Raw genomic sequence first — 118,360 nt, 5'->3', positions numbered from 1 at the left:
GCGTACTTTCTAATAATAATAAATATTATTTATAATACTGTACTAATATACATTTTAATGAAATCTATTCTTCTTACCAAGGCTGCGTTTATTTAATCAAAAATATAGTAAATACAGTAAAACTGTAATATTGTAAATTATTATTAATTTAATACATTTATTATAGAAAATTCAGCTTTGCATCACAGGAATGATTTAATATATAAAAATAGAAACAGTAATTTTGAATTGTAATAATAGTTCAGAATAGTAATTTAAAAAGATTATTGGAGTACATTTTACAAGAAAATGCTATTTCAGACAAAATGGCACATTTCATTCAATGTGCTGCTAAAGTTAAAATAGTTTCTGCAGCATTTTTTTTCATTGAATGTTTCAAGGAACAAGGCTATTTTTCATAACATGTATAACTGCAATATTTGTTGCCTGAAACAATAATTCTGCCTTCATAATTTTTGTACTGTTTAATATGAAAAGCCTATGATAGGCAATTTAATAACAAATTCCATTGTAACTCTCCAAAAAGTGTGGCAACACCTCCGTTATTAGGACATGGTATCACAACTGTCAACATGTTTAATAACTGTGTAATAGTTCTAATATGTTTAACAGACTAAACAGAAATGACCAAACCTTGAGAAATATTCACAGAAGTAAGAAGTGAAAATTAGCTGTAACAATTCCTGATTACAATCACAGGAACTTGTCAAGCTTTCCCTGAACACTGCTCTGCATCGACTGGGAATAGGAGATTCTCAGAAACTACTAACAGTTAAGAAAGCAGATTTCATATTGGCTTATGACAGAATTGGATATCTGTTAACTTAGCTTTTACATCAGTCACTGATTTGATTTCACTGTCAGGAATATATATTGATTTCTTCCTCTGTTCAGCTCCTCTTTGACCTACAAATTGGAAGGGCGACTGCATATTGTGTGCACAAGTTACTTTGCAATCATTTATAATTCACTGTTTCAGATGCAGGAGAAAATCAAAGAAAATGTTTAAAAATAAATGTAACATGCATCAATCATGCAGACACTTCTCTAAGTATCCTTTTACAGTAAATTATAAGGTGACACACATATATATACGGTTTTAGTTATATGTGATGCCTTATATATATAAATTTATATATATATAGTGGGGTACTATGAATTAATTAGCAGCTGTTTACTGTAGCACTGTACACAATTTTTCAAGTACATCACATCCAAAATGGTATGTAGTAATTTTGCACAGTCGTTTTTGAAATCAGACTATCAGACCATATTCTGGGTAACACAAGCACTGGGTTTGCATGACAAAGTTCCTCTTTACTCAGATGTGCACAAACAGGAGAGGGACGCCAAATCAAACCACACCTTGTACACGGAAAAGAGGAGGAGAATTATAAGAGCCATCACAGTTAAAAACAGGACTGTTTGGTAAGAGTGTCCAGTGTGATTGAAATGAAAATGAGGTGCTGTGTTTTTCTCTTTCTGCTCCTGCAGGTTTTAGGAGGTTTAGGTGAGTGTGATCTTGATGTTGATTATTAGCACAGACTGTAAGACATAAGAAATACTTTGCTAACATAAATGTCAGTAGCCTTAACGTGTTGACATTTAATCTTAAAAGTCTTTTTTTTTTTTGTGGATATATTTGTAAATCATTAAATAAGTAACATGACCTCTGACATGCAACCATAGGCTTCCCTCTGTTTGAGCTCAGTTCAAAAGCAGATGATGCTCTGCAGATGGCGCTCACTCAGATTAATGCACGCATTGCCAGGAATCACCTCTACAGAGTGTCCAAGGCATCCGTAAAGAGGGTCAGTACACACTCTTACAACAACTTTTATTTCTGCATCTGACTAGCGAGGATCCAGTCATCAATGAAAGACCAGTAGACAAAGTATAACAAATGAATAGTTTAAAAAAGCAACAGCCAAATATTGACCGCTGGACATTTGCCTTTATTTACCTTAATTGTTCCTCTGGGAACGAACACATTTGATCTGCATCTGAGGTTTGGCATCAGGGAGACGGAGTGTCAGAAGAGCTCTGGGGTCGATCCTCAGGGCTGCATGTACCGCAAAGGTTTTTTTGCGGTAAGTTATCTCAAGGTATTCATATCATATATGTATGGACATGATCCGGGTTTGCTCATAGATCATAATAACTGTACCAGATTTGTGCACCATTGAATTAACACTTTTTCAATAGCTTAAGCTGAATTATGGAAGCAATGGATGCAATATGTGAATATTCACAGAAATTGTATAAAATACTGTGAGTGGTTTTAATTTTCAGTATAAATTACCCATAAAAATCAGTGAATAAACAACAGCTATAGATATTTATAATTTATATACTAATATTTTTATTTTATAGGCCTTGGTAAAAGACTGCATTTCCCAATTCAATATAATTTATATAATGTTTTACTTATTTTGGTCATGTAAATGCAGCCTTAAGCATGAAATACCTGTTTTCACTTTTTTTTAAATCATGAGGACTCACTTAAAAAAACTCTTCACACAGTTCTCCTAACACTAATAAAAAAATAATAATAATAATAATTGGAGTATGTTTACAAGATAAAACTATACTAGTCTTGCTACTGTAAATGTTCAAATTTAATCCTTGCTATTTAAAATTAATTGTAAAATTGACAAGCAATTTCTGAGTAAGAATGGTTTCTTCACCAATCTTCTTTTCAGTGGAACTTTCACCTTTGGCACAGCAGTTAATTTTGAATCGAAAAGCACTTAAACTTCCTAAATACATAATGTCTCTTCATACATCTCAAATCAAGTCATTCTTTACAACAATAGTAATATGACCCAACAAACATACTTTATCACTCATAAAACAATGACCTAAAAAACACTAACAACAGATAGTATTACACAATGTTTTCCTTTGTAAAATTTCTTTACAAAACAGCAAGTTTCCCCATTTTTATAGATGTAATGAAACTGAAAGACTAACACTTGTGTAGGTATTAGGTTTAGAACATATTTCAATACGGTATTACTGTAGAAATGCAGCAAATTGCTGTCTTAATCAGTTTATCCACAGAGACTATTGTGCTTACTGTGTGAAGAGATTTGAAAATTGATCCGAGTACTGAGAAATTGGGCCTAGCAACTGTTAAAAGCTAAACCGACCCCAAACATTTGAATGATAAACAAACAAACAAACAAGCAAGTGTTATGTGACTGCTGAATCTACTGCAATATGTGACCCTGGACCACAAAACCAGTGATATGGGTCAATTTTTCAAAATTGAGATTTATACATCATATGAAAGCTGAATAAATAAGCTTTCCATTGATGGATAGTTTGTTAGGATAGGACGATATTTGTTCAAGATAAAACTATTTGAAAATCTGGAATCTGAAGGTGCAAAAAATCTAGAGAAAATCACCTTTAAAGCTTTCCAAATGAAGTCATTAGCAATGCATAACACTTATCAAAAATTAAGTTTTGATACATTTATGGTAAGAAATTTACAAAATATCTTCATGGAGCATGATCTTTACCTAATATCCTAATAATTTTTGGCATAAATGAAAAAAAGATCATTTTGACCCATACAGTGTATTATTGGCTACTGCTACAAATATACCCCAGCGACTTGAGACTGGTTTAGTGGTCCAGGGTCAGATATTTTAAAATGAGTATATCTACAATCCTTTGTAGAAACTTGCATAATGGTTAGTAATAAGTAATATTGATTATTATTATTAAGAATATAACATTCTTTTTCATGAATGTTTTTTTGATTCTTTTCCATACCCTTGGGGTTTAGTTAGAGGCAGGGTGCTATGTCAGAGCCAGAGTGAGTGAGGACGGCACTCGTATCATCTCTCTCAGATGCACAAAGGCCGACAGCTCGAGCTCGAGCTCTGAGTCCAGTGAGGAGGTGAGTGTCAACATAAAGAAAAATGTATTTCACCAGGAACATACACACATTACCACGAGTAGATACGCACCAAAATGTAAGCGTCTAGTAAACAAGCAAGAAGGGCTAGAATGAAGTGCATGTTTGCATCAGTAAATAGAATTTCAATAAAAACTATTCATTGACTATTGTGTAGATGTAACTTATGTCAAGGATAGTTAAATATACGGAATAATAATGTTTACATGGTGTTTATGTAAAATTTTATTTTCATTTTAAGTAAATACATTTTAATTTAGAAATACATGACTAAACAATGAATTAATTGTTGATAACTTCTTTCCGCCAACAGGGTGGGTTAGGATTACACTACGATTTAAATCATTTTGGGACTCGAGGTAAATAAACTTGTCTTCTTTCACACTTGCATATTTGGCATATTAATATTGTGATCACAATGTTAATAATGCTTTTGACATATTTGTAGACCGCACACATTCAACTTCAGCACCAAGCATTATTATGGCTCCACCAATACGTACGGACCGTCATGACAACACTGAAACCAACCATGTTCGTGGAGACAATTTCGACAATCACCTGCCATATCACTGACCTGCTGGATGAAATCATATGAAGACTCTTCATACAAAAATTATGGTGCTACAAACAAAGCTAATAAAAAGACTACTGTACTAAGGGCCAATAAAGGCAGCCTCCACTGAAACATGAAACAAGATTATTCATTGTTTGAGATATGAATATGAATGCCTTCTGGCATTAACCTCCACAAGAAACCCAATAAAAACAGAAACATGGATGATATCAACATGTATAATTTCATTTAAAATTACACATTTTGCAGAGGGATATGCAGAGCATGATGTTCATTGACCTTTGATGGATCATGACCGGATACTTTAATAATTTAATATTAACTTCAGTTAGTCACTTCTCAACAACCTGAAAAGTTTCATGATATTGTAAATACATTCAATAAACAAATTCTTCAAATATTAAATGTGGACATGCGTTTATATGGATAATTGTTTGTACATATGCCAAGTGGCTCTTATAGGTGCTCACTGTAAGATTCTGAAGTTGCAAGTCATGTCTGAATGGAGAAAATAAGACAGAATCCTTCAACAAGTAAAACCTACAGGGAAACTGAACTTCCTAATGGCCTCTTTTTATAAGATGAGGATATTTTGATCAGTAATTTGATACGTAAGTTCTAGAATCTTAAGGCATGGCTGTATTCATGAGCCTATAATACAGGTTATAATACAGGATATAAGATAAATCTATGTGAATAATGATTGTGTCATTCAGTCACATGACTTAGAGTCCATCTCTTCAGCTTGAATGTTCACTAGAGGAAGTAAGGACCAACAAGGAACAGCAAGGCAATCATTTGTTTTACCTAGACAAAGCTGACAAATACTGCAGCAAATGAGAATATCTACAATTTAAACAGATCTAAAAAAAAAAAAAAAAGCACACATTCCACAGTCTCACAGAACTAGACATTGGGGCCACTCCCTGAACAATAAGTCCTTCATGTTACAGTTTTGACAAATACAACTAAAATGCACAAAGAGCAATAGTGATCAAGATCGATTCTAGATGCATCCACTGGATCTGCCACATAAATGGTCAAAGTTGTGCCAAACTAATATACCAGTCAAACACACCGTCTAATTCAACCTACCCATCTAAAACTCCCCAAACAACTACCATCCAACCATTTAAAAAACTTCAGTCTGAAATAAAATCTCTTACGATTATTAAATAATCGATATTATAAAAACAAAATAAAATCAAAATCCCACCCAACCCCAAAGTTCAAAATGTTTGTCTTCCCAAAAATCAATAAGATTAACAGTTTAATGTAGTTTTGTCTTCCATGCAGTACCAAGGTGTTGAAGTGGAATCACTCAGTTGTTTGGAACTGGAACTGATGCACTGTCACAAAGTCACAGTAAAGCTGAAACTTCTTGAGCGGTTTGTACAGAAAAAGCTGAGCATACCAACAAAATGATGGCTTCTATGAGAAAAACATTTAAATAGCAAGCAAGAGTGTCCAGGAAAAGTTGCAGTTTTCTCAGTTTGTGAGTTTGGTGCTGTGGTCCCGCTTGGGTGGGGCTGGAGGAGGCCCTCGCCGTAGCGTTGCATAGCCTGAGATATTCCCGGACATGAAGCCACTACCACTGTGTCTCTGTTCATCATTCAGAAGCTCAGGTGGAGGTGGTGGCAAAGCCATGTCATCCATTGTGGCCACAGGGTCCACTTTGTCTCCAGAGACTCGCGAGGACTTGCGTTTCAATGTCTTGTTAAGGTCCTCCATGAAGTTTGGCTGTGTGGTGCCTTTGGGAGAAGAAGGGGGAATAGGGCCCCCTTGTATGGAAGGTGGTGAGAGTGGCGGAGGCTCTCTAATAGTGTTGTTATAGCGAACTGACACTGGAGGTTGCGTCTTTTTCAGGGAACTCTTGCCCCAAGGAGGCTGGGGCTGAGGATTGACCACAGCCACTTTCGGAGACAAACCATTTGGATCACCTGGAAGGGGCGGTGGTGGAGGAAGGTCAGACTCCAGTGGGGGAGGAGGGAAGATGTCATTTTCTGGGGGTGGAGGGGATGGGAAGGCTGCAGTGGATTGGCGGTTTTGATTAAATTTGTTCTGCAAAGCCAAAGGAAGATTTGCCAGGTTTAGCTTTCCTGGTTTGGGGGGTGCCCGAGGACCCGTGGAAAGCTCTTTGGAGGGTGAGCTACTGGAGCTTGATTTCAATGATGAACTAGGGCTAAACTTGCTCACCAAGTTCATGTGGGACTCCTGGTACTCCACCGAGGCATTGTACTTCGCACTGGAGTTGCACTGAGTTGTCTGTGGAGGTTTCTTGACACCTGCAGATAAGCCAGAAGGGGTCTTCTTGATAGTGGAGCCTGACATTGGAGGAGGAGGAGGAGGAGGTGGTGGAGGAGGAGGAGGGGTCGGACCCAGAGGAGTTGGTGGTGGTGGTGGCGGCGGAGGTGTTGGTGAAGGAAAGGCAAGGGTACTCGCTGGAGGAGGTGGTGGAGGAGGAGGAGGGGTCGGACCCAGAGGAGGTGGTGGTGGTGGTGGCGGCGGAGGTGTTGGTGAAGGAAAGGCAAGGGTACTCGCTGGAGGAGGTGGTGGAAATTCAGGTGACCTCTGTTGCTGCTGGCCTTGACCTACAGGCTGCCATTTTGGTTTAGCCTTCACTGCAGGTAGGGACTGGGGAGCTTTGTGACTTTGAGACTCTGTTTGATTGGTCATTGCAGGAGACGCAACAGGAAACTGTCTAGCAAGCTGCTTAACCAGAGATGGCACTGATGAGGTTTGGTTGGAGACGGGTAGTGTCTTGGAGATGCTGTGCTGCTTGGGAAGTGTAGGTGGGGGTTGGTTCTTCAATGGTGCTGGTGGTGGTGGAGGAGGAGGAGGAGGAGGAGGTGGTGGTGGTGGTGCTGGAGCTTGAGGTGCCGGAGCTACTGGAGATACTGGCAGAATGCCATATGAAGGTTTTGGTGCTGTCTGGGGTGGAAATCCACCAGTGAAAGTTTTGGGCAAAACTGCAGGTTGAATTGGCAGCTGCATGGGGGCTGGTGGGGGTGGTGGAGGTGGTGGAGGATGTGGTGGTGGTGGATTTGGAGCTGTAGCAATATGCTGTTGGCGAGGGAGTGTAGGTGCTGATGGTGGGGGTGGGGTTGTTGGGGGTGTGGTGGTGTTGTGGATTTGATTGGCTGGGGGTATTATATCCTGGGGGACATTGGGAAATTTGTGGGCAAGGACCTTCTTGAGTCCATTGGTTATGAAAGGTGCCTGTACTGTCGAGGGTGGTGGAGGAGGGGAAAGGCCATTAACCTGAAGAGGGGGTGGAGGAGGTGGAAAAGGCTGCGACTGGATTGGTACTATGGGTGGAGGAGCTGGCAGGGGTTGTGACTGGATTGACACTATGGGTGGAGGAGGTGGTAAAGACTGTGACTGCACGGGCATTATTGGAGGAGGAGGAGGTGGTAAAGGCTGTGACTGCACCGGCATCTTGGGTGGAGGAGGTGGTAAAGGCTGTGACTGCATTGCCATTATGGGAGGAGGGGGTGGTAAAGGCTGTGACTGCACTGGCATTATGGGAGGTGGAGACGGTAGAGGCTGTGACTGCATGGACATTATGGGTGGAGGAGGTGGTAAAGGCTGTGACTGCATTGGCATTATGGGAGGAGGAGGTGGTAAAGGCTGTGACTGCATTGGCATTATGGGAGGTGGAGGCGATAGAGGCTGTGACTGCATGGGCATTATGGGAGGAGGTGGTGGAGGTGGAGGTGAGGGGGGAGCAGGAGGGGAGGACTGTAGAACTGTTGCTGGGGCTGGAGTACCAAGCTTCAGAACAGCCATGGCTGATCCAGGTGGAGGCATTGGGGCAGGAGGAGGTGGAGGAGGAGGGGGTGGGATGTTAGCCCCTGGTGGAATATTGTTCGATTGTGGTTTGGAGGCCAGTGGGACTGGTGGCACTTGCTGCTGGACTTGAGGTTGAGGCTTGTGGTGACTTGTGGCCTGAGATGCATTCTGCAGCCGAGTGATAGTGCTGTATTTGGCAAACATGGTAGGTGTGGCATGGTGGGGGATATTGGAAATAGGAGGAGGAGGAGGGGGTGGAGGAGGTGGTGGAGGAGGTGGCGGTGGTGGGGCTGGAGTTGCCTGGGGTGGTACTTGTGCCGGTGCCTGTATCGGTGTCTGTATTGGTGCCTGTGTCAGTGCCTGGGTGACACTTCCACGTGACTGTGGAATTGGATGTGGATGTGGCTGTGGCTGTGGCAGTGGGTAGGGATGCTGCTGTTGAGGCACATGATGAGAAGAATGGCTGCTATGACTTGAATGGGTAGAACGCATTGATTCTGGCCTTGCCTAAACAAATATAAAAAACAACAAATAAGAATGTAATTTCTTAATAAAATTTTCTTTAGGCCTTTAGTGTGCTTCATCTTAAGGCCATTTCACACTGAGTGATATGTGAAAAAGCGAGGCGAATCGGCAACGAACGCTTTCACGCTGAGCACGAAATGATTGGTCTTCTGCTAATTCATGCTAGGTGGCGCCGACCAGCAATGCATTTTTCCTCAGATAAGTATCTCATATATGGTCTGCTGCTCAATATACAGCATTAAATTAAGATAAAGTTTGGTTCTACACCAGAAACACAGACAATTTATAATGCTTATAAGAATACATCTTAAAATATAAATAGAGGTACAATTAGCATCAAGCTACATTTGAAAATGTATGTGATTATTTAAATTATTATTTAAAACCCACTTTAAACCATCACTGAATGCTTGTAATAACTTCCGATTGAGATCTAAAGTGTATTTTTATTCTATAATAGCCAGACATGCACTTTTTGTAATGTTTTGTAATGGACTGAACATGACACTTGCTTATCATATGTCATAAAGAAAATGTATTGTTATAAAAATATCATGAGCTGCATAAAACACATACAGAAAATATATTGTCATAATCTTATGTTTGCTTTCATATTTCATGTATAGAAAAATGTTTCTAATTTTTTTTTCATATATAATGGCAGGAGATATTATCCCATGATCTTGAGTGAACACGTTCTGACTCACAACACTCTTGCACGTGGAAGAAAACAGACAGTGCTCTTCAGATCACATTCAGTGAAGAATTAATAGAAATTATATTCTCTATAAAGAACATGTGAGAATATATCTGTTCTCAGAAACCAATGACAACAAGAACTCAACATCCTCTTCTCTCTCAGAATACATCTGGGTTTGTTTACATTGGTTTACGAAACAGCGAACATTCAAAACAAATTTTCGAGTTCAGTGTGAAAAGGCCTTTACTCTGTGGTGTTTTATCAAGTGCCCATATAAAGAGATATATCTTTCCAGAGCAAGAGGTTGGCTCACCTTTGTGCTCTCTTCTATTTGCGTCCCTCTCTTCCAGGCCTCAGAGAAGATTGAACTGACTACACTCTGGGAACGGGCATGGGAGGACGAAGTACCATCTGACATACCACTGTCTGCTTGGCTAGAGTGGTTTGACTGTGATTCTTTAAGCACAAACAAATAAGCACAAACATCAGCTAGCAACCCATACATATACAGTAACAAGTAACAAGGAAAATGCTCCATAACTACCAATGCCTAGGATATTTGAAGTGCTCAAGTTACTCACCAGGTATACTGACTGAGCTTGTTCCCGACCTGATGCTGGTACTGGAGAGAGAAGACCAGTCATAGGCAGCTTCTGTGCGCTTCATGGCTTCCTGGTAGTTGACATACAATTGCTTCCCATACTGTGCATTAAACACATTCAATAAGGAAGTGATATAAACCCAACATATGTAAATACAAGGTTGAAGATTAAGCAATTTCCAGCATGAGCTCTGGTTATAAATTCCTTTTTAAATACATTAGAGCATTTGTTATATATATTTTTTTATATAAGTTTTGAGGCCACGGGGTTCATTAATTGAACAGAAAACATGACAGACTATAAAGCTATGGGATTACCTTAGCAATACGAATGCCATTAACCCACTGGTGTAGAGTTCTGACATCATCACAGCACAGGTATTTGATATACTGTGACTTCTTCTGTATCTGAGGGTGCTGTGGGCACAATCAACAATATTACCAAGACACTTAAGACAACAATGGTTCAATAATTATTTTTTGGATTGCTAATGTTTAGTCAATGTGCATAATGCAAAGCCATCTGTTACACAATCACATGTGAGCTGTGCATTTAGTTAGCCACCTGTAACCCAACCTGTTTTTAAATTTAGCTTAAAAAAACTCACAGATGTAGCATATTTAGATTTGTACAAATTTACAGGAATCAATACATTTCCAATGATATCCAAGAAATTCAACATTTTAACAATTCATTTGATTTTATTCTTGGATGCTATAATGTGTAAAATGTCTGACTGGACAGATTCACTTCATTAGCTGCTGAGGTTCGCAAGATGTTGTTGATATACACTACTATTCAAATGAATGGGGTCTGTAAGAATTTTTAAAAAAGTTTTTGAAATAAGTCTCTTAAGTTCACCAAGGCTGCATGTAATTGATCAATAATACAGTAACAGTAATAATGTGAAATATTATTATAATTTAAAATAACTGTTTTGTATGTTATGTACCACAATCTGTTAAGCATATCTTACCAGGAAACATACACAAATTCACATCCTTCTCTTCACTCTCTGAGGCAGAAGTCTCCAAACTCATTTCTACTCATCCTACTACTTGTCCACTTGATCCTATTTAATCTCATCTCCTTCAAGCCATTTCTCCTGCAGTTGTACCTGCACTCACTCACATCATTAACACATCCCTTCACAATGGTGTTTTTCCCTCAGCATTTAGACAGGCTTGTATAACCCCACTACTTAAGAAACCCAACCCTTAACCCATCTCTTTTAAATAACTACTTTTCCCTTGTTCCTTTCTCTGCCTTTCTCACACAGAACAACCTCCTTGACAGCAACCAGTCTGGTTTCAGAAGTGGACATTCAACTGAGACTGCCTTGCTGTTAGTTGTTGATACACTAAGACTGGCAAGAGCGGATTCCAAATTTTCAATACTTATCTTACTGGATCTGTTTGCTGCTTTTGACATGGTTAACCACCAGATCCTCCTGCCAACCCTATTGGCAAAGGGCATCTCAGGAACCACACTCCAGTGGTTTGAGTCTTTCCTCTCAGATAGGTCCTTAAAGGTATCTTGGAGAGGTGAGATGTCCAAGTCGCAACATCTAACTACTGGGGTGCCTCAGGGCTCAATTCTTGGACCACTTCTCTTCACCGTCTATATAGCATCACCAGGTTCAGGTCATTCAGAAACATGGCTTTTCATATCACATGCTAATGACACTCAACTCTACATCTCATTTCATCCTGATGATCCAACGATAGCTACTCGCATCTCAGCTTGTCATCCAGCATCTTCTTGCTGGATGAAGGATCATCACCTTCAACTCAACCTTACCAAGACAGAACTGCTTGTGGTTCCATCAAACACATAATTTTATCATAATTTCACCATCCAGTTAGGCACATCAACCATATATCCTTCAAAAACAGCCAGAAACCTTTGAGTTATGATTGATGATCAGCTAACTTTCTTAGACCACATTGCTAAAACTACCCGGTCCTGCAGATTTGCTTTATTCAACATCAAGAAGATCAGGCCATTTCTTTTGGAAAATGCTTCACAACTCCTTGTTCAAGCTCTTGTTCTGTCCAGGCTGGACTATTGCAATGCTCTCTTGACCAGTTCCAGCCAGTTCTATCAAACATTTACAATTAATCCAGAACGCAGCAGCAAGATTATTTTTTAATAAGCCAAAAATAATGTAGGTCACACCTCTGCTTATCAATTTGCACTGGCTACCAATAACTGCTCGTATAAAATTTAAGGCATTAATGTTTGCCTACAAAACCACTTTTTTGTCCACTTGCTCTGCACCCCTTTACCTAAATTCATTACTTCAGACTTATGTGCTTTCTAGAAGCGTGCATTCTGCAAGTGAATGGCACTTTATTGTGCCATCCCAAAGAGGCACAAAATCACTTTCACAAACTTTTAAATTAAATGTTCCCTCCTGATGGAATGACCTGCTCAACTAAATCCGAGCAGCTGAGTCCTTAGCCATCTTCAAGAATAGGCTTAAAACACATCTCTTCCATCTTTATTTGACCCTCTAACTCTAGCAATCCATATTCTAATTCTATTTTTTTTTAAACTTGTCCCTTTTAGATTTGCACTCTATTCCTTTACTGCTTGTTTTCTAAAAAAAATAATCTTTTTGTATTCTATCCATTTGTTTTCTTTTTATTTATTATACAATTAACAAAAGCAAAAAAGGCCTCTAACACTAGCTTGCTCTATTCTTTTTCTATCCTATCTGTTTTCTTTTTATTTATTATATAATTTAAAAAACCTTGCTATGTGTACTGTGTTAAGCTAACTGACACTTGTTAAAGCACTTGCGTATAATTGATTGCTTCCATTGTCCTCATTTGTAAGTCGCTTTGGATAAAAGCGTCTGCTAAACGAATAAATCTAAATGTATGTGAATATATTTTAAAATGTAATTTATTCCTGTGAAGCAAAGCTGAATTTTTCAGATGCCATTACTCCAGTCTTCACATAAGAAACACTGGCTAAAGTACAAAAAGCCATAACATCACACACACCTTGAGGGCCAGGCAGTAGTCAGTGGGGGCCTTGTACTTGCTCCGGTAGTCCTGACCATAATAAACATTAACATGGTCCAACTGCAGGAAGCACACCAAATCCCTTGACGCCTACAGTGATCAAATTAAACATATTAATATTGTATTCCTACTTATTACTGTCTGTCAAATTTGGATAGTTTTTTCTTTATAGCTTACAGTGATTGAATTTGAGATGATAAAGGCAAACAAATTTGAAAAGTAATACTATTTACTCATGGTACCAAGCAGAAGCAAATACCCAGGATCAACCACAAGAGGACATCAGTGAGTCTGTGCAAAAGCATATTACAGACAGACAAGCCCATGTCCTTAAATCTCAGAGAATTTAATACTAACACGAAACAATTGTTCATATGTATGCTTGTGACTGTCTGGAATTTGCATAAGAACATGAATATAAGAAAATAAGGCATGGTGTTCTCTCTGGGAATTAAAGCCCCATGATTTATTGTAAGTGGATGACAAACAGCATATGGTTTGTGTAGAGTATCCTCAGTGAATCCATAAACAGGAAATTCCACTCGAGTTTATTAAGTTCTGTATCCATTTAATGGGAACAAAACACCAAATCACATGAGAAAACACAAATAAACAAACAATATCACTGACCTTGGCTTTGCCCTTCGGGACAAAATAGATGCCAGATGCCCTCAGCAGAAAGTAGCGCTTCTTCCAAGACTTTTTGCCATCCTCCTTCAACCACAACACTCCCTCAATTTCAGGAACAGATACCGAGCTTCCACAAAAACATTCTTCAAGACATACAGATACAAAATACATCATTATATGGTCAAGCATTCTGAAATTTTATCTTGACAGATACAGACAGCTGTAAACTGTCGGACATCACAATCAACACTTTAAAATTAATAGTGATGAAGGCTTTGGTCACATTAACTAATTGTGTGTATGTATTTGCAATTTGCATGTTAAACAAGGAAAGCAAAAAAAAAAAAAAAAAAAAAAAAAAAAAAAAAAAAAAACCTTCAGTTTATGCACACCAGGCAATAAGAGGTTAGGCTAGTTAATCTAGGCCTTTATAAAAGGTGTTTGAGGTTTTCTGAGTGGGATAGTTGGTTTAATATGATATCAATCTATAATTTGTAACATGTAATTCACCTCCAGCAATGCCTCCTTGTTTCTGTCTGCCATCTCAGAGGTCTCCTTCCTCCCAAGTAAATAGTTTTAAAAACATACACAACATGCAAGTGAATCAAGGTGACAACATAAACCATAAAAAGATCCATAGCTCATTACTATTACTTTAAACCTATATTTAGACCAGAGTGTGTACATATGCACTAGTGTTCAAAAGTTTAGGTTCAGTAAAATAAAATAAAAAATTAGGTTGCATTTATTTGATCAAATATACAGTAAAAACAGTAATTTTGTGAAATATTGCTGCAATACATTATTGAAAATGAAAAGCTGGATTTTCAGCAGCCACAACTTCAGCCTTCAGTGTCACATGATCCTTCAGAAATCATTCTAATATTCTGTTTTTCTGCTTAAGCAAATGTCTTCTTATTGAAATTAAAAACAGTTGTGATGCATATTTTTTGTGGAAAAAAAAAACATTTTATTTTTCAGGACTTTTTGAAGAATAGAAAGTTCAAAAGAACAACATTTGAAACAGATTTTATTGTTATATTTTTTTAAATTTATAGACGTCTTTACTGTCACTTTAGATCAAATTCTGTAACTTTTTGAAGCTTCCTGAATAAAAGTATTTATTTTTACAAAAAAAAAAAAAAAAACCTTCCTGATCCCAAACTTTTGAACAGTAGTGTACATTGGGGTTTAAAAAGTGTCAAAATGTTTTTAATTTGGCTACTTCTAATTAAGTAGTGACTTAATAATGTTTGCATCTATGATTGAAACAGATTTTGAATCGCTGTTTGATCAGATTATTTTTCTGTATATGTCATAAAAAAAAAAGAGCTTCACCTGTGGATTTTTGAAAAGTGCATACTTTTCAATCCGTTCAATGAACATGAGTTTGTTTTGACTGTCTCTGGTCCAGTTGAGCAAGTTCTCCACCAGGTTCTCATGGTCTTCAAAAATTCTCTCTGAGGAAAACAATTGAAAGAGTGAGCGAGAATGATAAGGTACAAAATCATAATCTTATGGTCCCTCAGGTTCACAAAGTATCTAAGTCTGTGCATGTGTCCTCACCCATCTGTAGCTCAGGGATGGTCTCAACCAGTGCCCAGTCCGGACTGTAACCACAGTGAGATTTATCCAGCAGACTGTCCAGCACCTGCCTGACCGTCTGCCTCTCATCCACCATCATGGTCTTTGAGCTCTCATCTGACATATGTACACGTATCACCAGCTGATGAAGAAGATTAATAGGAAAGGAAAATTTTGGTTCATTCCATTAATGACTGTTTAATAACGGTCCTTGAAATGGATAAACTGAATGGGATAGAGAAAGAAAAGTAGCTAACAAGTGGCCTGTAAACATGATAATTCCACCAATACTGTTTGAAAATCATCCCAGGATACATCTCATGATGGTTGCCAAAATACCCAGCGTTTATTCCCAAGCTATCGGTAATCTAACCAAAGGTTGGCTACTTTGAATAAACTACAACAATCCCGTGGCAGTAGACGCCAGGTTATGATTTATATAGTATGTTCTATCACTTTTTATCTAAATTACACTCTGTTCTATCTCTAAGAGGAGCCTTTAACATTAGCAAAGCAGCACAACAGTGAAGAGACTTTTTCAGTCTGTTCTTTCTGCCTAGGCATATGATAAATTGTACATTTCAAAGACTTTTGTGCACCCTTATACAGTCACCTTTATCTTTACTGTAACATTGCTAGAAAAATGGTTGTTTGCAATGAGAAACACAAGTCGTCAATATATTGACGCAAATGGGAATGTTATCATCATGAAATTACTTTGGAAATGAGTATGGACTGACGTTTTATGAATGGATGTCAAAGAGGAGAGTTCAGTACACTGAGTTTTGTGAGGAAACAGCTGATCAATTTATCAATTGCCTATGTGCTAATCTTCAACATGTTTACCATCAAACATCTACTTTGAAATGAGCTAAATTTGGAATTTTACAACAAAATGAATGTTGCTTTTTAAAGGGTTACTCCACCGCAAAATGAAAATTTTACCCCCAAAATTTTCACTTACCCCCATGTCGTTCCAAATCGTAAAAGCTTTGTTCGTCTTCGGAACACAATTTAAGATATTTTGGATGAAAATCGGGAGGCTTGAGACTGTCCCATAGACTGCCAAATAAATAACAGTGTCAAGGTCCAGGAAAGTATAAAAAGCATTGTCAGAATAATCCATCTGCCATCAGTGATTCAACCGTAACCTTATGAAGCAACAAGAATACTTTTTGTACACAAAGAAAACAAAAATAACAACTTAATTCAACAATTCCTCTCCTCTGTGTCTCTCCAAATCAGTGTAGCCCCATTTTGGCAATTCTGAGCAGTAGGCAGATGGCGTACGCTCTTTTGTGTCAGCCGCGCTGCGCCAATGCGCTGTTTGTTTTCAAACCAAAGCGTAAATACACGTAAAAAATGTATCCCTGTGACGTGGCTGACACAGAAGAGTGTAAGTCGCTTGCGTAGTAGTCAGATTTGTCTAAATGGCGCTACGCTGATTTGCAGAGACACGGAGGAGAGGAATTGTTGAATAAAGTCATTAGTCTTGTTTTCTTCGTGTTCTAAAAGTATTCTTGTCGCTTCATAATGTTACGGTTGAACCACTGATGGCAGATGGACTACTCTGACGATGCTTTTCATATACTTTCCTGGACCTTGACACTGTTATTTATTTGGCAGTCTATGGGACAGTCTCAAGCCTCCCTGTTTTCATCCAAAATATCTTAAATTGTGTTCCGAAGAACAACAAAGCTTTTACGGGTTTGGAACGACATGGGGGTAAAGCCTCTGTTATACTTTCATCGTCTGCGAGTCCGCTAGTGTCCGCTATGGTGTGTGTGATGTAAAAATCGTCATCAGAGAGTGTGCGCGGAGGCTCTGAATGGATGACCGCATGCCTCCCATTTTTTATGACCGCGTCCGGTCAGAAGGCTTCAAAAGCACAATTGCACATGTGCAGGCAGTGTGAAGAAGCCCATTGCTACTCGAACCTGTGCAATCCATCAATAAAAGAATATAAAGACAGCCATATGTGCAATAATTCTGGCCAATTGTTTGTTCACAGTTTGTTGCAGAGCGGACCATCAGCGTATGCTTTCGGAAGTATAAATGGAAGTCCGCATCCGCACTGCGTCCGGATTGCTCATGCGGAAAGTATAACACAGGCTTAAGTGAATAATGACAAAATTTTCATTTTGGGATGGAGTATCCCTTTAAGAGCAATCACTGAGAATTTTCTAATAAACGGTTTATGGCACTAATCTTTTATTTCTTCAGAATTGAGAGTAATATGCTGAAATCTAAGCAGTGACTCATAAAAACGTGTTTATTTCTTATATTTTTGTCATGGCTAATAGAACTTCTGGTAACACTTTAGTATAGGGACTATTAACGGCTTATTAGCATGCCTATTATTAACATATTGGCTGTTTATTAGTACTTATTAAGCACAAATTCTGCATGACCATATTCTACATCCCTAATACCTTACTATTAAAAAGCAGCAAATTAGGACTTTATTGAGGCAAAAGTCATAGTTAATGGTTTTTAAATAGAGAGAATTGGAACTTAAAATAAAGTGTGAATGAAGTTCTGGCCAGTAACTTAAAAAAATGGTAGCCAAATTGAGTGAGTGAAAAAGTTAATTTTCAACCCTGGATATAATGTAGTTCAGATTTGTTGTTTTTTGGTGACTACATAAGTCCCATAAAATGAAATCCATATTAACATCATGGTTTGCTTTGGTGCTGTCTTTTAATCAGTTCTGACAAATTTAAAAGTTTTAAATAGAATCAAATAAATGGATGTAACTAATTCAAGAAAAACATGGCATGCATCTAAAGCTTGTGCACTTGTTGGGATATTATATAGAAGGAAAACTAAATAATTAGTACAGTGTGTCACAAATATGTTGTTCAAATCAGAATGTTTGACTTTGCCCAAAGATTTATATTGACTGAATTGGAATATGATGGGAATCTTCAGAAATGAGGCTTTAATAAAGACTAATTGGGAACATGAATGACAGCTGGCTTTCATCCCTCTCTATTTCACACCCCTTTTTCTTTCTTCTTGAGAATGAGGAATGAAGAGAAGAGATAGACAAAGTGTTGCATAGGCATTGGGCACATAAACAGAAAGCCCTGCCAGAGGTCCTGAAAGCCATCAGAATATTGGGGAGCATGTGGCACTGTCCCAAGCCTGGCCTCAGCAGAAAACACGCTGCTAATTTATGCTCTCTTCCCTCTAACACATATGCTCCTACAAACATGCACTTTATGACATATCTGCCTGCCTCATTCTTTGACATCAGCACAAACAATCACATTGTGCGATAATATTTCAACTGAATGAAACAATTGAGTACAAATTCAGAAACGTAGCAAAACTGACACACTGATAATGCAGGAAAGGCTTATTTTGACAGAACAACCAGTCATTTCAAGCCAAATCACTACGACTTACGTTTTAACAAAACATAGTGTGACATACTATTTAAAACTTTGCTTCAGTCTGCAAAATCTTTTAACATTCACTAGGCTACTTTTTTTTCTCCACAAGGATACACACTCAGGGGTCCAAAGATCTGAGACCACTTGCAAAAAGTTTTTTTTTGACCTTTAATAGTTTTTTATTTTTAAACTTTTATTTTTTTAATTCTGAAATCTCTCATCATTTCCAGCTTTTAATTTTCAAAGGGGTCTCAGACTTTGGGTCCACTGTATATTAATAAATTCTTTTTTTTTTTTTATTATTATTATTTTTTAAAGTGCATTTGACGCAGTATCATTCCGTATCAGTCTCACTGCACCATTGCTGCTCAATGCTGTCAGTTTTCTCTAGACACACAATGAATGGAAACAGTCATCTGTCTCAGCTACAGAGGCCCAATCACTGTACTGTGTCTAATTCATTCACTTGGTATTAGTATGTGCCTGGTGGCATCTATTTTGACAGTGCTTTTCAGATGAATAGCGTAATAGTATAGATCGTCTCTCAAGAATTAATGCAAACCAAATTAAAAATTTTTAACAAATAATTTGAAGCAAAAGCCTCACCGACATTTTGTTTGTGCATCTTCCCTTCTAAGCAGACAGAGACTCAGACACATGAGTGACCTATTTTCTACTGTGCATTCATTCTGAATTCTGCATCGCTACTGACCCTTCAGATCAGAGATTCACAGGAGCTTTTACTCACCTTTTTAACCTGGGCTTCTTTAATTTTCTCTAGTGCCACACGGATTTTCTCAGCCTTCGCTTTGGCAGCCTGTTCCTCCTGTGAATGACACAATGACATGTTAACAAAGAAACACACTCACATAGTATTCCACCAACAGTCTGCTAGTGGTGTCATCCATTACTGAGGTACGAAATCAGACAGGTGGATTTCTGTTTTACACTTACCTGCCCTCTCCAACATGCAGTCATCACATCCATTCTGACCTTTTAAAGCAATCCCTAAACCCTTGCAAAGTCTGATCAACCAGCAACACAATAGGCAGTTACACGATCACTCCTGAACTATGGCTCATGTTAACGTTCCATGGAGAAATGGCTGTTCATTCATTCAATACAGATACATGGATTTGTACCAGCTCAATTGTTTCAGAAATCCATTAAATGAATGTTCTCATCACAAACGCCAGCTATGTCAAGGTACTTCCAGCTGAAGTTTCAGAGATGCTGCAGAAATGGCCTCCAATAAAAATCATTAAAATAATCCCAAAAAAAATTCGAAGCTCAATTTGAAGTCAAAATGTGCATTGGCCGTGACTCACAGATGAAAACGCTTCCCCTCAAGTATCTTTACACCCAGAGTACCTTACACACAACTCTACTCCTCAACATTGGAAGGGATTGAGACCTCCCCCTCTCTTCACTGTTTCTCTCCCTTTCTGTGAAACAGCTGCATGTCTCTGGTAGCGTGCCCAATCACAGGGTTTAATCCCCCTCACCAGCAGACCAAGCCGTCATCAGCTATAAAAGACCCTCTCGTACCTCTTCTCCAATCGGAAATTACATATACTTCTCAGCAGCCAATCAATGAGGTTTCGTTTCTTTGACCTTCTTTCCACTAGCCAATAAAGCTGAGGCCAAAAGTAGATGATATTGTTCTCTGATCTTTTTTCAGTGGTTGTGGGAAAACAGCTCCCTCTTTGGGGGTATTTATAGTTTTTCACATTAAAGAACCCCCCCACCAAGGTTTGTAAGGACAATGATTTTAAGTGACACTGCGTTAACCCCTTAAGTCATCTATTATTATATAATGGGATGGGTAGATTATTGGTAGATTAAGAAATACAAAGTCAGAGACAGGCAAATAAAGATCATAATATACAAAGAATATGCAATGAAAAGCATAGAATGAAGAGGAAGGAAGGAAAAAAGTGTGGTATGCGTGATATGAAAGGACAGTTTCTCTCTCGACTCACTATGGCAGATGCATATTTATGATGCAGAGAGAAAGAGAATGGGAGAGTTCTGCAAACAGCCGAGGCAGAGGCTTCGATAAAAAAGCATTAAATTCCCTTTGAAGTCTTTTTTCCTTTCTCTGGTTTTCCCTCGGTCTGTGTTTGAGCAGAGAGTCTGTGTCTCAGCAGTCTGCAGTGAGCCCATCTATACACTGTTTGAGAGGTCTGATGAAATCATGAGGAAATCAGAGTGGGATTTCAAGAATATCTCCGCCTCGGTTTGTGTAAATGCATAATGACTTTGTCTAATGTCAGGACAAATAAAGAAAACTAAGCTGACTCTGCTTTATTTAACAAAAAATGACAAATTCCTAAACAACTAAACATGGGATTGAAAATCAAATTTAAACACTAATAAAGAAAAATCTTTAGGATTCTGAAAAATTCAAACAAAGAAACACTAAGGCGTAAAATTGAGAAATATTAAAAAATCTGCGCTATTTCTAGGTCACTAGAAATTCTAGAAAAATTCTCAAATCATGTTGGAATATAGCATAGGACACAGTTTGCACAACCAGTTCAAGTGGATGCTCTCATTAAAGTGAAAGGGGATGCAGCAAAATATTGAAAACTATTGCTATTTCTGTAAAAACTTCACATACATGTACCATTTTTATTCAAAAGCTTACTATACTATAACAAGCAGAGATAATGTTGTAATGCAGCACAATGAACTTGAGAAAATAATAAACCGTATCAGTTTGGCCATAGCAGCTTCAAGGTTTAACAAAAGCACACACAACCTTGAAAAATCAAAGTGGCGTCAGATTTAGATGCTTATTATTTAACTCCACAAGACAAAGGCACACTTACCCACAAGGCCCTGCACCTGCAAAAAGCGCCTTTGCTGGTATGACAACATGGGAATTACAATCACATGCATAATAATAGCTGTTCTCAGGAATAAATTAAAATTAAAGCTTTAATTCAATATAGAGCCTTTTGTTTTAAGCTAATTCTTCTTTGTCTGTGAGAAAATTTTATGAGAAGGTTTTTTTTTTTGTTTTTTTTTACTATACAATATGGCAATCATATACAAAACTGTGTGGTTATCAACCTTTACCTAAAATATCTTCTTTGTGCTCTGCAGAAAAAAAGTCTTAAAAATTTGGAACAAAAAAGGTGAGTTATTAATAGAGTTTTTATATTTTTTATATTACCAAAGAGAGTCACTGGTGTTACTACGCTACTTTGTAAAACAAACACCACTTTCTCTCACACACACACACACACACACACACACACACACACACACACACACACACACAAAACATAATAGGTCAATTGGTTTCAGTTTTATATAGTTCTTACAATGAAATAGTCCTAAAATGAATTAAGTGATGAACAGCCATTTCTTCAGGGAACCAGAAATAACTTTGATAAGGCAGCTCACAAAACCCAGCACCTCTTAACAAACCTGTTTTATATACTCAAAATCACTGTTGTATTTAAGACCCGGAAGAGAAGGAAATCCTGAATAAAGTCGTCATTTTTGTTATTTTTGGACCAAAATGTATTTTCGATGCTTCAACAAATTCTAACGGACCCTCTGATGTCAAATGGACTATTTTGATGATGTTTTTATTACCTTTCTGGACGTGGACAGTATACCGTACATACATTCTCAATGGAGGGACAGAAAGCTCTCGGACTAAATCTGAAATATCTTAAACTGTGTTCTGAAGATGAACGGAGGTCTTACGGGTTTGGAACAGCATCAGGGTGAGTTATTAGTGACATAATTTTAATATTTGGGTGAACTAACCCTTAAAAAAAAAAAAAAAAAAAAAAATTATGTTCTTTACATTTGTAATGAAAAACACAAATTCCTAAACATACTAAGTCAATATACTACAGATAAAAAAACACCTGTTTAACCAAGAATGCTAACTGACCATTATGAACTGGAAAACCTGACTTTTTTGCCATGAAAAGCAAAACCTGACCTTTGATTTTTTTTTTTTTTACAAAAATTCCTGTAAATTAATAATAAAATAAAAGACAATACATAGCCCTTGCTTTCTCTTCAGAGAGAGAGGTACTGTAGGCTGAAAACGATTATAGACACATTAGGTTGGGATGATCTGATTTGATCTTTAAATAGCACGGCAAAACTGTGCACATGAAGATGAAGGCAAAGAGAAAATGGAGATATAGCACTTTAAAAATGTAAGAAGGCAGTGTGGGTGGAGCAAAGTGTCAAGTCTGACAAGAAGAATGAAGTTAAAAGGCTTTTTTTGCAGAGAACAAAAATAAACCAAAAACATGCAGAGAAAAGAAAAGAAGCAAGCGAAAGGAGGCATCACCTTGGTCAGCAGGTGAGAGGGTTTTCCTGCAATGTTTTTCAGAATCAGAGAGGTCTCCCTGTCCAGATACGAGTGCTTTAGGGTGCAGGGAAAAGACAAACAGAGATTAATCAGTGTAATGATTACAGTGATTCCAAAAACGATAGAAATACATACTTGATTGTGGTAAAGCATAGAAAGTGTGGAAGCATTGCCTGATTGTTCAAAATCAGAAAGAGGTGGCATTATGTGAATGGAAAACAAATATATAAAAGAAGAACTCTTTCGTATACAAAATACTGCGATCACAGATCTCTTTCTGAGAATAAATCTCTCCCAATATACAGTTTTCTATTATGAAACCTGGGATTATCACAGCTATAATATAAACCAGTATTTTGAGAATGAACATACTGTGTACACCTATCCCCTGTCACGCACAAACACACTTACAGTACTTTGATCCACCTCCCCCTCCTGTGAGGTGAAGTCAAGATGCCGTCTGGTAGCTTTACCATTGGCCCTTCGCAGTGAGACATGCTGGGAAAAGGGGTGGGGGAGGCAGTGACATCACATACAGAAAAGGTGCAAACAAACACATTAATCATGCAGCAGACAATGCAAAACAAGGCATGCACAAGCAAGGGTCAATATAGGCCACCACTCTTGTTAAATATGTTCTGGTTTAACAGAATCTAATTTCCTTCTAATCGACAGTATGCCACAGATACTATCGATTAGCACAGAAAATAATTTTGACTTGTCCCTCAGTTTACAGTATTAGAAGTACAATGGAAGTCTATGGGGCATGTTGCATTTGTCCAAAAGGTTCATCCGTAATTGAAAACATTATTTTCTCACCCTCATGTCTTTCTAAAACCATTGATTCATCTTCAAAACACAAGTGATATTATTAATATTCTCTAATCCTTTCGTTTCATCCACTGAAAGTCCATGCAACCAAAATTTAGAATCTTCAAAATATTTATCAGGTCTTCTGAAGAGCCACGATTGCTTTATATGATGAACAGATTTAATTTAGTCTTTAATTGACATATAAATATTGATCAGTGCACATACACAGAGCACATCAAACATGGTAAACAGAAGCTCAATCTTACTTGAACTTGAACAAAAGTCTTATGGGTTTGGAAGAACATGGGGGTGAGTAAATGATGATAGTTTTCATTTTTTTAATTTTTGGATGAACTATCCCTTTAAAGGGCTTGTACTAGCTGTACAGTTTTCAAAGTTTTAATTTTAATAGTGGGCTTATAGTTCTAAGTGGATGAACTTCTAGTTATGCATTAACAGTGTGGGTGTGAGTTTGCTTCATGTAAACAATCCTTTGCAGATAGTTACGTCACATCCCTTCTATGGTATCCTTGCACAAATAGTTACTGGCTTTATGTGAAGTTTGACTTTGCACAGGAAGTCTGTAAGCAATTTCATCATATTATTTGTGTCAAATGTGCATTCAAATGAAGATCTTTGGCTATATTTTAGAAACAGTCTGTATTTAACATTTACTCTTGCCTTGCCAGATAGAATTCCATTTTCAGATCTTTACTGTAAAAATGTTTTGTTTGTTTTTTACTAATTATTTTCAGATATTGTCAGTTTTACTTTTATTGAACATGACAAGGGTTTTCAAGCTTTACAGACCAATGGATCCATGCTCCAATATAAATAAAAAAAGTTTTAAAAAATACTTTCATTAAAACGTTATATAAATGTTTCAACAATCTCTATGTGTTTTATACTGTATATCGTCCCTGCAGTACCTTCATGGAGCCCCTGGGTCCACAGAGCAGTGGCTGAAAACCCTTGTTTCATATTCATATAGATGACATTATAGAAGCTATGTGATCTGTTGCTCCTATATAACTTTTTTTAGTGCAAGCATACAGTTACAAGATGTTACCAACCAACACACCATGCATTTAAATAAGTTAGAGTTGCATAGCCATATAGCAAAGCAGGTGTTACTGTCACAATGTACTGTTTACACTGACCACAGACAACACACTGTCTGTGTCTCTACATGTCACATAATAATGTCATGCAAGATTACGACAGCAAGATTTGTGCACACACTCTCCCCCTCACACATGAAATCCTATCTCGTTGTTCCGTCTGTGAAACAGAGCTAGTTTACATCTGAAACCACAGTATGTCTTTTTAGCTGAGAGAATTGCTCGGGTCTGTACATCCTGGTGTGGATGAGCAACACTGTGGTTAGAAGAGTGGAGTAGTAGCATTTCTGTTTTATTGCACTTATTGCACTTCTGTTTTATTGTCTTCACAGGTTCTGACAACAGTACTGAAGAACTATAAAAGCTGAGTGTGTGTGCTTGAAAGAAACTGGCTGTAAATAAGTGTTTGTGAGAAGAATGTGGGTAGCCAAGAGATGACTCAGCTTTAATGATTGAGCAATGCTGAATTCAGTGAAACCTCGATCATCACATTTCCCAAAACCACAATACAGACTTTGCCCTTAACAAAAGAACAAACAACTGCTCTGAATAGAATTGTGTTTGTGTCTGGGTCAGAGGGAATTCTGACTGTCCAAGTAAAGGGACCCTCTTTGTTCTAAATTGTTTAGGGAATAACAGGATCAACTTTTTAAATGTCAGTGACTCTTTTTTTTTGGTAGTTATTAGACTGACTGTAAGACAGCTATTCAAAATAGAATTATGACTAGACTAATTATGAAGTTACACAGATGGGAAAATAATTTTAAATTTAGAAACGTCTCCTTTTTAACACCCAAATATACACACAAACACCCATATCAAGTAACTCAGTTAAACATGATTAATTCAATTAAAGTCAACATGAAATCAAAAACTGACCCTACTTACTGCAAAGCTCTCTTCATGGACTTATTTTTTAAGGAGTCATCTGACATATTGGATATTACAAGGGAAAAAATATGTTTTTATATGCATATCTTTTAATAATAATAAGCAGTCAAGTTACTGGGGTTATTGGGGTGACCAGCACCAATTAAACCACTTTTTATTAGGAGTGTAATAGTACATACATTCCTACCGAACATTTTCAGCCTTTTGGTTCGGTACGGATGTGTAGCGAGCAAATATATCATTGTTTTAACCACGGCATGAGTGTAACTTCATTGGAAACTTTCAGTTTAGATTTAGAGTCCATTTTTTTCAATTTAAAGGGGTCATATGATGTTGCTAAAAAGAACATTATTTTGTGTATTTGGAGTTTATGTGGTTTAAGGTTCGAAAAACATTATTTTTCCACATACTATACATTATTGTTGCTCCTCTATGCCCCGCCTTTCTGAAACGTGTTGATTTTTTCACAAAGCTCATCGTTTATGATGTGATGCTGTGTGTCCCAAACCCATTACGAACGAGGCATTTGTTACATCCAGTGGTTACATAATTACTAAATATAATGACTTATACTGTCTTTTTATGCACTGCGTATCATGCTGCGTAAATATAAAACCATGTCTGCATTATTGTCTTTATTGTGATCGGAGAAACGACAAACAACAAGCGCTACTCTACACTGCTCAAAACTCTAAATTCTTTAAACATGAAAACATACTAACAGGCTGTGAGTCAGAATCGCCAGACTGTCCTTACAAAGTTGGAATTGCCCCACTACATAGAAACATGCACTGTATTGTAGGCTACTCCCAGGAAACAGTCCTCGTCCTCCATAAAATGCATTGCACACATCTGAAAATTTGGGTTGAACTGTTCCGGATTTGTAGTTGTGTCCTCTTTTGGAAGGCCAAACAAAGTAGTTTCGCTTTCTCAATGAAACATAAGTCTTTCTTTCTTTGTGTGAACATTTGGGCGTGTTATGCAAATCTTCCCACATTGTGACGTAGACATGTGGGAGCATATTAGAACAACCGTTTCAGGGGGTGTGGTTGACTCTTAACTTTTATAACTAATATCTCCTTGGATTTTAGACTTTAGTCTTTGCAACTTTACAGATCTTCTTTATGCACCAAGAGCTTGTAACACTCCAAAGAGAAAGGAAAAATTGGAATCGCATCATATGACCCCTTTAAACGATAAACAGCCATTTTGGTGCTCTTTGATGTGATCACTGTATAAACGCTTCAGTTTAAACGGCAGTGTGGAGCGCGAGTGAGCGTTATCATCCCTTTCTGTTTACTACTAGTTTTACTGTGAAATAAACATCTCATGAATCACGTTATCACATAATCAGTGTTTCAACCACAGAAAGATGTCAATAAAACAGCTTGTGAACAAAAGCATTTCATTTACCTCAGGCAAGTCATCACTGTCCACATCTCGTTCACTAGAGAAATTAAGTCTAGAGAAGAGTATTTTGCAAAGTATAAGAATATATATTAATTATAGATTACCTTAACTGTTAGTGATGTCTTAATTATTTAATGTATGTTTAAATAAATCTGTTTTGAAACAAGTTGACAGCTACTGTGTAAATACATATATTTCAACAACAAATAGAAAATTTATTTAGAAATTAATTTAAAAACTGCATTATGTGCAATTTATATGTTTGCATTCCATTTTTAAGTTGAGTTTTGACTATTATTTTTTTTTTTTACAAATAAATAGCAATTAAATTTAAATTTGTTGTTAATTGTAACCTTATAGTAATGTAAAAGGGCTCACTAGAGTTTAACGCATAAGCTGAGGTAGATTTTTAAATAAATAGCAATTAATTTTTTTTTTGTTTTTTTTATTTTTTTTAAGTTTTTTAAATTTGTTGAGTTTTGTTCTGTTTAATATTGTTTAATATATATAAAAAGCAATTTTATGTTTAGTTTTTTTCCTCCTGCTGTACTAAAAAGACCATACCGACCTGTGATGTCAAAACAGAGGTACATACCGAACCGTCAATATTTTTGTACCATTACATCCCTACTTTTTATAGAAAACGACAGAGTACAGTGTTCTCATGTAAGTGAACCCATTCAGATGACTTCAACAATATGAGTAAAATTAATTAGCAAGTACTGTATGCACCTTTAACAGATTTTTTTTTTTAAAGATTCAAAGACAATGTAAAAAGGGCTGTGAAAGACAATTCATGTTGACTTTATACAATACCCAGCTAAAGAAAGCTGGCCTGACTGAGACCATTATCCCTGTGCTGACTGACAATGCTTTTCTTTTGTGGATATTTCTTTAGTATTGTGCTTTAGATTTGAGCCCCTCACATCTGCTTTCAGTTTTCTCTCTGCTTTGTCTTACTCTGCTGAAAATTCTCTCAGAGGTTCTCACAGTGAAAAGAGAAGCATGGTCTCTTATGCCTTATGAACCTCTAGGCCAATATCAACCAGTCATGCCATGGTTTCCGTCCAGTTCTTCTTAAAGTCTGAAATCTAAGCGCCAGCTCTGAAATAATTCAAAAGGGAAAAACAGATTTAATATCAAGCTTGTGTGTGTGTTTGTGTTACCTCTGTGCTAGTCTGGCTTTGGGTCTGATTCTGTGACTGTGCCTCATTGTCCTGCCCTCGAATGTCCAGGGAATCCATGCTGGATGCCGAGGCAGAGTTGACGCTTGACCTGGAAGAATGACCGATGGAGCGCACTTCCTGGTCACTGACCGCCCCAACCGATCCTGTACGGCGATGATGTGCGTTAGAAGGCGGGTGAGAGAGAGTTGCAGATGAATATGAGGAGGAAGATGATGAGGAAGATTCAGAAGTCTGCTTCGCCGCCTCGTCCATGCTCAGGGATGCCTTTTCTAGCTGAGCAGTGATGTCATCCAGGGAGAAGTTGGAGGCCAGGGGCCGTGACTGACTGCTGCCACCGCGTACGGTGGAGGCCGGAGAAGCTCTGGTGCTGCTGCTGGTGCTTCCTCCGCTGCTGCCCCCTCCGGTGTGTTTGGTGCTGGCCGAGCGGCCTGTGAGTCTTTGTCTAGATTTGCCATCTGAGGGCTTGCTCATGGGTTTGCCGATAGTGCTGAGCTCTTGTTCTATTGAACACAGGTCGGCCATGAGGGCATCCAGGTCCACCGTCTCACCTTGGTTAATGGCTTCTACATAGAAAGAGGGCAGTTTGAATTCATTTAATTCAAGTATGCTACCGTTCAATAGTTTGTGTTAATCAACACTTTAATTCAGCAAAGATGCATTGAATTGATTCAAAGTGATTTTGAGTATTTGTTGTTAAAAAGATTTCAAATAAATGTGGTTCTTCTAAACTTTTTTTCCACTACAAGACTTATAATTAGGATGAATTCTGAAGGATCACATGACACTTTGCATAACAGGAATAACATAAATTTTAAAATTTGAATAATATTTCACATTATTACTGTTTGTATAGTGTTTTTGGTCAAATAAATTTGCCTTGGTGAGCAAAAGAGACTTCTTTCAAAAACATAAAAAGACCAGAAGCTTTCCAACTGCAGTGTTTGTGCATGCTAAACTATAATTACAAGCATTCTGCTCTTATGCTGGTGGTTTAATGATAATCCACGAAAACTGCAGTATGCCGCAACACCACCATATCAGATTCATGTGAAGGCGTTTTGAGTGGGATTGTGAGTGATAATGAATGCGGAGTAATCAGAGGTGGTGTGTGTCTGGGTGTACTCTAACCGTTGATGTTGTACATAGAGAAACGGTAGGAGAAATTGGCAAGGTTTGTTTCCTGTCTGAGAGGAGCTTTCTGCACTTTCTCAGGACGCCCATCATCCAAACTCTACATTACAGAAAGACAGGGGAAGGTGATCAGGTAAGACGAGACAGACATATCATAAACATTATCAATACAACAAAAAAAAAATGAAGTATCTAAATTAGGTCTGTCAATTAATTAAAAATAGTAATAGAATACTAAATTCTGCCCTAAAATGATTTTCATGTTATGCCCTCTAACTGATAAACAGCTCATATTAAAATGTTATACTATTTTGACTACATAAATTAAATAACACATTTAAAAATAATTATTGTGATTTTGAATGCTACAAGGGAATTTAGGCACATCACATTATAATGTACAGTATGAAAAAAATGTATATATTAATGACATTAGATCAGTGGTTCTCAAACTTTTTGATTCTTTTTCATTATTATGATTTAAAAAAAATATCTTTACATACAGTTTCTACTCTGTAAAATATTTTAAGCTTGGCATAAGAAGAAAAATGCATATTCATAAAATACATTAAAATAAGATTTTATTAAAGGAGTAGTTTATCCAAAAATGTAAATTTTGTTCCATGTCGTTTCTTTCTTATGTTGAACATAAAAAAGAAGATATTTTGAAGAATGCTGGTAATCATGTTGATGGTCTCCACTGACTTCTATAGTATTTCTTTCCCTGTTATGGAAGTTAATGGGGACCAATTACTGTTTGGTTCTTCAAAATATCTTATTATATTCAACATAAAGAAACTTATACAGGTTTAGAACAAGGTGAGCAAATGATAACAAAAAGTTTCATTTTTGGGTGAACTATTCCTTTCATTTACATGACATTTGTAGGTCTAGAAATATTTTTAAACCCCTTTTAAAAGTAAATTTAAAAATTAGGATCATATATATTTAGGTTTCTGAGGACAGTTTCCAGTAAAAATAAAATAAAATAAATACATAAAAAATTATAAATAAATAAAATGATCCTGGTCACTTGGTTGAGAACCACTGCTTTAGATGAAAGCAAAGGTAATCTGATGTGAAAATAGGGAAAATGAGCATGCACAGTTAAATATACAATACTGACCTATACTGATACTAAAAATGAAAAATATTACCAAACATATGATACAACTGATGTGGTAAAATTTTATGCATCCCTAAAACAGAATTAATTACATGATTCAATATCAATATTTGCTGAGAAAGTCCCCAAAAGTTTAGATAATACATCATATTCAAGATGCAATTCATCACAACATATCACCGAGTGACTGAGTGTAATAGTGTCACCTGTGTGAGTTTGTCCAGTTCTCCCAACCAGGCACCAAACATCTTGTCCAGATCCTGGTCCTCCTTATCGCTGTCTTCTTCAGCAGCATGGTCCAACTCATCATCTGATACCTGCTCCATATCTGCTGTAACACAAACACAAACACACCCACACCACCTCAGTACATGATACAGTCACCAACAGACAGCCAGAGAACATCACAGATATTACAGCCTGCTGACAAAGAACCAACAGTTCAAGAATGACTTGTTGGCTTTGATACGTCTTGTCAACAAAATTAGTTGTTGATTCACTTATGAAGGACGATGAGCATCACAGGTTGTCATGATGACTGATTTCCACTTTTGTAACCCAGTAAATGATATTAATTTCTCTCTCCTTATCTCACACCATCATGGAAACCCTTGCATCTTTCTTTTAAATGAGGGTTGTGGTACGACACCTTCCGATCTGCATTTGACACCGCAATCCCAAAGGACAACTCTCATCTGTCAGACTGGGATATTTGAGAAAAACAAAAACCTTTTTTCTTCATTATCTTTATGCATTCCCTGTCAGACACCTCCAGTGTTCATCTCTGTGTAAAGTAAGTAATTATTTCAAGGTTGCCTACTGAGAGGGTGTGATGTGGTTGTTATGGTAACCTCAGCTCTGTCTCAAAGACTGGCATAGTTGCTATAGCAACCTTCTCTAGATCTCCCACTATCAGTTTTCAACCCCGTCATTACTATGGTAAACCCTGCTGTATCTTCCACTGTGTTTCTTGATTCAAAATATTGTTCATTACTGACTAATGTATCAACATTAATCAAAGCATTCCTACTAGGTTACATACAAGTACAATTGTTAATCAAAATCAAGCACACAGATAAACAAAACTACTTTGAGATCAATATTAATGTTTCAATGCAATGTAACCACATTTTAGATGAGAAATTGGAAATGCTGTAATCACCCGAATGTTGGGTGTGTTAGTAATGACCTCATTAGAATGGAGATTTGAGGGTGTAAGGCGGTGGTCGCCCTCTAGTGGACAGTAGCATAGCTGCACTCAGACACAATTTGAGCAAAACACTCGAGTCAGCATGCGTGTAAGCATGTATTAGGATTTTCATGCTGAGTCAGGGTTGGGTGAATGAAAAAACCATGAACGTTGGTGAACAACAACCAGATGAGCCACACACTATGCACAGAGACATATTAATGACAGCCAGATTCACTTTCACTATCAGTTGGCAAAAAAACTATGGTGGCCCAGTAGTGCACAGCACAACACAACAAAACATAACAGAAACAAGCCAAAACATAACAAAATTAGCACAACACAACAGAAACAATCGGAAACATAACAAAATTAGCACAACACAAAAGAAACAAGCTGAAACATAACAAAAATAGCACAACACAACAGAAACAAGCCGAAACATAACAAATTTAGCACAACTCAATTGAAATACAAGCCAAAACATAACGGAAATAAGCTGCAACACAACAAAATTAGCACAGCAAAACAGAAACAAGCCACAACACAGTGAAATTAGCACAACACAGTGAAATTAGCACAACACAATGAAATTAGTCCTATGTGCTGTGTTGTGGTGATTTCGTTGTGTTGTGCACTGCTGGGCCACTGTAAAAACCAGTTGGGGCCCCATGACTACACTTCACTATTACATTCAATATATATTATTATAGGCATCATATATTTATTATCACACAAAATGAAACCTAAACTGATCATATCCTCAACCTTTTTCATTTTCCATCTTTTTCTGCTACTTGCATGCCTTCAGAGATGTTCCCTTTAAAATTCTGAGCTCACCTTAACCCTAAAGACCCGCTTCACTCGTTGATCCAACAAGGGTGTGTTTGAAATAATGTATGTAGCAGACTTGAAAGCAGACACAATGTTTTCTAAATCAGAAATCAGAATCACATATTCCCTGGAAGACATGTACTAAACTATAGCAATCAGGGGATTTTAAATGTTTTTGAAAGAAGTCTCTTCTGCTCACCAAGGCTTATTTATTTGATCAAAAATACAGTAAAAACTGTAATATTGTGAAATATTATTACAATTTAAAATAACTGAGAAAATTATAAAATATACTTTATTACTGTGATGTAAAGCAAAGCTGCCATCACGCCACTCTTCAGTGTCACATGATCCTTCAGAAATCAATCTAATATGCCAATTTAAGATACATAAGCTTAAGATACTACTTAAGATACATTCCTTATTATCAATGTCGAAAACAGTGTTGCTTGATATTTCTGTGGAAACTGAGATTTCTTTCTTGATTCTTTGATGAATAGAAAGCTCAAAAGAACAATTTGAATATAATTAAAAATATTTGGTAACATTATGAATGTATTTACTGTCACTTTTGATCAATTTAATATAGCCTTGATGAAAGAAGTATTAATTTCTATTAAAAAACGATTTGAAATGTAATGCATTTCTGATAGCTAATTAAATATTATGGATAGTTACGGCGAGAAAAAGACCATGAGAATGGCTCTCCAGATGTTATTAAAGTTTGCTTAACTGCATAAATATCTCTTCAGAATCTGTGTTTTGGTTAGGAGAGTCCTGGTGCCTTTGTTTTCTTAAAATACAGTCCTGCTGTCATCCACTCTAACAGATCGCAGGTCGGCAGGAGACAGCAAACTGAACGTTTTAACCATTACTAATATAAGATGCAGACCACTCTGGGTGAGCTGCATCTTTCAGTGTTTGCATATGCAAGTCCAGTGACCAGATACAATCAGAGGCGGTTCAGTTCAACAAGGTGCTCAATTCAGTAGATCGAGTCTTGCAAATATATCATTCTAACCCCGTGCTCGGTCTCACCGCTTTCAGATCAGCAGGATGCTAATGATGCCTTCAGTCACTCTACTGCAAACGGCCACGGTTCTGCATAATCAGTCAAGCACAAAGAGGATAAATAAAAAGAGAGAGAGGGAATGAGAGGGGAGAGCATGGGACAAAAGGAGATTTTGAAAAATTACGGAACAGCAGAAAATGAAAAAAAGCAAATAAGTGGAGTTAGAGAACGAGAGCAGAGGGAAATTCGAGAGGTGTGTTATCTTGGCACCCTGTTGCTTAACAGCTGCTGGTTAAGACTAAGCTCTGCTAAACTCTCTCTCTTTCTCTCTCTCACACACACAAAATGGTGAAGTACAAAATGTAGACAATAAATTCATCCTTTATGCCACTACAAACAATCTAAAAATCTGTGCTTCATTTTATGAAACGAATGCCTTTTATATTTTGCGATATTTTCAAAGAGACTTCTATTACATAAAGTATATCTCTATGTGCTAATTAACTGAACTGTGCCATTTAAAGCTTTATAATATATGAATAAATAAGTGTCTGTTGGGATGTTGTGAACCTGAGGGTGGAACACTGCAAAGCAAAATGGCTCCTGCTCTACTTATCATCAAGGTTACGGCCTGCTGTCAGCAGTGAACGAAAAAAAAAAAACAGTAACCAAGCCTCACGGACACAGAAAAGGATTCTGTTTTACATGAAAATATATGTTTTTATGCAACCAAGTTAGGGTTTTATTTACACAAGGATGCATTAAATTGATCAAAAGTGACAGTACAGTGACAATGTCTATTTCAAATAAATTAAACTTACTGGCTTTGCATCAAAGGTATAAATTACATTTTAACATACATTTGCAAAGAAAAACATTTTAAATGGTAATAATATTTATAATTAATAATAATACATTAATAAATGTAGCCTTGATGAAACTCTTTGGATGGTAGTGCATTTAATACACACACAAACCATCAAATAAAATAATCCATGTTCTAAAGGAATATGCTTCATAATTAGGAAAATATATTTCAGGCATTAAAATCAGTGGATTTTTGTGCTAATAGCATTTTATAAAGTCATGAAATAGTACTTGTTCATAGGGTGACTCGTGTAAGAATGAGTGAAAATGATAGAAAGTAAAAAAGAGAGAAACAGAGGGAACGACAGGAAATGTCCAGGATGTACAGAATTCTTCATTTCCCCCGCGAGCTGTTCTGTCAAGGCTCTCCCACCACCCTCCAGCAGCTGTTCTCTGGCTGACACACACACACACACACACACACACACACACACGCTCTCTCTCTCCCTCTCCTTCTGTGAGGCTAAATATGACATCATGGTTGGCCAAGGAGGGGGACAGGAAAAGGAAGAGGGGTGAGCAGGCTACCACCCTTTTCCATGTGCACAGTCTCACTCTTTCAAAAACACACAGACGGTGTCATAGCAGAACAAGAAGAAACACTACAGCTGCCACTCTTACCTCCCTGACCTCTAGCTCAAACACACAAGTGTGCTTGTGAGCTTGGCCACAAATAAACACACACACACACAAGTGGCATGTGTGCTAATGTTATTATTCATCCCTACCCAAACACATGACATATGGCAAAACACACACAACCCAGGGATCTGAGTGCTTCTCAAATCTAATAAATCACTTTCCAGCAGATGCCAACTTCTGAATTAGCCTATAACTTAACACTTCAGCATAAAAAGGGGAAATGTTTGTGTGTGTCCTCTCCAGTGGTCTTGAGCACACAATGATATTAAAACAGCAAAGCAGACTAAAGTCAGGACAAACAGAATTCACATGACCTCCTCCCTGCAGTAACAGTGGTACACAGCACTCACGTCTGTCAAGTACGTGTCTGGGTCATATTTCAAATATACAAAATAAACAACTAAACGCCAACAAAAAAGCTTTTTTTTTCATTAGGAAAATTAAACTTTGAGTGTGAAGCCATACATTCTTTGAGGAGAGATGACCTGAAGAGTTAGATGCAATACTAAGCCGGTCACAATCATTAAAATATGCTTGACATAATTTGATAATTTATTTTGTTCATGTCAGTTACAATATAAGCTTAACACAACGTAATATGACTTGGTGAGCAGTAGAGCCTTTTTTTTTCAAAAACAAACAAACAAAAAATTGTTACAAACTTTTGACCTGGACTGTATGCATTACACACACACACACACACACATACATATATACATACATACATACATACATACATACATATATATATATATATATATGAATGTATATACAAGTATATTCATAATTTGGTTAATCGCCAGAGTAAAGCCAAATGTAAAATATATGTACTGAAATTTTTGTAAATTTGTATAACTTACAAACACTTTTTGTCTAGATTGGTATTACAACATTATATGTTGCATTAAAATAAACATCTGCATTGAAATTTTAAACTTTTTACTGAACTTTTAATGCAATAATCTTAATAAAGATGAAGTCAGATATGACCACTTACATTTTTGATGCACAGTTATGTTTTGACTTTGAATCAGTGTGATGACACATTGAGTGGATCAGATAAATAACGGAAAGAAGACTTAGACTGCAATGACACTCTAAATCCATCCCTTTTCCTTGTTTCTCAACTCTGTACATCTGTTTTTCCCAGATAAAAACAAATTCTGCAGAAACAAAGGCAGCTTTTTATTGACACACTTCATTTTAATAACCAGCAGTAATAGCTGTTTTAACACAACATTCCTGTAAATGCTTTACAAACACATCAGACACTTGTGACCTAAAAAAAAAAAAAAAAAGAACTACCTATGACCTTTGACCATGTCATATTGAGACATTTAAAGAATATGTTACTGTACTGCCATACAAATGTCTGATTGTGATCTGCATGGGGAGCAATGAATGGATGTTTCAGTAAAAGAAGTTAAAATGTGGGTGGGTAAGAGCAGTGGGTGTTTTTAGCTCTGCTTTCCACACATCAATTCTTCAGACTCAGCTCTTGTCATGCGTTACACAAGGTGAAGAATCGGCTCTGTGAGGACATGAGGGGGAAAAAAAGCACATGAATTTGAGGCATGAAAAACCATGCATGACAAGTGTTGAAACTACTCATCCCTACTAGCTCTTATTATTAGGGATGTAACAATTTACAATTTTGTAACTCACAATGCGATACAATTCACGATACTGATTTTACAATGCATTATTACTTGGACAAAATGCAGCATGATTTTTTTTTGCGTGAAATTAAAATGTCAAATAACAAAACAAATTTTTTTAGCCTGAAATATATTCTATAATTTCAAAATGTGAAGCAAAAACAGGATGGTCTGACTTTAATTTTGTGAAACTATATTACATAAAACCAGCTATCTTTAAGAAACAAAAACAGCAGACAGGCTGAATGAAAATGCAAATTCACTCTCTGACTGCAGGTGGCGCATATGGAACAGCGGCAACAGTGTTAAAGACAGAAAAAAATCTATCTATCTATCTATCTATCTATCTATCTATCTATCTATCTATATATATATATATATATATATATATATATATGTGTGTTTATATATATTTACATTTAGTCATTTAGCAGACGCTTTTATCCAAAGCGACTTACAAATGAGGACAATGGAAGCAATCAAAAACAACAAAAGAGCAATGATATATAAGTGCTATAACAAGTCTCATTTAGCCTAAACACAGTATACGTAGCAAGGGCTTTTAAATAATATAATAAATAAAAAGAAAACCGATAGAATAGAAAAAGAATAGAGCAAGCTAGTGTTAGAGGTCTTATTTTATAATTGTATAATAAATGAAAAGAAAATAGATAGAATACAAAAAGATTAAAAAGGTAGTTAGATTTTTTTTTTTTTTTTTTTTAGGAATAGAATTAGAATAGTGAGTGCAAAAGTTAGAGGGTCAAATAAAGATGGAAGAGATGTGTTTTAAAGCCAATTCTTAAAGATGGCTAAGGACTCAGCTGCTCGGATTGAGTTGGGCAGGTCATTCCACCAGGAGGGGAACATTTAATTTAAAAAGTCCGTTAAAAGTGACTTTGTGCTTCTTTGGGGTGGCACAATCAAGCGATGTTCACTTGCAGAACGTAAGCTTCTAGAGGGCACATAAGTCTGAAGTAATGAATTTAGGTAAAGGGGTGCAGAGCCAGTGGTGGTTTTGTATGAAAACATCAATGTCTTGAATTTTATGCGAGCAGCTATTGGTAGCCAGTGCAAATTGATAAATTGAGGTGTTAGGTGTGTTATTTTTGTTTTTTTCGGTTATTTATATTTTTGTTTTGTTCTTGATTTATTGTTTAGTTTTGATGGTTTTGTATGGATGGCTGGAAGACCTGCCATTGCAGTAGACCAGCCTGGACAGAACAAGAGCTTGAACAAGGAGTTGTGCTGCATGTTCGGAAAGAAAGGGCCTGATCATCTTAATGTTGAATAAAGCAAATCTGCAGGAACGGACAGTTTTAGCAATGTGGTCTGAGAAAGTTAGCTGATCATCAATCATAACTCCAAGGTTTCTGGCTGTTTTTGAGGTAATTATGGTTAATGTGCCTAACTTGATGGTGAAATTGTGATGAAACGATGGGTTTGCTGGAACCACAAGCAGTTCTGTCTTGGCAAGGTTGAGTTGAAGGTGATGGTCCTTCATCCAGCAAGAAATGTCTGTTAGACATGTTACATATATACATATATAAATAATATGTAGAATTAATAATTATTAACTTGCAGAGTGCCAAATTAAGCATGTAGAGCTGAAGACTTTCAAATCCACCTTAGACAGAAATTGTGAAGCTCTGAAAATATCCTCGATTAAAACATTAGATTATTGTATGTGTGTCATGGCAGACGGTCTCTGAGGGAAAATGGCATGTGACAACATTCCTGTATAGTGCAGTGGGACACAGATTAGCTCTAAGGAAGAGAGAAAAAAAATGAAGCATCTTAAGACCAGAGTGAAATAGAGGACAGTGAGAGAGGAGAATGCAACCTGAGGGACAAATCTCCCTTTATTTAGCGCAGTCACTCACACAAGTACAGTTAAAAACCAGTATGCGAGACATTCATAAAAACATATTAAGAATGTTTACTCTCACTAGCTGATTCACCACTTTTTTTGCCTGTTCACCGTTTCCCTCTACCTCACACACATAATGCTGTGTGTAATCTATCATCAAGTCCTGAGCTGATGTATTTGCTGAATCAGAGAATGACTCAATAATCGCAGTGAATTCTAAAATAAGCTCTGTGAGGGCATGAGTTCAAACACATTTTTTTTTATATATTTGAACCAGTATATTTGAATCACATGGCTGGAACTGTTGACAATGTACAGTATATGGATTTTCTCCTCAATTTTTATCTTTATAAAATAATCAACAGATTTAATTTTTGCATTTATTCACATCTAAACATTCAGTAATGCACAACAAATATGGTAAACAGATGCTCAGATGTGATTACTTCATATGCGAGAACCAATGAGGTTTTTTCTTGCGAATCAAGCATGCGTAGCTGGCTTCTGTTGACCATATTTGATGTGCTCTATATGTGTGCATTGATCAATGTTTAAATTATCTATATAGTGATACTGTCATTCAACATTTAAACAATTTACATTACACTGAATGATAAAACCTAAAATTGAATGGTAGGTGTAATGGTAAAATCAAAGTCTGGACCGTTTCACATTTTCACTTATTGCAGAATTGTTTCCTTCTCATTGCTCCTTTCATCTCCACAGTTCCCCTTTATGTCTCTGTATTAAAGACGTTATCAAAACATTATCTGCAAAGAATGAAAACAGAGGGACAACTGGAGAGAGTATTTCTAAATATATCTATAGTGCAGGCAAAGAGTCACTTTGTATTGAAATGAAAGTGAACACTGAGTCACTTGAACAACTGATCAAAACAGCCCAGAGCTAAATGTCGGCTACCACGAACCGCCAACTCAGAGAATACACTGTTATTCTGAGGATGGATCCTCATACTGTCACGATACTACTGTGAGGAGTGTGGAGCGAGGAATGACGGAGACGTGGAATAGCGAACACAGACTTTATCTCTTGTGTCTGGATTATTAATCCACAATAGGAGCACACGTAGCAAACAAGTAGACCTGACAAACACTAACTGAATGGACTGGGGCTTAACGGTGACACACCGGGAATCAATTTAACAATCAGGGGAACACAGGTGCATAGAATGATCATCAAAATAACGGGGACACGGAAAACACATGGGGAAGAAACCACAACAAAAACAGTCCAGGGGCGTGACATACAAGTGTTAACTATGAATCCTGGAGGAAGGTGTGAAGATATTTCAGCATCCAGGAACAAGTCAAACTCATTGTGCTGCATGTTGTTGTGGCATTTCTAGGTTAAGTTTGTGTATATTCATCAAGCATAAACATGTATAAAGGAGTTTTAGTCATTCTTTCAGGACCTATGAAAAAGAATGCATCACCTAATTTTCTTTTCTTCAGAACAACAGATCTTGTTTGAATCATAGGAAATAGACAGAAAAGGCACATACAGAGGGAAAGGCAGTAGGAGACAGAGAGGAAAAAAAACTGTGTGAAACACTTGACATGGTTTCTTAAGACATTTTATTAGGGTGTGGACTGATTCTCACTCAGCACTCCACGTCATATCCTTTGGCTATCCAAATGGCACAAAAAGCAGACACCCGCACACTCACAGCCGGTGGCCCAGTGAAAGAACTCCTTTCATACAAGAACCACACAAGTCCAGAGTTCGCCAGGGAAAAGGTGTGTTGTTTTCCGTAGTCTGACCTTCACTCTGTCTAACACAGTGAGCCAAAATATTCAAGCAACAAGGAAGATCTTAAACACCTACTTCATTGACACATAATCATATAAGCTTGTGCCAATACCAAAGTGAGAGGGATACAGATTCTGGACTGTTGTATTTGTGATGGAAAAGACCCTAATTGGAGACCCTATTATGGTGAAATAATTTGTTGTCTGTAAGTCTACATACATCATTTTCTAACTTCCATCCCTGAGTATCCATGAACATTTTTATGTATAGTTCTTTACTCCACCCAAAAATGAAATTCTCTCATAATTTACTCGTCCTCATGTTATCCCAGATGTATACAACTTACTTCCTACTGTAGAAGACAAATTAAGATTATAAAAAAAAGCATGTTGTGAAACTCACGCTAGAAGTGATGGTCCCCTCATTGTCGTGCAAGTTTCACAACACACTTACATCATGCCATCTAGCATCAACTCATAAACCTGCATTTGACAGTTAGTCAGAAACTATGCTTTATAGTTCAAAAAGTTTAAAACATTACTATTTTTCTTACCAACACCTATCATTTTTACTTTAGAGGACACTAATTCATCAACTGGAGTAATACAGATTGTCATACTGTGTGGGTTTTGTAAACTTTGAAGAACCTGTCCATTTGCATTATATGGAGTCACATAGATCCTAAAAAAAGATTCCTAAAAATAATACATTTAAAATAAATAATAAAAATAAATTTGTGTTCCACTGATGAAGGAAAGTCATATATAGTAGTCAACATTTGAAGTGGATCAACTTTGATTACTAGGACAACTTTGATTAAATTTTTTGATGCACTTCAAATGTTGACTACTGTACATCTAGGATTATATAAGAATAAAAAAATTAAGAGAGAATTTACATTTTTTTTTGGAATATCTTTTTAACCATTAAAAGGACATTGAAGTATGACATTTGGAGGACTTCCAGCAAACATGCAGGAACCTTTAGGGGACATTTGTTACCAGATATGTTAATTTAGGGTTGAAACAAGTATATTTGCAAACTTTTAACCAAAATTAACCAAATTCTTACCTAAGTCGACATTAGGAGATGAATATTAATAACTATATTTTAATGGTGGGATGTTTTGTCATATTTGGAGCTTAACAGCTGTGTTCACTATGTACTGTTTTATGGAAAAAAATCTATATTATTTTTAGTTCCACTGAAGAAAGAAGTCATATGAGTTTGGAATAATATAAGGGTGCAACAAGCAAAAGTGTCAAATAATGAGTGTTACTGATATAAAGTGAGTAGTGATCTGGTCATACTCTCTTAATATATCAGCTCCTGTGAGGCAACTATTTTCCTCATCTTACATCAGAGCTTTTGATGCAAGTCTTAAAACAGAGTCTGCATAATGAATGCTCTCTGTTTTGAGTTCAGAAACGTTGACAATTTTGATTGGTCTTTAAAAACAGACTTGGTATGTGATTGTTTTTTTATTCGGCGGAAAAATAAAAGTAGACTTAAGTGGTTCCATGGACTGTATCCTCCAGATGTTCTACTCTGTTATTCTTCATCCGTATATATCTGCCACATCCTGGCTCAAACAAAAACCAAGGGCACACATTTACAGATAGTGCTGACTGTCAAGTATCCCACTCTCTTTGCTCTGTGTGTGTGTGTAAGTGTCTGAAATACGTGTGTATAGCTTCAGGGCAAGATGAGCAAGCAATCCCCTTTACTGCAGTCCCAGGTGGCTTGAAATGTGAAGTCAAAAGTCTGAACACCCAAACAAGCTGCACAATGCAAAAAAAAATAAAAAATCACCTGCAACATACTGCAGAGTCTGAAGCTGATACATAAGAGGAATATTAAAAATGAAGAAATGAGAACTTAGTCTATGAAGACTGCCCTGGAACGCCAGATATCCCATGTGATGGCCCTAGAATGAGCTATTTATGAGTTCAGTCATGAACTGCGGCTCTTTAAGTATCACCAGAGACTCCAGACACTTTTCTCACTGCTTCCATTAGACAGACAGTACTGCAGCATCCAGCTTTTTCCTGCAGGCCATCAGACCGTTGAACTCCTACGTCATTTAACTGAAACCCCTCCCAACCCTTCTGCACTTGAACAATTATAGTGGGGACCTGTCATATTCCACAACATAATTACTGCTTGTTTACTGCTTCCCATCACGCACATTATGCCCCCTAGTCTGTGCCTACTGTCACTCATGGGCGGCACAAAGAGTAGGCTTTTGGGGCTTTGATCTGCAATAAAGAACATTCATTTAATGGATGCATGCAGAGCCTTTCACTATGCAGACAACTCTGACCTAAATGTCAGCAAATCCTCTAGTTTTGTACTCCATCCAGATGTAATAAGCAAGTATTTCATAGACATAACTGTGATAAAGCAGCACATACAGCTGCAAACCAGCAACTGCTTTTATCTCAGACTCACTCAATTAAACAGTCTGCTAACTATAGACAAAAAGGCCCACTGAATAAATGCAGCTGTCACTTTTATAAAATGTAGTTACAAGACTACAGAAAAGCCTGAAGGGACAAACTACTTTTTTTTGAAGTTCTTACTGAAGTTTGAATATGACAGTTAATGGGACATTTTTATGTTCAGTATTGTTTCTCATAAAAATTATACATTGCAAATATTCCAGTACTCAAAGGGATAGTTCGTCCAAAAATTACCTTTGTTCACCTTCTGAAAACACATTTGGATATTTGATGAAATCTGAGAGCTTTCTGACACTGAATAGACAGTAACAGAAATGTAGTAGGGACATTGTTAAAATAGTCCATGTGACATCAGTGGTTCAACCGTAATTTTATGAAGCTATGAGAATACTTTTTATGTGCGAAGAAAACGAAAATAATGGATTTGTTCAATGATTTCTTCTCTTCTGAGTCAGTCTCCACCTCCATTCAAGAGAGTACCACGAGGCATGCGTGTGCATTCCTCTGCTTGTAAACAAGGCGCAGCATATCTGAGTTCTACGTCAGAAAGCTCTCAGATTTCAGCAAAATATCTTAATTTGATGATTTTCATTTGAAGATGAATGAAGGTCTTATAGGTTTGGAACGACATGAGGTTGAGTAATTAATGACAGAATTTTCATTTTTCTTTTCCATATACTTATCGCAAATGTTTTTTGTTCTTAGCTCAGGGATGAAACAATTTTGAAATACCTGCATAACAGCATACATATTGTTGTCTTTGTATCTGTGTATATACTGTGTATATTTAGAATATGCTTTATGTGCATACTGTGCATATTTGTACATCATTTATTCAATTTCTGTATGTTAAGGAAGAATGACAATTTGATTGGTCAAAAAACTTTTTGTCAATGGCACTCCAGATATCCATTTCCTCTATTCTACACCTTGCGTGCAACCTTCTCCCATATTGCTTCTACAGACAACGGTGAGCATTTGACTATTTAACAGTTCCTCTTTTACACTTCATGTAGAGTTGGACTGTGTGGCACTGGCCAGCTGCTAACTTTGTGAAGGCCTGTTGCGTGTCAGGCTAGACACACAGACATGACAAAAGTCTCAAACCCTTCTTGTCTCCAGCAGCTGGGAATGCCATGTCCATCCCCCCAAAAAATAAACATGGCGCAGAGGCCTGGGTGGCACATTGTCACACTTTGACTTCAAGACCTTTGACTTTAAGCTGGCAGCTGGTTTGGTTAGAGTGTTGAAAAGAAAGGTGCCCATGCACCGTAAGTACAGAAGCTACATGTTATGTTTGTGATCAAGAGTAATCCCAAACATGTCAACCCAGTTTATCTAGACGCCAAAGGTGAGACAGCAAGTGAGAACCTGGATTTAACACAGCCAAGTCACCTGAGAGCCTCATGTCACTGAGTCTTAACATCAGAGTATGACTGGACATATTTTAGGTTATTTTTAAAACTATTTTTAGTCTGAACTATAAACTAGTCGTAGGCTGTGGACAGGGAATATGAAATACATTGCCTGTTATCAGCAGATTGTTGAGGATTAATATTACATAATATAAAACATAATTCGTGTATTGAGCAAAACATTGCAGTAAATAATGATTTTTTTTTTCTTTTGCAAGCTATGATAGTTTGTGATATCTGTTCTTTTCATAATAGTTTTATGTCTTGTGACCTGTAATCATTCAGGTGTACAAAGAGTATTTTGGTCAATGAAAAATATTAATGGCCACAATACATGGCTCAATTTAAAGTGTTTTTTTTTTTTTATATCATAAATTATTCATTCAAAAATATCATGTTTTGGGAACATTGCCCCACGTGACATTTAACAAAATTTTCCCCGAACTAAGCTTGGTTACTTGTCATAAAAAAAAATGTTGAGAAAATAAATGTTAAAATTCTCTAATATTTTAATAGACTTACTGGTTACACTAAATTACTTGATTGTATTGACAATTAATTTAAAAGCTTAAGGTTTAAAAATAAAAAACCTTTATTTTTTTCATTCAGAAATTAAAAACATGCTCACCATAGAAAAGGTAAATATAAAGGAATTGTGTTTTTTGTTTGTGTTTTTGAATAAATTATTTAGAAAATAAAGGAGAAAGTGTTATATCCTTGACACATTTATAAATTGTTAAGAAAATTAAAATTGTGCTTTTGAAAATGTCTTTATTTTAACTCATTTTAAGCACAGGTGCAAGTCTAAAAGTGTACTTCCTATTTGGATCCAATTTTAAGTGGGTCAAGACTGGAGTTGAGTCTTCAGAGAGGGAATGGTTACATTTTAGCAGCTGGGAAAAATTTAAACTAATCTTTACAGTAAACGAAAACATACACACACAAACACTCCAAACTAATTTAAAATAACTACTTTCCAGAGACATTCCAGTTCATTCACCATGTTAAACACTGAGCTGTCTAGATCCTCTAAGGCTTCAAATGGTTGCACTCATTCCTGGCATTATTCTCAAAAATCCAGCAGTGGTGTCAGAATGATAAACCTTCACCCACTCCTCTCCCAAATCTCCATCATTCTTTCCAACCTCACTTCCTATGCTTTCTTCGTCTCAGACATTTCTGCACTTCCAATGGTTACTCGGAAAACACATGTATTGTACACAATGGACATCTTTGTCGAGACATTCTTCCTGTTAGCTTGGGGATAAAAAGGCTGCAGAAATAAAAACCAGTCACCAAGCTTCCTGCAGACATTATCTGTCATGCAAATGTTTAACGAGACATTTCAGTCACCACAGAACATTTTCCTTTTTTGTCAAGCACACTATTGTTGTGCAATATTTGATTATTTCTTTTATTGTGCATGTAGACAAAAATGTATATCACAAGAAGGCACACCAGCATTTGTCTGGATGCATAAGAATGGCCTACCTTTGTTATAGTGTTTTTTCTCTTTCACTCAGTTCAAAATGTCCAAATTGAAGTCCACTTGTACCTGTATAAGGAAGGAGAGAGGGAACATAAGCTTGTGGAGTGGCATTTACTACACAGAGCCATAGTTCACTGACAATTAGGCATTATTGCAGACGATTCGATCTGCATTAATTAACATGATATTGCATAGCTAGTTAGTGATCTACGGCTTTGTGTAGTAAATGCCGCTCCATCTGAAAGCAGGTGATGGAGATTTACTACTAATCATGGAACCGGCTTTACTGACGTGCATGACAATTACATGCGATTAATTGCACAGCCCTAAATGAAATCACAAAAAACAAAACAAACACATAAAAATGAAAAATGTATACAGAAATCAAACCACATAATAGGTAATCAACAGCCAGTAAGTACAGTACAAATACTGTAAAAGCTTGCCTACTCAAAATACACTTTTTCCACATAAACAGGGAATCTAAGATTTGTTTTTAATGAATGTGTTAATATAATACATTATCAATATTAAAGTATTGGTTGATAGTCCCAATTGTAAGGAAAACTGTTACAAAAGCCTTTAACTCTGATAATATGTGCACACATCAGAAGGAACCGGAACCTGAATTTAAATTGGACTGAAAAACCTCGAACTCAAAGCACATGAACCCATGATTTCAATAGTCCAGCACATGCTACTTATTCCCAGTGTTGGGGATAGTTACTTTTAAAAGTTAAACAGAACACCCGCCCACTACCATGATAGAGCTTAGAGGAGCCAGGACAATTTTTAATATAACTCCGATTGGATTTGTCTGAAAGAAGAAAGTCATATACACCTAGGATGGCGCGAGTGTGAGTAAAACACAGGCTAATTTTCATTTTTGGGTGAACTAACCCTTTAATATATAAACATAACATTTTCCTGAAATATATACATGCATGTGTGTGTATTTACGTATAAATAAATATACACAGCACACATACATATATTATACAAACAAAAACTTTTATTGTGTATGCGATTAATCGCAATTAATCACTTGACAGCACTATTTTTAATAGAAAAAGTTCTTCTTTTACAAATGTGAAAGCCCTTTCACATCAAAAGTGTATAAATACGCCTCAGGCTGAAGGAAATGTAAATTCACGTTTGTACAGTAGAGGGCGCAGCTCAAACAAATTGCATGAAGAATATGACACAGGAGAAGAAAGATCAACACTATTCAGCAATAACAAAAATGAAATGCAAATGTGTCATTTTTGCTTATTACTTTTGCTGAATTGGATCATCAAAGGCCAGTAGCAAAGACATTGCTTAATAAAATGGGATTAAATACATAAATGATATTTGTCTCATTTTACATAATTAAATATTGCAGGTTTATATAATATTCTGAACTTGCATTAGACTGTTTTTGTGCCTGTCAGATGAGCCTCTGCACTTACTCCCGATTTCTCTCAACATGGCAACACAAGAGCTCTCAGTCAGGACATTGAAGCAAAGTAACTGGCGTTACTTATTTGAAAAAGTAATTCAGATATTTCCTTCTAAATTAAAAAGTAATCTGATTACATAACTCATGTTACTTGTAATGCGTTACCCCCAAACACTGCTTATTCCACAGAAGGTATTAAGAAAAAGAGGGTTATTTTAATTAAAACCAGCAGGCATTTTGAACAAACAAATATTTTCCCAGACAACAGTGACTCATAAACTATATAATCCCTTTCAAAGCAAATAACAAAAAGTGTGAGAACTCAGTTGTTCTTTCCTCTTAATCAAGAAAGTCACAACACACAATCTGTTATACGCCCTCAAAACCTTGACGTAAACACACGCACACACCTCAGCTGATGAGAGACAAAAGTAAAGAGTATGAAAAGGGGTGTGTGTGTGTCCCATTGAGCAAAGCAGATCACAGCTGCACACTAAGGCACAACTGTGCCAACCGTCTGTCCACATGGCAGCCTGAGTGCGTGTGTGGCGCATGACAAAGCCGTGGCTCACCGACTTGCAGAGCATGTGGTGTTCTTGCAAAGACTCCCTTATTAGATCTTTCTTTAGACACTGGGGGTGTGACTCATGCGTGTTAGACATACTGAACAACACATTCCACCAACGGTGCTGAAAAACAGTTCCCTGATTAAATACTTTTAAAAAGTTGTTAAAAATTAAGGAAGGTGTGGGAGTGTTTGGACAGTGAATTAGTATAAAAACCCCTAATCATGTGACTTCAGTTACCATGGTAACAAAATCGTTAAGAAGTCTTAGTGTCAAACAATCACAAGTCACACAATTTAAGTTATGCACACCTATATGTAAATTATCCGTTTATAAAAAAACATGTCCCAGAAACGAGTGATGCACCAAACTGATTTTTTTTAAAGGGATACTCCACCCCAAAATGTAAATTTTGTCATTAATCACTTACCCCCATGTTGTTCCAAACCTGTAAAAGCTTTGTTTGTCCTCGGAACACAATGTTAGCCGCGCCACAAAGATATGTTTTCTACGTATATTTACGCTTTGATTTGGAAGAAAACAGCTATTCTTTGTGTGATGTTTTGTATAGGTAAGCATACGTTGCCTGCGTTCAGCACATATTCTCCAAAATGATGCTACAGTGATGTGGAGAGACATAGAGGAGACGACTTGTTGTTTTCTTCGTGTACAAAAAGTATTCTTGTCGCTTCATATCATTACGGTTGATCCACTGATGGCAGAGTATTCTGACGATGCTTTTCATACTTTTCTGGACCTTGACAGTGTATTTTATTTGCCAGTCTATGGAACAGTCACAAGGCTCCCGGTTTTCATCCAAAATATCTTAAATTGTTCTCTGAAGACAAACTAAGCCTTTACAGGTTTGGAGCGACATGGGGGTGATTAATGACAAAATTTTCATTTTGGGGTGGAGTATCCCTTTAAGAAACACTGAAACCAGAATTAAAAGTTATTTTCAAAAACCACAACCAAAAATCATATTTCAGTTATAAATTTGGTTAGAAGAACTCTTATTGCTGTTCAGGTCCAGGGTATTGTGGTCTCAGATGATAAATTAATCCAAAAAAATCCAAAAAAATCAAAGTAAAGTTCTTCGATAAGCAGCTGCAATTTCAGCTGAACAAATTGTACTTATCGCTACTTATTATCATTATTTTTGGTCACATTAAGTCCATCCATTCCACACTACTGACCCTAACACATCAAAACATGCCAAAGTAGCGGTTAATAAAAATCACTGGTTTGATCCTTACAAAACTATTTTGGCATTTCAGGTCATTATTTTCAGTTGACAAAATTTTGGTGAATAACAACCAGAAAACCATATCATCCCTAGTGAAGAAAAAAACTATGCAATAATAAATATAAAATATATTTATTTCATACTAAGCATACTTCCTATATACTTCAAAACCATTAACATATTTATTGACGCATCACTTAAGATATACTGACATAAAATTATAATTAAACTTTATTTGGAGTATTTCTTTATTGCACAATGCACATTTCTTAATATTATGCCTAACGTATGTTATAATATCACTATTAATAAGGATTGTATTATCTCTGTATAATACCAGTCTTTAAATGCAAGAAATTTAAAGTGTAAAGTGCTTCAGTATATTTTTGGTTGGACTTCAGCACTACTTCTGCAAAACTAAAGTGCATTAAGCACAAAATTAGTTGTTTCAATTTAGCAGACTTTAAGTATACCAGTTTAGTATACCAAAAGTACAATTACAGGGTATTTTTATTAAGCACATAAATATGTAAATATATTTGTAGTATACTTAGCACAAAATAAAGTATTTCAAATACATTTTAGCATTTCTTTTCACTTGGGATAATACTGTAATGTACTTGGTGTTTTACAAATGTAGCTGTGACACACTGTTGCAGGGTGTATGCTGTTGTGTGTTTGGATATATGTTTGTGAGAGAGTAGTTTGCTAGTTTAGAACTGAGACAAAATATCTTTGTGGTAAAAAAGCTATGAAATCACCACCCAGGCATCAGATGGCCTGAGTTTTCTGCTTGATAGGGAAATAACTTGGTTCTTTTGAAATCATGACACGCATCAGTTTACAACATGTATATCATAATGACACTATTGTCTTTTAAAGCCGTCTCCGTAGTGAGTTTCCATAATCAAATCTGATTTCCTGTTCATTTCTGCGAAGCTGATTTGACACAAACCGTATTGTATAAAGTGCTATGAAAATAAATGTGACTTGACTTGAGTATAATGAAAGTGCCACAAAGATGAAATCTAGATGAGTTTAGTCATACTTGTTAATGTCATAATTGAAATTGTGTGACAGAAGGAGATAGAGATGACGACCAGGTGTTTCTATCAGCATTTCCTGCCAGAGGTACAATCCAGCGGAAGACTTCACAGAGACTTCCTGCATTGACAGGAAATGGGGAGTGAGGGGGCACAGAATAGAAGCCAAAACAGTGGAGGTGATGTCAGAGGAAAACCCCAGTAGAGAGATTTTACCATGAACTGGCTATTGTTGCTGAGTGGACAGACCGAACAGTGTCCATATACAGTATACGGACAGACAGTAAACTACACAGCATTAAGTTGAAGCTTGAAACTGAGACTGTGTCCCATGCTGACTGGCACAGTCAAATAACAAGCTCAAACTAACCCAAAATTCCATTTCTTTCTTCCCTTTCCATGCAGGCAAACAAACCCAGATGCACAAGTTCTCAATTAAAAATGAAAAGAATGTGTTAGTTAAAGTTAATGCATTAGCACAGTAATGTTCTTCCGTCTGTACTTGTTTCACAGATTTCTTGATCGTGTATCAAAGCATATAGGGAACATGAACACAGAATTATAAGTAAAAGCTGACTTCTTATATATCTACCAGATGTTTTCACTGCTAGTCTGCTGCTGCTGTCATCCAATGGTCATTAATATTTGTATTAAATAGGGATGTGTTGCTCATGAATACATTTTATTCATTTTAAATGCCTCTTTTATATGACTCGGAAGTAACAAGTTCTCTCAGAGAGTGTTTCATTCTTTGTGTTTGTGACCACGCATATGCAACATCCCTTTTTTTGTACAGAGCCTATGCAGCTGCTATTTGACAAAAGGATGCAAAACTCAGACAGTTGAGGATTGAATTAATTATCAATGGTTTCTCCCAGTTTTTTTTATTTTTTATTTTTATGGGTTGTGGTATTATAATGATTTTCTGATTTAGAATGTGATTAAAGTTTGCATAAAAAGACGTTGGCTATCCAGAATGTTACATTTTAATTTAACGCAGCTCAAATGAACAATTACTTGAATAAATAAATTTAAAGATTTAAATCAGGAAAATTATCCGATACTCCCGTCACAAGTACTAGCTGCGATTTTATACTTGATCTTGTGAATGAAATGGTTATGCGATGGAAAAGTGGTGTAGAATTTACTTTAAAACAATTGTCACTCAGAAATTGCTAGTAAATGTCACAAATAATTACAAAGAAATGGCAAGCAATGCATTAAATAAAACTTGAAATCTGGAAGTAGAAAAATCAAAGATTGACAGTTTGTCGGGTCCCATCAGCAGACCTCAACAGAAAGAGGGGAAAATGACAGAAACTGGCACTAATACTAAATAATGGATTTTTGAGAGCTAAGAGTAAAAGAATGAACATCTCTCTTATTCTGATGTTCTCCAGGGATGTCCTAATGCTAGCTTATTGATTAACTAGCCTCAACTAAACCACACACACAGCAGAATAGATGACATGAATCAGCAGAAATGCCTGAAATGAAGAAAGCAAGACATATATATATTTCATGAGCATAAATGTGTGAGAACATAACTACTATGAGCGCTATCAGGATTAGTGCACAAAAAATAAACTAACATACTTTAGATATTTATCAATAGAAGATTGGTTTTAAGGTTTTAAGGGAACAAATCAATACAAATGATCAAAGTTAACATGAAACAGCAAAATATATTAGCATTGACTGGATGGCACTTACTGTATGCTGACAGAAATATCTTGGATACAATAGTTAAGTGTGGATCCAAATAATCTTCCGTCCATTCTTTAATGGGACACCACTGATCTGATATATCACAGAGATATTTATAACAAGACCAAAGGATGAATATCTGTGAAAGCTGTAGAGCAGGCTCACTTTCTCTAATGGATATTATATAAATATATGGCCTCTTTTAGGTTTGCACCATGATCTGGATTGAATCAATTCCCTAGAAATGTTCAATATTCTGTCAAAGACACTTAGATAAACTCTGTTGCCAGCTACAAATAGATCCTCTATACTGTACAAAGTATACACGCTGTGGGAATTTCATCAGATGTAATATTCCCACAGTGAGGGGGGTTTGATGAGGCTCCATTCCAGCTACGCCAAAACTAAAGTTCTGAAATCTTCCATACGATGACCATACAGTTTTTTGAACATGTCAGAAAAGACTTGCTTGCTATAATTCTTCTTAAGTCTTTCCAGATTTTGATTCTGGCTGCTGCCAGTCTACTAACACTCTTAGGACTGATATGCGCAACTTTTTTTTTTTTTTTTATTATTAAGATGACTGCTTACAAAAATTTAATTTTAACATTTTGACTTTTATTTGTGGAGGTACTTTAGCTGCTGGAATTTTGGAGGGAAAAAAACATTACTTCTGTTTAATTACATTGCTTTGTGTCTGTTTTTGTTCTTATGTCTTATATAAACACTCCCAAGAAATGTGTTCAACTAGGTTCAGATGAATCAGCCTGATTATGGCTTTCACAAAAGAATAATTCCTTTTGTGAAAATATAATACATAGCTTTTGCAAAAGGCCAGTTTATCCAAAAATGAAATTCTGTAATTAATTAATCACCCTCATGTTGTCTCAAACCTTCATGAGTTTCGTTCATTTTCGAAACACAGAAAAATATATTTTAATGAAACCTGAGAGATTTCAGTCCCTTGGAAAGTCAATTTCAAGTCTTCAAGATACAAAAAGTTCAAAAAGACTAAAAGTTCTAAAAGTAATCCATAATGACCAAGCGGTTTAATCCAAGTATTCTGAAGAGACACAATTTCTTTACATGATTACTGCACATCAAGAAAACATAGTGGAGATTCAGTGTTTAAAGGGATAGTTCACCCAAAAATGAAAATGTGATGTTTATCTGCAGGACGCGTTCAGGACAGTTCAGATATTGCAATGAAAATCAGAGGTAAAAAACTATATAAATATTGTTCACATTTTTAGTGAGAGATAATTGTATTTTAAAGGGATAGTCTCCCAAAAATGAAAAAAAAACTGAAATGAAAAATTGATGTCAATTACTCCTCATGTCATTTCAAATCCATAAAACCTTCTTAATTTTTGGCAAACAGATTATATATATATATATATATATATATATATATATATATATATATATATATATATAAAAATATTGAAGACTTGGATTAAACAGTTTGATTCATATATTTTACAGTGTATTTTTGTACTTTTTGAAGCATGAAAATTTTAATGGATGGACAAAAAATGATGATTTGGTTTTTATTTGATAATCCAAATATTAATTTAAAACGATTAAAAATTATTTGAAACTCAACATATATTATTTTTTTTTCATCAAGTTAATAAAATAAAATCAATAAAAAAAACTATAAGACATTTAAGATTTTAAACAAAATACTTAACAGTTTAAATATGTCGGTCAAATCTCTAAGTAAAAACATTAGGAAATGTGCAGTCTAAAATAGGTTTCTTTTGTAATTAATCCTGTTTAATGAACTTTGTAAGGCTCTCACTAACCGTTTGTTTGAACATCTGCTGAGGGAGTTAAACCCTTTATTAACAAGGTCAGACCCTCCCAAAAATTCACACTCTGTCATCCATACTCAAAAGTAAACCTCTCGAATAGAGCCTGTTTTCTAAACACTATGTCTAGTCCTACCCCAAAAATCAATAGTAAATCAATGGAAACCACAAATGGCAATATACTTAGGTAGGTGTAATTAGCTTCGGTCTAGACTAGATCTAGTCTTTATCTGGGAAAACTATTTTATCTGAGGAAAACCATGAAACTAACAAGATTAGATGACTGGTGACTCTTCTACCATTATAGGGACACCCAATCTAGCCAGAAAAGTCAGCAAACAATAACTGGACCTTCAGCTGTCAAAGCTCACATGTTCTGTGAGTTCAAACATTCTGAATGACCCTGGAGTGTTTATGCACACGATCAGGCTTCTCATGCTTCACTATACTACATACTCACAGACAGGTCAAATGTATAACGTATAAAATAAATACCACAATTTTAGAAGAATGTCTAAAACGTGATTCAGTATTTTTAATTCATCCAGCACTCAGGTTTCTTACAGTTACAGTCCCACAGTATCACTAAGACTAAGGAAAAAATATACTGTCCTAGAAACTTCCATCTGAAGGTGTGTGAAGATATTAATATCAGAGATTAAAAATCACTGTTAAAGTCTTTAACAACTGATAAAGTTGTTAAAGGAACAATCCACTTTTTTAAAAAACAGGCTAATTTTCCAACTCCCCTGGAGTAAAACAGTTGAGTTTTACCGTTTTTGAATCCATTCAGCCGATCTCCGGGTCGGGCGGTAGCACTTTTAGCTTTGCTTAGCATTGATCATTGAATCAGCAAAGATATTACACAGCGCCTGAAAATAGTCCCAGCTAGGTAACTTCCAATAAGCCTATTTTCAGGCACTGCGTAATATCATTGTGCCTGCTGCACCCATGGTACGGCAGCAAAGTTCCTTGATTATTATGCCGGAATCAGAGTATAGTTCCTAGTAGGGCTGCACGATTATGACAAAAATCATAATCGTCGATTATTCCCTTGAAATTGCGAATATTAAATAAAATTATCACAATTTACATTGAATGATGTTTATACCATTGTTTGATGCAACTGCATGTTGTATTTTTATATGAAACTAAACAAGCTGAAAACACTAACTGAAATTTTTTTAGTTCTTTTCTATAGTATTAGGCCTTAAATGTCAACTATACACCGAATTGGTTTCTTCTTTAAATTATAAAAAAATAAAAATATGAATGGTATTATAATTTTATACTAAAACTAAAATGGGAAAAACCCTTAAGATAACATGTAGAAAGAAAAAAAACACATCTTAAGCACGCAGAATAACATAAGTGGACTTTTAATTACCGCTTTGAACGATTACGTAATTGTGGCATCCATAATTGTAATCGCGATTACAAATTCGATTAATTGTGCAGCCCTAGTTCCTAGCCATATCGGCCTAGAAAATCATCTTTCAACATTTTCTGCTGGTCTTAGTATACGATGTACCTACAGAAGAGTCAAGTTTTAAATAGGAAAAATATAGAAAATCATTTTTTCACTTTTGTCATTTTTGAGTGAGATGCTAACGGTCTAATCAGATTCAATGATCTATGCTTAGCTAAGCTAAAAGTGCTACCACCAGACCCGGAGATTGGCTGAATGGATTCGAAAATGGTAAAACTCAACTGTTTAACTCTAGGGGAGTTGGAAAATGAGCCTATTTTCAAAAAAGTGGAGTGTTCCTTTAAAGTTACTGGTAGACTGCTGGTAGCATGAGGAAGAGAGTGTTTCACTGTCTAAAATAACTTCTTTAAAATCATATAAAATTAAAATAACTTAATTTCCCAATATACAGATTCACTGCTTTCAGATGGCAACTATATTTCCAAAAGCATATGATGCAAACATACTGGAATTTGCAGTGGAAGAATAAGCAACAATATTGCAACCGTAAACAATTAAGAAACTCCATGAGGGCTGACATTTCACACAGTGGTGACCGGATATGCTCTGACCCATCATTCACTCTCAGAACAGAGATATGACCTTAAAGCTTTTTAATAAATGAGATCATCCCGATGCTGGATTTGATGCATTCTTCTTTCCCCTCTTCTTATGCTCTATTAATTTATTTAACGGTGTAATTAATTTAATTACATCTTCTTGTTTTAGTTCAGTATATTTCTTCTGGACATCCCTCTCTTTCTCTAATGTAAATGTACTGAATGAAAAAAACTCTGTTTGGAGGGAAGAGAAGAACACTCAGTGATATATTTTCCAGCTGGACGAAGTAGGGCTGTCGTCATGGTGAGATCACTAATGTCACGAGAGGTCAACCATCATTGGGACACACATGGAAGGCAAGAATATAGGTCAGAATCTGGGCAATGAGCCACTTCATTTGTTCTTGCCAGACTAGCAAGTTTTAGTAAAGAATTTCCCAATGTGTTGCAAACACTTCTTTCAAACACTTTCTCCAGACGTTTCTCCAGAATAGATGAAATAAGAAAAATCCATCTCTAACAACTTTCCCCATCCATTTTGGCATCTGCACAATTCCAACTAAGTTTGGATGCCTTAAGTTTTATAAAGTTACCAATGAAATAGAAGCATCTCACCAAACCTTTCCCCATATCATGTGAGAGGCAGCATGACAGCATTTTGTCCTCAGTTCTTTTAGAAAATCACTAGAATGTGATGAGGTCAGAGCAGATGCATCAGTACCTTTGTCAATATTTGGTGCAGAATGACATCACATTAATGTTTGAATCATCACAAATATTCAAATTCTAGGAGTGTTTCAATGAGTAAATGAGATTACATGCAGAGTTTTAATGGTGGGGTTTTTGCAAAGTCAAATTACAGTCTTCATCTGTCTGTCTAAATATCCATGACACAATGCATAATTGAACATTAGAAGGATTAAATTCAATGTACCTTTGTTACTTCTGTCCTTTAGTGTAAGTGTACAACACTGAGTATGATTGTTGTCTGATTAACATGTAAAGATGCTTGACATATCCAATAACTATCCCAATGATTATGTAGGTCTGTTATTGTATGAGTTTGACTCAAAATCGAACTTTTAAAACGCATGTAAATTCACCTGTCATGCCATTTTTTGTTTCAGCTTTAATCATTTGTTTAAACTGTATTTTGGACTGATTTCAATTTAATGATACACTAAATTTATTAAAGGAATAGTTCAACCAAAAATGAAAATTCATCATTTGCTCATATGTTGTTCCAAACTTGTATGCCTTTCTTTCTTCTGTGAAACACTGACTTCAGAATTTTCATTTTTTGGTGAACTATCCCTTTAATGAGGATGAATTTAATGTGTAGCCTAATCTGCTCTGCACATAAATGTAATACATAAAGCCTGACTGAATCGAATTTCTTGACAATTGCACTGTTAAATAAGCCTACTGTTCTCCTGAAGCAATTTATTTTATAAGTGGGTAGTAAATGCAGTTTAAGCACAGTAAATTAGTTTAAAATAACATAGACACACAGAACCCACAGTTTCTTTTAAAACACTCTCTCCAAAACATGCAAAAGAAAATAATATGCTTTTTAATAATATGCAGTAATAAAATAATATGCAGTTTCTTATTCAGTTCTGTCTGGAAGTTAACTTTGGGCAAATTACTTAAGGCAAATTAGAGAGCTGATTTTGAAGAGTCTGGCTCTAAAAGGCTTGAAAGCGAAGGACCAAGCACACCTGATGATTGGTGCCAAGCATTTATACTAGCAGGGCATTCGCTGGCCTCCAGGTGCTCCACTGCGGCTCCTTGTAGCTGCTGAGGACCTATCTGGTTTCACTTTCCCTGGTGACTGTTTCACGGAGGGTTACAGTTCTCTTTGAAGGTCTGCCCCCTTTTCTGAGGGGGAGTTTTGGTAAAATAACACCAACTAACATCTGAGTCTTCTGTGTGGCCCCAGCTCTTGAACAAAAAAGCACTGATTTCAGATCCAACTCAAAGTGTCTTTTTTTTTTTTTTTTTAAATGTACCGACTAGAGGATGGAGATGATGTACTGTATATAAACCTGCCCCATGCAAACCTGGATTGTCTCCTGCAAATTTGGCCTTAACTGTAAAAGCATGTTTAGTTAAACTGCTCACACACATACAACTTAGATATTTGACTCGTTGTGATGCATTAGCGACAGCTGTTTTTCTCATCCAAACTGCTTTGTCCACACTCATCAGGACCACCTTCTCTGAATGGCAGTGCATAAGGAACTAAGAAAAATGGGAAAACATGGACCAAATACTTATTTTCTTAAGGTCAGCAAATTACAGACTACATCCCACCTTCTACCCATTAGCTATCAAGGATGTAGACAACATCCTCTGACATTGAACAGCTAGAGCAGACTAAAAAAAGGACACAACTGAAGGGCACAGACTGAAAAGGAAAGAGGAAAAAGTGACACAAGGACTTAGAGAAACTTCCTATGATTCAATCTCTCACTACATGGATTTTTATTTGGCAGAAGCACTTGAAATGCATGGACACCCCTCAGTGGATCTTGTCAAATATTCTTAAGCTGCAGTCAGTCATTTAGTACTACCAGGGAAAACAACAAATTAGATTTGCTTCACTCCCCAATGCAGTTACAGCCAGCACCGGTTTTTTTTTTTTGACACAGTTATGTACAAACAGTCTGGTTCAAATTATTTGTTACATATTTGTGCAGAAATGATTGGTGTAAAAGTACAGTTTTTCATCCCGATTAGACATGTCCTGTATGAGGTTAATGGGTAATATAAAACTATAAAACTGAGGTGTGTCCATGAACAATAACACCTCCAAAGTAGCACTCGAATTGTCCCCAATAAATTACAGGTCTTAATGTAATTTCCCTATTCTCATGAACCAGGCTTGCAAGGGACAATCCCTGTTTGACATATCCTGTGTGTCAGGAGTAATAAGATTATTCTTCTGAGTATAAACACCAATTATATTTACACCCACTTTAACAGTAGCCTAAAATGGGCGCAACATAGGGCCTATTCACGATTCAATGACCATTCGTGAACATGGATGAAGAATTACATTAAAAACGATATTGAAATACTTGGAAAAGCACATGTGACAAACACATTACCTGAGTGACTGTAGCAGGACAATGAACACAGTCTGGACACGATGGCCTAGAGCGCACGCGACATGCGAATAAAAGACGCTTAAACACGCCAGAAATCTTTACATAGCCTGCATTTCCCCCCTCAATACCGTAATAAACTGCTTTCATTCATTTATCAACCCTATAGGGTTACCAAATCGAGATGTATGGTTTAAAATCCAGAACTACATGCTAGCCTACGGGCTCGATAGGGTGGAGACCAGCAAGCTGACGACACTGGCTCAAGAGATATTCATTTTAAAGCGCACAAATGGACGCATAATTACAGTGCGTGAAAATAAAACAACTCCCTTCACCAACGTGGGGTGAAGGGGGCATGAAATTTATGGGCGTAATGAACACACCCAGGATCAAGCCGACATACAGCGATGAATGAAAACACGCACGTGACGGACTTTTTATTTCTCTGTTCGTGTTGTTGGTAGATAAATGTAACATGATGAAATGCTCGAAATGTCACATTGATCATTAGACCAAGCGCTATAGCCACAGTACATACAGGCTACTCGGCCACAAACACAGAACCAGAGGCTTTTTTGACTCAACTGGAGATAAAGCCAAAGGTGGATAATCACACGAGCTTATTACAGTTCTGGAAACTAACCAGCACCTGGTCAGCCAAATCCATTGACTGATGATGCAGAGCTTTTGTGCACGTGGGAACTGACCCATTGTCAAATGACTAAGATGAATTCGACCCCTTTCTTTAACACGCTCCATGTCTTTTTGTCCAGGCAATTCTCTCATAAAGACACACAATAACAGCAGACAGTATAGCTACACCAGTTTGTTTAGCCAGTTTGAGATATTCCAGCCCTTTCCTAATGTAAACCCACTTTTACAACAGAACGCCGCACAAGTTTAAACCTATGTATGAGTATCAGACACAAGAAAGATGAGATAGTAGCCACTTACCCAGCGACGAAGAGCTCTGCAATTCTTTTATGTAATGAAAGCACCCGATAATTATTAAGAATAATGTTAAAGGTAAATATCCCACGTCCCTAGTGCTAAACAGCGCGATATATATAACTAAAAAGGCAAATTATTCATTTGCCCGATTCAATCCTTCTAGTCTTCTATTGACACATTTCGGTTTCCTCTTCCATTCTCTCTCCCGGAGAACGGAGATTGCTTCGCGTTCCTTGCGTCCCGTTTCCTGTCCTGCCCAGATTCAGCACTCGACCAATCAGCCGATCACAAGGAGGTGCGTGGATCCCCCCTCTCTCCACATGAGAACAACAGCAGGCCGCTACTGGTGCATGAGGACAACAGACAGCACATGTGCGTGCCGTGTATTATGGCACTGAACTGTGGGCAGTTCAGAATAATAAATGTGCAGTATCTACACGATATGCTTTACTGTTCGAAGGTATTAATTTGTAAGATAAGAAATGTAACAATAGGCATGTGCGCCACATTTCTCAATTTAAAAGGAAAATTTCGCCAAATGGAAAGTTCTACTGAAGGTCTTTGGTTGATGATATAGATGGCTTTTATTTGGGAAATACTGTAAGACAAAGGAAACATATATACAGTGTGTGTGTGTGTGTGTGTGTGTGTGTGTGTGTGTGTGTGTGTGTGTGTGTGTGTGTATATATATATATATATATATATATATATATATATATATATATATATATATATATATATATAGACTATGTGTGTGAGTGCACTATCAATTTAAATATTTTTTCAAAATATTTGGACAATGGCTGCTTATGTTCTTTTTGCATCAATTTTTGATTGCCCTATATCCAAGCAAATTTGATCTAACCTAGGTTCCAATTCTTTGATTTTGCCAATGTTGTACACTCCTTTATTTTAAAAGATATAATGTTTATTATAATAATACCAAAAATAAACCACGGAACGTGCTATTATTGTTATTATTATTATTATTATTATTTATTTTATAAGGTAAATTTTACATTCACAAACAAAATACCTTTTTTAAAATGGAATTAAACTCACTTCTGAAACCTCTTTACCTTAAGATATTACAGAGAACAATTCATGCATTTAGATGCTCTCCTTGTGTATGATTGTTTGAACTGATTGTTGAATGTCTCTGTAATGTCATTCGCGATCTGTGTTAATTGTTTGTTGTATAACCTTTAGATTCTGTTGACCTTATCTTATTGTATTGTCATTCAGTGATGTCGTTGTTGTTTATTTGTAACCATTTTAAATATATTATAATATGTGTATGCATTTGTGTTTGTTAATTATGTTTAATTTATCTAACGGTTTTGGTAAAGTTTTATTTTAATTAATTTCAATGAATAATTGTAGATATTTTTTTTCTTAGTCACATCATGTGGTAAAGATAGGTTACAAACTCCAAAGTGAAATGTAAAAAACTGTAACAAAACGGGCATTTCGTTAGTTAGTTAGTCGGTTATTTATAGATATTTTGTTTGTTTTGAAGAACGAAGCAACACATTTTTAAGAAAGTGTAGTAACGTTCTCCCCCCAGAGGACAAAACCATAAATGCAATAGTCGTTTTTTGTTAATTATAAAAGGTTGCACGCTTTTCCTCCGGTGTATTCTTTGGCACTTTAACCGTCTAAAACATATATATATATATATATATATATATATATATATATATATATATATATATATATATATATATATATATATATATATATAGTTTTGTTTTGTTTGTTTGTTGTTATTCTGTTATCGTGAGAATATGGAGCTCATACTCGAGGAAAAATAACTCAGTTTTATTCAGAAGCACAAACTGAGCAAAAATACCCACTTACCCATTTGCCCACTTACAAAGAAACGAAGGGTCTGTAATTTTTATGGTAGGTTTATTTTAACGTATAGAGACAGAATACCAACCAAAAAAATCCAGAAAAAACCCCCACATTATATAAAGATTAGAAAACTGATTTGCATTTCAGAGAGTGAAATAAGTATTTGATCCCCAAACAAAACATGACTTAGTACTTGCAGAAACTGTTGTTGGCTTGCACAGAGGGGTTTTTTTTTTTTTTTTTTGACAAGCTTTTTTATTTGCATTTTATTTGTAACAAAACAACATCCATTCAATCAAACCAAACAGGAAAGGAGGTACAACAGACACATCAATGATTTTACAATCTGAAAAAAAAAGAAAAAAAAAGAAGCTTTTTGTTCATGCCTCTATAGTCCAAAATCCTGGAAGAAAAACACCACAGCACTTTCTCCCAAGCCTTCTCTGTATTATTATATGTTCTTTGGCTGATGTTATTTTGAAAAGTTTTGTAAGTGTTGTTTTTTGAGGGTGGTTTCATTGGGGGGGGTGCATTGTTTGTGTTGCAGGATTTCAGTCCATTGCGGTGTAGGCTCCTTTGTGACTGTGGTCCCATCTGCCTTAAGATCATTAACAAGCTCCTCCTGTGTAGTTCGGGGCTGAATCCTTCCTTTTCTCATGATCATCCTTACCCCATGAGGCAAGATCTTGCACTGAGCTCCAGACCGAGGCCGATTGATGGTTATTTTTGTATTTCTTCCATTTCCAAATAACTGCACCAACAGTTGTCTCCTTCTCACCAAGCTTCTTGCTGATGGTCTTGTAGCCCATTCCAACCTTGTGCAGATCTACAATCTTGTCTCTGACATCCTTTGACAGCTCTTTGGTCTTACCCATGGTGGTGGGAGAGGTTGGAATGGAAGATACAGATTGTGTGGACAGGTGTCTTTTATACACCTAACAAGCTGACATTAGGAGTAACCTCTTAAAGTGACAGGACTAATCTGTGTTCCACATGGGCAAATAACCAATCTGTGGGAGCCAGATTTCTTGCTGGTTGGTAGGGGATCAAATACTTATTTCACTCACTGAAATGCAAATCAATCTCTAACCTTTATATAATGTGTTCTTCTGGATTTTTTTGGTTGATATTCTGTCTCTATCCATTTAAAAAGCATAAAAATTACAGTCCCTTCATTGGATCAGCAGGGTCAAGGAAAAAAAAAAAACCTGAAGAAGAAAAGACACGTTAACTGCGAAAGAACTAAGAATTAAGGTAAAAAATTAGGTGTATATATATATATATATATATATATATATATATATATATATATATATATATATATATATATATATATACAGGTGCATCTCAATAAATTAGAATGTTGAGGAAAAGTTCATGTATTTAAGTAATTCAACTCAAATTGTGAAACTCGTGTATTAAATAAATTCAGTGCACATAGACTGAAGTAGTTTAAGTCTTTGGTTCTTTTAATTGTGATGATTTTGGCTCACATTTAACAAAAACCCACCAATTCACACAAAAAATTTGAATACTTAATAAGACCAATAAAAAAAACATTTTTAGTGAATTGTTGGCCTTCTGGAAAGTATGTTATACTCAATACTTGGTAGGGGCTCCTTTTGCTTTAATTACTGCCTCAATTCGGCGTGGCATGGAGTTGATCAGTTTGTGGCACTGCTGAGGTTGTATGAAAGCCCTGGTTTCTTTGACAGTGGCCTTCAGCTCATCTGCATTTTTTTGGTCTCTTGTTTCTCATTTTCCTCTTGACAATACTCCATAGATTCTCTCTGGGGTTCAGGTCTGGTGAGTTTGCTGGCCAGTCAAGCACACCTACATCATGGTCATTTAACCAACTTTTGGTACTTTTGGCAGTGTGGGCAGGTGCCAAATCCTGCTGGAAAATGAAATCAGCATCTTCAAAAAGCTGGTCAGCAGAAGGAAGCATGAAGTGCTCCAAAATTTCTTGGTAAACGGGTGCAGTGACTTTGGTTTAAAAAAAAAACAGAATGGACCAACACCAGCAGATGACATTGCACACCGAAATCATCACAGACTGTGGAAACTTAACACTGGACTTCAAGCAACTTGGGCTATGAGCTTCTCCACCCTTCCTCCAGACTCTAGGACCTTGGTTTCCAAATGAAATACAAAACTTGCTCTCATCTGAAAAGAGGACTTTGGACCACTGGGCAACAGTCGAGTTCTTCTTCTCCTTAGCCCAGGTAAGATGCTCTGACGTTGTCTGTGGTTCAGGAGTGGCTTAACAAGAGGAATACGACAACTGTAGCCAAATTCCTTGACCCGTCTGTGTGTGGTGCCTCTTGATGCCTTGACGCCAAGACTCACATTCTTGAATCAATTTTGCTTGACAGTCCACATAAGGCTGCGGTTCTCTCGGTTGGTTGCATCTTTTTCTTCCACACTTTTTCCTTCCACTCAACTTTCTGTTAACATGCTTGGATACAGCACTCTGTGAACAGCCAGCTTCTTTGGCTTCTTCATGATTGTGTAGCCTAGTGAACCAAACTGAGAGACCATTTTGAAGGCTCAGGAATCCTTTGCATGTGTTTTGAGTTGATTAGCTGATTGGCATGTCACCATATTTTAATTTGTTGAGATTGTTGAGATTGGTGGGTTTTTGTTAAATGTGAGCCAAACTCATCACAATTAAAAGAACCAAGGACTTACTTTTTGAATTTATTTAATACACAAGTTTCACAATTTGAGTTGAATTACTGAAATAAATGAACTTTTCCACAAAATTCCAATTTATTGAGATGCACCTGTATATATACACACATATACGGTATGTGTATATATCTATATAATATATATATATATATTATATATATATATATATATATATACATATACACACACACACACACACACACACACACACACACATAAACGGGATGTATATATATATATATATATATATATATATATATATATATGGTGTGTGTATGATTATATGTACATGTATATACGGTATGTATATATCTATATATATATATATATATATATATATATATATATATATATATATATATATATATACAGTATATACTCACACTCACACTTTCATGAATGGGTGGCTCTGTAAATGTTATCACATTTTGTGGTTCACGCAGGAAATATGTTTAAGGGGGTGCTAGTGCATGTAGGGGTCTGAAACTAGTTCCAGTTTTAGGTCTAAATATAAAGACAACCACAAAACCTCATTATTTGCACGTGTTCTCATCTCATGAATAATGTAAGAAGAAACTTAATTAATCAGAATCTTTTTTTCCATCAAGGAAAAGGCAGAACAAACAGAGATCATCATCAGCATCGTGGGTTGGTAATGGTTTCAGTGTTCTGTGAATCGGTTGCCATAGAGATCACAAAGTGCACTGGTTCTGACGTGCATCCAGTTTTAGATTAAAAACAGGAAACAAGAAGACTTGCTATAAATCAGCTTAAAGGCATATTCCTTAAAGGCATGTGTTAGAAAGAGTCAGTGACTGCCAGAAAAAGGGCTTTAATGCACTTTATTAAACAAATGCATGCAGGTCTTTTCCAATCAAAGGTTTCTGTCATTTTAACATTGAAGAGTTCTTTTTTTTTTACATCCTCCCCATCTCTCTTTCATTTTCTGCATCTGTTACTCTCAAGTACAAAACCACTTTAACCCTAAATAACCCCCCTCCTGACAACTCTTCAAACAGCCCATTTACTAGAAAACCCCAACAGGGGTCTCCTTTACCTGCCCTCAATGAGAAAACACCAGGAACTGTATGATGCCATTTGAACGGTAACAGACGCACTATATGAAACCTTAACACGCAAATAGCATCAACCACAAAGGGTGCAAGGAGAGAATGGAAACTTCCTGTTTGGCTCATGATGTGTTCTTCTGTTACGCTGAAGGTTGAATTTGCCATACAAGCACGCCATACTTGCAAAACAGTACCAAGCCGAAAGGCAGTGAAAGGCAGCCTGCCGTTTTCAACAGCATTTCTATTGTGTGAAGACTTAGAATTCAACAGATGGAGATTTTTATGACATGTGTGACCCTGTTAAGTCTCTGTCTCTTCCATAGCAGTCTGTCTGAAACACAGAGCATGTGCAAAGGTAAGATCTTCTTTTTTTGTGATTTACTTTAAACATTCAATACAGTGGGTTATTACTTTTGTTTGGGTAACCTAACGTGTTAAGGCTGCTTTAGTCATATTAAATGATTTTTAACTGATTAGCTGAAAGCATATGACAAAAGCCTTATTTAGCATGGGATGGAATATGCCCTGGGACTGATTTTTAAATGCAGGGGCTTCGAGTCGAGAGGCCTGAAGTGGCCTGATAGCCCAAAACAAGTGTTTATATTTGCACAAGAATAAAGATATATTTGGTTTGTCTCTTTTATCAGCCATTTGGAAAATCACATTTTATGAGGTTGGAATAACAACAAGGAGAAATAACGTCAGCATGTATTATGTTGAAATTATGAAATGTAAAGGCACCATTACAAGATACTATAAGACCTGTTGTTTGTTTACATCTTGGGGGAATCTTGGGAAATGCCCTTATGGTAGACAAATATAAATACATGATCATATATAAGAATATATATATACATGAAAAACTCATAATAGGCCAAAAAATGGCTAATATTTATAATGTGTAAATACATACAAGTAGAAAAAGGATTCAGGAACTTTTACATCTTGGTGCCAGTGTATAAATCAAAATCAAAATACAGTCTAACTGATTAAATTAGGTTTGTTAACTGAAATAATGTGCAGTCACACTCATTTAAAACCAACTTTATCACAAACATCTCATTTGCGAGGCTGCAAAATACAATAGAGTACACAAACAGTGTGATTTTGCAACAAATATTACATTTTACAACAAGCTGACATGTTTTGCACTGATATTCTGACAGTAGAAAATACTGAGGGAGTTAATCAGTCTGCAGAAGGATGATTCAGTATTTCCTTTTTCTTTCTTTTTTTTTTCCAAAGTGAAGTTCAAAGCAATTTGCTCAAAGAAACTTTGTCTCTATGACAACATTTCTCCACTCTTACAGGCAAAAGTTAAAAGTTGTGAAGTTAAGAAACCAGTCAAAACTGTGCTTCAGTTTGTTATTCTGGCATTTAAGCTTTTGCAGCTTGTTTTTTATTTTTATGAGTTAGGTATATAAGAATGTGTCTGTGCACATTAATTTGACATAAAGTTTCCTCAGACCACCAGGGATTTAAAAAGAAAACAGTCATAATTCACTAAAAAACAGTAAAAAAAAAAAAAAAAAAGAAGTGCATATACTATGGTAGCCTATAAGTGATCTTGAGAACAGTCGGTGTCTTTTCTGATAACGTGGGTGACTTGGTGATTTGTGGATTCTGCAAAAACCACAAACGAAGTAAATAATGTAATATAAGTATATATTGTACCAAAGAAAAATTTCAGATTTTAAAAGTTAAAACTTAAAAACGGTGTATTAAGCAGTTTTAAGATGTTATTGATGTTTTGTCTCCTCTTCACCACAGGTAATCTACCATCAGTGCAACACGTGGCATTGAACAGCAGTGTTACCATACCCTGCCCTGAACTCAGTGCACCAGAAATGGTCTTCAAATTATATAAAGGCTCAGAAGAGATCTGTTATTTCAGCATTAATAATACATTCATCAGCAAAAATAACAACAGAAGAGACTTCCCTGCCAGTTTCAAAGTCAATGATACGAATAACAGTACCAGTGTTATCCTGAACAATGTTACAGTGAATACTACAGCCCTGTACACTTGTGAGGCCGAGAGAATCTTTCCTCCTCCATTTCAGAAAGTGGAGCACAAACCACAAACTATTGTGTTTGTTGAAGGTATGTTCACTATGGTTGTTATGGAACATTGTCATTGTCAACAGCATTAAACAATTGGCAATATAATTAGCAATTTGTAATTCAGAGATGTTATTATTCGTGCTCTGGTTAATGTACAGTTAAAAGTCACATTTTGCGTCACTCCTTTTCTCTGTGTGTGTGTCTGTGGTTCGGGTATTCCCTGCTTTGTGGGGACAAATTGTCAAAATTTTAAAAAGTGTAGTAATACCCAAATTATATTATGTATAGCATATATTGAATGTTAGGGGATGGAATACATAGTTACAATATAAAAATTATTATGTCTGTGGAAAGTCTCCATAAAACATGGAAACCCAATGTGTGTGTGTGTGTGTGTGTGTGTGTGTGTGTGCGTGCGTGGTTGAGGTATGCTCTATAGGACAAATTGTCCCCACAAAGATGGCAGTATCAAAAATCCTCGTCCTTGTGGAGACAGTTTTTGGTTCCCCTGAGGAAACAAGCTTATAAATCATAGAAAATAAAGTTTCCTGAAAATCTAAAAACACAGAAATTTGTGTGTGATGGGTAGGTTTAGGGTACAGGGATAGAAAATACAGTTTGTACAGTATAAAAACCATTATGTCTATGGAATGCCCACGTAAAACATAGAAATCCAACATGTGTGTGTTTCAACAGGAAGACCAGTTAAATCGTGTGCCATCTGTCAACATGCTGATCACCTGACTTTTTGGGTGGTGCTAGGAATCATGACCACATATGGGGTGATAATGACTTGCACCGTTTTAATTCTGCGGGTAAATACTTATATTTACATCTAGAAAAAGGGCCATTCAACATAGTATATCTTTATAATTTAAATCAGTGTATTACAGAGTATTAGAAAAGTTATCCATTTGATTGACGTCTCATAAAATATCATAAAGATATAAGACTGTAGCTAATATCATTTTTAAATATGCCAATTAGTAATCCTGGCCTTATAATATTGCTTAGCAATGCTGTGCTATTATTATATTATATTATATTATATTATATTATATTATATCATATTATATTATATTATTTTTTTAATAATAGCATGCAGTAATTATAGTGATTACACTTTTTGATAGTATCATTTACCTACTAATATTTATTTATTTATGGATTGATTAAACTTTCAGATCTTTGAATGTTGACTAATTGATACGTTGCCCTTGGATGATCATTGTATTTTTGATGTCTTTCCCATGCACATCCCATCCTCTGCACATCAGGTCAAGTTGAGTCAAACTGAAACTCCCTTCAAGGACAGAGAATGCAGACGGAAGTGGCAGGGGGTTCAACATCCAACCTGGCAGGGCTTTCACATAGACACTGTAGTATGAGACTATCTGACAACATTTAACAAACCCTGCCAAGAACAACCACTAAAACATCACATCAGACAATAATGTTTTTAAAAGGGCACACTGCATTCTGAGAAAAATCAAAATACATTTTTACAGTCTTGTATTATATTTTCATTTAACCCACTATTAAATGTAGCCATAATGGTGCTAGCTTTGCTAGCATGTGTGTGTGTGTGTGTTCTCTCTCTTTGTCCTTTTTCTTATTGTTAATTATATTTGGAAATAAACAAAACAACAAACCTTTCAGTGGCGGAGCTAGAGTTTTATACATGGGGTGGCCAGGGCTAATTCAGGAGGTCCATGACAAAAAATCAGTGTATAACTCCAACCTGGCATAAAAAATGGGAATTATATAAATTAATACTTTTATTTAACAAGAATATTTTAAATTGATCAAAAGTGATGATAAAAGACATTTATAATGTTACAAAAGATTTCTATTTCAGATAAATGCTGTTCTTCTAAACTTTCATCAAAGAAACCTGAAACAATTCTACTCAGCTGTTTTCAACATAATAATAATAATAACAACAACAACTGTTTTTTGAGCAGCAAGTCAGAATATTAGAATGATTTCTGAAGGATCATGTGACTGGAGTAACAATGCTTATGATTTATTTTTGATATTGTGGGTGTAGATTACATTTTAAAATATATTCAAATAGAAAGCAGTTTTTTTTAAATAGTAAAAATATTTCACAGTATTACTGCTTTTGCTGTATTTTGGACCAAATAAATGCAGACTTGGTGAGCAGAAGAGAATTCTTTAAAAATTCTTTAAAAAACATTAAAAATCTTTTTTACTGGTAATGTACATTTTATTTGTTTCAAATTTTTTCTAAACTAAACTATACAGGGAACCCAAACAATTGTTTTATATACAAGTTCATATTAGACCATTTTTTATATTAAGTTTTTTTTTTTAATTTTTTTTTATTTTTATTAAAAAAGGAGTTTTTGGTAAATATATAAATGTAATTTTTTGCAAAATTCTCTCTACTGTACATTTTTCTCGCTAGTTTATGGACACTAATGAGTGGATTTTCTGCTGTTAATATTTTCTAGCTGCTGTCTTTCCACAGTTGAAACACTCGTTGAGTGATTAGATGATACACATTACATTCAGTAAGTTGTAGTGTATCTTTCAACATGGATCGGATGTTCATTCAATGTTTATTTCATGCTAATAAGAATGCACTCCTGCTTTGCTTGAACTTGGGGCAAAACGGAAGCGCGAATGATCCATCACGCTAATAAAAAAAGCTCCAAAACTGTATTTATCGTTTGAAATACTTAATAAAATTTGAATCAAGATTTTGAATGCTGAGACTTTCTTTCCTACTGTGTCGTCCGTCAGCTCGTTGACTGTGTCCTCACTGCTCTGCGATGTTTTTCACTCCGTAAGAAAATTTACTTGTGTCGTGAGAGCGCATACACGAGAGGCTGGAAATAGACGCGATGAAGCACGCTGCGGAACACTAGAGCTAAAATAAACACTTCACTTCTTTCAGTATGATTAAACAAAGAAAATGAAATAGTAGCATAGTAATTATAGGGGTGGCACCCGAGGTGGCCGATCAGATGTCAGCGGTGTCCAGTGCCACCCTGGACACCCCTCTGGCTCCGCCACTGAAATATTTCCCTTTTTGATACTGTTTTACTGACTTTTAGTTTGTTAAATAAAGCAACTTATATGTTAACACAAACCTGCACAGTGATTTACTACATCCATTTCATTCTCCAGTAGTAAACCATTTTTCTTTTTAAGAACATCCCCAAAAGGAAGTTTTTTTTTTGTTTTCAACTACCCCCCCAAGCCCCCCCACACCCTCTCTCTCTCCGTCTCTCTCTCTCTCACACACACACACACACACACACACTCACACACACACACACACACACACACACACATTGGAAAATGACAATGTGAGTAAGAAATGTTAATCTCATGAAAGCTCTGCGGTTAAGAGTCCTAAACCTCCTACTGTTATGTCTGAAGCAGCTTTTGGTTTCTTTTTCTGTCTTTCCTCTCTACCTTCTCACTCTTTTGATGATCAACAAGCAATAACGCAGAACATCCACTGGAGGGAGACGCAGGACTTTCATTCCATTAACCAAGAGCCGCTAGAGTCTGAAGGGCACTGTTAGTGAGTGTGTTACTCTGCAATTCTCCCTCCCTTTCTGTAATCACCCCACCCTGTGTGCTAACACTCTTAAATAACTGTCTACCCACGCTGCGCGCTCATCAGAGCTACAGCGCGCTTTCCAGTGACCACAGTTTCACGCGCACGGGCATTCTTTCACAGAAGCGCGCGCAGATGCGGGCAATGGGTGCGCAGAATATTTTAGCGCGTATTAATATATAACCCTTAAATGCCTATAAGCCTTTTTAAAAATATACTCTAAGTGCAATATCGTGAATAAATAGTTTTAAATTGGTTTAGAAACCTATATTCCTACCAATTCTCGCGGGGCAATGGATTTACAGAACATGAATGAAACTCAGATCCCGTTTTGGGAAGGTTCAAGAACTCCAGAAAATTCCAGCGTGAACATCTCTGCGTTGGAAGTTAACGCCACCTGTAGCAATGCGTCAATAATTCAGAAATTCAAACCCACACGACCAAAAGGTAAGAACAAACAATCCATGTTAACGTTATGTTGTATTTTTTCCTAGTTGCACTTTTTATTCCCACAGATAAATTAATAAATAAATCAGCATGAGAAACGAGACACATGATACGATCAATCTCTGCTGATGATACAAAACTGTTTTTTTCTTCTTCTTCAAATAGCGTGCCTGGACATTATTTATGACATCACATTCCCAAAGCAATAACTGCGCCGCATCAACCTACCGCACATAGACGCATTAAAGATAAACTTCTGCAGCTTGTTTTTCAGTATGTGCGTTTATTGATTTAAAACACGCATTAAGTGGTTATTTTTCTTTTAATATTGCAGCAGTTTATTTAATAAATTTCATATATAAGTCAGTATTTAAGAGATAATTAAATATTTTCTTTTTTGTATTATTTCAAGAACTATGTCAGAGATAATGGTTAGTGTAATTAGACCCCAAGGATGCTCTTTGCATTTTTCAGCTCTCATCAGCATCATTATACTCTCTGGACATGCAAATAGTGTTTACTTCATTAGGACATGAACAAAAAATCCTAGATAAATGTGGTCACTAGTTGATAGGTATTCAAAACCACAACCTCTTGAATGATTCGTGGGCAGAGGAATGATTATCCTATTTTTTAAATAATAATTTTGTTATAAATCTATGCATTCCTGCCAGGTTGTGAATCAGACTGACACAAGTCAGGGGGAGTGTTTGGTAGCAGATTAAACTGCCTGTAAGGTCCTTCAGGCTGCAAAACTGTGGCCAACAATTTCATCAGTTCATTTCAAACATCTGTAATTTGAGACATCCAACTTGACATTGATGAGCTGAAAAATCTGTTAAAAAACCTCCCAGCTGGAAAAAAAAAAAAAAAAAAAAAAAAAAATATATATATATATATATATATATATATATATATATATATATATATATATCTTCCATTTGATTTGATTTTTATGCACAAACACCCTAGCAGTGTCTTACTTAATTACGACACTACTACAGCATTTCTTTTTCTGTTTTAGGTACAGTATCCACAAATTTTATAGATCCACATTTTGGTGACTCACTCAATCAGGTGGTTCTGCTCTTTGAAAAAGGTGGCGAGATTATCTAGTTTTAGCTTGAGAGCGTTCTCTTACAGTATAAATGATGAAAGAAGCTGGCATACACTTGGCAAGACTGTGATTCGTGCATGAGAATAAATGTAGAGCAGGAGTAGGTAGATTTTCAACAGATTCATAGAGTGTCAGTTCTTAAAGCATTCACGTTTGAATATATATATATCTATATATATATATATATATATATGTATATATATATATATATATATATATAGATATATATATATATATATATATATATATATATATATATAGTAATGAAAAATTACAAAGTACTAATCAAACTAATAACAGATTCTTTGACTGGAGAAATCCCACTGTGGGGTAAGCATAAGGGTTCAAGTTGTTGCCGCTTAAGCATGGCCCCATTTGGTAGATGACGCAACTAACCATCTGGCTACAAAGAACATCTTACTCCACTGACATTCATTCAGAAATATTGGTGTATTCTGATGAAATAATATTTTTTTGTATGCAATAAAAGTGCCTGAGTTTGTCCAAAGAGACTTACAAGTGTAAAAAAAAATCAACATATTTTCTCCTGTCTCAGCTCGGTATAGTTACTAACATCTATAAAAACAAGCAACCTGGTCCTACCAAAAACTGTACAATAAGCTTATTGTCTCATTAAAATAAACCTAAACCCTATTTTTACAAAATAATAAAATAATAATACTAAAAAAGCTTCACATATGATACAACTGGCCATCTAAATTAATAAGTACATCTCTCTATGTGCACACACACATGCACACACCTATGGAAAGGAAAACAGCATGCATTTAGGTGAGGGGAGGAGCTGAGGAAGGCAGAAACTTAGGAAATGAGATAAATGATGGCGACTAATGACATCATGTAGAGTGTGGGTTGAACAGTAGGTGGGGATATTTGACAATTGCTATCAGTGGGCAATAGCAAGCCCGAATACAAGCCCAAAAATCTGCAACCCACGACTCCCAAATTTATATGAAAAATCAAGCTGCTTATAACACAGCAGTTGCATGTTGTGCAATTTGCATTGCTATAACGTCATGTCATTTTCTTGCAGCTATAGCGTTATTAGTCACATGGCATTTTCGGCTCATGTGATTGGGTCAAAATGATTGGCAGCAGAATTTAACCTGCACATGCCGCCATGAGCAAAGCTGACAGATTTCAAATTGCGTACTCCTAGAGATTGTCTGCACTAACCGATGAAGGGGCATTGGGGGAGTGCTAATGCATAGCTTGTTTATTTTAATGTGGATCGCTTAATATAATTATTTCACTACCACAAATGTCTCTGTTAGAATGTTTTACCTATTTCTATACAGTTGCGATGACAATGCATTAGTATAGAGGTATGATTCTTTGAAGTTTTTTGAATAGACTGCTCTAGAAATGAGGAGAGATAGACATATTACCCCACTTTATATGTTTTCCATGGGAAAAGGAATGCTTTTCTCAGTACATGTCTTTTAAAATTACAAGCATTTAGATTTTGCAAATTATATTTTATCTCTCTTTAATTCTGACTGCAAATAGTCTTTCAACACCTCTCATACCCCACTGACTAGCTGTCTTCTCCATACTACTCTCTCGTCCCCTGTTTCTTTTTCCATTTCTGGTATCCTGATATTAGCTGCGGCATCTCTTGACAACTACCTGATGGAGTTGTGAAGTGTGGCATTTTGGGATAAACCACTCAGAAGGAGCCCACATATCTTCTATCTACATCTAAGATGTCTGTCTTCATGTAAGATGTTATAGATTACATCTAAGAGCAGTCCATTTTAGGGTACTTGCACTAATTTACAATTTAAAACCAAATCGTACGAGAGCTGGGGTTTCTGCTGGGTCACCTGTCCCATTCTTCCTCACACCCTTATGACACCCCTGTCTGATTGCCATTTCAGTATTAATAAATTATGTGGTAATATAGTTTGACTGTCTCTGGCTTTAAATGTATGTATTTGTTGATGATGTGGGTTGATGCTAACAGCTGTTATCTGTGTTAGGTGTTGAGGTCCATATACAGTATGAAGCAATAATAATAGAGCTAATTACAGGAACTCTGTAAAAACCCATTCCATACGCAAGACTGAAGTGTTGACAAATTAAAATGTCTTGAGTTGTAATTTGTAGTTGCCTTGATAATAATTTATTGGCTGAACAGGATATTATACATTTGGCGAACAAACAAATAAACCAAACAGGACAGTTATTACGTTTTATAGTGTTGACTGTGGGGTAGTGAAAAATGAGATCATTCTTTACCAAGTCAAAACAAAAACAAAAACAAACAAACAATAAAAAAAAAAAACTCACTTTCTGCAGCAGCATAATGGTTGGATGCTTAAACTGTTGCTGTGTTTTCTTATGCACTAAAATTGAACAGAAGCTCTTAACATTAGACTTTGGCACTGTGCCTGAATAAAATGGCTTTAATTTTTAATTGGCTTCAAATTACAGCAAATCCTTTTACCCAGTCTAATTACTTGACATTCTAAAAATCACAGATTTACTGACTCCCTTTGACTAATTTTAATTTATTCATCAAATTAATAAGGACCCATTAATAAAACCGGCACAAGCAATGCCTGTAGATAATTTCCATACAAGTAGACTTCATGAAAAAAGCAGCAGAACTGACCAATGAATAAAACATCATAAAGATGAATTATTGAAATACATACATCAGTGCTTGCCGGGTCACACATGCTGAAGAATAGTTCATAATTCAAACTTTGTTCACTCAAAATAGAATGGCTCATATGTTAGCTGTTGGGCTAGGGAAGAGCAAGCACTCAGTTGTAGAGTGCAGATGGGTTTAAAACAAAAGGCAACAAACTACCCTGTGTTGGAAATATTCTGTGTAAGTATGTGACACACAGAAGGTGTGCACAACTTAATGTGAAACATATGACTTAAAGCAGTGCATGGCGGTGGGAAATTTTGTCTGATTTGAGTGCAGACACCACGTCACTGTGACATATGCCATCGGAGAACTGCAAGAGCAATTTGAGAGCAGTCGGCTTGTTCAGTTAACACAGTTTTACCAAAGTGGCTGCACAACTATTTCACAATTATCTTAACTCACCTAAACTGATAATGATCATGTGTATTTCATGTTTATACTGACACCTTCATTCCCATGTTTATCAAAATAAAACTAATAAAAATATAGACTTTTTGTTTAAAATTTTTTAACTTTATTTTCTTACATACAGACTCTGTTTTAAGCAGTACATGAAGCACCGAATGAAAAGTGTTCTCGGGTTCTGGATTTGTTTTGCCTTTGTTTTTATACTTGCTGAAAATAATGACTGAAAAGTAGTTTAAACAATAGCACACAAGCATTATACATAATCAATCAATCGTGGTGTGCTAGAAGGTGGGATCTTCAAAGAACAGTCAAAGCAATACAAATATGTGGACATATACAGTTAGGTCCATATATATTTGTACACAGGCATTATTTTAGCTGCTGACCAAAACATATTCGAGTTACAGTTATATACAGTAATGAATGTGGGCTTAAAGTGCACACTCTGATCTTAATTTGAGGGTATTCTCATCAAAATTGGAGGAAAGGTTAAGGAATCAAAGCTCTTTAATATGTACCTCCCCCCTTTTTCTAGGGACAATAAGTAATTGGACAATTGACTCAAAAGCTGTTTCATAGACAGTTGTGGGCTAGTCCTTTGTTATTTCTACATCAGTTAAGCAGGTAAAGGGTCTGGTGGTAAAGTGTGCCATTTGCATTTGGAAGCTGTTGCTGTGAACCCACATCATGCGGTCAAAGGATCTCTCCATGCAGGTGAAACAGACAATTGTTAGGATTCAAAAACAAAACAAATCCACCAGAGAGATAGCAGGAATATTAAGAGTGGTCAAATCAACAGTTTGGTACATTCTGAGAAAAAAAGAACGCTCTAGTCAACAACAACATAAAAAGGCCTGGATGTCCACGGAGGACAACAGTTGTGGATGATCGGAGGATCATCTACATAGTAAAGAAAAACCCTTTCACAACATCCAGCCATGTGAAGAACACTCTCCAGGAAATAAGCGTGTCACTGTCAAAGTCTACAATCAAAAGAAGACTTCATCAGAGCAAATACAGAGGTGAACCACACAAGGTGTAAACAAGGCCAGATTAGACTTTGCCAAAAAAGCATCTAAAAAGCCAGACCACTTCTGGAAAAGCATTCTTTGGACGACTGAAATTAAGATCAGCCTGTACCAGAATGATGGGAAGAAAAAAGTAGAAGGCTTGGTACAACATCATCTGTGAAACATGGAGGAGCAGTGTGATGGCATGAGCACACATGGCTTCCAGTGGCACTGGGTTACTGGTGTTTAGTGGTGATGTGACAGAGGACAGAAACAGCCGGATGAATTCTGAAGTGTATAAAGATATACTGTCTGCCCAGATTCTAAAAAAAAAAACTAAAGGCAGAAAGACCCACATACAAACAACAACTGAAGTCAGCTGCAGAGAAGGCCTGGCAAAGCATCACAAAGGAGGAAACCCAGTCTTTGGTGATGTCCATGAGTTCCAGACTCAAGGCAGTTGTTGCCTGCAAAGGATTCTCAACAAAATATTAAAAATTAACATTTTATTTATGATTATATTTATTTGTCCAATTACATTTGAATCCCTGAAAATTGGGGGACTGTGTAAAAATGGTTGTAATTCATAAGCATTTTATGTTATCTTTTGTTCAACCCCTTGAAATAAAGCTTGAAGTCTGCGCTTCAATTTCATCCTGATTGTTTCATTTTAATTCTATTCTGGTGGCATACAGAGCCAAAATTATGAAAATTGCAAACTGCAGACTCAACCAGATAGGAGTGTCAAGATACAGACACCATGCCCTGAACACACAGCACACCACAGGGACAGGACAGCATCTCAAAGCTGCATGCTCACACAAAGATAAGAAAATACACCACGTAAGTGTCAGGATCCTGACTAAGAAACCAATCTAAGAACAAGATCAACCAAAGTGACATGGATGAATAAATTTTCCCTAAAAAACTGCATTTATGTTGATTTTTATTCTTTGTGACTTAGTAACCTGGCAGTGTCTATTTAATTTGATCTGAAGTAAATCTGACATGTAGGAGGAGCCAGTTGGTAGGCTAGGAACTGTTCCTGTGAGAACAGGTTCTGCTCCCAGCAGAGCTGCAAGACAGAAATGAACAGAGTAACTGTCAGGGCAGGTCAGGGGAACATGAAAAGCGAGGAGCTGTCACAACAGTAACAGCTATGACACTACACGCTGACTGACACTGAACACTAGAATGAGCAATGCACTATACCATTGGGATGACACTGGATTAACTGTAGTGTTGCCGACACCACTGATTGTGACTGACTGTACTGTGACTAGAGGCAGCCAAAACTTCACAAATGTCAATTTTATGCTTTCCAGAGGCTTCCATTGTACTTCCATCTGTTTATGCCCACGGACAAAGAGCAATGTTTATGAATTCTGTTATGAAACAGCAGCAAAAGAGGGAGTAAACAGCAGAATGGCATACTGTAAATCAATCTCTGCTAAACTGTTCTTGATTCTGTGCTACAGAATGCATATTTATGTTAGCCTTTGTTAAATGAGCATATTTTTTTCTGGCTGTATTAGATTAAGGACAAAACAAATCAATGGAGCAATGACATGGAGATTCCATAGTGGCAGCTTTGCTTGTTTCTGCTCAGGTGTAAATAATAAAACATGCAATTGTAAGACAAAAGAAAACGAGAAGAAAAGATACATTACAAAGTAAAGTTACAATTAAAATATGTCACAACTGCAAGATATAAAGTCTCAGTTATTAAAAACAAATTTGCAGTTATGAAAAATAAAGTGCCAGTTGTCAGACATAAAGTCACATTGCAATATATAAAGTCATGATTATGATTAATAAATTATTAAGTCTCAATTGTAAGATATGAACTATCCTATTTACCTATTTTTATTATTTATTATTATTTTCCCCCCAGCTGAGGCAGAAATGGATTTACATACAAAATTCTAAGCTATAAAGTTAACTTAATTTGTTTCTGGGGAATCAAATGTATATGTTTCATGTAATATTCTCCCAACTTCTTCCCTATGTATAAAGCAAACTATCAGATGACAGACTAAACACCACAGCAATAGCTGAGCATTTAAGTTAATCATGTTAACACATAACAACTCACTATTATGAATGCAGAAACAATAAATCAAATGTACACTTTAGAAGATTTTAAAAGTGTTCATAATGTATGGTTGCTTGGACTTAACAAGGTCTGACTAAAGTGTTATAGATTATGTGGCCTATATGTCAGGAGTGTGAGAGATGAGCCAGAATCAACCACCGAAACAGAGAGAATGATTATCAATAACGTCTACACGCTAGGTGGTGAAAAAATGCATAGAGAATACTTTGAATTGTGTGATTGATGGTGAATTGATTGTTCAAACCTGAGGCGAGGAATTCACAGTCAGCCACCTGGCTGGGAGTGTGATTACTTTACAGATTCCTCATGTGAAATCAAAAAATGTCATTTTTTCAGGACTGTCTGCATCATTACTGTCCTGATGAGGAGATGATGCATGTAAACAGACCCCCCTTCTTATAACCCACCATACAACACACACCTCAGCTCATGCAAATGTAAATAGCAAAGGATGTTTACACGTTTCCCTCCGGAAAATTAAAATAAAAAAAATAAATATATAAATTATATTGTGAGAGACTGTATTTTTTCCTCTGACCAAAATAGCCTTTTCTCTCTCCTCAGAAATGGACTCAGTGAGGATTATTCTTTACTCACTTGTCTTTCTCCTGAGTGTTTTTGGGAACCTGCTGATCATTGTGGTCCTAATAGCAAACAAGAGAATGCGGACCGTCACCAACTCCTTCCTGCTCTCGCTGGCTATTAGTGATCTCATGATGGCCATCTTCTGCATGCCCTTTAATCTCATCCCCAGCCTGCTGGAGGACTTCATCTTTGGAGCAGCGATGTGCAAGACAGTCGCCTATTTCATGGGTGAGGAGTGTTCAATTAAGCTTTCTCAAGTGGAAGATTCATGTTTGATTTATTTATTTATTTCTGCCAAAGCATTGTTCAATAATGCTAAAGACTAAAGCAAACTTTTATTACAGCTCCAACCCTAATAAACTAAAAAAAAGCCTGTAATTTTCAATTAATGTAATTTTCATTATTATTTTTTTATTATTTATTAGAGAATTGTCTTGCAACAACAGGCATATTAATCATTGCCAAAAATTAATCATTGTCGTGATTTACAAGATTACAGATTACAAGTTACCCTATTTAAAATATATAGTGTATCTATTTCAAATACTTTATTAATGTAGCTGATTACATTTGTTTATTTTTTAATAAATGTTTTCAACTGATAATAATTTTTTAAACATTGAAACCAGGCAGGGTTTACTTTACAGTACTAAACACTAATTAAACTCATACTTTCAAAACCATTCTTCACTTGAATTAAGATTATAATAATTAAATTTTAAAGCATACCCATCACAAAATCAGACTTTAGCACCTCTTTTTGCTTTCAGATCATTCTGAGGTTGAATCATAACAAGAAATAGTTTAATAACTATGATACTGTTTTTGAAATCAAATCTTTGCATAGCTATGACAGGAAACACTGTCATGTAACAATGCCTTGGAAAAACAGTTAATCTTTGTAATCGTTAACAATTTCATAAGTAACTGCAATTTAATTACACGTTTTCTCAGTAACTGTAACAGTTTACATTTACATGCAACATATGTATATAGGGATATATATATATATATATATATATATATATACACATACAGTACATACATACATACACACACACACACACACATACACATATACTGTATATATACAGTATATATATGAATAATTGATTAGGTGAGTTTATTAGTATGTCATCATCTATTGTGACAGCAAGCATAAATTTGACAAGTTTGAATAGGTGCGACAGATTGTAGACTCAGAAAGTAAATGCCCACTGCTGGCTGACCATTGTGTATGTTTGACAGCCTACATCCTTCATGGATACTGCTGTTATTTAGGTCAAAAATGCATAAATACTACACATATAAAAACACATATCAAACATCTGTAATAACAGACAAAGCAATAGTGATCACGTAATGAAAACAGTTACTCACACTTGTGTTGCGACATTACTGTTGGATACAGTATAATCGGCACAGCATCATGCCTGTGCCTCGATTGTAAATAAATCCACAGTAAAATTAAGTGAACAAAGGACCAAGTTCTTACTTAATGTGTGCAGTCTGGAACTTAATTAAGAGTAAAGTTTGGTTTCTGTGTAGACCGTTTGCTCTCTTGTTATTTACACTACATGCACAAATTGGTGGGCGGGGCTAAACAGGCAGTGATATAGAAGCAGGCATTGATCTTCTGCAGAGGTGGTGTTTAGCCACACTATAACATCATAGAGTCAAACATTCCAAAACCTGACATTTTGGCAGAGTGGTTTCAATATAGGCTGTTTAAACTATAATAAATTTTGAGTTTTGAAACACACAGGAGGATTTTACAGTAAAATAACCTTTTATATATCAAAAGATCAAGGGAATTTTGATTTCTCAGTTCATGACCACTTTAAAGAAGTTTTCCATTAAAGAAGGTTTGTATGCGTTAAACAGTTCAGTAAGCTGGACAAAATGGTGGATAGCAACAGCACAGCTTTTAAAATGGCTATTTGAGCTGTCATTTATCTGTCATAAGGTCAACTAGTTTAAGTCGGACTTGACTATGTTTATAGATGTTGCACTTCACACTAATTAGTCTTTAACTGTGCTATTTCTCATGTGATGTTTCTTTCTCTCTGCAAACCATCGTTTTATGTCCAACATCATAACACCAATCCATATGAGATATACATTCTTCTGAAACCTGTAGGTGTCAGATTGAAAAAAAAAAGATTAAAACGGTTTAAGATTATTAAGCATTCTTCTCAAAGAATGCTGTGCCTGTAGCAAGAATTTTTTTTAATGCATTTCATCTCATTCTCATTCTGCTTTTCTTTGCTAGAAATTGACTGATTCATGTAATATCTTGACAATAGCAAAGTTTTTTTTTTTTTTTTAACTTGAAATTGTGGTTAAATTCTATAAATAATTCATTCTTAAATAATCTGATTGGTCAAATGCAGCACACTGCAGTCAATCCAGTGTCCCTGGCAACCAATCTCTTACACTCTGCTAGTTTCTCTCACATCACTCCGCAGTCTTTTTCTTCTCACACAATATTACCATTTCAACTCAAATCAATATTTCATGTTCTTTTATTTACTCATTTGGTATCTGTAATAAGGGGGAAATGTACAGTCAGGTCATTATTACAAAATGAACTCCTTCATGATGATACAAGGCCCAAATAAACAAACTGATAAGCACATTGTATGTATAAGTACAATGTAATAACATCATCCCTTACATAGTCTTATACATATTTATGAGTGATCCATAATATGGCAGTAGAAGTCTTGAGAATCCATGCAGCACAGCCTGGTCCTAAATCAGCATTTCGTCTCTGAATTTACTTGGCACTGAGCTGGACAGCAATAAGTCATTCTCACTCTGCAAAGCATTGGCCTTGAGTCAGAGGAAGAGCACGCCGCCTCTGTGAGAACATTCCATCACATTCTACAGCTCCACTGGCATTCTGTGGCATTCTCTTATGTTACCTTCCTCACTTTATTGCATTAATCTGAGAGTGCTTTGGGCTCCTGGTTTTAGTCAGCCACTGGCAATCAATGCACAAAACCATTATGAGCCATTGATTTCCTACCCTCAGTGGTCATATCTGCTAATGTCTGCCCACAAGGAAGAAAATTACCTCAGAACACAAATCACTGTCTGTGTGATTGGTAAATGTAGTTACAGTGGCTGCAACATTTGTGTACACTTCCGTTTTAAGCGAGTTTTAAATAAGGCATCATTCTCAGCTAGTGTGAATTCTTTTGAGATGAAAATTAGATCTGGAATACTTCTGGGAGCATAGAACGCAGACAATATATCTTGGTAATGTGAAAAAAAATATCACTTAAAAGTTTCCTTTAACTGAAGAGGAAAAAACAGTAAACAGCAGTTCTATGTGGAACGTAATAGTTTCAGACTGAATAGAGTCGAACTGTTGACCGTTTAACCGCAGAAGAACTTCAGAGATTCTGCTTTTTTCGCTGTACTGAACATTTCCCTGAAGGTCTGCTTTGAAAAGCTCACTGTGTGTGCGGCCTTGGCAAATACAGGCAGAGAGGATTTATCAACCACTGTATATATGAAACAAAATGGAGCGGATCTAAAACCCGGGGTAGAGCACAGACAATGAACATGAGGCCAATACTCTGCAATAATAAGAACTTGTTTTAGACACCACATGCACCATAAAAAATCTTATTTGCAATTGCACCCAGTAAACTATTTGGTACTCTCACATTTCATCTTGCTTCTTTTTAGACTAGAAGAAGAAGAAAAAAAAAAACATCTGAGGAGAGTTTAGGAAATTCACTTGGGTAATCTCAGTCAGTTTGAAATCCATCTGCCCAAGTGTTACCCTAAAGTCGCTGGATAATCAGAGGTTCTGCAGCAGCAGCCCTGGTTTCTTATTAGCACAACATGATGAAATAAGTGCAGCAAAACATTGGCATAAAAACATTCTTGTTCAGTGAAAAATACTTCAATACTTCAAGGAAGTTTGCAATAATTTTGGGGGGTGAATCTGAGATCTGAGTGTTGTGTGTGTGAGTGTGTGTTCAAATAGGGGAATACATTAAAACGATTTGTAAAGAGTGTCAGAGAGGAATGTAGCAAACACTGCATAATATACATATTCATGTATGCAAACCCCATTAGCTGCAGTTCTCAATCCAGGAGGTTCCATAAGCCTTGGTATTTGAATCTGATGAAATTAGCAGAGGTATGGCATCCTAAGCGGGAAGGCTTGGAAGAAGAACTCTTATGCATAGCAGCATAATCATAAAATACACAATTCCAAAAAATGCATGGTAAATACATGATACAATACGGGCTGGTAAGTGTAGAACTGAAGGTTAATACTACCATTCCATTTTATCCAGCAATGACTTATGTAACAGTATGCAAAGTTAATATTTTTTTTTACTTCTATATTTATATATTATGTAGACTGTTATATGACTGGTATATGATCCTGCTTTCTGACTTTACATAATTACCCAATTTATTTATTTAGCAAATGCAGACTGCATGGCTAGGTGCTTGATTTTACACCTGTGGCAATGGGTCTCACTGAAACACCCAAATTCAATAATTAAGTGGTGTGTTCCAATACCTTAAAGATACATATTAGTACTCAAAGTGTACATATTAGTACCTTTTAAAAGGGAACTACCCAGTGACAGCTTTTGAACCTTTTTTTCTGAGATTATACACAAATATTTTACATTGTAAGAATTGTATTAAATATATTTAAATATTTTTAATTTTAAATATTAATGTACTTCCCTTGTCTACATTCTCTTCACAGGTATATCTGTCAGCATTTCCACCTTCAGTCTGGTGGCCATTGCCATTGAAAGATACAGTGCCATTTGCAACCCGCTGAAGTCCAGGGCATGGCAGACCCGTTCTCATGCCTACAAGGTCATCACAGCCACATGGGTACTATCTGTGGGTATCATGGTGCCCTATCCTGTTTTTAGTATACTGGTGCCATTCAACAAGCCAAACAACATCACGGCTCACATGTGCAGGCTTGACTGGCCCATCAGCCAGGTGGAACAGACTTGGTAAGTTACTATTATTACCTTTGTATTTTTCTATTATACTAAACCAAGGCCATGACACACTAAACCAATGACACTGACTGCGAAGACTGCAGCCAAAGGCCAGCTAGAGTGTACAATCTATGTCTGCGTGAGAGGAAATAACTTACTATACCAGCAGGCTGTAGTAGTCTATATTTGTCATTCAAAAAGAGAAAGCTAAACAAGGATTGTTGATATACAAACTGTGAACAAAGTACTTGTGTACCATTTTGAATGGAATCATTCAAATTTTTAAGAATCATGTTAATCACTTTCTTCATTCTAGACAGCCATGTCGTTATGAAAATATTTGATATAGTATTGGTTATGCTCAGGTAAAGTGACATAAAATCAGAAGATCTTCGGTGTATGTTCACTTGACTTTGTCATTTGTTCGCTTTGCTCGCTTTAGGTTTTCTTCTCATGCACTGGTTTGTTAAGATGAGCAGCCAATGAGAGTGACCTTTCCCACTGACTGTCGATGGCATGGAACACATCACAAAAACTAAGCTGACAGACACTCAGCGATGGCCAGCTGCTGGGTTGGTGTGTCACAGCCTTTGGTTGCTTATTAAATGCTGTTTATTCCAATCCTGCTCCTGGAGGGCTCATTTCCTGCAGAATTTAGCTCCAACCTGCTCCAATACACCTGCTCAGAAGCTTCTAGTGTTCCTGAAGACCTTGATTAACTGATTTCAGGCATATTTAATTTAGGGTGAAGCTAAATTCTGCAGGAAGGAATGATGTGTTCAAGGCCTTCTGGGACGTTCGTATTTACAAGTTGGAAAGTTGCAATTACGACATCAGTTGCATTCAAATTACTTTTGTCAGACAAAATGGTGATGTACATTTTCTACAAAAAATACAGCAAGGTTTTTAACTTTACTTCTACAAAATTATTACAGTATGTGCATCAGTTTTGTTCTTTTTATGTGCATTCAATTGATAAAGGTGTTGTAAACAGAATGTGCAATAGTATAGTATTTAGTATTCACTAACTATCTAGTGTTATTATATATATATATATATATATATATATATATATATATATATATATATATATATATATATATATATATATATATATATATATATATAAAAGAATTTCAATAAATTTACCATCAGTTAAGATGCTGCAACCATTGTGTCTGCCATGTTTTCTCACTAACATGCTTCAACTTGATAACAGTTTATCCCACTCATTAATATGACTTTGTGGTGGTATTCAAGTGCATTCAGCTTGTGTAAGATCTTTCAGTTGCACTTGCACTTTTGATAGTCACTATAAGTAACTTTGCAGTTGCATGTCAGCTAACTTTTACTGGTAGTAGACTGAAGGTACAGTAGTTCTGCAGGTGGTGGATTGGACACCTTTGTTTTATAGAAGTAGAGACACCAAGTGAACTGCAAGTGAACATCGCTTTATTGATGCCATCCCAAAGAGCCACAAAATCACTTTCACAGACATTATATTTACATTAACTGTTCCCTCCTGGTGGAATGACCTGCCCACCTCAATCTGAGCAGCTAAGTCCTTAGCTATCTTTAAAAATCGGCTAAAAACACATTTCTTCCATCTTTATTTGACCCTCTAACTCTAGCTCTCTCTATTCTAATTCTATTCTTAAAAAAAATCTTAAAATTTAGACTTGCACTCTATTTATTTACTAACAGCTTATTTTCTTAAAAAAACACTCTAACACTAGCTTCTTTAATCTTTTTGTATTCTATCTATTTCTTTTTTTATTTATTATACAATTAACAAAAGCAAAAAAGGCCTCTAACACTAGCTTGCTCTATTCTTTTCCAATTTTATATTTTTATTTATTTATTTATTTATTTATTTATTTAAAAAAACTTGCTAAGTGCACTGCATTAAGCTAACTGAGACTTGTTATAGCACTTGCGTATCATTACTGTTTCGTTGATTTTGATTGCTTCCATTATCCTCACTTATAAGTCGCTATGGATAAAAGTGTCTGCTAAATGACTAAATGTAAATGTAATCTATCTATCTATCTATCTATCTATCTATCTATCTATCTATCTATAGTATGTGTATATGTGCAGTATCTGTGCAGTATATGTGCAATTCTATACATAAAGGGTATGAGACAGTGAAAAGTGAGACAACCACAACCACACTGTATAGCAAGGACAAACGGTAGGACCAAAATATAACTAACTAGCATAAACCGGAGCCTGGAAATTCATGCTGGTTTAAGCTGGTCTGTAAGCAGGTGACCAACTGTCAGGACTCAGCTCTAAATAAGTTCAAAATGCATAACAAGAGCAATTAAATCTTGTTAATTAACTGTGATGCTGAGGTCCAAACCTCTATAGTAGTCACGGTCTCTCTCTATTCAGACATTCATATCACATGCATCATATCAGTCAACAAGAGCTTCACACAAATCACAGCCTGCTGGTTCACGTCATGGTCAGAGAATGGCTCAGAGGGCCGTTGAGCTCCAGGGGGCTCGGATTTGTGACTTTAATGTAGTGTAACTGTAGAAACATGCAAAGTGCCCTTGATGCACTAGGAAATCTCAAAATTACAACTTTTAATTTTTTTATTTTATTTATTTTTACATTTTAGCAGGATTGATGAAATTACACATACTCCAGTATCACCTAATGCAACATGAAAAAAAAAAAATTACAATCCACCAGTCGAGAACCACTGGGTGTAAAGGATTGACCCACCAGAAATAAAGAATCAGAGAAGCCAGGCCTGCTTATATATATATATAACTTCCAGCAACTCACAAGTATTAAATATCTCACATTATAAATTTGTTTTGCATAAAAAGGTGCTTCCCAATATCACACCCTCATCTCTTACACCCACTTCCTGGTTGGATTAGTATTGCTTTTATTGCCTTTGTGCTGGAGGTTGTAATGAATTTGAAAGCCACACGGGAAACAAAAGGAGAGAGAAGTGTCTTTGATATCAGATAAGTGCAGCATGGAAAGAAGCTGTAAGCACAAAGCTGTCTGATAGATGAAAAAGATCAGAGGAACGGACTACCGGAGATGCTTTCAGGGAACACTCCCACGCTGTCATTTGAATATTATAAAATGACATCATATTATGGGGTAGAGCTTTTTAATTTAAAGTTTGACATTCAAGTATTGCTTTGGCCCATTGTATGCCAGAGCTGACCATCTGAACATATCATTTTAAATACTGTGGGACTGAATTTAAAGCTTGTGTTGTTTGTTGCAGATCATTTGAATAAATTGCAAAAACTAGTTAAACAATACTCTAATGCTGTTGTACTGAATATCACCATGGCTGCAGGTTATCAGAACAATCAGATTTTTAGTAATATTCTGTAACTGTAATAATTGTATATCATACTGCTCATCCAGGTAACTGAAACAATCTTCTATCTCAGTTAACAACTGTAGTGACAATAACCTCAGAGGAAGTATGAATATTACTGTATCAATTGTTGCCACAGAACTATCAGATTAGAGAACCTCCGAATTTCAACTGAACCTTAGATTTTCTTTGATCAATACGCCAAAACATACCAGGGCTGTGTTTCCCAAAAGTGCTGTAATCCTATTAGAGAGCATTGTTGTCAGTGGTTTCTACAGTCTACTTAAGTTTACCATTCTTTTGGAAAAGGCAGCTCAATACAGTATCACCAGTCATTTGTTCTAATTAGTCCACTACTGATGTGTAGTCCTTTGGTTTCATCGTCTGTATACTCTACCTTTTCATTGACAGATATTTTTTCTCTCTTTCTCTCTGTTAGGTACGTCTTGTTGCTCTTTATTCTGTTCTTCATCCCAGGTGTGGTGATGATAATTGCCTACGGTCTCATATCCAGAGAACTTTACAGAGGGATTCAGTTTGAACTGGAGCAGAAGAAAGAGTCTAGTGGTATGAACCATTTTTAAAGCCCTTACACCACAATATCAGTTAGCCCTCGAAGCAATGAGTTACCTGAAGCATGCCTGTTTACTTTGATAAACTGGACTAAATTGGATTAGCATCTGGAAAAATTCTAAAAGATTGCACTAAATCTGAATTGTTTATTTTTTAGAATCTTTTTGGAAACAGTTTTTTTTTTTTTTTTTGGCATGATGTAAGTGCAGCAAGTGAGGCTGCTGTGTTTTTTTTTTTTTTTTTTTTTGCCCATTCTTGACACTCTTTTCCCTTCTCTCTCCATTTGTGAGAGAGGCTGCTTGACCCATGTCTCCCATGGCGAGGACTGAATGCACTAAGGTCATGCTGGGTACCTCCATGGGCGTTAAGGCTGTTTGTGCTGGATGTAAGTTCTCTAAGGGACAAGCTTTAGACAACTTCAGTGAGATGGAAAGAGGTACTTCTGAGGGCATTTCAGTTAAAGACCTCCACAGGTACCATTTATTAGAAGTATTCTTTAGAAAGTACTATTTGTATCTATCTTGTAACATTACTGTGATCAAATAAATGAGGCTGGAAAAAAACAAAGAGAGTAAATATGAAGTTACTGTTTTGGCGAACTGAGAGTAGGGACATGCAGAAGGTCTTACATATTTAAACAGGATCCTGGTTACAGGTTGTTATTTGTGCTACTATGCAACTCTCTTGATTCAGGTGCTTGCAGAGCATTACAAGATACTTTCTATAAAAATGAGTCGACGCATCCTCCTTATGTTGTTGTGCTCTGACGAACCCACTATATGTCATCTGCATTAAACTGTGCGATGTTGAGTTGTCTGTAGTGTCTTTGGACAGTGCATTGAAGAGGTTATGATCTTATGCTCTAGGATTTTTATGTTAAGTAAATAAGTAATAATAAAGTCAAAATAAACTGTAAACTCTACTTTCATGCAGCACTGCAAACCTGCAGCTCAGAAGTTTATATTTTATTTACATATGCAACTTTATTAAAACAACATACTGTATATACAAAAAAAGTGTATGTTTATATATGTTTTTTGGGTCACACTTTATTTTAAGGACCAATTCTCGCTATTAACAAACCACTAACTATGACTTTTGCCTTAATAACCTACTAATTTATTGCTTATTAATAGTAAGGTAGTTGTTAGATTTAGTTATTAGGTAGGATATGGGATGTAGAATATGGTCATGCAGAATATGTGCTTTATAAGTGCTAATAAACAGCCAATATGTTTTCTAATATGCAACTAGTTAACAGTAAGAATTGGTCCCTATACTAAAGTGTTGCCATTTTTTGTAATAAATATACATGACATATATGTTCAAAAATGTATTATGCATACATAAACATGCATATTTGTATAGCTTAGATACACTCACCAGCCACTTTATCACAGGTACACCTTGCCAGTACCAGACAGGACCTCGTTTGCATACAAAACTGCCTTAATTTTTTGTCGCATAGATTCAACTGTGTGCTGAAAAACATTCCTCAGAGATTGTGGTCATGCAGTTGCTGCATTCCCGTTCCACCCTATTGCAAAGGTGCTCAACTGGATTGAAATCTGGTGACCGTGGAGGCCAATTTAGTATAGTGAACTCAATGTCGTTTTCAAGAAACCAGTTTGAGATGATTTGAGCTTTGTGACATGGCATGCTATTCTGCTGTAAGTAATGATAAAATGATGGGTACATTGTGGTCATAAAGGGAAGGACACGATCAGCAACAATACTCAGGTAGGCTCTGGCATTTAAACAATGCTCAGTTGGTACTGAAGGGGCTTTAAGTGTTACATGAAAATATCCCTTCACCATTACACCACCAGCACTTGCCTGAACTGTTGATACAAAGCAAGGATGGATCCATGCTTTCATGTTGTTTTCATCACATTCTGAGCCTACTGTCAGAATGTTGTAGCAGAAATCAAGACTCATCAGACCAGGCAACATTTATCCAGTCTTGTATTTTCCAATTTTAGTGAGTCTGTGGGAATTGTAACTTCAGGTTCTTAGCTGGCAGGAGTGGCACCCTGTGTAGTCTTCTGTTAATGTAGCCCATCTGCTTCAATGTGTTGTGCATTCAGAGATGCTCTTCTGCATACCTCGGTTATAATGAGTTACTGTTGCCTCAGTTCAAAGAAGTCTGGCCATTTTCCTATGACCTCTTGCTCACAGACCTGCCACTCACTGGATATTTTCTTTCTTTTGGACATTTCTCCGTAAAACCTAAAGATGGTTGAGTGTGAAGATTTTAGTAGATCAGCGGTTTCTGATATACTCAGTCCAGCACACCTGGCACCAACAACCATGCCACATTCAAAGTCACTTAAATCACCTTTCTTTCTCTTTGAGTCCGCTGCACAATCTGACTTTGTTACAGCCTAGCATTAAACTGCTGTTTTCGTGTGGTCAGAGGAGAACGACACACTATTTCAACACTATTTCCCTGTTTAATACTGTAAAGCTGCTTCGACACAATCTTAATTGTAAAAAGCACTATATAAATAATGGTGATTAGACTTGACTTGACTTGACTTGACTTGACTCTCCCTGATGCTTGGTTTGAACTTCATCAGATCTACATGCTAAATGCATTGCTGCCAAATGATTGGCTGATTAGATGTTTACATATTTGAGCAGTTGATCAGGTGTACCTACATGTATATATGTTAATATAAGAAATAATTTTAATTTCTAATAGGTTTCATTTATGTTTTTAGTGCAGCTAAACAGAAATAACACAAATATGATTTTGTAAAAAACAGGATCAACTGGCAGTACACCTTCATCTCTTAACTTATTTTATGTACAGGTGTAAAGAATGGGTTGAATGGTGCACTGTCTTCTGGCCATGATGAGAGCGATGGATGTTATATCCAAGTCCCAAAGAAGCCCCCTGCTATGGAACTTTCTGCTCTGACCACCTCCGGCACCGTCAAGGCAGACCGTCCACGGAGCAACACCTCAGAGGCAAAGCTCATTGCCAAAAAACGAGTGATCCGAATGCTGATCATTATAGTAGCCATGTTCTTCGTATGCTGGATGCCTCTATACTCTGCCAACACCTGGAAGGCTTTCGACCAAAAGTCAGCCCAACGCGCACTTTCCGGAGCTCCCATCTCCTTCATTCAGCTTCTGTCCTATACCTCAGCCTGCGTCAACCCCATCATCTACTGCTTCATGAACACCCGCTTCCGGAAGGCTCTCTTGGCCACATTTGGGTGTTGCAGCCGCCCGTGCCACAACCAGAGGAAGAGGAGGGAAGGTGATGATGAGATCACTGGAGTCACAGGGGCGTCCATAACAAAGTTCAGTTATACCACCGTTAGCACGGTAGGACCGTGTTAGCATTAGCATTGCAGGCATCTCCAGTTTGATCCATGAGCTGTGTGCTTGTGAAATGTACTGAGTTCAGATCACCAGATGTGTTCTTCATTTTCATGGTGTCAACATACTTTGTTCAATGTGTCAGTGTTCATTTTTATTTGCAAAAGAATACCTCATTTGTCCGGTCTTTCTGCCCAAAGTTGGTAAACTGTCTTTAGCTGTGTCTGCAATTTATAGCATTATTGTGATACAGTCACAAGGTGTGGTGCATGGGACGTGCAAAGATGTAGCTATATTTTTATTGTGTAAGACTTTTCAGAGGATGATCTTATCATGCATGGGAAGTGTTCTTAGAGAAATACCATAGACATATTCTTGTATCTTTGATGTTATATAGAACCAAATATTGCATGCTGCATGATCAAACACAAGACTACTCTTGTAGATAGCAGTTTTCCGGCTACAAAATGGCACATTTTCTTGTCTGTTTTGAGTGTTGTGATGTATCGTGTCTTTTTTGTTCTCTGTTTTGTTCTATGATGGTATCGTTGTCTTAATGAGCTTTGCTTAAAAGGCACAACTGAGAGTCCTTCTTTTGTGTATTCTGATAATAACAACATCAGATTGTTTTGTAGGAGACAATGTTTAATTTGGTCTCCTTCTTTTCTGATGCACATCTACTACAAGTTATCCTACATGAAGATGTATCAGGTGGGCAAGGCAATTCATTCTTCAACGGAATCAACGGTCTCTTGGAAATCTTCACCCCAGTTGAAGTGATGCCATGGTCAAAACTGCCAAGCTGCTTGACAGGTTGGAATTTTAATGCCCTGGCACTGGAGATAATGATTTAAATGGAAAATAATAAACTGTAAAGGGATGTTTGATGAGATTGCCTTTGAGGCACTAATGTTCTAATACACATTCTCACTAAAACACTATAAAAAATAAAAAAAAGCATTCAGTCTGTCTCACATTGCAATTGCTCTAATTGATTTTTTCCTTATTGCTGAAGCTGATGAAACACCTGGGATAATTCGGCTTCTCGCCTTGCCCCAACGAACCCTCTCTGAATATATGAAAGGAGAACTAAGCTCTTGTTTGTGCTGAAATTAATTTATTCAGCGGTTCATGCTAAACATGAAAGCTGGATCTGCACAACGAAACCAAGCGTTTTAAAATTCATCCTCATAAGGATGGAGCGCACATGAGATGTTTGTGTGCTTATACTTGGTTCATCTTGTTATCCACTGGATTGTTGAAATGCCTAAATACCCATCGTTTATACAAGTATTGGCAACAGGGTTATTACAGTTAACTGCAAAGAAATGAAAAATAAAACCCTTAAAACATTTTTTGTCACTTAAAAAATTGTTTACTTAAAATTTAGCAAGGCAACATTTCTTATTTTAATTTTGTTTAACCTGATGTACAATAATGACCAAAACTAAAATAAAAATGAATAAAAAATTACAAAAATTACTAAAACTTTACAATGAAAATGAAAACAGAATAACATAAAATATATTCAAAATATTATTGTAATAATAATGTAGCTGATGGCAGTTGTCAAAAATTTATTTAATCAATGTTGAAAAATATTCTCATAATTCAAACTATACATTTATGATTGATGATAAAATGTATTAAATCGAAACCACACATTAGAAACAAGTTATTTGTTATGCTAAAAATAATTTATTTCTGAGTAACAACATAATAAAAATGCAGCCTATATCTGACCCTGGACCGCGAAGCCAGTCATAAGGGTCAATTTTCGAAACTGAGATTTATACATCTGAATAAATAAGCTTTACATTGATGTATGGTTTGTTAGGATAGGACAATATTTGGCCGAGATACAACTGTTTGAAAAAAATTCTAAATATAGAGAAAATCACCTTTAAAGTTGTCCAAATGAAGCTCTTAGCAATGCATATTACTAATCAAAAAATAAGTTTTAATATATTTACAGAAGGAAATTTACAAAATATCTTCATGGAACACGATCTTTTCTTAATATCCTAATAATTTTTGGCATAAAAGAAAAATCAATCATTCTGACCCATACAATGTATTGTATTTAAATGGTTTTGCGAATGACACACTTTACTCTTTACACTTTACTAGAATTATGTGAAAGAGGAGAGCTGTACGGTGGCTAAATGTCCCTTTTATTTGAATTATCTGGATTCATCAGCATTAGAATGCAGGTCAGAACCAATTTACTTATATGTGTACCTTTATCTGCCTACATAAATATGAAAATAGCATAAAATTATTAAAGAAAGAAGCAATCTCTTGCTCTCTATGTTTCGCCTTTTTTCCCACCTCCTCCATGACTTTGGGGGTCAGCATCAGAATTCATAGCTTCATAATTTGTTTATGTGGCCCCCGGGATATACAGTGAACAAATACTTCAGTGCTCACACAATGCCAGCCCTTCTTACCGCTTTTATTTCTGTCTGCTTCTCTCTTGAATATCACTCCCTTCTTGCAATTTTTCATTTCATCGATCAGTTTTCCCTGTCTACATTTCCTCTAATGTACCACCTGGGTATGTGGCAGAACTATATCAAACTAGAGTCTTGGGGATAAATAGAAAGTGTTATTTCTCACTCAGACACACAACCTGTCTGCTAAGCAGTTGCTGTTATGTCAGTGACATCTGCCAAAAATGACACAGAAAAGTTGAGTTGGTTCTTCTTGCAGGTTTGTTTTGCTTGGGTACATGATAGATAACATAAGTCTGGCCATTCATTTCAAATCGCTGCAACAGAGGATATGGAACCTGTTTCCAAGACAACCATTCATATATTCAAGGGGGTTTGATTCGGACAGAACACAACAAAGTAACCAATAGAAACTGATTGAAATGAAAGCTACCTGAATAAATAAATAACAGAAAAGCAAAGAATTACATGGAAATAGCTTTAGATAATCAGGCAAATAACAAAGAACTACATTCAGAAATTCATCTCTTATCAAGCTGGACGTATAGTGCAATGAAAGTGCCACTTTTGATGTTTGGCTGGTTGGTTAAATAAGACATGTCACACTTTCTGACCTTGTTCGGAATTTTCTAACATGCTTCTGCTGTCTTCTGTGGCAGATGTTAACAAGCACTAACAGACTGATAATTATGAAGCATGTCAAAGTTTGTCCGCTATAAAGTGTTCTTTATGAGTAATTATCCTTGGCTAGTTCCTTTCTGAAATATAGATACAGAAATGTGTTGTGTATTTCTTGAGAGTGCTTTGTGATCTGTATAATTTAAGCAAAACATTGTGAGATATTGAATTAAATATATGTACTGTCCTTTGAATTTATGTTTATCTTTGTAAATACAATAGTTCTTCTATTCTATACTGATATGATATAATAACTCTCTAAATATAAATGTCATAATAGGGGAAAAAAAAGAGTACATTTTTGTAATAGATACATGTTTCCAAATAAACCACACAAACAACCAACAGACAACAACAACAAAACAATATACATTACATCCGACATAAAAAGCAAATGGTACTGGTTTTCTGCAGCAGAGAGGATTGTGGGACTTTCAGTTCATTCCATTTGAAACACAATTAAGTGATAAGGAAACAGGTTGTTAAAATGCAGTGTATTGGCTAAAACATCACAATACACCATGGCCACCATAGCCTTAAATGAGGGAGAAAATATAAGAATGTGTGTGTGTGTGTGTGCGTGCGTGTGTGTGTGCGCGTGTGTGTGTTTGCGCGCGTGTGTGTGTTTGCATGAGTAAGCACTTGTGCATAACAACTGATTGTAAGGTTAGGCAATTTTTTTGTAGCAATTTGTCCTTTCCAGTGGCCATTATCTAAATATAAATGTGTTTTATACATTTATCGGTACTCAGTTTAGTGCTACTTTGTACTTTGTAAAAGTTATGTGATATTGTCTTTCAGGGTTTTTTCCCCCATCTCTGAAATGTTCCATGTTTTTTGTTGATTTATGTTACTGTTTTTCCCATTTCTTACGTCTATGAGAATGACAAATAGCATCAACAGATGAAAGATTCCATTTTTTTTTTATTATTATATGTGATCAGCTCTGAAGCAAACTATAATATATAGTGTTGTTTCTCAAAGGTTAATATTTTGAAGTAATATTTTCTCACAGTGTTTCACTCTTTCATCTCCAGCTAGTTGCTGTTGTGATGAATGGATCTCAAAGGACAAGTTTCTTGGCAGAGTTTTAATTGGGTGTACATGCTTTGTGCGTTGAATGAAAATTCAGTGTTCTGAAATGTTTGGACTACATGAGGTTTGAACAGAAAACAATTAAGTCAATGTGAAGTCTATATTTAATGAAGAAAAACCCATTTTTGATTAGCTGTTGCCCGTGTAACAAATGAGTCATGGATGTGATGCACATTTTTTGTTATATAAAGACTAATTAAAAGAAGAATCCCCTGAAATGAAAACCATATTAAGTAGTTTGGCATTATCTTTCTTATATTATGTCTTGAATGAATAATGATAATTAATTGCTTATTAACATTTGAAAACAAATTGTCTGCAAAGTCATCTGGAGTTGCAAAAATGCCATGCAAAAACATAATATCATTGACAGTCTTTAGCTCAGTAAGTCTTTCAAAATATCAGAGTTTGACCTTTAAAAAAGAATAATAAAAAAATAAATAAGGTAAGGTTGTTATAAGTTGTAAAATGACACTAAGGTTGTATTAAGGTTAAAGAAATATATTATTACATTTACTTGATGGTTATACCACTTAACAATTATCAAACCTTTCTTTTCATAACTTAACTTCTCTTAAAAAAATTATATAAAAGGTTTTAAGATAAAACCAATATGAATACAGAGAGTACATTTTAAAAAAAAGACAGAAAGAAAGAAAGAAAGAGAGAAAGAAAGAAAGAAAGAAAGAAAGAAAGAAAGAAAGAAAGAAAGAGAGAAAAAGAAAAGAAAAGATTTTAATCACTTTGCCTTGCATGCATTTTTTTTTTTTGAGACTGTACGATTTATGACTTCTCTGGACCTTCTCAGAAGACTGTGGAAATCTTGAAAAAACCTGTATCCTGTATGTTCTGTTTAATATGATTATGCCTTCTTGTTGCTAAAGCTGTAAGAAACTCTATCAATGTCTGTTTCAAAGCCAGTTGATCTCACTATGTGTTTGATATATTTATAATACCTGAGGCAGCTTGTTTCGCAATGTGTAAACGTCTTTGCTGTGTTCTGGGTTTGTAGTTTGAGGCCAAGGCTAAAATAAAGCTTTCTCTGTGCTGCCATGGTAATCTGTCTTCTGTCATGTCTTTGAAACTCCCACGTCTTCCTCCTTCATCACAGAATGTTTATTCAGCTACTTAGTTTGCAGGTAATGTCTCACAGAATCTGTTTCTCAGGGAAAGCAAGTGTTGTGACAGGACAGCTACTCAAAAAGTGCTTGCGTCTTTCTTTGTCTGCACAGCTTTGAGCAACAGGACAAGAGTGTGTGTATGTGCTGTGTATGTGTTATGGGTAGACAGGAGAGTTTGATGGTGAGATGGTGTCAGTTTAAAACGGCAAAAAAAAAAAAAAAAAAAAAAAAAAAAATGTAAATGACACAAAGAAATTGCAACTTTATAGTGATAATAATAATAATAATAATAATATTAATTATAATTATTTAAATAATTGTAATAATAATAATAATAATAATAATAATAATAATAATGCATTTTATTTATAGTTACCTTTGCAGCCTGCAACAATAAATAACAGTAATTAAATCCAAAGTAAAGTGACATTTGGAAATACAATTAACCTCTTTGGTGACTCCTTTATATCAATTACCTCAAAACTCAAATCAATTTCAACTCACATTCTCTATTCTCAGTAGGGCATAAAGGGCATTATTGTATTGTTTAACATTTAATATTGACTAGATGGATAACATAATATCCATGTATAATGTTCACATAATCCCTCATACTGAGCTGTTCGATTTCATCACACTTGTCACATATTTAGCGTAGTACATAACATAAAAGACACTTTTTATAATGAACTGTCATTCAAAAAAGCTTTCTGTACTTTCTATACCTTGATCTCATAAAATAGGGTACCTCTATAAGGATTGCCTACAATCTCATTCCAAAAATTCCCTTACTTTACCCTTACCCTTATATTTCCCTTAATTTATGTACATATGTAATTTACATATATGAAATATATTGTCATGTGAAGTAAAAAAATATATAACTGTAACAATTTCAGATATTAAAATGGCCTTATGGGGAACATATATGACAATATCATTCTTGATATGTGACCCTGGACCATAAAACACATCTTGCTGGATGAAGGACCACCACCTTTAACTCAGCCTTGCCAAGACAGAACTGCTTGTGGTTTTATCAAACCCATCGTTTTACCACAATTTCACCATTAAGTTATGCACATCAATCATAACTCCTTTTAAAAACAGCTAGAAACCTTGGAGTTGTGATTGATGATCAGCTGACTTTCTTAGACCACATTGCTAAAACTGCCCCAGTCCTGCTGATTTGCTTAATTCAACATCAAGAAGATCAGGCCTTTTCTTTCGGAACATGCTTCACAAATCCTTGTTCAAGCTCTTGTTCTGTCCAGACTGGACTGTTGCAATGCTCTCTTGGCAGGTCTTCCAGCCCGTTCTATCAAAACTTTACAATTAATCTAGAATGCGACTGCAAGGTAATTCTTTAACGAGCCGAAAATAATGCACATCACACCTCTGTTAATTTACAATTTACACTGGCTACCAATAGCTGCTCGCATAAAATTCAAGACATTGATGTTTGCCTACAAAACCACCACTGGCTCTGCACCCCTTTACCTAAAATCATTACTTCACACTTATGTGCTTTCTAGAAGCTTCAATTCTGCAAGTGAATGTCACTTTATTGTTCCATCCCAAAGAGGCACAAAATCACTTTCACAGACTTTTAAATTAAATGTTCCCTCCTGGTGGAATGACCTGCCCAACTAAATCTGTGCAGCTGAATCCTTAGCATCTTCAAGAATCGGCTAAAAACACATCTCTTCCATCCTTATTTGACCTTCTAACTCTGGCACTCTCTATAATTCCATTCTTTAAAAAATGCCCCTTTTAGACTTGCACTCTATTTATTTACTAACAGCTTGTATTCTTTAAAAAAAGACAGAAAAAAGAAACTAACACTAGCTTCTCTAATCTTTTTGTATGCTACTGTATCTATTTGTTTTCTTTTTTATTTATTATACAATTAACAAATGCAAAAAAAGGCCTCTAACACTAACTTGATCTATTCTTTTCCTATCCTATTCTATTTCGTTTTCTTTTTATTTATTATACGATTTAAAAAACCCTTGCTACGTGTACTGCATTAGGGTAACTGAGACTTGTTATAGCACTTGCATCTCATTGCTCTTTTGTTGATTTTGATTGCTTCCATTGTCCTCATTTGTAAGTCGCTTTGGTTAAAAGCGTCTGCTAAATGACTAAATGTAAATGTAAAACCAGTCATAAGGGTAAATTTTTTGAAACTGAGATTTATATGAATAAATAAGCTTTCCACTGATGTATGTTGTTAGGATAGGACAATAATTGCCTGAGATACAACTATTTGAAAATCTGAAATCTGAGGGTGAAATCTGAGAAAAAAAAAATCTAAATATTGAGAAAATTGCCTTAAAAGTTGTCCAAACGAAGTCCTTAGCATATTACTAATCAAAAATGAAGTTTAAGGAAGGTAGGAAATTTGCATTCTTGGAACATGATCTTAATGAATTTTGGCATACAAGAAAAATCAATAATTTTGACCCATACAGCACAATGTATTGTTGGCTATTTCTACAAATATACCTGTGCAACTTAAGACTGGGTTTGTGGTCCAGGGTCACATAAAGGGTAATACTGTATATCATATATTACATTTCCATATGGGAAGCAACATAAAATCTCAGATTTGTATTCTCAATGACACTGCCTGCCAGGACTTCACTGATTGATTTTTAATCCATCAATGAAAGTCATAGCCTGCTTACATGGATAAATGGGTGAGAGACATTGACAGGCAACTTAGAACATTCAAGATTAAGGTTCACAACATTCCATACAGCCTGTCATTGTATTTAAAGTTATACTTTTAACAAAATTTATGTAATTATACTTTCAAAGTATAGTTAAAAACAGCACTAGCACTGACACTGGAGTTCAAGTAAAGGCAAAACTTGTCTCCTCAGACGTTGAAGAGCACTCAGTACATTTAGCTGTGAGTCAGGCCTGTGTTAAGATTGACTTTAACCAAGAGTTCTTTTTTGTCTTGTTTCCCTGTGGCAGCCATAATTGGGGTCAGTGTCTTCATTTTGCTCCTTTCACAACCTTTTCTATTCAATTGCCTTATTATCTCTCAGGTTTACGGTTCACACCTGCCTGTCAAGAAGAAATTTCCTTGTGATTATTAATTAGCTGCATGTGTGCGCAGGCAGGTAATGAGTTAGAAGGAGCTCAAAAAAAGGTGATTTTTTTTTCAATGTTACATTCATCCGAGGGAATGGTGAATCTCACACTGAGATATGACTAATCAAAAACACATGCAATTACTGCTGTGTGCGTACGACAGACGCATAGAGCTGTCAGGGGAAGCTAAGCAATTCACTCTGTCTCAACCCTTAGTCCTCAAACATCCAACACTTATTTCCGTTTCATCTTTTAAAAAACATTTCCATTGAGGAAACTCCATTGGGGGGAGAGAGAGAGAAAATTGTGTTAAGGATGGCAAAGATTGCTAGATCGCAAGGGAAGATGGTCTGTTTTTATGAGGGTCAGTCTAAGTCAACAAGTCTCTCCAGTTCACACACACTGTCATTGTAGCTGTTATGAGATTCTGTCTCCACGCTGGCTAGACTGTGTAAGGATTGATCCCAGAGAGACATTAGGTCAAAGTAATGTCTTGTGAGGGGTAGAATCTCTGTGTATGTGTGGTATTTTATTTATAAGCCATATCTGGTGGCCATCTCTGAAACCTCAGTCATATCATAGGTGAATGTATACGTGGTCAGCTTACGTGAGAGCCATATGTGAGCCTTATCTTATCACAAGACAGATTACAGTGTCAGGAGACATTAAGCTAGAGATCCCTCTTTGGGTCTGTTCAATTTTACAGTGTTTTAAAGAGCATTTCTAACAATCTAAAGGAAAACGGCACTCCTAACAACAAAATATTTGAATTCTTGATAGCCTCTCACTTTCCATAACTTCCTGTCATTGTAGATGTTCTAAATAATTGTCCTCCTCTCATTTTTACTGTGTTCTGGCATAAAACTTGTTGTTTTTGGATGCAGTGAATCACTCATACTGGCCTTGATGGAAATGAACAGATGTAAAGTTGCATTAGTTTCTTTATTATTCAATGTCTATACAGCAAATGACAAAAATGTTCCTCCTCTTTCAAATAAACAAGTGAAAACCTTTTGACTTGCTTCCTTAAAAGTAATAAAAGAAAAAAAAAATCAAGGCTCTTTCACAAAGCATGTTCACTGTATAAACGGCTTGGTTCAGTACAGCAGAATTTACAGCTCAATTTACACCTGGATATTTGTACCATGCCTACACCAGCAAGAGAGGCTGTATAACTTTGAGTGAGATTCAAGTCATCACAATCTCATTACAATTCTGACAGTGATTCAAAGGCTTTTTTTACATAGTGTAAATTTAAAAGGTGGAAGAAGAAAAGAAAGAAAGAAATTGATGCTGAATTTTCACCTTAGACATAAGCGGTAAAAGCAGAGAAGGATGGATGGACACTCCTCTTCGCTTCAGTAATGAGATGGTGTTGGAGGATCCAAATAGACCCTTTACACACACACTCACACCCATATCCACACACACACACATGGTGCCTGCTGCATACTAACAGCTTGGAAAGCCCTAGAGAGCCAAGCTATTCATCTTCACTGGCCCTCACATTTCTCTCTGTCCTTCTCTCTTTCTATTCTTCCTTTCATCCGGTATTGCAACTCTTGTTGCTTCATTCCATCTCTTTTTGTTCTCTCTGTGTAAAATTCACCTTTTGGTCCAGCAATTTGCTGTAATGTTGCTAAACATAATGACCCCATATTCCGCTCACAGGTCCATTTTACATACTGGTCCGTGAAAAAACGTTTTTCAAATGGGAGGCAGTAATTGTCCATGGACTACACATTAGTGACCGACCCCTGTCCTCTGGTGACCCTTGGCCGTGCTTCTCGCAGTTGGATATTTTTTAAAGTTTGGCCAGCTTTTTTGGTAAGAAGGATGCAAACGTGTGTATCTACATAAGCTGCAGTAGTTTTTGGATTGGCATTGTGAGCAAGACTGCATGAAATGATCAAGCACCATTCTTGTTTAATAATAAGCTGACAAGAACTGACACGTTGACAGCTCAGTTGTGATAGATTAATTGTAATCACATTTACAGAGCTTCTAGAACATTCAGACATGCAGCACAGGTAGAAGAACCGTCTCCCACCATCACATAATTAAAATAAATATTGCATGTTTGTTTTAAACAGATCTTTCAGGTCTTAAATACCAGAATATTAATGGTTTTTATTAATGGTGATTCTTCTGAAACAATAATAGCTACAATAATACAGTAACAAGAATATATTGTATATCTTTCATACAATAGTAGACTCGTGGAACATAATAGCTGACTTCTTATTGAATCATAAGTCAGAAGAAACACTGCAAATGTGGAGGTGCACTTTTAACTTATAGCCTATACTAAAAAGTAGTTTGCTCAGAGTTCATTGCTTTTTCAAGTCATTAGAACTTTGTAGTTAGTCTATCTGTTCTAACTATTTTACATGCCTGTTATGGAAATGATTATGTTGTATTATACTACTGAACAATCACAGTGACTTGCCACATTCATGCCACTCTTCAAGAGCTCAATGAAGGCAAGAAGGATGCAGGTTTATTTATTTTGTAACAATTGATTCCTTTTATTTTTGTACTGTACTGTCCAAATTTTTCATCCAAACTGCCTCCCTTGTCTCCTCACAGAAAATATCCATGTGTGAAAGTAGACTGCTGTATTAACTTTAAGTTAAAGGTAATGTTGAATTGGATGATATTGTGAAGTATCAAGTATGCGATTAAAATTCTATCATAAGGAATTATAACAGAAATGTTTTATTGTAAGTTTTTTAAACCTCTTTCAGAGCTCTGCAATTAGCACATAGTTTGGATTGGCGGTATGGTTCTGTTCTGGGCAAAAACTTCTTAGGTAAACAGAACAGATCCAACATTAATGTAACAGATATCATCAAGGTTCTTAATGACAATTTAATGTAACAACATAATTCAAGATAAAGGAGTCTGATTCAATGAGGGATATTAGAAGGCCAAGTCCTGACTGTGTATGAAAGGAGAAGCTGGGCATGGAGGAGGGTAATTGGTTCCTGGGCGATGCGATAAGCTGCTGAATAATACTGAATGGACCTTATTTATATGGATGCTGTTATAGGCGTCATATTCCTATAGGTAGACGTGGATCTGCTAAACAAACTTGGCTGACATGACCTGCCAGAAGTAAAGCTATGCTTGATTTCTCTACAGGCACTGAATCATAGGAAGTGGTTTCTCATTAGAAGCTGTAACAGGAAATGCAAGAGCACAGATAGCACAAATAGTGTTGGATAAAGTGACCATGAACATACAGTTAGTTGAAACCAAATCTGCAAATGCATACTGTTGTTTGCCACTGATTAGGATCTTTATTAGTTGAACACTGTGTGTGCTGTCTGTGAACAATTCCACAGGTATTCATTAGATTTCATTCAGGTATACATTTTACAACCAAACAGACAATTATGCTAAAAAGTACACATTACCACTACTGCAATGTATGACATTACCAGATTTTTAAAGAAATACTGTACCTTAATTTATACATTAATTAACATATCATTGTTCACAGAGTATGACATAAACGCCTGCCAACCCACATTATCTGGGTACTGTGTATTAGCGGGCGACCTATTCATGTTAAAAAAGAAATGCTGTTGCTTAGACACAGTTACACATGCTTACAGAAATACACATTTGATTATGTTTTGGAGAACAGAAAGAAGGTTAGTCAGTAAGAATTTGATCGGTTGGTCATGGCTGTGAGCACATGTGAAAAGATTATTACTTTTACTTGAGTTCAGTTTCTGAATACTATACCCATCTCTGGAAAGGACTCAACTGAACACTAACTCACATCCTCTCATCCTCTTACAGCACCACTGCATATGATTATGGAAGCAAAAATGGATCTCCCAAAAAATATTAGATCAAGCCTGATGACTCAAACTTTCACAAAGTATGTTGTGGCACTAAGGTCATTTCCTGTACAAGCTGACGCAAGTTTGCACTAATTATTGAGGTGAGAAAATCGAATGGAACATGCTAAAAATGGCTAGAACAAGTCTTCACATTGCTGGAAACCAAGCATTTACTGAAAAAGAGTCAATATCAGTAGCCTGTATCAGGTGTTTTTCTGTTACATGGAAGCACAGCAGGTATTAACCCCCTGAGGGGTGGGGAGGGAGCAATGCTGGGGCCATGATAAAGAAATACTGTATGTATAAGCCAGAAGCATTTTTGTGTATTTTCCAAATACCTGAACACTTAGTGTGTCCATGACATGCCACACAGTTTTTTAAATCAAACATAAAGACAGTCTTTCATATACAAGATCTAATTTGCCTCATTTGGTTGTCACTTCCCACACTGAAGGCTGTTACCTTGACTCATGTGTGAAAGCTCTTTAAACAGTCAGTACAGAATCATTTAACAATTAAGTAGTCTATCAAGGTAAACTTTTATAAACCCCGGAGGACCACTAACCTCTTAATTTAGTTAAAAGTAAGGATATTTTGTTAACTTGCCAACATCTTTCTTTCTTTCTTTCTTTCTTTCTTTCTTTCTTTCTTTCTTTCTTTCTTTCTTTCTTTCTTTCTTTCCTTCAAACCCAGCAACAGTTTTTGTTCTTCCACCCACTGCTATTGGATCCAACTGTGCTGTTTTATCTGAACTTCCAGATCTTTAATTTCCTTTAATGAAATTATGAAATTTTGGTTACATAATTCGCTTTAGATAAAGTGAGAACAGACATCTGACACATGTTTCAGTTAACCATCATTATTGTTTGGGTGAAACATAAAGTTTGATTTAAATGAAACTACACCTGGCCCGTTGTTTCGGAACCTGGTGCATTTCCCCCCTTAGCTCGGTTCATTTGGGCATATTGAAAACAAACTCTAGGGAGGTTCGGTTGTAGTGAGAAAGCAATCCGATCTAACGGACCAACGAACCAGGCTATATCACAATGTATAATGGGTAATTACGTAAGTTCCATGAAAAGCATTAGCTTTGTTGTTTTGCTAATTCCTCAAAATGAACGTGAACACGTCTTCGCCATTCAAAATCAAAGCGCACTTTTTCATTTTATAATGCCGTCTTATTGCACTTCTTCCTAGTAAGTGCATTTTAAAAATGTTTTCCCGATGAATCCTGGACTCCTGCTCAAAATTATAAATTATTATAATGACAGCTACAAAAAAACAACAATAAAAAAAACAAACAAACAAAAAAAACAACTGCAATAAGCCTGCGAAGCTGTTGTCGTTCCATCCTGACGGATGATACCATGTCAGCCATGACAGCTAAATGCAATACCGGAAAATAAACCGTGGAACTTTGACCAATGAGAGAACAGTTTACTTGTGCGTGACTTGTATTAACAAATTTGGTCCGTTTAGAAACTTTGCCGTGTGAACGCGAACCGCAACAAGAATAAAAAGCAACATTGTGATTTTAATCCCTGTTTTGGAACAAAGCAATCGATCTACAAGTGTGAAAGCACCCTTAAGCAACAATTTGTCCTTTTTAAAATGTCATGTAAACATTTTAGTGGCAGTTTTCATACTTTTGTTTTCAGATTTTGGCTTTTGTGTGTGTGTTTTTTTTTTTTTTTTTTTTTGAAATTAGGTGATGCCAGACACCTTTTTTTTTTCTTCAAAATTTTTTTTTTTACGTATTGTTTCATGTAAACTTGGTCCAGAAGGTTGAAGACTGCGCAGGTAAATGCATTTACTAATAGACTGTACCTCATAAAGGTAAAGTATGCCACAGGGGACCATCTTAAATGCATTTTCTCTAAAGCTCATTTTGCCTGGCGTATGTCTTAGAGCCTAAACATTAAAATTTTGCTCCATTTCTTTAATGTAATCAACACCTGTGGGAGATCTAACTTCCAGCTGTCATTACTTGTCCAACTAGGACTACACCAAATCCAATAAATAACAGTTTTATAGACTATTACTGGACATTATCCAAATTGCATCGCAGATCTTATGCCAAGAGGAACAAGATTCTTTCTGACCATATTTAAATACACTTAGATCATCATGTACAATTCCAAGCTTCCTTACAGCACATTTAACCTTGAGATTAAAGCACAGTATGAGATGTGATTATCCACAGATGGACTATGGTGCCCCAAGAGGAAATACCATGGCTGGTGGCTAATTGGAGACCAGAAGAGGAGGGGGAGGAGGGTGTGAAAATGTGCTGGACAGTCTGACATAATGGCACATTTAGCCTCTATTCTGCTCAGTCACTTCTGTTAAGTGGTGTGGTGTTAACTAAATTAGCTAAAATACCAATTCTGAGAGGATTTCATTCTACTGCCTCAAACCCTGACCTCGAAAATACCAGCAAAGTGACAAAACTGACCTGTGATTACTACCAAAGGCCAGTGTCAGGAAGTTTAAAATTTATGACACACAATGAACCGCTGTCTAGTAATCATTCTGAAATGTCATGCTAAAACAAGTTAAGTGGGATCAGAACATAGCAGAAGTGTAGATGATTCTGTTGGTTGGCAGTATGCTTTTTCATAGCTGAGAAAATCATTATGGTAATAATGCAGCACCACAGGACAGCAGTTAATCACAGCCTGAAGTGTGATCATACTTAAAAATCAGCTTAAAGGGTCACTATTTGGTAAGTTGCACAAATCAAGGCTATAGCTGAAGAGGAATCTACATATATATATATATATATATATATATATATATATATATATATATATATATATATATATATATATCAAAATTAGTTTCCAAATAAGCACGTTTAATGGTTAAGCGCTGTTTTATGCTAATTGTCAGCCAAGGCTTCACAAATGCCATTGCTGGAAGCCTGTCTTGCTCAGTACTAATGGCAGAATACCTCCTGAGTAAAGAATTTTCAAGGCAAATTGTTCTTTTTTTTCTTTTCTTTTCTGACAGCACACGTGAAGTATAACAAAACTGTGGTAAAAAAGGGGGAAAAATGAATATTGAATAATAAAATGAATATTAAAAATGAATAATAAAAAATTAATGTATGAATTGCAATTTTTACTTCCATTCGCTGCTCCCACACAGTGTTTCTGACCTTGTGGTGAGACAGATGATGGTTTGTCCTAATGACTCTTTGGCTTGTATGACTTACCAATACGCTGTGGTAAAGATTGCCAATGATTGCTAGATCTTTGTGTGCCTGGTGTGTGTGTGTGTGTGTGTGTGTGTGTGTGTGTGTGTGTGTGTTTGCAGGCAAGGGAAAAACACTTTTTTGAGTTCATCAGTGTAAAGAAAGCATCTTGGCTCAAGTTTTCTTCCCTCTGATTTCACATGTGTGGGTGGGTTTCATGACGTCCCTGTGCTATTCTGGAGACAGCCTCTCCTTGAATTATGTTAAGTATTTAATTATGTCTTCAATCAGAAAGTATGCTGTAAATATGTTGTACATGAAATAGCTCTAAGAACAAAATAAGCTAATTCATTCTCAGACTTGATATTACAGGAAATAAATATATATTAATTGTGTGCAACAAAGTCTCAACCAAACATTAAAATGTCTGCAGTAGAAGAATCCAGTGTTGATTAATATCAAGCAAGCAACATATGAAAATGAAGCTTTGATTTTGAGCTCAGATTAAAATGGCATAAAGTGTCACTCTTAGTTTTTTTTAATAGTTCTTTTAGTAAGTTGAGAAATACTGAGAGTAAATCTTAATATATCATGGGTTTGCTCTGCGAGCAAATAGAGCAAATGTATCTCCCGCTGACCTATCATGAAGTGTTGTTCTTCAGTTATTGATTTAAAAAGTAAATAGTTGTTTCTGCATTCTTTGATGCCCATACATTTTCACATATTTGTGAAGAAATAAGCTTTGTGTGAGGGATGGGAAATGGTCGTTCTGAATCCACAAAACACAACAATGTTCTGTCTGCACTAGATGTCCTCTCACTATGGCAACCACAATGGAGACATTTTACGGGGATTTAGATGAGTGAAATCATTTCATGCAGAGTGTTAACGACCTCTGATTAGGCCTGACTCTTGATTAAATAATTAAGTAGCTGATATTTGTTTTTCATTCACTCCCGCAGTTCTAAGTGTACAATAAATGTGCCCAGGAAACATGTTTAATAAATGCTGTAAAAGTATTGCTGATTGTTACAGTAGTTCTTGATATATAATTAATGGGATAGTTCATTATTTACTCTCATACCATTCCAAAACTCTATGACTTTTTTTGTTCTGTGGAAAATAAAAGAATTCTGAAGAATGTGGGTTGGGTAACCAAACAGTTGCTGGTTTCCATTGACTTCCATAGTTTGAAAATTATAATAATAATAATAATTCTATTAAAGTCAATGGGGATCAACATTCATTCAAAATATATTATTTTGTGTTCAACAGAGGAAAGAAACACAAAACAACTTGAGGTGAATGATAACAGAAGTTTCATTTTTGAGTGAACTCTCCCTTTATTTATAATAATTTAAAAAAACTTAATTCTATTTTGAGTTGTTACCAAACTATGTTGTAATTTGGACAATACTGTATACTGTCATGATGTTTTTTAACTAAGACTATGACAATCCATTTACATCTATCTAAACTGGCTTGCAATTAGTAACAAAAATATACTAATGTGCTATAGACCATCATACAGGATCATAATTTATAAGAGCTGACAGAAAGAATGATGCGAACATAAGGACAATTGTGTGTTCTAGTTGGACTCTTAAAATTATTTTCCATTATCCAAAAGTGCAGTGGAGTGCATGAATCAGTTCCTTATGGAGGTAACAGTACATCCTAATGGGGGGCAGATGGTATACTGATTGTCAAGGAGTGACCTGTGGGGACAAATTTGAGTTCTCAGCCTGAGTCAAACAAGCAATCTCCCAAATTATGTTGCTGGCGTTTCAAAATCAATGGTTTATGTGCCTGCTATACTCTGTTACCAGCTCATGGACATTTATTTCATGGACATCACAGAAGATATTTGTTAGAACTAGTAAAAGAGTGTAAATGTAATATAAATATAGCTGTAACAATTATAGACCTAAGTCATGCTGAAAAAAAAAAAACCCTTCTGTAATGATCTCAGATGATTTAAGAATTTTAATAAGGAGTTCACTTTTCTCTGCTCTGAGTAGTGTTCCTGGGGTCAGATGGGAATCTGCTGAGGTCTCATCTGCGTCATTCTTTCATAATACATTTCAGTTGGAAAAATGAGCTGATATCCTTCTATCTTGCTCTGGGGGCATACTGTGTTTTTGAGACTAAGCAGTGCCAGATCACGAAACTTCAAAATGAATACACTGCTTTGCATTTATACATATTTCACATTTTGCAGGTACACACATAAGGCACAAAGACATTCAACATTGATTATGCTCCTCTGTAGTTTTCTGATTGATGTTGCACATCTTAATGATTTACAATGTTTGTGTTTAATTCACTGACTCATTTATATGGCTACTAATGGTCACCACCACAGCTCTTAGTAAACTTCTTCCTAGCTGTTGACTCACAAATACAGCCCATTTAAATTGTTCCCCAAGAGACCTCCATGTAGAAATTTTGGAGGCCCTGATCTTTAGTGGAGTGTCAGAAATCGACTGTTCCCTCCCTGAATCTGAAACAGCACTTTAACACTCCAACAGGAATACTAAATAAAGCTCTTCACATGATTCTGAGATGAGTATTCTGTTAGATGTAGGTAACTCTGTGGGTCTTTTTCTTTTTCTTTTTACCATGGGGCCTATCACCAGGGGCGGACTGGGGCTAAAAAGTGGCCCTGGACTTTTTGGCACAGAGCGGCCCACCACACCATAAACCCTATTTACTAACATACAAATATAACACAATACAGAAATATTTTATTATTATTATTATTGATAACATTAATGAATGCTTGTCATACTTCTCTACATTATAATTTGTCTTTCCTGGTGTATTTGGCAGTTTGTAAATAATATATTTTACACATCTCTTTTACATGGAGGGACAGTTTAATATTACTAAAGTTAAATGTCTACCATTTAACAATGCTCTGCCCTAGAAGACTTGGAATGTAGTGCAGAATGTGGGCTGTTTTTATGGTGGCCTTCAATTGCTTGACAAGAATTATTTTCTTATGATGAAAAATTTTATGATGATGAAAAATACAGTAAATTGTAATATGTGAAATATATAAAGTTACAATTTAGAATAGCTGTTTTCTGTGCAAATGTAGGTTATAGTTATATATTTTGTGATCAAAGCTGAATTTTCAGCATCGTTACCCTGGACTTCGGTGTCACATGTTCCTTCAGAAATCATTGTTTCTCATTAATCTAATATGCTGATTTGCTCAAGAAAAATTTCTGATTATTATCAATATTGAAAACAGTTGTCCTGCTTCATATGTTTGTGGAAAATGTGATACATCATCATTCAGTCTGGAGTAAGATAAAAAAAAATTTTAAAGGTTGCATTAAATTGTTTCAAGTTACAGTAAATATATAGGCTACTTATAACACATTATTTATATATAAAAATGCTGTTCTTTAACTTTGTATTCAACAAATAATCCTGATAAAGTGTCACATTTTCCACATAAATATAAAGAAACAAAAACAGTTTTCAGTATTGAAAATAATAGGAACCATTATTAATAACGGTGCACAAATAATAATTGTAAATAGTTAAGCAGTAAATCAGCATATTAGAATGATATCTGAAGGATCATGTGACACTGAAGACTGGAGTAATGATGCTGAAAATTCAGCTTTGATCACAGAAAAAACTGAATTGAGTCTAAACATTAAACTATTAAAACGTTTACATTAAAATATCTTATTTAGAACTTTCCTTCTTTGTTAAATTATAAATGTGTTTTGAGTCTATATTTTAGACTATTGATTAGTTTGCATTACTCCTACAGGCCATGGCGTGGCCCCAAAAAATATCCCTTTTAGTTATTATTTTAATATTAAATGTTCAAACTGTAACTTAAATTAAATAAAATAAAAAGAATGGGGAAAATGCATAATTTTGGTTGTTCATGGCACGTTACTAGGCTTCGTCATGGTGAATGTTTATTGGTCGCCGAGTAAACTTGTTACATTTGATTTGCAGCACGCACAAAATCCATTTCAAGTTGAAAAACAGTTTGTCCGTCTATATTATAGACAGTTATTAGCAACTAATTTAAAAAAATTCTAAAAAAAAAAAAAAAATAATGGATTTACGAAAATGGTTTAGACCTCCGCAGCCTCGTCAATCAGCAGACTTTAGATACTCCGGACACGACCACCAGTACCACGGTCTATGAGAGCCGAGCGGGCCCTTCTTCTGCGAATGCTAGCTCTGGACAACCGCCAAAAGATTTAATACGCAGACATTTGTGTGATGATGTCCTACTCGTTTTTCTGAAGAAAAAAGTCTTAAGTTTTCAGAAACATCTATACGAAAAAACTTTGTCTGATGGGGACATTTTTTATTTATTTTTTTGGCGGTTTTTTAAAGCTTCAAACTGATTCAGTGTTTTTATTTTTGTCGTCGTAATTTGTTAATTATTTAAGTATAAAAAATATATTGCTATTTATTGTAGGCCTATTTTAGGTTTTTTTTATTTAGCCTATATTATATTTATATTATTATTTTCTGTCCTGTTCTGTTGTTTAGGCTATCTGTTCTGGGCCGGGTTTCCCGATAACGATGTAGCCTAGCCTATCTTAGCTCTTAAAAGCGCTCTCTACGTGCAAGGTTATAAACATTAGCCGCAATTCCTAGCGCTTTTTCCCAAAAATGTAGGCTACTGAACTCGTAGAACGCGAGAATAGGCTACGAGTCGCTGTCCATTCGCAAAGTGCTGAACTAGGCTATACTAACCTTATATGGAATCGTATTCTGAACGTTTTAATTAACAGTCGTCATCTGTTGTGTATTAGGAATCAAGACAGGTAAAAATAAAATAAAAAAATATATATAATGACATTCTTGTAATAATAAAAAAACTCCATAATGACGGGAAGAAAGAGGCGGGAACCGGCGAACACTCAAATAAAACTTTAATTACCAAATAAAGATAAAACAGCGCGACAGCCCCTCACGGTCGACTGCCGCGCACAAACAAAAACCAAACACAAAATAAAACCCAGGCCTGGTCCTCTCTCGTCCTTCACTGTCGTCGCTCCTCATTTGTATCCTTCCGATCTCCTCCGTGGGAATCGAGACAGGTGAGTGGAGCAGGTGTCGCTCATTTCCCAATCACTCCATCGGCCTCGCTCGTTCCCACGGCTCTCGGCCCCGCCCCACTCGTCACAATTCTATATAGATAGATCATTGGAGCTAACATTCTAGGGTAGAATGTCATTCTATATAGATCATTGGAGCTAACTGACTCTTGCCGTATCCGGTCGGCAAAACAGCAAATTTCAGCGCTGTCTTCTGTTCCTCTTTTAGATAAAAACCCAAGTCTAAATCGTTTATTGTTATTCTATATAGATCTTTCAGATTTAGGTCTGGATTTCCATGCTACTATGATGTTGCCAATGCGTCAAAAAATATTTATCAAACGACAGTGCCCCCCCGCCGATGATCCAATGCCCCTCCAGTAGATCTGCTCTGACGCCGACTCTGACTATTTTATTTAGAGTAGATCTGCTCTAAAGTCTTCAGATTTACAATGATCTAGAGTAAGTTTGAGTTTTATATATATATATATATTTTTTACACGTAAAATTATGGAAGAAATATAACGACATACATTCACTGTTATCTTATGTCTGCTGAAAACGGCTAGGTTAATGTTTCTATGTACACTGGTAAATAATGTAAATGACAGTAGTTTGCATGCTTGAAAATTAATGTCTGATGTTTAACTGTTTTTGAAAACAGTTGGCAAATATTGCTGAATTGTCTCATCATGTTTAGCTGTTTATATCTTATCTCAGCTCGAATTTTCAAATGCCACACCGCTCAGCTCCTGCGAAGTGTGAACATTTAATCCTGCCTTCTTCGATTTGATTGGCTAAAACACTTTGACACTAACAAGCACTTTTGAGCCGCTGCAATAAACCAGAGCATGCTAAATGAATTAGAATATTTGACTCAAGTGGGCTGCACGGGCCATTCGACTGGGCCGATGGACAAATATATTTTACTATATTTACTATAATCCATTCTTTATATTTACGCAATGGGCCAGCCACATTGTACACAAAACTCCCGTTGCTCCAGATGGCCAGTCCACCACTGCCTATCACTTACTAATATCTCCACGTTTGGATATTTCCCTGCAGTATCTGTATCCACCATATCAGACACCTTAGCTGAAAATGCAGATTGAACGAGCAGCTTCGTTTTCAGTGTCAGATAGTTAAGTCTGCCACAGCAGCCCCCTAGAAACCATCCTTCCCTCCAGCAGTCAATGAGATGCAGTGTAGCAGAGCATAGTTGTCTAATTTCGTAATGAATGCCATTTTTCAAACTGTATTATTCACAACATGGAGAGTGACTGGGAGTGACTAAGGTTTTGATTAGCTTTTACTTGTGTTACAGAAATTTGAGTGGGTCTGAGTCGGTGTATGAGACATAGTTGTGCGTGTCTATATTTTATATTCTCTAGTGCCTCTAGACACAAGTCCCTCATTAAAGTTTAATCACAATGACAGATATATGTGTGCATGTTCACACAACCACAAGGGTAAAATCACTCACACCTCTTATTTAAGTGATTGCACACTGCCCAGTTGATTAGAAATGTGTCCTCTTGAAAAGGACATTTTTACTCTGATGAAAATTATGAATGCTTAATACACCCGCAAGAAAAGTCTGAAACAACTCAGGCATAGTTTTGGTCCATGCAGAAACAACAACGCTTACTGCATGATATTCGTAGGTAACAAAATATGAAGCATTTTTATTTGATTTATACAGGTGGCTAAAATATGTGTATTAAAAAAAAAAAAAAAAAACTACATTACACTGTCTGATGTTCACCAGGCTATGTTACATAAAACTGGGTTAACCAACATAAGTATCTTCTTATTCTTGTTATTTAAATATTTGTACATCGCTTTTAATGACTTTCTACAAAAAAAGAACAAAATTTGACAAATCTGTGACTATTTTTCAGACATTATCTAGGCAAAACTGTATTAAATGTAATTAAGTCACATGGACTAATGTGCTGCTGCTGATTTGTTGGTGGTATTTTAAGGTCAAGGAACATTCCTACAATAAAAGTATAAACACAGTGAAGGCCTCTCACACTTTTGCTGCCACAGTAGATTACACAGGTGGTACTAACCTAAAGAGCTTAGCCTGTGTGTTTACATCCTGATCAAAGAGCTTGTCTTAAACCACTACAAAGCTGACATTTGGGAGGATGCCAGTATCCCTCTTAGACATTCCACAGGGACACAAAAATATCACATCACACTGGTGATGTTTCCTGGGAGTGGGAGTTAATGGGCAATGCTAATTCACAAAACATCTCTTTATATTACCTACACTGTAAAAAATAAAAACTCTGAACATCTGAATTTTTCAGTTGGCCTAATTGAATTTAATTGAATGATCACTAATTCACACAAATTCAGTTAGGCAAATTGAAAAATGTATATGTGATCAGTCAATAGAAAATTTGAGTTGGAAAGGCTCCTTACCACCTTTCAGAGTCCTTTTTCAGATGCATATCTGTTTTCACTGAAGAAAAAAATGTTAAAATCTTTAATAACTTTATTGATTACTTTGAATTAATCGTAATCGATCAAAAATCATACCGATTTTTAATGAACCTTAATCAATCCAAGAAAATAAGATGACTTATATTTTGCCATGCTGCAGTTTATATGATTGTACATCCCTCTGAATCAATTCTTTTCAAACTAAAGCCTTTATTAAGCACCAAATTGCACTGACACATTTCATTTACAATAACCAAATAAGCAGTCTTCTGAGTCTATCATAAAAATAAATAAATTAATCAATTCATTCTAAAAAATAAATAAATAAAAAAGTGTCACTTGGTGTATTACACCCTGGCGTATTTTATGTTTCAGCCATTCAGATGGATTTAATAATTTGTGACAATTTAAATAAATATTTGAGCCATGTCAACATGCACATCAAAATAAATAAAACAGTAGCTTACCTTCAAATCTTATGTCAATTTGCTTTGCACAATACCACCTGTTGCAATGTTTAACTTCGTGCTACTCTTCAATTCCATCACCTGATACAATAATTTATGGCAAAATATGTTTATGTTCTGGGTGAGAATTACTGGGGGTTATGCCAACAAACATTTTAATATTTCATAAATAGATGAAAGTATCTTATAAACTCAGCAAAAAGAAAAAGTTCCCTTTTCAGGATACTGTATTTGAAAGATAATTTTGTAAAATCCAAATAAGCTTCCCTAGTGACAAATAAATATACTAAAATGTATTTGAAATACATTTATTCCATGCTATGTATACTACAAATACATTTACATATTTATGTACTTAATAGAAATACCCTGCAATTGTACTTATAGCATACTAAAATGCTATACTTAAAGTCTGCTAAATTGGAACTACGTAACTAATTTTGTACTTAAAAAAACTTTCATTTGTGCAGTGATAAAGTTCTACTAAAGATATACTGAAGTATATTTGATTGTGCTAAAGTGTAACTATTGCAAGTATAATTCAGGTACACTTTAAATATCTTGCATTAGAGATATTATTTAAAGATCGTGCAGTCCTCATCAATAGTGACATTAAAACACATTTTAGGGTTAATATTAAGAAATGTGCATTAGTACTCCAAATAAAGTTGAATTATAGTTTTTATATCAGTAAGTCTAATTACTAATAAATGTAAAAGTTAATACATCTGAACTACTATACTTATAAAATAAATTTATTTTAAATATATTACTTTTTTCCCCCTGGGGTTTATAGACAAAATTGAGATGAACAGAGTCCTGAGGTCTCTCATCAACAGGAAAGTTGCTCTATGACCAGACTATGTCATTCATACATTTATGAAACACCAAGTTTACTGAAGTAGAGATGGCTGAGTATTTGCAGAAGTGAATTGGGCCAATTTGGGACTGTGTCTCATATACTGCCAGTAGTGTTCTGAGGCCATAGGACCTCTCCTTTTGTGGGGGATCTTAAAAAATAAAATAAATAAATAAAACACAAGCTCATTGATGAGTCCAAAAAAATATGAAATATGGTGTTTATGCTGTCTGTCTGGGTGCATGTTCATCTCCTATCATGACGTTGGACCCAGGAGATGGAAAAAGAACACAAGCAGCCCTAAAGGTTGTCAAACATCATCAGCAAAGAGAAAATCTCTTTCTGGCTCACTCTTTGTTTTCCATTTGCTCATTACAAAACCTATGGGGATGAGAAGATACCTAGAACATTGTTATGCATTTGTCAACTGGCACAGCACTCTGGATGTCGTCTTGCATTTCACCAGACCTGTGCAAGGAAGGTGGACATGGATGGATATCTGCAGTCTGTATAGAATGAGGTGCACCTGGTGCTTATTGTTTTTCATCACCTCCTGCCAAAAATCCATCACTGCATTTCAGCAAACCAGGTTCTATACAGTGTACTGGGATATAACCAGACCACCGCCCTTTTTATTTTTCTTGGTTTGGATTCAGCAGAAAATTGTGAGCTTGTGGGAGCTGATCATAATTAGCTCTAAAATTAGACACACACCTGCAAAACCATTTCGGGTGAAATAGTATAAAGCGACAGAGACTGCATGGGTTCTTCCACCTCAAAATCAGCTCACTTTATTGTCACTTCACCATGTACACAAGTGTATTTAAGGACATCACAACAGAACGTAGTGAAGACTGAATTTTTCGTCTTTCCAACCATTCCAATGGTACAGCACAATTTCACTATTATTTTATTTATTTTATTAAGTATTTTTGAAAAAAACAATGCCTTCCCCCAGACAAACATCAGGTTGCCAAGTTTGGATAAAGAATGACGAAGAAGTTCAATCCAGTGCGTGTTTTTAAAAAGGGTTTTAAAAAGTTTATATCTTGACTATCCAAAAATATAGCCTAAATTCACTAGTTAAAAATGCCTATAAATCACCCATGTCATGTTTGTATTTAAACCTAGTGATTTGCACGGGAGGTTATGTTTAGGGGTGGGGTAAGGGTTAAGAAAATATCTTTGACCATATATAATGAAAGTCTGGAAGATGTCCTCACTAATACATTCAAAGAAACATATGTGTGCGTGCTAGTCATTTTCACAGTTGTTTATGCTGTCCTATTTTCTTCGATCTTCATGTGTCTAGAAGTACAGCAAATGGGGAAAGTAGCAGACTATACTATACTAAGCTTAAAAAAAGTATAATATATGTATGTTATATATAAATATTATATATGAATTTAAGCAAGAGAACCTGATGATTTAGATTTAGACACCATTTCTTTAATTTGACATTGATTAATCTGACTTTTCTACTTCATTTTTGTGTTCTGAAAATCCTGCTTGTACACATATCCCTGCAACTTCTAATGTCACTTCAGGAAGATGATGCTCATTCTGATAATCATTTAATCCCTGTGCATAATATTCTAAGTGGTTAAGAGGATGGTGTTCTCACCGTAAGTTAATGGTTTTACAATCATCTCCAGTTTCCCATATATGTCAGAAAATAAGAAAATACATAATATACTAGATAAACAGATTACAAAGCAAAAGTGTGCATGATGTACAGTTTGCACATCAGACTACATTTGATACTCACACTGCAAAATGCAGTACAGTTATTAATTCTGGTTATTTTTTCTTTCACATTATTCAGCCCTGCACTACCCGTGGGTGTCTGAATCACATTACTGGACCATATTCGTTTTATTTAAGATATCAGAACCTCCTTTTGAATCACTGATGTCTGAAGGGCCTAATCAATATATATATATTTTTAAGGAATCCTGACACCTGCTTTTAAGAGATGGACCAATTTTGATGAAATATTGGTCAAACAGTCCAAGAATTGATTAATGTCGTGTCTGTGTTCAGAGGTGCCCATTTAGGATTTCTGACATTTCCTATAGGGGGGTTTGAATATCAATAGACTAAGACGCCAACAAAATGTGTTTGTGCTTATTTTAAACAAAGATAAAATATTTTCCCAGACTTGCTACAAGT

General features: G+C 35.9%; 4 protein-coding genes across 14 annotated transcripts; 3 read left to right on the top strand and 1 right to left on the bottom strand.

Moving 5' to 3' along the window:
• The first annotated feature begins 1,356 nt into the window (after window positions 1-1,356).
• Window positions 1,357-4,910, top strand: LOC109067314 (secreted phosphoprotein 24-like). Its single transcript, XM_042716360.1, has 6 exons — window positions 1,357-1,510; window positions 1,690-1,811; window positions 1,968-2,090; window positions 3,797-3,910; window positions 4,242-4,287; window positions 4,377-4,910. Exons 1-6 carry the CDS (start codon window positions 1,453-1,455, stop codon window positions 4,502-4,504), a joined length of 591 nt encoding a protein of 196 aa, XP_042572294.1. The 5' UTR covers window positions 1,357-1,452; the 3' UTR covers window positions 4,505-4,910.
• On the bottom strand, window positions 4,710-60,254 carry raph1b (Ras association (RalGDS/AF-6) and pleckstrin homology domains 1b). Of its 10 annotated transcripts, none has more exons than XM_042716350.1 (17): window positions 59,916-60,253; window positions 46,006-46,069; window positions 31,002-31,126; window positions 29,667-29,769; window positions 28,518-29,101; window positions 23,528-23,614; window positions 23,096-23,170; window positions 19,517-19,594; window positions 15,353-15,512; window positions 15,125-15,246; window positions 14,297-14,362; window positions 13,787-13,930; window positions 13,136-13,246; window positions 10,442-10,540; window positions 10,104-10,224; window positions 9,836-9,978; window positions 4,710-8,804 (listed from the first exon to the last, which is right to left on the bottom strand). In XM_042716350.1, the coding sequence occupies exons 3-17, from the start codon at window positions 31,119-31,121 to the stop codon at window positions 5,994-5,996; spliced, it is 4,824 nt and encodes a 1,607-aa protein (XP_042572284.1). In that variant the 5' UTR covers window positions 31,122-31,126; window positions 46,006-46,069; window positions 59,916-60,253; the 3' UTR covers window positions 4,710-5,993. The 10 variants fall into 10 exon arrangements, with proteins under 10 accessions (XP_042572284.1, XP_042572285.1, XP_042572286.1 ...); XM_042716351.1 differs by having other exon boundaries at window positions 31,002-31,123; XM_042716352.1 differs by lacking the exon at window positions 59,916-60,253 and adding an exon at window positions 58,962-59,898.
• A 5,352-nt stretch (window positions 60,255-65,606) lies between these two features.
• Window positions 65,607-69,171, top strand: si:dkey-1h24.6. Its single transcript, XM_042716349.1, has 4 exons — window positions 65,607-65,888; window positions 67,304-67,636; window positions 68,294-68,412; window positions 68,875-69,171. Exons 1-4 carry the CDS (start codon window positions 65,804-65,806, stop codon window positions 68,983-68,985), a joined length of 648 nt encoding a protein of 215 aa, XP_042572283.1. The 5' UTR covers window positions 65,607-65,803; the 3' UTR covers window positions 68,986-69,171.
• Window positions 69,172-71,039: 1,868 nt separating this feature from the next.
• Window positions 71,040-93,241, top strand: cckbra (cholecystokinin B receptor a). Of its 2 annotated transcripts, XM_019086216.2 has the most exons (6): window positions 71,042-71,639; window positions 79,538-79,786; window positions 84,306-84,567; window positions 88,353-88,480; window positions 91,302-91,822; window positions 92,504-93,241. In XM_019086216.2, exons 1-6 carry the CDS (start codon window positions 71,486-71,488, stop codon window positions 92,594-92,596), a joined length of 1,407 nt encoding a protein of 468 aa, XP_018941761.2. In that variant the 5' UTR covers window positions 71,042-71,485; the 3' UTR covers window positions 92,597-93,241. The 2 variants fall into 2 exon arrangements, with proteins under 2 accessions (XP_042572282.1, XP_018941761.2); XM_042716348.1 differs by lacking the exon at window positions 79,538-79,786 and having other exon boundaries at window positions 71,040-71,639.
• Window positions 93,242-118,360: the final 25,119 nt, after the last annotated feature.

The sequence above is a fragment of the Cyprinus carpio genome, chromosome B1 (assembly GCF_018340385.1).
Source record: "Cyprinus carpio isolate SPL01 chromosome B1, ASM1834038v1, whole genome shotgun sequence".
NCBI classification, from domain to species: Eukaryota; Metazoa; Chordata; class Actinopteri; order Cypriniformes; family Cyprinidae; genus Cyprinus; species Cyprinus carpio.
Note: the sequence above shows the minus strand (reverse complement) of the source record. Positions and strands in the feature narration are given on the sequence as shown.

What these genes read in the sequence shown, in the direction of transcription:
- LOC109067314 (XM_042716360.1), top strand. Translation starts at nt 1,453, where the DNA reads ATGAAAATGAGGTGCTGTGTTTTTCTCTTTCTGCTCCTGCAGGTTTTA. An exon ending in GCAGGTTTTAGGAGGTTTAG is followed by an intron (nt 1,511 to 1,689) that starts GTGAGTGTGATC and finishes ATGCAACCATAG; the next exon opens with GCTTCCCTCTGTTTGAGCTC. An exon ending in GCTCTGAGTCCAGTGAGGAG is followed by an intron (nt 3,911 to 4,241) that starts GTGAGTGTCAAC and finishes TTCCGCCAACAG; the next exon opens with GGTGGGTTAGGATTACACTA.
- raph1b (XM_042716354.1), bottom strand. Translation starts at nt 31,121, where the DNA reads ATGGAGCAGGTATCAGATGATGAGTTGGACCATGCTGCTGAAGAAGAC. An exon ending in AACTGGACAAACTCACACAG is followed by an intron (nt 29,770 to 31,001) that starts GTGACACTATTA and finishes TCTGTAATGTAG; the next exon opens with AGTTTGGATGATGGGCGTCC. An exon ending in CCTCTCACCTGCTGACCAAG is followed by an intron (nt 19,595 to 23,095) that starts GTGATGCCTCCT and finishes TGTCATTCACAG; the next exon opens with GAGGAACAGGCTGCCAAAGC.
- si:dkey-1h24.6 (XM_042716349.1), top strand. Translation starts at nt 65,804, where the DNA reads ATGGAGATTTTTATGACATGTGTGACCCTGTTAAGTCTCTGTCTCTTC. An exon ending in AACACAGAGCATGTGCAAAG is followed by an intron (nt 65,889 to 67,303) that starts GTAAGATCTTCT and finishes TCTTCACCACAG; the next exon opens with GTAATCTACCATCAGTGCAA. An exon ending in AACTATTGTGTTTGTTGAAG is followed by an intron (nt 67,637 to 68,293) that starts GTATGTTCACTA and finishes GTGTTTCAACAG; the next exon opens with GAAGACCAGTTAAATCGTGT.
- cckbra (XM_019086216.2), top strand. Translation starts at nt 71,486, where the DNA reads ATGGATTTACAGAACATGAATGAAACTCAGATCCCGTTTTGGGAAGGT. An exon ending in CAAACCCACACGACCAAAAG is followed by an intron (nt 71,640 to 79,537) that starts GTAAGAACAAAC and finishes CTCTCTCCTCAG; the next exon opens with AAATGGACTCAGTGAGGATT. An exon ending in GACAGTCGCCTATTTCATGG is followed by an intron (nt 79,787 to 84,305) that starts GTGAGGAGTGTT and finishes TTCTCTTCACAG; the next exon opens with GTATATCTGTCAGCATTTCC.